This window comes from Budorcas taxicolor, chromosome 15 (assembly GCF_023091745.1).
Source record: "Budorcas taxicolor isolate Tak-1 chromosome 15, Takin1.1, whole genome shotgun sequence".
Taxonomy (NCBI): Eukaryota; Metazoa; Chordata; class Mammalia; order Artiodactyla; family Bovidae; genus Budorcas; species Budorcas taxicolor.
In genome coordinates, this window is record NC_068924.1 from 43,755,317 (window position 1) to 43,899,495 (window position 144,179).

The following is a 144,179-nucleotide window of genomic DNA, read 5'->3' on the forward strand; positions in this document are numbered from 1 at the left end:
CTCTGTCCACCTCCAGGACTGAGGACTGCATTCTTCTTCGCTCACAATGAACTTGCCCCTGCTTCTGCCTCTTCCTGGCTTGAAAAAAATACATGTGATTAATGGACGTGTTATCTGTGATTAAGTGTAGAGACAATTCCCATTCCATTATGATTTTCTGGAAATACAACTCTTAAAATAATTGAGGATATTAATTAGCATTGGTAGTTAACTTTATATTTAACCGTGCACCACTTTGAATAAGACCTAAAGGAATGTCAACTCCGAGGCACAATTAGGTAGCTCTCTGGTTAGTCTTTAGCTGTGGCAGTCACTGCCTGCTCTAAGGGGATTGTCCCCAGTCTTGCGTAAAACAAATCCACTGAGTGTGTAAACCTTGAGTCAAAACCTTCCTGGTGGTGCTAGAAAGAGCTTCCTCTCCAAGTATCAGCATAGACAAACAGTTGAGGTAAAGGAATTCGCTGTTAAGCTTGTACCTTCTGGAAAATAAGAAGTGGAGGTACTGCTTACCAGCAATTGTTCTGTACCAAGTCCGACGCTGAGTGTTTTGTTAAGTTAAAACTGTATGACATTAGTGTTTTTGTGGTTTGAAAGGGCCAGCTGGTGGCAATTTCATATTGTTCAACCTCAGATCTCATTTGATCCTTCCTGTGGTTATTACTCTTTACATATTACACATTAGGAAAACGAGGCACAGAGAAGTGAAATAATTTACCCAGATTACGGAGCAAGTCAGTGGGGCCAGGTGCCATCCAAGAGCTCTGATGCTGTAGGCAGCCAACTCTGATACTTCACCTTTTACCAAAATGTTCCCACAAGCAGTTCACATTTCAGTCAACAAAAGTGGTCAGAATGAGCCTGGTGCATATTGTGTGCTCAATAATGCTTATTAAATAAATGGCTGAATAAACCCAGGCCTGACTGCAGGGGTGCCCGAGGCTCCAGAATCAGGATGGTGTGCAGGAAGGGGGCTGCTCGGGTCCTGCCGAGCCACTGAGTGCTAGACGGTGACTCCTCGCACTCTCTTCTCCCAGGCTGACCCCCAAACTAGGTTCACTCCGGGAGTTAAATACAGATCAGACACGGCTGGAGGGGTGGAGTAGAGAGCAGACAAACCCAGGAGCTTCCTATCAGGGCAGGGCACTAGAACCTAGGCCTTTTTGGAGGAGAGAGTGAGACGAACCATCATTTCATGAGATGTGTGCGTCAGCTGGGAGAGATACCACCTCCATGGGTCTAGATTCGCCCTCCAGATCACCTGCAAAAATCTGTGAAGTGTCCTTGAAGACGTAATTATATGCAACTGAATGCCTTCGAATAATAAGAAATAGACGTACTTAGGCAATGGCAACCCACTCCAGTACTCTTGCCTGGAAAATCCCATGGATGGAGGAGCATGGTAGGCTGCAGTCCATGGGGTCGCTAAGAGTTGGGCAAGACTGAACAACTTCACTTTCACCTTTCACTTTCATGCATTGGAGAAGGAAATGGCAATCCACTCCAGTGTTCTTGCCTGGAGAATCCCAGGGACGGGGGAGCCTGGTGGGCTGCCATCTATCGGTTCCCACAGAGTCAGACAAGACTGAAGCAACGCAGCAGCAGCATTCTATAGCCTTTGTTTCCGTGTTAAGTAGTGTTTAAAAGGGAGTGATTGATTAGCAGATACTGGTGTGGTGCATCGCCCTCCCTTCGGGTCGTCAGCAACATTGTACACAGTGATGATAACAGCAGTCCATGATGACAGCAGTCCAGAGGAGGCAGCTGGTGAAGAGGGAGGCTTCAGATTCCAAGCTGTTTGCTTGAGGCCCAGAGAGATGGCTGCATGGCTGCCAAAGCAGGAACAGCTAATCCCTGGAGGGCAGCAGGATGCAGAGCCTTGCCTTCTTTGGGCCCCAAACCTCCAGATCCAGGTCACTGTGCATGTGTACATGCTAAATCTCTTCCGTCATGTCCAATTCTTTGCAACCCTATGGACTGCAGCCTGCCAGGATCCCTGGGATTTCCCAGGCAAGAATACTGGAGTGGGTTGCCACGCCCTCTTCCAGGGGAATCTTTCTGACCCAGGGATCGAACCCATGTCTCTTATGTCTCCTGCATTGGAAGGCGGGTTCTTTACCACTGAGCCAGCCACCAGGGAAGCCTCCTAGGTCACTACTAACGGTCTTTTGAAGAAAGAAATTTAGTCCTACTCAATAACTTACTCAGCATCCATGAACTGCAACAAGGGCAGTGGGAAAACAGAGGTCAATGGGGTTAAGCGTGTTGACAAGACAGTGGTAAAAGTGATGGATCACTGGAAAGATCAAGAGGTAATAACACCAGGATATGACTGAAAGACTTCTAGGAAGAGGACTTGAAGAGCTGCCAGGCACAATAAGGACCAAGACAGTAGAAGCAGAGGCAAGGACATGTGAATACCCCAAAACATGAGGTTGTGGTCAGAGATGAATACTAGAGAACAAGGCTTCAATAAGTAAAACAGTTGGGGTAAGAGCAAGGTTAAGAGTGTGCCTATAGAGAAGGAGTGTGTAGATGAGGGATGGCATGACGTGCAGACGAAGGAAGGATGTGGAGACACCGAGAGGCCAGGGTACTGAGTGGGTCCCCATAGATATTAGAGTTCCTCACTCGATCGCCATGGTAGCCAAGCATGTGTTCTCAGGGGCATCAGTTTCAGGGACCTGTTGACAACTATAAGAATTTCATGTATATGAATTGTGAGAGCAAAGTCGAAGCACTTAGTGAAAAAAAAACTCCTTGGTTTCCTTTCCCACCATTGACACCCAGTTAAGCCTACATCTAAAAACACTGGATCTGAATGCAAGGTTTAGGAGCCATTGCATGTGTTTCTGAGCATAAGAGCTCCCTTGGGCTATGCTTAGGTCCCTTTTGGTCACCATTTCTCTGCCTGCAGTGGAAGCTCATGGTCAGAGTTGGGATGTGTGGTAGGTTGTAGACATGGCTGCACATTCTTCCTCTATTTGCTCTTTTGAAATGTGATTTGCAGCACCTCCCACCGAGAGTCTTTTTCCCTAACCCTTGAATCTAGGGTGCTTTTGTGACTCGTTGGCCAAAAGAATATGGCAAAAGAGACGTTGTATGAATTCTGAGCCAAGACCAAACCTTGCAAGCTTCCACTTGATTTCTTTGAAACTTGAGCAGCCATATGGACATGTGCCTTATTAGCTGATGACAGACATGTAGCCCAGTTGCCACTGTTCCATCAAATGACAGCCTTCCAATGTCCAGAATTAGAACTATCAACCATGCGAGCAATGCCACGCTGGGTTATCCAGCCTATATCCTCTAGCTGAGGGCAGACACATGAAGAAGCTTAGCCTAGATCAGTGAAACAAGGTGCAAATCATCACAAACACCCAGCCAACCCAGGAACTCATGAGCAATGATAAGTGGCTGCCATCTAAAATCACTGATTTGGAGGAGTGTCTGAGTCAGCTTGAGCTGCTAGAACAGAAGACCAGAGAATGGATGGCTCAAACTGCAAGTTCATATTTCTCACAGTGCTGGAAGCTGAGTTGTCCAAGATCAAAGTGCTGGCTGACTTGGTTCCTGATGAGATTCTCTTTCTTGTTCGTGGGCAGGTGCCTTTTTGTCATAACCTCACACGCGGGAGAGAGATCATCTCTTTGTGGCTCTTATATTACGGCACCAATCTCATCATGAGGACTCCACTCTCATGACCTAATTTTCTCTCAAAGGTCTCACCTCCAAATGCTATTACATTGGGCATATTGGGCTTCAACATGTGAATTTGGAAGAGAAACCATAGCGTGAAGAGTTGGTTTGTTATGCAGCAAAAGCTAGCTAATACAGAGTGGTATGAAGAATAGATAAGAGATGCATTGTCCTAAGTGATAAAAAGATTATGTGCTAATCACAGTATCTGAGCCACTTTTCTTCAGCTGGAGGCTTCCTTCCTCTGGGCTGGTGCAGCCCCATACAAAGCTGTATGGTTTGCTCAAGAGTGTGGATGGAACATCAGCCCCCTTCTGCCCCTTCGGCCAGGCACTCTTGAGCAGGGCTCCCCTCACCCAAACATAAGCAGCCCCTTTGCATGCCATCCCAGTGTCTGATATCACCCCTTCTAGGCAGCGAATGTTGTGCTGGGTAATCTCCTGACACAGCCAACTGGACAAGACTGGTATCTGACCAGGAGATGCTTTTGGCAATCTGGATTATAAAATATGGAGAAAATCGCTTTGTAGCAAGAGTAAGAAGGTAAAAAGAAATATCCAGAAAGGCCTTGCAGTAGAGTGTGGGGTCAGAAGTCCTGAAGGGCCATTGAGGGTTCAGTTCAGTTCAGTTCAGTTGCTCAGTAGTGTCCGACTCTTAGTGACCCCATGAATTGAAGCACGCCAGGCCTCCCTGTCCATCACCAACTCCTGGAGTTCACTCAAACTCATGTCCATCGAGTCAGTGATGCCATCCAGCCATCTCATCCTCGGTCGTCCCCTTCTCCTCCTGCCCCCAATCCCTCCCAGCATCAGGGTCTTTTCCAATGAGTCAACTCTTCACAACAAGTGGCCAAAGTATTGGAGTTTCAGCTTCAGCATCAGTCCTTCCAATGAACACCCAAGACTGATCTCCTTTAGGATGGACTGGTCGGATTTCAGTGAAAATTCAGAAAGTACAAGTAAAGGGGAGCTGGAAACCCCTCAGGCATACAGATGGTGTGTGGGAGAGGAGAGGCAGACACACAGGGTTAGCGATGGAGCCTTACAGTGAGGAATGTGAAGATCAGCCACGTGGGACCTGACACCTCCCAGGCCAGGCTCTTGACACCTTGCACAGCTAGTGTCCTGTCCTTGAGTTGCTGGAAGATAGAGATCCCCTGCTTTTTGGCCTCCCTTATTTGGATGCTCGGTTCCTTCTGCACTAAAGACCCCTGAGTAAGAGAAAAGCTTATCCTCCACCGTCTGAGGCCTCAAAGCCAGATGGACTCCACCACTGCTCATCTGTTACCTCCTCTCTGGTCCAGTTACCTCCTCTTGGGGGCCAGTGCGGGGCTCCAGGGACAGGACAACAAGAGCCACTGTTTGCTTCTCTGGGTCCATTCTTCAGGGCACGATGGGGGACATACAGATTGTGCCTAGGGAAAGAGTTCCTGAGAACAGGCTAAGGGCCCACGACCCACCCATGCTTCAGGACTAGGAGACAGAATGGAGTGGATAGACAGGGAGAAGAAGCTTTAATCTGAGGGCAACCGCAGAGCTGGTACACAGGGGCAGGCTCCCCCGAGATGGGGGTGCCCTGATGGCCTGATGCCAATTCTCACCCCCACTTAGGCCCACACTCGCCCAAGCACTGGGCAAGGGCAGGTGGGGCTGACCCCTGAGAAAGAGAGAAAGGACCTGCCATCATCGGGCCCAGCACCCCTGGACAAGCTTCCCCGCAGCTCACCAGGGCGGTTAGTGTCTCTTCAGCAGGATAGAAGACCCCTTAACTGGTTATTCAGCTTTTTGACAAGAGGAACAGTGGTCCTCTTCCTGCCCTCTTGCCTGTAAAATTGCTGGCTGGCGATCCCAGAAACTGTTGCGTTGGTTCCCATACGCACAGCGCCATCTGCTGGGAGGACGGAGAAGTGATCCAGGGGCTGCCCTGCGCTGGGCACAAGCCAGAAGTCACAACCTAGGAAAGCCCCTCTCCTGACAGTCCAGCCGGAAAGTCCCAGCTTCCCTGCCTGCTTCCTCACCTCCCAAACCGTCTCTCACACCCGCTCTGGGTACCCACCCGTCTGTCCTGGGTTTCTCTCTCCTAACTCCTTACTTTATATAGTTGCTGCCTGAGGATGGATTCACACTCAAGCATGGAGGCAGAGGCTCGGAGTAGGAGCTTCGGGGCACATGTCCCCTCGGGCAGAAGATGATGTCTGTCCCTCTGTCATGCCAGACCAGGCCAGGCCAGGGGCAGGGAGCCACAGGGTTTGACCTATCACAGGTCTGGAGGGAAGCCTACAAGGATGTACTGCCTCCAGTCAGCCCCCGGGCTGCCAGGCCACAGGCCCAGGCCCGTTCCAGAGCCAACTGCACCTGAAGCTGGGAAGCATGAAGCAGAGTGTGCCCCCAGTTGTGAACTCTGCCAGGAAGTCGGGGCAGGGGTGGGGGGTGGGGGTCAGAGCCACACAGTAGAGCAGGGAAGAGAGGGAAGAGACCTCTGAGACTTCCCACAACCCCCACTTTATGGATGGGAAAACTGAGGCCCAGAAACAGGGTGCATCGCACTAAGCTTTTGGATAAGAAGAGCTAGGAAAGCACGTTCCTGAAGGATCCAGAGGACATCTAGCCCAATCCTTTCCACTATGGATGGAAAGGGAGGCCTGGAGGGGCGCAGAGGAGAGGGTTGCTGACCTACTCCAGGTTGCGCTGCCAGTTTGTGTCTGACCTGGGCTTTTCTGTGCACCAGCCTGCCCCAGTTGGAAGAGGTCAGCTCCTATCGTAGAAACTGCTTGAAGACATGGGGCTCTGGGACAGGAGGTGGCAAGCCTCCTAGCCGGCTTGTGAGGGAAAATGCTGAGGCAGCAGCCACCGCCGGCTGCCCTGTCCTGCTGCGAGTTCCTACTGGTTTCCTTGCTGCTCAGAGCAAGGCCAAAGTGGGAGGCTTATTTATTCCTGTGCTTTTATTTATTCATCTTTTATTCATTCCCATCCTGTCAGTGTATATTGTTTACATTATAAATCATATGTATTCTCACACTCCCTCTTAAGGAAAAGGCCCGAGAATACAGATTGTTGAAAAGCTGTGAAAATGGTGGCAGCTGCAAGCACCCTGTCTGCATCCCCCTTAGGGGCCCTCTACAGGGCTGCAGAAAGCCATCATTATACCAGACTGAGGGCTGGGACCACCTAGACCTTCCCAAGCACCCACTCAGTGCAGCATGCTCCCAATAGAGAATGCATGAGAAGGAAGAGGAATGAGAGTAGATGGCGGTCTGCAGGGAAACCCGAGGATGGCATTTCCCGCACACCTCCTTCCTGAGCTGGCCGGGTTGGGGCACCGGCTGCTTGAAGCCATCCGGAGGAGTGAGCCACATCCAAGGTAGTCTATAGGAAAGCCTCAAGTCACCAGAGACATATATTGCAAATGCCAAGGCCAAAGGAGAAGAAGCAGATTTGTGAAGAAGAGATGGAGGCTAGAACTGGTAACCTGGCAGGGCATGGCATTCAAGCAGAAGCAAGTAGGCACAGAAGCAGCAGGCTCAGGAGAGGTCTGCTCGGCTATCACAGTTTGCATTTACAGACTGACTTCAGTGGAGGGACGACCTAAAGTTCTGGCCAGACTGAGATTTGAAGAACTAAGCTGAGCAAATGTGTCTTGCAGCTGTGAGACTGAGCAAATGGGACATGTATGTCTGAGCAGGAAAAAATTCAGTATTTTAATTGCATATCAAAACAGTTGAATATGTCTAAAGCTATACTCAGAGGAAGAGTCATAGCCTCAAATACATTTCTAGGCAAGATAAGTAACTAAAAGCTAGCACTACAAGCAAATCCCCAAATTGCAGTGGTTTAACTCATTGGAAAAGACTCTGATGCTGGGAGGGATTGGGGGCAGGAGGAGAAGGGGACGACAGAGGGTGAGATGGCTGGATGGCATCACTGGCTCAATGGACGTGAGTCTGAGTGAACTCCAGGAGTTGGTGATGGACAGGGAGCCCTGGCGTGCTGCAATTCATGGGGTCGCAAAGAGTCGGACACGACTGAGCGACTGAACTGAACCGAACTGAACACAATAAAGGTTATTTCTTGTTCATGCTACATGCCTGTTTCAGTTACCTAGGGATGCAGGCTTTTTACAGGATCTTTTGCCTTGTTGCTGAGCTATCCAGAATACAAGGCCTACAAGACTATGATAAAAGCATAAGGAAGAGGAGGGAGAAAACATATTGGCTGAGTTCAAATAAAACATACATCACTTGTGCTCACAGTTCATTGGCTAGAGCTGCAAATCGAGTGGCTGAAACCAAACTTCAAGGGCTCTGTGATATGTAGGTGAATAGCACATGTGCATCCAGTGAGCACTGTCTCAGCCACATGTTGAACAGTAGACAACAATTAAAATAAATGACTTAGGCATCCTTCTAGACAAACCAAGAGAAAATATCCTAAGAAAAGTTGCAAGAAGAAATTAATAATAAAAGTAGAAATTAATTCATTAAAACAATTTATTAACTGCCCAACTGACAAAAAGACTAAAATAAAATAGTTAATCAGGTTTAAAAAGAAATACTATACAAAACAGGGAAATAACCACAAATAAGTAGAAAATTAAAGTAATTATAATTTTCAAATGTTATAATTATATGCTATTATGGTTTTTAAGTTGTGAAATTACTTCTTGAAACTATTATAAAAATTGACTAGCAATATGTTAATAATCATAGAGAGTATTGAGAAAATTGTCAAAAAAGAGATTCTCCTGTATGTATACACACACTTGCATGAACACAAAGAGTTTCAGAAGTGAATTTTTTCCAACCTCTGAGGAACAAATAATTCTGGAGTTGAACTGTTCCATTGCATAAAAAGAAAAGGAAGCTCCAGGTTATTTGTAACAAAGCTAATAAATTATTGATAGCAAAACAGGACAAGGCACAAAAACAACTATAGATTAATCTCACTTTTGAATAACAAAGCAAAAATCTTAAATAAAATATGAGAAAATAGAACTTAGCATATACTACACGATTATCAAGTGAAATGTATGCCAAAAATGCAAGTGCGATTTAAAGCAATTTACCATATTAACCATCCAGATATATGTTCTCAGACTAGAAGTTAGCATCATTTTTAATGTTGCTTACTGTTTAACAACAGAGTAATTTCTATCAAATTAAAAATAAGACCAGAACATACTCTAACACTACTAATTTTTAACACTGTTGTGCAGTTATTGACTAATATAAACAGATTGCCTATCTCCACTTCACTTAGTGGTTCTTCCGGGGTTTTACCTTGTTCCTTCATCTGAAGCATATTCCTCTGCCACCTCATTCTATGTTGTTATTTGTATTTTTATGTCTGTGGTAGATCAGTTCTATTTCTCGTCCTTGGAAAACTGGCCCTCTGTGGGAGGCATCCTACACATCCCAGCAGTACACTCCCCTCTCATCCCCCAAGCTATATGCTCTTGGGTTCCCCCTAAAAGGGCGATGTGGGTCCTTCTCTTGTGCTGGGCTGACTATGTGGGTGGTCTGGTGGGCTTGGTTGACCCCTAGTCTGGTTGGTTGTCAGGCTCTGCCTCCTATGCATGCAGCTGGCTGCTGTTTAGCAGGGCCTGGCCACAGCGTGGCTTGTTGTGGAACCTTTGGGGACCCTGGGGCTAGTACCGGCTCACTGCTTGGCAGAGTCAGGGTCCTGAAGACTTTGGGGCTGCTGCCCACCCACTGGCAGGTGAAACCAGGGCCCTGTGTTAATGCAGGACTACTGGCAGGCAGAGCTGGTTCCTGGAGTCTGGCTACAGGCCAGGGATTGTTGTTGTTCAGTTGCTCAGCCATGTCCAACTCTTTGTGACCCCATGGACTGCAACATGCCATGTTCACCATTTCCTGGAGTTTGCTCAAACTCGTGTCCATTGAGTCAGTGATGCCATCCAACCATCTCATCCTCTGTTGCCCCCCTCTCCTCCTGCCTTTAGTCTTTCCCAGCATCAGGGTCTTTTTCAATGAGTTGGCTCTTTGCATCAGGTGGCCAAAGTATTGGAACTTCGGCTTTAGCATCAGTCCTTTCAACGAATATTTAGGGTTGATTGCCTTTAGGATTGACTGCTTTGATTTCGCTGCTGTCTGAGGGACTCTCAAGAGTCTCCTTCAGGACCACAGTTCTAATCAGGCCCTGCTGGCCATCAAAGCCACATGTCCTGGGGGTTCCTCCCCTTCCCCCATGCCAGATCCCCAGGCTGGGGAGCACGACATAGGGCTCAGCACTCCTACTTCTATGGGAGAACTTCTGCAATATAATTATTCTCCAGCCTGTGTATTGCCTAACTAGGAGGTTGGGATTTGACCATATTGCAAGTGAATCCCTCCTACCATCCCACTGTGGTTTCTTCTTTATATTCTTGGATGCAGAACATCTTTGGGGGCAGGTTCCAGTCCTTCCATCAGTAGCTGTTCAGCACTTAATTGTCTCCCTGGTGTGTTAGAAAAGCTGAGCCCAAGTTCCCTTAACTCCACCATCTTTGGGGGCCAGAATTAACCAATACAAATAGCCAAGAGAAATTAATACAAGATAAAATTGGAAAGAAGGGGTAAAATTATGGTTATTTTTAAACAATATGAAAAATCCAGACAAATCAAAGGAAACAAAAAATGGTAAATGACAATTGGAAAATTGACGTATAAAATCAGATTTTTTCCTATGTGGAAAAGCAACAAGTTAAAGAATAATACTGGGGAGAAGTTCACATTCAAATAACAACAAAGAAATACGTGTAAGAGAACAACTACAAGCTTCATCTGAGGAATTGAAAGACTAGAATGAATGATACAAGTAGTACACTGGTATTTGGCTGGAAAAATTCAATTTTATAAAGATGATAATCATAATAAATGAATTGATACATTAATTGTGATATCAATGGTAACAATCAGTTTAGAAAACGATTCTAAAGTTAATCTGGAAAAATATAAGCATAGGCAGTAAAACTCTGGATAACAAGAGAAAAGAGAATTAATCAGCTCTACCAGAAAATCAAACATAAGGCTTTGGTAAATAAAATAGTACACTACTGGCATAATCGATGATCACTGGCCCAGAATGGAGAGTCCAGAGAGAAGTCAAAACATATATCTACATTTATAATAAAGGTAGCATTTTGAATCAATGATTAAAATATTGTATTATTCAATAAAGAGTGCTCATTCACTAGCTAGTCTTTTCTTGGGAGTGGGTGGGGAGGAGGATGGGAAGAAGAAGCAGGATTCCTGCCTCATTCAATTAGCAAAGTAAATTCCAGGTGGATCTAATATAATTTTGGAGCATAGAATCATAAAATTACCAAGAGGAGACATGGATGGATGCTTTTCAAATCCTTAAAGTGAGGAAAGCTTTCTTAAGTATGTAGCCCTAAAGCCTTAGACGAAAGTCTAATAAATCAGCCATTAACAAGGCAAAATCTCTTCTTCAACAAAATCTGGTTATTTCCGAGCAGCATAGTTTGGCGTGGATGTTAGCTTTCTTCTTTGTACCCTGCATTGTTTCTTAAAATAGACATGTATCAGTTTTATAAAAACAACATCCCTATTTTTTAAAAAAAGTAAGTCATTTAGGTCTTTAATCCATTTTGAGTTTATCTTTGTGTATGGTGTTAGGAAGTGTTCTAACTTTATTCTTTTACATTAGCTATCTAATTTTCCCAGCACCATTTATTGAAGAGGCTGTCTTTGCCCCATTTCTTGCCTCCTTTGTCAAAAATAAGGTACCCATAGGTGCATGGGTTTATTTCTGGGCTTTCTATCTTGTTCCATTGGTCTGTATTTCTGTTTTTGTGCCAGTACCATACTGTCTTGATGACTGTAGCTTTGTAGTATAATCTAGAGTAACAGAAATAAAATCAAAAGTAAACAAGTGGGACCTGATTAAACTTAAAAGCTTTAGTATAGCAAAGGAAACTATAAGCAAGGTAAAAAGACAACCCTCAAAATGGGAGAAAATAATTGCAAATGAAACAACTGACAAAGGATTAATTTCCAAAAACATACAAGCAGCTCATACAACTCAAAACCAGAAAAACAAACAACCCAATCAAAAAGTGGGAAAAAGACCTAAACAGACATTTCTCCAGAGAAGAGATATAGATGGCTAACAAACACACGAAAAGATGCAAACATTGCTCATTATTAGAGAAATGAAAACCAAAGCTACAGTGAGATATCACCTCACACTGGTCAGAATGGCCCTTATCAAAAAGTTAGCAAACAATAAATGCTGGAGAGGGTGTGGAGAAAAGGAAACGCTCTTGCACTACCAGTGGGAATGTAAACTGATACAGCCACTATGGAAGACGGTATAGAGATTCCCTAAAAAATTAGGAATGAAACCACCATATGACCCAGCAATCCCACTCCTAGGCATATACCCCGAGGAAACCAAAAGTGAAAGAGAAATATGTACCCCATTGTTCATTGCAGCACTATTTATGATATCTAGAACATGGAAGCAACCTAGATATCCATCGACAGGTGAATGGATAAAGAAGTTGTGGTACATATACACAATGGAATATTACACACTCATAAAAAGAAACACATTTGAGTCAGTACTAATGAGGTGGATGAACCTAGAACCTATTACACAGAGTGAAGTATGTCAGAAAGAGAAAGATAAATACCGTATTCTAATGCATATATAAAGAATTTAGAAAAATGTTTACAGGGTAACAATGGAGAATCAGATATCAAGAATAGGCTTATGGACATGGGGTGAGGGGAGGAGAGGGTAAGATATATGGAAAGAGTAACATGGAAACTTACATTACCATATGTAAAATAGATAGCCAATGGGAATTTGCTGTATGGCTCAGGAAACTTAAACAGGGGCTCTGTATCAATCTAGAGGGGTGGGATGGGGAGGGAATGGGAGGGAGGTTCAAAAGGGAGGGGATATATGTATACCTAAGGCTGATTCATGTTGAGGTTTGAGAGAAAACAGCAAAATTCTGTAAAGCAATTATCCTTCAATAAAAATTAAATAAATTTAAAAAAATTTAAAAATAGAAAGTAAATCAAACAATTAAAAAAATGATCACTTTGAAATGTCAAGAATTAAAAGCAACCATATAAAAAATGAACTCAAAATAGATCATATGCATAAAAGTAAAACTATAAATCATATAGAAGAAAACAAAATCTGCTTGACCTTGAGTTAGGCAAAGAGTTCCTGATGTAGAATCCAAAGGACAACCCAGAAGAGAAAATATTGATAAGCTGGACCTTATCAAAATTAGAAACTTTTGCTCTGTAAAGGATACTTTTAAAAGAAGAAAAATTTCAGCCACAGGTTGGCAGAAAATTCTGAAAACTCAACAATAAGAAAGCAATATAATTGTTTGTTTAAATGGCAAAAGTTTTAGATAGACACTTTACCAGATAATCACGTGAAAGGATGTGCTTTCAATACCACTAGTCGTTAGACAAATATAAATTCAAAGTATCATAACACGCTAATATATACAGATTAGAGTGGATAAAATTGAAAAAGAAAAACTGACAATACCAATTGCTGATGAGGCTGTGGAGCAACTAGAATTCTCATACATTTCTGGTAGAAAAGCAAAACAATATAACCTTCTGGAAAACCTAGTGTAGCAGTTTCTCAGAATCCCATTTCTTTGTATTTATCATAGAGAAATGAAAATCATGTTCACACAAAAACCTGTACAAAATGCAACATTTCTTAAACACAAAAACTGAAAATAACTCGTGCCCTTCTATGGGTGAATAGCTAAACTGTGCTATATCCACATAAGAGAATACCACTCAGCAACAAAAAGCTGTGAACTATGATACACACACCAACTTGGATGAATCTCAAATGCATTTGGCTAAGTGAAAGAATTCAGTCTCGAAAGATTACCTGGTTCCATTTCTAAGACATTCTGAAAAAGGCAAAAGCATAGAAACAGAAAACAAATGAGTAGTTGCCAGGAGGATCTGAAGACAAACATGGAGCACACGGGGATTCTCTGGAATGCTGGAGCTGTACCCTGAGGTGGCGGTTAGAAGAGTCTACGTTCCCTGATAGCTCAGACAGTAAAAAATCCACCTGCAATCTGGGAGACCTGGGTTCAATCCCTGGTTTGGGAAGATTCCCTGGCGAAGGGAAAGACAACCCACTCCAGTATTCTTGCTTGGAGAATCCCATGGACAGAGGAGCTTGGCAGGCTACAGTTCATGAGATCGCAAAGACTCACATACAGCTGAGTGACTAAACACACACACACACACACACCTGTAACAACTCATAGGAACAAAAGTGAATTTTACGTCTGTCAATTTTTTAAAACAAACCAACCAACCCAGTGATTCAGTTTTCCACATTTAAAGTCCTGATGGAAATGAACAGCTGTACCAACCCTGAAAGTGAGGGAGAGTGTAGAGATCTGTAGGGTATCAAGACTTTATAAAAGCACGAGACCGTATCCTTGTGGTGGCAATAGTTTATCCATCCACATGGCTGCATCAGTTTCATAAGAAAAACAAAAACAAGAGAAGACCACCCAAATAATTACAGTTTCAAAAAGTACTGAAAGCAAGGGCTATTGAGGAGAGTTTCTGCTACTTACCAGTTTTGGCACCCAATTTATTTCTGCCTTCGTTTTGATTACATAGTAGTCAGAACATTCTGATGCTGGAGGAATGTAGTGAAAATGACAATATATTTTAAGTTCACCTTGCAACCTCAGGATAATCTTCAATTAACCCGTTTCAGAAGCTTCAAAGTAAACAGTAGAAAACTTTTTTCAATAGAGAATCACCAAAGTGATCTGTTTGCATTCATTATTGAATAAAGTGTCACAAATGAAGAACTCCAAACTTATCATTTTTATGAACACATTTATAAGAAGTCCAAATATATTTATATCAGTGGCAGAAGAATGAAGAATCTTTATCCTCAGGCTATACTATTTTAGAATGAGTTAACTTGACAGTGCTCATTAACACATCAGAAATTGTCATTGTATTCAAATTTAATGTATACTGCAGTCAAATCTGTTCTAGTCTCAAATAGTTAAAAACATATTTAAAAATAAAATTCAGAACACACATCGAAGGAAGCCCTGCAGCAGCTGAATTTCTACAGAACATCGTTGTAAACCACCCAGCCACAGCACGAGGGCTTCCTAGGTGGCTCAGTGGTAAAGAATTTGCCTGCCAGTGCAGGAGACACAGGTTTGATCCCTGGGTAGGGAAGATCCCCTGGAGAAGGAAATGGCAACCCACTCCAGTATTCTTGCCTGGAGAATCTTATGGACAGAGGAGCTTGGCGGGCTACAGTCCATAGAGTTGCAAAGAGTCAGACACGACTGAGCATGCATGCATGCCTCCCAACCCCCACCCCAGCCACAGCATGATACACACCATTTAAGTCAAACATGAGAATGTGGATAATCAATCATTCAGTGTAAACCTGTTACCACTTTACTTACTCAGCTGTGGTTTTCAACTGGTATATAATGGGCATATAAACTGATTTCCAGTCAATTTAGGAGTTTTCCCAAAACACATCTTCATTCATTCATCCAAAGATTACTGAAGCTTACCATATGCCAGGTACTGTTCTAGAAACCGGTTATGCAAAAGCAAGCAAACTCCCTGCCCTCATGAAGCTTGTACTCTAGAGGGGAGGGGCAGGAGACAACTGAAAGTATTTAATAATAAGCTGAAGAATGTGATAAGTTGATGTTATAGACTGAATGTGCTCAGTGGCTTCAGTCATGTCCGACTCCATGCAATCCTACGGACTGTAGCCCGCCGGGCTCCTCTGTCCTTGGGATTCTCCAGGCAAGAATACTGGAGTGGGTTGCTGTGCCCTTCTCGTAGACTGAATGTGTCCCCCTGAAATTCATATGTTGAAACCTAACCCTCTATGTGATGGTATTTGAAGGTGGAGACTTTGGGAGGTAATTAAATCATGAGGGTGATGAGCTTCATTAGTGAGATTAGTGCCTTAATAAAAGAGAACCCCAAAGAGCTCCCTTGCCTCTTCCTCCCTGTGAGAACACAGAATGACAGATATCCATGAACAAGGAAGCAGGCTCTCACTAGACACCAAATCTGCCAAGGCCTTGTTCTCAGAGCTACAATCTCCAGAGCTGTGAGAAACAAAGTTCTGTTGTTTCTCAGTCTCTGGAACTTTCTTATAGCAGCCTGAAAAGACTAAGTGTCATTGAGGAAAATAAAGCAGAACAGGGGCTAAGGAGTGTTTTACTTTAAAAGGGTTGCCAGGGAAAGTTACTGATAAAAGCGACATTTGAGCATAGACTTGAAGGAGGTGAGGGGTCAAGCCATGTGGATATCTAGGGCAAGACCATCCCTGCAGGGAGCACGGTGCAAGGGTCCAGGGTGACGCTGCCCAGACACACGTGCGTGACAGCACAGAGGCCAACGTAGCTGGTAGAGACTCTCAGGAGATGTGCTCAGAAAGGTGAGGATGTGTATGAACCTGGGCTGTTTGGGACCCCCAACCTCATAGCAGGATCCTGTCCCTCTCTTTGCCTCTTCCCTTGAGGGATCACCATCTTCCCATGCATTTGGGAGAAGCAGAATTTGTCTTAAGTGCATTCTTGACCAGACACACTGCAGCCTGCTTCTCCGCATTCACCTGACTAGCCTGCAGCCCTCCATTCACATTGCTTCAGGTCACCTTGGCTGCTGTTGTTGTTTAGTAACTAAGTTGCGACCAACTCTTTGCAATCGCATCGACTACAGCATACCAGGCTCCTCTGTCCATGAGATTTCCCAGGCAAGAATACTGGAGTGGGTTGTCATTTCCTTTCCCAGGGGATCTTCCAGACCCAGGCATCGAAACCACGTCTCTTGAGTCTCCTGCATTGGCAGGCAGATTCTTTACCACTGAGCCACCAGGGAAGCCCTTCCTGTCACCTTAGCTGTTGGGATTAGAATTCTCCCCTGATACAATGCTGCTACGTCTGCCCTGGCCTTACAAAATGACAGTCCCTGCTAAAAGTGGGGCACAGCGTCAATGATATAGACATGGTGTGTCACAGACTTTTCTAAAGGCTTGAAGAAATCATAAGAGGAATCAATGCAGGAGGAAAACTAGGATATCGCCATACTAAATCCATAGTCTACCAGGCATCGCCCGTCCCAGGAGTTTTTTCCCAGCTAATTCTCTATTAACCCAAGTTCCTCCACAAATCACCAACCTTCAAACATTGTTTTCTCTTACCCAGACCTGAGGCTATCAAATTCCTGTCTCTGGGCCACCAGAAAGAGTCCCAAATTTTACAATATAGCAACCTCTCATTGAAAGAAAACACTACTTGAATTTATTCAGAAAAGCTCCTTTGTCTTCATTGTTTCAACTGAGTTCAGACTATCCTCTGGGCCTTGCCTGTACCTAACCAAAAGTTTCACGGAAGCATTTTTCCTCTGCCAAGATCAAGTCTTTTGCCATACCAACACACATACATCTGCGGGCAACTTTTCTAAAAATGGCAACGTTTTACTTCTAGGATACTTGATACAATTAAAACCTGTTATATGTGATGGAAAACAGAAAAAAAGTAGCAGCTGCATTACTAAACATTCAGAAAACTAAGATCATGGCATCTGGTCTCATCACTTCATGGGAAATGGAGAAACAGTGGAAACAGTAGCTGACTTTATTTTGGGGGGCTCCAAAATCACTGCAGATGGTGACTGCAGCCATGAAATTAAAAGACACTTACTCCTTGGAAGGAAAGTTATGACCAACCTAGATAGCATATTAAAAAGCAGAGACAGTATTTTGCCAACAAAGGTCCATCTAGTCAAGGCTATGGTTTTTCCAGTAGTCAGGTATGGATGTGAGAGTTGGACTATAAAGAAAGCTGAGCACCGAAGAATTGATGCTTTTGAACTGTGGTGTTGGAGAAGACTCTTGAGAGCCCCTTGGACTTCAAGGAGATGCAATCAGTCCATCCTAAATGAGATAAGTCCTGAGTGTTCATTGGAAGGACTGATGTTGAAGGTGAAGCTCCAATACTTTGGCCACCTGATGAGAAGAGCTGACTCATTTGAAAAAACTCTGATGCTGAAAAGATTGAAAGCAGGAGGAAAAGGGGATGACAGAGGATGAGATGGCTGGATGGCATCACTGACTCAACGGACATGAGTTTGGGTAAACTCTGAAAGCTGATGATGGACAGGGAGGCCTGGTGTGCTGCAGTCCATGGGGTCGTAAAGCGTCGGACACAACTGAGCAACTGAACTGAACTGAACAGACCATTACTAAAATGTTTTAATTTCTCTTAGAAGGAAAGAAGAATTTTTATAGAAAGTGTCTTTATATATTTTTGGATACACTGTTTGGCATGTAGGATCTTAACTCGCCAACCAGGGAGCGTGGAGTCTTAACCACTGGACTGCCAGGGAAATTCCCAAAGTGTCTCAATATATAATACTAATATATTTGTCTTTATAGCAGTGCAATCATAAAACATAGTTAAAATTTTTTCTTTGGCAGATGGGGCTTTCAACAGTCCTGCTGTAACCATACCCACTCCAGTGTTCTTGCCTGGAGAATCCCAAGGACTGGGAAGCCTAGTGGGCTGCCGTCTATGGGGTCGCACAGAGTTGGACACGACTGAAGTGACTTAGCAGCAGCAGCAGCAGGTGTAACCATGCAGCCAGTCAGAGCTGCCATGACTTGAAACTTAACTGGGTATTCATGCTGAGAAGTTTGTCTAAACCATTCAGATTTGGTAACAAAATGACAGCAAAACCAATGTGATCCTTAAAAAAATAGAATAATATTTAATTGCTTGTTGTCAGTGATCAATAAGAAGACATTAAGGCTATAGTTATTGATTACATAAATATCTCCCAGTGAGAGAGAAAGTGTACATCAATCCAATCAAGTTAGGAAAGAAGACAAAAGGGAGGGAATTAGCTAGAATTAAACTGACTTCTTTATGACTCCTTTCTAGGCTCTAGGTCATTGATTCATAGTCACTTCTGGAAGCAGGTTAGACTTTGAATAATAATTATAGGCTGCTGCTGCTGCTAAGTCACTTCAGTCGTGTCCGACTCTGTGCGACCCCAGAGACAGCAGCCCACCAGGCTCCCCCGTCCCTGGGGTTCTCCAGGCAAGAACACTGGAGTGGGTTGCCATTTCCTTCTCCAATGCATGAAAGTGAAAAGTGAAAGTGAAGTTGCTCAGTCGTGTCCGACTCTTAGCGACCCCATGGGCTGCAGCCTACCATGCTCCTCTGTCCATGGGATTTTCCAGGCAATAGTACTGGAGTGGGGTGCCATTCCCTTCTCTGAATAATTATAGGCACTTAATAATAATAGCAGCAGTCATGGTAGTAGGATTTAAACTGAGGCAAGCTCTATTCTAAATGTTCTGCATGCACAGTCACTTGTTGGTTGCAAGAGTCATAATACTTTCAGTTTCAAGAGATGGAAGTCCAACTCAAGCAAGCTGAACACACACCAAAATATTGGTTGATATGGTGGGAAGGGTTCAGGACAGCTCAAGAAATCAAAGGAGGAGCAGAAGCAAGGAGAGTCCTAGGGACTCGCTATCCACCCCGTTTCTGCACATTCCCTCTGGTTTCACTCTCCTCCTTCAGACAAGCCTATTCCACACAGTGAAGAATAGTTACCTGGAAACTCCAACCGTGCATCTATCTTAGTTTGGGCTTCCTCGAAGCAGACCCCAAGGCAAGAGTTTGGGTGCACTGCCCTACTGGGGAGATGATCTCAAGAAGTATCATGAGGGAGTGGGGAAGTGAGACAAAGGAGGAAAGCCCCCACATGGATGTGTGAATGAGCAGTCACAGCTGGAGTGGAGCCCAATCCCACTAGGCGGTCTCAGAAGGAATGTGTGGAGAACCCCTCAGATTGTCCACCTGAAGCAAGGAGGCTGAGGTATGTGTCTACCAGCTCCCTTCCTTCATTGTTTGAGAGTCGCTCTGGGGATGGGAGCTCTCTAGCAAACCTAGCTTGCTCCCCAAGCCAGAGAAAGGCCTTACGCAGACAGACACAGAGATACCCAAATGGTGTATAGGAACTTCAGCAGGTGACCTCAAGAGTCACGTATCAAGGGATATGGTGGCATGCTTGTAAGAGCCACAGCTCCTTCCAGTGCCATGGCCCCCAAAGCAGTGTGGAGTTGCTTCTCTTCCAGCTCCAGGTCCAGCGAGACCTGGAGGAGCCCTGGTCTAGCTGGCTTAGGTCACACGCCCACGATGGACCCATCCTGGTCCAGCAGCGGGCTGCGTCCTGGGGAGGTGAGGAGCTTCAACTGTTGGAATGGGAAATGTTTCCTCGGCCCTTTCCTCCATCCTCTTCAGTTACCAAAAGCCATTCACTACCCAAGGGCCAAGTCTTGAGGAGAAAGTCACTGACAGGCACAAAACTGTCTGGTTCTCCAGTTTTCACCAACTTGATCTCCCCGTAGAAAGAAAATAGTCATTATCAAAAAGCCAATTGTCATTCTGCCTCTTTAGAAAAATTCCCATTAAAGATAAAGCAAATTTTAATTAGATTAAGTATCCAATTACTGTAATTACATTTTTAAAAAATTCACATCATGAAGATGACCCTTTTTAAAAGGGTTACAGGAATAATTAGTGTATTCATATTAACTAAAATGTATTGGATAATATTTATACCCAGAAGACAAAGTACATTACACACATTTCACCTTTGGGGAAAGCCTGCAAATGTTTTGGCAGTGGCATGAATATTTATAGGCAAGAGTGTGCTTTAGCAAGATTATGTGAGGAAGCATTTAAATGCTCACCAATTTTTACCCAGGGGTAAAGTATACAGAAAATGTAATGCACAGATTATGGATATGCAAAGTGTGACTTTAGTGGGGAATTTCTTTCAGTTTGCTTAATTAATTGGAGCCAAAGACTATGTCTTCTCATTGAAGGCAGAAAGGCCCAAGGTATCCAACTGTGACCTCTCTCTGCTCTGTGTCACCAGAGGCAGGGGCCAGTGAGGAGCACTGATAGCAAAGCAGTAAGGACATTCTCACCTCGACCCCTCGCCACCAGGAAGCATGGATCTTCATGCCCTTGACCTTTATCTGCGCAGTCCCAGTTGGGTAAAGCTTCAGGGTGAGGAATATGGGCCTTCTAGAAGCTTCCTCCCTATACATTTCCCTCCAAAACCATCTACCCTTTCCTGAGTCCAGTTTGTTTTCACTGGACTCACTTAGAGCCGTAGCTCCTACTGCTGTTTTTGTCTCATACACAGTTGCCTTCCAGACTCCATCACATTTGTTAGCTCACAGGAGGGAGAAAGAGGAGGGTAGTGGCATAGACTCCATTTCACAGGTGAGAAAACTGGGGCTCTGAAGCTTGGAATAACCCCCAGAAGTAGCTGGAAATAACTTCACAGAACTAACCTTGAAAGGGAGCTGCCGCTGGCCCCAGACCTGTAGGGCCTCTGCTCTGCCTTTAGGAAACTACTTAGGGCCTCTACCAACTGCAGGAATATCTGCTCTGCTACCACTTACAACCATCAAAAAAAAAAAAAAAAAGACAGCCCAGAGACAACCCCAGTGGCCCAGTGGTTAAGAATCCACCTTCCAATGCAAGGGACTCAGGTTCAATCCCTAGTCAGGAAACTAAAATCAGCCATGGGGCAACTAAGCCCACATGCAGCAACTACTGAGTGCATGCTCTAGAGCCCTCATGCCACAGTGGAAGATGCTGCATGCCACAGCTAAGATCTGAAGCAGCCAAGAAACACACACACACACACACACACACGCACACACACACACACACGCACACACACATACACACACACACACACACACACACACACACACACACACACATATTTGTATGTGCATATAAAAGCAGCCCAGGCATTGATGTTTCCTCTCATAGATAACTTCCAAACTGAAATCTGGGTTCATCTGACTGGGAAACAGAGTTATGTATCTGCACCCCAGTGGCCAGGGGAAATACAGTTCGTTGGATTCAACATTGAGAAAGTGAGGCTCTCAATGTGGATAACATCTGACAAAGAAAGGGTATTCAAAAGGTGTTTATCAAATCTCCTTATCCCTGATAGGAATTTCATCCATCTCTCAATGCGCTGGTCCAATACAGCCTCTTGTGTGTGTCCTGTCCCACCTCTCACCTGCCTCAACTAGCCTTTCCATTCTGTGTTCTGCAGTTACATGCTTTGCTCCCTTCTGCTCAGTGTTCTGAATATTTGGGTCTCACTTCCCTGCTCACCACCCTGATTTCTGCCTTTAATAAGGTCTGTGACTCTACAGTAGGGCTGCCATGGTTCCTTATGGGCTCTTTAAAATTGTTTTCAGAGGCCAAGGTACAGCCTTGGAATCTCCCCTGGGATAAAGAAGCCTCAAAAATAGAAGAATTACATTTTCAGAAATAGCCAAAGTCACTGTATTAAAGTTCCCCAGAGAAACAGAGCTAATGGTATACTGCTCAGTACATATTTCACTCTGACTCCATCTCCTATCCTTGACTTCCCAAACTGTCTCCTTACTGTGCTTTCTGGATTCAAGATCTGTCATCAGAAAATAAATCAAGTTTGGAAATCACTAATATAAGTCATAGAAGTAAGTCAACAGCTTATTGACAGCAGGCTAAACATTAGGCTATGATCAATGACTATGAATATGACTTAAGGCTGAATGACTTTTTGATGTCCCTCTTGGAGGAACAGTTCAGGGTCCCCAGGCAGGCTCAGTTGGAAGCAGCTGCAGTTAAGTGGCTCTAGCTGTAGGGCCTTGAGGGACTCACATCAGGGAGCCCTGCTGGTCATCACAAAGCAGAATGGAAATAGATTCCAAGGAGGAGGCAAAGAGAGGTCCCCTCTTTTGGGGCCTAAGGCTGAGAGAGCCCCTCTTAACCACTTACTGCACATCAGAGGAAGGTAGGTTCTCTTTCCTGGATCTTGAGGCCCATGAGTAGTTTGTTTCTGTTCTGAAATTGGCTGTTAAGAAAGATGAAAGGAGGTAAATCAGGAGTATTAGGAAGGTAGTTATCACGAAGGTAAGAATGCCAGCAACACAGGAAGAGCTGCTAGGAAACAATTTACAAGTTCCTCAGGAGTGAGATTGCAGGTGAAAGGGAAAAGTCTGTTCTCCGTGTAAAACCATTAACAATAGAATTAAACCAAATAGTTACTGATAGTGCTTCCCAGGTGGCGCTAGTGGTAAAGAACCCACCTGCTAATGGAGGAGACTTAAGAGATGTGGGTTCAATCCCTGGGTGGGGAAGATCCCCTGGAGGAGGGCATGATAACCCATATCAGTATTCTTGCCTGGAGAATCCCATGGACAGAGGAGCCTGGGGGGCTACAGTCCACTGGGTTGCAAAGAGTTGGACACTTCTGAAATGACTTAGCATGCATGCATGCAGTTACTGATAAGAACTTGCATGTATTCAGGAAGTTCTGTATAAACATCAATGTATTTTTGTACATAAAGCACTTAGAAGTATGCCTCTGAGTGGTTACTGCAGCCACTACTTGTTGTTGTTTAGTTGCTAAGTTATGTCCAACCTTTTGTGACCCCATGGACTATAGCCCACCAAGCCTCTCTCTCCATGGGATTTTCCAGACAAGAATACTTGAGTGGTTTGCCGCTTCCTTCTCCAGGGGATCGTCCTGACCCAGGGATCGAACCCACGTCTCCTGCATTGCATCCTTTACCACTGAAACACCAGGAAAGCCCACCACCACTGCAGCTGCTAAGTTGCTTCAGTCGTGTCCGACTCTGTGTGACCCCATAGACGGTAGCCCACCAGGCTCCCCCGTCCCTGGGATTCTCCAGGCAAGAACACTGGAGTGGGTTGCCATTTCCTTTTCCTACACCTACTCTAAAAACCAACTACAACTCCTTAAAAGAGAAGGTCATCTGACTGCTCATTATACTCTCTGTTCCTGTCACCTTCCAGTGTCTTCATTCATTCAAGACTTTAACACCTGAATCACTGTCTTTTTTTCCATCCCACTTTTGTCATAATACTTGGTAACTTCAATGAAAGGGTGTAACCCAAGTTTCCATTGTGGCTTATCATTTACACGAGCATTCTGGCTGATGTTATCTTCTCCCAGACTTCATTTAAAATTGATAGACTGATCATTTCTATTTTTATTTCCAGTCCAAACATCTTTTCTGAGCTTCAGACCCATCTATCCAACTGGATAGCTACCTCCAGGCTCCTCTGTCCATGGGATTCTCCAGGCAAGGATACTGGAGTGGGTTGCTATGCCCATCTCCAGAGCATTTTCCCGGCACAGGGATTAGATCCACATGTCTGCCTGCATTTGCAGGCAGATTCGTTACCACTTGTACCACCTGAGAAGTCCACCTGGACACTTCATGGACCCTCAAACTCAACTCATCAAAATCTGAACTCATCTTTCTCACAAATCTGATTCTTCTGCTCTCAAAATCTTGTTATATGAAGTCAATGTCTATCCAATCACCCAAGCAAGAATTTGGGGATAATCTGAGATTCCTCTGTGTCTCTTAGAAGCTATATTCTATCAGTCATCACCTTCCTAAGATGCATCTGCTCTCTGTGAGCCCAGAGCTTCTCTGGTTCCAGAAAGCAAAACTGGCAGTTAAGAGAGCAAGTCCTGGAGTAAGCATGCATGCTCAGTCATGTTCAAGTCTCTGTGACCCCATGGAATGTAGCCCACCCGGCTCTGTCCATGGGAATTTCCAGGCAAGAATACTGGAGTGGGTTGCCATTTCCAGGAGTAAGCCTGCCTGGATTCAAATAAAAGCTTCCAATGTATATTGTGCAGTTGTGGGCAAGTTACTTCAGCTTTCTGTTCCTTAGTTTTCTCATGTGTAAAATGGGTATATACTTCTTACTTCTAAAGTTAAGAGAATCAATTGTTATGATATGGAAAATACCTGGACAATAGGAAATGCTCAATAACTTTTAGTACTATTGATGACATCAATAATAACGATGCCCGAGTGATGCTAGCAGGGGCATTCCCCTGGCTGCAATAATTGAGGATTCAGACTTGGAGGATATCAACTGCTTCTTCACAGACTTTCAATCAATCTTTCTTCATTCAATCCCACGCCACATCTTTGCCTTTAAAGGAACTCATTACGTTCAATTCCTAATACTTTATAGGTTCTGAAAGCCAAATTGGTTTGCTTCTTAGAGTCTTTCTCTCTGTAGGCACTTCACTTTTTATTCTCTAAACCTGCACTGTTCAATATGGTAGCCTCTAGGCATATGGCTACTAAGTCATTGAAATGTGACTGACCGTCCATGAGGTCGCTAAGAGTTGGACACGACTGAGCAACTTCACTTTCACTTTTCAGTTTCATGCATTGGAGAAGGAAATGGCAACCCACTCCAGTGTTCTTGCCTGGAGAATCCCAGGGACGGGGGAGCCTGGTGGGCTGCCGTCTATGGGGTCGCACAGAGTCGGACATGACTGAAGCAACTTAGCAGTAGCAGCAGCAGTGTTACACATGTGGAAATGATAATATTGGGGATATTTGGGGTTAAATAAATTAATTTCACCTGTTTGTTTTCACTTTTTAAATGTGTGGCTACTAGAAAACTTTAAATTATTGGTTGACTGAAAATTTTGTTCAGGTTTTTAATCCAAAGTGTTTGACAAACCCAATACATAAGTAACTGGCATTTTATTTCTATTGGATAATGTTGCATCTTATAAACATTTTGACATCTCTATCTGCTGTCATGTTTTCTCCCATCCTCTTCAGTGTTTTAGTTGATACACTTTTTTTCCATTTTTGTGACGTGTCTGGAGAAAGCAAAGATAAATGAGTGTGCTCCATCTGCCATGCATGTGTGCACATGAAGTCGCTTCAGTCGTGTCCAACTCTTTGTGACCCCACGGGCTGTAGGCTCCTCTATCCATGGGATTTTCCAGGCAAGAATACTGGAGTGGGTTGCCATTTCCTATTCCAGGGGATCTTCCTGAGCCAGGGACCAAACCCGCATCTTTTGTACCTCCTGCATTGGCACAAGCACCATAGTGGTACTCCTGCACCCCTAGGAGCACTTGGGAAGCCCTCCATCTGCCATGTTTAACTGGAAATTATATCTAAGCTTCTCATAACCTAGTTCCTGCTTATATTGCCTCATCACTTTATGTCACTGACCCTAAATGAACTACAACCAAAATGAATTACGAATAGTTTTCACAGCACATAAGAAAGCTTCAAGCTTTCATGTCTTTGCTTTCTCTGCAACCTTTTCCTGGACTATCCTTCAAATTCCTCTCACCTGTCTGCCTAGCAACTTCCTCATTCTTTAAACACTCACTCAAATTTTACCTACTTTCAGAAGCTCTTTCCTTATTTCTCCTCCTTACAGTTGAACTGAGTGATTTGGAGTCCAGAATATTTTCTGCCTGTTCTTGATTCTATGACTATCTACCCTATAAGGAACCTATCTTATTCATAAGAACCAAAAGAATGTTAAAGAAATTCATAAGGACAGTAACAAGAACTGTGGCGACACAGAGGAAGGAGAAGCTGGCTAAAAACGTTTCATGAAGGCAGTACTTTTCAGCTGTTCTTCAGAGAAGTTTTTAGCAGTGGAGATGTGTTAGGAATTTTCCAGGCAGTGTGAACAGGATAAGCAAAGATTCCCGGAACGCAAGAAATATGTTAGGGAAATAGCAAATGGTCTAGTTTGAACGGCGCATTGATAAAACCAGATCAGGGAGGGCCTTGAGGTCACAGAAAGCAGCTGGACCTTTCTATCAGGATAAAGGGGAGTTTTTCAAAGATGTGAAGCTATGGAGAGCTGTAAACGCATCACACCTGAGTTTTAGCATTATCACCTTGGGCTTCAGGTGGAGAACGGATGTGCGGGGCCTTCCAGAGGGACTGGAAGCTTAACCAGTTAACTGATGGGCGGTTCAGGAGGGGAGTGAGCAGTGTGGTGATGAGGGTGAAAGGAAGGGCGCGGCCACCCGTAGTTTAGGTGTAGAACGCCCCTGTGGGCGTGGGTTACAGGGAGGAGTTTCCAGCTGGAACGAATGAGAGGGCGCGGGTACCATTCCGCGCACCTGGGGACCGCGCGGGAGGAGCGAGTCAGCCCCACGCGCCGCGCTCGCGTGTCCCTCGCGCGGCGCCGTCCGCGCGACGCTCGGTGGGCGGAGGCCGCGGGCGCTGCGGTTCCGGTTCCGGCGGGCGCCCGCACCTGCGGCGGGGGCGGGCGGTCATGGCGTACTCCACGGTGCAGAGGGTGGCCCTGGCCTCGGGACTCGTCTTGGCTGTGTCGCTGCTGCTGCCCAAGGCCTTCCTGTCTCGCGGAAAGCGGCAGGAGCCGCCGCCGGCGCCCGAAGGTAAGCGCGGGCCGACTCCCCCACCCCGAGCCGCAGGGCGAGCACGAGCGCCTAGAGCCCTGCAGGAGGGAGGGCGGCCGAGGGGGTCTCCGGCCCCGCGGAGTTTGGGAGGTGCCCAGCGCCAGGGTTCTCTTGGCCCCAGCGGGCAGCGGGCGGACCGGGTCGCTCCAGGCCTTCGCCTGCAGGAGCGCGCGCAGACGAGCCTGGACGCACTCTCCGGTTGCTCTCACCTCTTGCCCTCGCTGGCCTAACTCAGCTACTCACTGTCCGCCCAAGTGCTTTGAGTCAGGAGGGCTGCCACTTGAATTCCCCTTTTTAGGGTGTCCGTGTGCTTTCTCTCGTGCTTTCGAATGAAATAGTTGGACTGGGTATTATTAACCTTAATTTGTTGTGTATTTTCAGTTTGGTGTCGAGAGCTCTCTGCTTCAGGCTCTTTTTGTGCCTTCGTAAATATAATGTGAAGATTTTAATAATCCGAGTTTCAGTTACTGAGATGCACATGGTTCTGCATTTTCGTTATGTGAACAAGTATTTCTTAATCCTTTGATACTGGCATGATGTATGTGGTGGTTAAAAATCCAACCTGTGGTTTGCATTCTGGGGCTTTTGCATAATGGGTGAGTGTAACAGGGCAGGAATGCCAAAGGCTGGGAGAAAAACTGGAACAGTTCTCTGTAGATTGTGAAGTTCTGGTAACTTTCTTCTGGAAATTGTCTGTGTAACATCCTTGAGACCCGGTTTTACAGTGTTCGTGCTTCCACTGATATTCAACCTGTTAATGTTGGACAGCTCCTTGAACTGAAACTCATTTCCCTCTAATTTGTGCACATTGACTGTAACTCCACCCTCTTGTACATCATAGATTATAAATACAAGAAATGCAAAACACCAGGCTCTAGGGGTGAAGGGCAGATCCAACCCAGAATTCTGTGCATAGACTTTGCTTGATAATCTTAATGTTTGTAAAACTATCTCCCTGGGAGAAACTTCTTTAAAAAAAAAAAAGGCAAACTACCTCATTTGTTGGGTTTTCTTTCTTTCTTTTTTTTTTTTTTTTCCTTTCTGTCTTGTTACAAAACGCCAAAGGTTTTACTCACTTTGTCTAATGATGAAGAGTGAATTGACGATGACCCTAAGCGGTTAAAGATTTGTCTACAATAGTGTCTTACCACGTTAAATTTTCATCGTGCTGAATTGTCTTGAATAAGTTCTCTTCAATACGGGTGGGAGATACTCTTCTAAATGTTGTGTAGAGAGACGATCAGAGATGGCTTTTTCTCCTAAGAGCTCAAGTAATAATAATCAGTGTTCTTATCTTAGAAACTTTGCAGTTTCTGTTCTCTTCATTCCTCAAGTGTTATTTCCTCGGCATCCTTCTCATTGCTCAGCTTAAATGTAATCTCCTCAGAGGCTTTCCCTGATGATTCTAACTAAAGTCACTCTTTACACTCGCATCATTTCCTATTCCTGTGTTTTATTTTCTCGATTGAAGGTGTTATTGTATCATATGACATTTTCTTATATGTTTTACTAGGTTTTTTTTGTTTTTTGTCTCCATTTTGTAGAGTGTAAGCTCCTGAGGGCAGGCAGTGTGTCTTGTTTACCACTATTTCTTTAGCATTTGGCATATAATGGACAGTCAGTATTTTTAAATGAATAAAATGCTCTTTTTGCGTTCATTATCAAAGTAGTATACAGGTAAAAGTAAGTTAGTGTTAGTTTTTCAGTCGTGTCCCATTCTTTGCGACCGCATGGACTGCAGCCTGCAGATAGCACCTCTGTCCATGAAATTCTCCAGTCAAAAATACTGGAGTGGGTGGCCATTCCCTTCTCCAGGGGATCTTCCCCACCCTGGGATTGAATCCAGGTCTCCTACATTGCAGGCAGATTCATTACTGTTTGAGCCACCATAATCTATGTAAAAACCTACATTAACTGATGTAGTCCAGTAACTGTAATTTGCTAACTAAAATCCTTGTCTTGGTACACTGACATTTTAAAAACGATGACTCCTAACCATTATTGGGTTATATATCCCTTTGAGAATCTAATGAAAATTACGGATTTTTCCCCTAGGAAAAATGCCTATACTTTTTGTACATACATCGAGAATTTGAGTATCAACTCAGAGAAACCACAGACTCCAGAAACTCCTGCTCTGTAGAAAGGGATAGCCCTGATTCTTTGAAAATTCATGTCATCCGTGTCTTAAAATTTGTGTCATTATAGCTTCCATCTCTGCCCATTGGCATATATGAAATGAGCATTGTCCCTTTTCCACATGACAGCCGTTAAGTTAGTCTTTAGCAAATATTTATAATGTACCCTTTAACATAGCTTACACTCAGTATATAAATACTGTTTAATTCTTTAAAAAAAAAAAAAAAAAGCCAAATCCCTGCCTTGAGGAACTCACAGTTGAGTAGAGGGGATAAGACATTGACTAAGTGCAAAAAAGTATCAATTGCAGGTACTCAAATCCTTGCAGGGAAAGGAGGAGACACATGTTAGAATGGTTAGTTTTATTGGTGTCTCAAGAAAGGTGTTATGGAAGAGAAAAGCCTTTTCTCTTTTTTTGGTAATAGCTTTCTTGAGATATAATTCACATACCATGCAGTTCATGTATTTAAACTGTGTGACTGCATTAAAAGATACTCAACATTGCTTATTATTAGAGAAATGCAGATCAAAACTACAATGAGGTATCAACTCACACTCGTCAGAATCAGTTCAGTTGTCACTCAGTCGTGTCTGACTCTTTGCAACCCCGTGGACTGCAGCACTCCAGGCTTGTTTGTCCATCACCAACTCCCAGAGCTTGCTCAAACTCATGTCCATCAAGTCGGTGATGCCATCCAAGCATCTCATCCTCTGTTGTCCCTTTCTCCTCCTGTCTTCAATCTTGCCCAGGATCAGGGTCTTTTCCAATGAGTCAGTTCTGGTCAGAATGTCCATCATCAAAAAATCTGCAAACAGTAAATGCTGGAGAGGCTGTGGAGAAAAGGGACCCCTCTTGCATTGTTGGTGGGAGTGTAAACTGATACAGTCATTATGGAAAACAGTATAGAGATTCCTTTAAAAACTAGGAATAAAACTACCATGTGCAGTGACCATACCAAGTGCTGATGAGGATGCAAAGCAACTGAAACTCTCATACTGCTGGTAATGATGTAGAATGGTACAACCACGTTGGAAAACAATTTGATAAATGCATTTTAATAAAATTAAACATATGCTTACCACATTAAAAAAAAAAACAAACTGCCATATGACCCAACAATCCCACTACTGGGTGTATACCCTGAGGAAATCATAATTGAAAAAGACACATGTACCCCTGTGTTCATTGTAGCACTACTTATAATAGCTATGACATGGAAGCAACCTAGATGTCCATCAGCATATGCTTGGGTAAAGAAGCTGTGGTACACATACACAATGGAATATTACTCAGCCATAAAAGGGCACACAGTTGACTCAGTTTTAATGAAGTGGATGAACCTAGAGCCTATTATACAGAGTGAAGTAAGTCAGAAAGAGAAAAGCAAATATCATATATTAATGCATATATATAGAATCTAGAAAATGGTACTGATGAACCTATTTGCAGAGCAGCATTGGAGACACAGACATAGAGAACAGACTAGTAGACACAATGGGGGAAGGAGAGGGTGGGACAGATTGAGAGAATAGCATGGAAATATATATACACTACCATATGTAAAATAGATAGCCAGTGGACATTTATGTATGACACAGGAAACTCAACCCCGTGCTCTGTGACAACCTAGAGAGGTGGGATGGGTGGGAGGTAGGAGGAAGGTTCAAGAGGAAGGGGACATGTGTATACCTATGACTGATTCATGTTGATATGTGGCAGAAACCAACACAATATTGTAAAGCAATTATGCTCCAATTAAAAACAAGTAAATTTCAGAAAAAGCAGTAGCCATTTGCAGCAAAATGAATGGCTCTAAGAATATGCGTAGTGAGAACAGAGACAAATACTATGTGATATCGCTTATATGTGAAATCTAAAAAATAGATGAATATGTATGCAAAACAGAAACAGAACCACAGATGTAGAAAACAAACTTGTGGTTACCAAACAGGAGAGGAAAGGGGGGAGGGTAAATTAAGGGTACGAGATTAACAGATATAAACTACTATGTATTAAATATGGATAAGCAACAAGGATATACTGTATAGCCCGGGGAATTATAGCCATTATCTTGTGAAAAACCTATAATGGAGTATAATCTGCAAAATATGGAATCATTGTACTGTACACCTGAAACGAATATAATATTGTAAATCAACTATACATCAATAAAAAAGTAAGCAAAAATAAAGTGTGTGAATGGTTTTTAGCATGGTCACAGAGTTATGCAGCCATCGTCACTATCAATTTTAGAACACTTTATCATTCCCGCTGCCCCCCAAAACCATCTTTAACCTCTTTAGCCATCGCCCATTAACAGTCCCCCACCCTGAGCCCCTTCAGCCTTCAGTTCGGTTGAGTCATTCAGTTGTGTCTGACTCTTTGTGATCCCATCAACTGCAGCACACCAGGCTTCCCTGTCCGTAACTCAAAGCAATCTCCCTGAGTTTGCTCAAAGCCATATCCATCAAGTTGGTGATGCCATCCAACCATCTCATCCTCTCTTGTCCCCTCCTCCTCCTGCCTTCAATCTTTGCCAGCATCAGGGCCTTTTCTAATGAGTCAGTTCTTCACATCAGGTGGACCTTCCTAGGCAACCATTAATCTACTGTCTATAGATTTGCCTGCTATGGGCATTTCATGTAAATGGAATCATACAATATGTGATCTTTTGTGACTGGTTTCTTTCACATAGTATGTTTTCAAGTTTCATCCATGTTGTAGCATGTATCAGTGCTTCATTACTTTTCATGGCTGAATAATATTCCATTATGTGGAATATTCCATCTGCATTTTATTCATTTATTAGTTGGGCATTTGGGGTTTTGATGATTATGAGTAATGCTGCTATTAACATCCATGTACACATTTTTGTGTGGATATATGCTTTCATTTCTCTTGAATATATGCATTTGGGAAATGTGAACATTTTAGTGTGGCTGGAACTAAGAGTGGAATTTCACTCATATTGTTACTCTGTGAGCAGTTTTGAGGAACTGCTAGATTGTTTTCCAAAGTATCTATCATTTTACATTCCCACCATTAATATGTGAGGGTTCCAGTTTCTCCACATACTCTCGGACGTTTGTTATTGCCAGCCTTTTTATTATAGCCATCATAACGGGTGTGAAGTGCTATCTTATTGTGCTTATCTTATCTTATTATCTTATTGTGCTATATTTTTTTTTGTATTTCCATGACGACTAACAACTTTAGTATATTTTCATGTGTTTATAGGCTGTTTGTGTAACAACTTAGAGAAATGTCGGTTCAGGCTTTTGCCCATTTTTAAATTGGGTTTCTTGTCTTTATTGTTGAATTATAAGAATTCCTAATGTATTTTAGGTACAAGTTCATTATCAGATATGTGACTTGCAAATATTTTCTTCAACTCTTCACTTTCTTGATGGTGTCCTCCTAAGAAAAGTTTTTAATTTTGATGAAGTCTAACATTTACCTTCTTCTCTTCTGCTTTTGATGTCAGACCTAAAAAAATAATCTCCAGATCCAAGGTCATGAAGATTTATGTCCATGTCTTCAAGTTTTATAGTATTTACTCTTATATTTAATCCTTTGATCCATTTTGAGTTAATTTTTGCTTTTGATATGAGGAAAAGTCCAACTTCATATGGATATATGGTTATCCCAGCATTATTTGTTGAAAAGAATATTCTGTTTACATTGAACTGTTTTAAGACCCTTGTTGAAATTCAGTTGACTAAGCGTGAGAGGTTATTTCTGGACTCTCAATTCTGTTCCATTGACAAACATCAGATATAGAATATATACCTGTCCTTACGTCAGTACCACACTGCCTTGATTACTGAAGCTTTGTAGTTAAATTTTGAGATCATGAAGTGTTAGGTCTCCAAACTGTGTCCTTTTATTATCAAGGTTGATTTCTGAGTGCTGTGGCTCAGGATTCCCATACACATTTTAGGATTAGCTTGTCAATTTCTGCAAAAACCAGCTGGGATTTTGTTTGTGTGGAATCTGTAAATCATTTTGAAGAGTATTGCCATCTTAATAACAATAAGTCTTTTAATCTATGAATAGGATTTTTAAAAATTTATTTAGGTCTTTAATTGATTTCAGGCTTCCTTGATAACTCAGTTGGTAAAGAAATCTGCCTGCAATGCAGGAGACCCTGGTTTGATTTCCTGGATTGGGAAGATCTGCTGGAGAAGGGATAGGCTACCCATTTCAGTATTCTTGGACTTCCCTTGTGGCTCAGCTGATAAAGAAACCACCTGCAATGCGGGAGTCCTGGGTTCGATCCCTGGGTTTGGAAGATCCCCTGGAGAAGGGAAAGGCTACCCACTCCAGTATTCTGACCTAGAGAATTCCATGGACTGTATAGTCTATGGGATCACAAAGAGTCGGACACAACTGAGCGACTTTCAGTAGTTTTCAGTGTAGAAGTCTTCTTTTGTTAAATATATCCCTAAGTATTTTATTCTTTTTGATGTTATTGTAAATTGAATTATTTTATTAATTTTAAGACTATTCATTACTCAGCTTTAGAAACACAATCTTTATGTATTAATACTGTATTCTGTAGATTTGCTGAATTGCTTATTGGCTGCAGTAAATGATTGTGTTGTCTGCTGCTGCTAAGTTGCGTCAGTCGTGTCCGACTCTGTGCGACCCCATAGACGGCAGCCCACTAGGCTCCTCCATCCTTGGGATTCTCCAGGCAAGAACGCTGGAGTGGGTTGCCATTTCCTTCTCCAATGATCGTGTTGTCTCCAGAGATTGTGTTACTTCTTTCTTTCCGACCTACATGCCTTTTCTTTTTCTTGCCTAACTGCCTGGGCTAGAACCTCTAGTACAATGTCAAATAGAAATGGTGAAGAGTGAACATCCTTGATTGTTCCAAATCTTAAGAAAGCTTTCATACCCTTAAGGATAGTGCTAGCTATGGATGCATTAATATAACTAAAGAATTTTTTAAAGGGGGCCTGTTGAGTGTTTTTATTATGAAGGGATTGAATTGAATTTTGTCAAGTGCTTTTTCTGTCTATTAAGTGACCATTGGGTTTTTGTCCTTCATTCTATGGATATGATACATTACATAATTGATTTTTGGATGTTAAAACCTTGCAGTTTTTTTTTTTTTTTTAACTAAATTAAGGAGGTATCTCTAACGTGTTTTTATTAGCCAGATTAACAAGGATATTTCAGGCAGAGGGAACACAGCAAAATCAATACCCAGAGCTTTGAAATAGCTTTAGAGTTGTAAGAGATGAGACAAGGGCCCAAATTGTAAAGGTTTTTTTCATGCCATACTTAAGGAGTTTGGATCTTATTCTAAAGATCGGTGAGGCCATTGTGAGTTTGTTAGGAGAAGAGAAACTTACAGTCTGAAAGGACATCTTGGCAACAGTGTAGAGGCTGTATCAGTGAGGGTTTCTTCAGGGAAAATGATGTTGCAGTAGTCCATTTGAGACCTCGTGAACATCATTAAGGCAGTGTGTTTGGGCTCATCAGTTTAGGATTCTCATGGTAAGTAACAGAAAATTCAGCGGAGTTGTCAAGTTGAAAGGAGGATGTATTGACTAGTGCACATGAAAAGACTTCGTGTTAGAATTGGCCTCCTGTGTGGTTTGATCCAGAGGTTAACAATCCCATCAGGGCTTCTATCTGATTTTCTTTGTCCTTTTTACTTCTGGGTTCCTTCTCATGTCGGCTCTGTCCTCTGGCTTCTCTCTCTCAGGCTAGAAACAGTATTTGCAACAGTTCCAGATATCACCTCCTCATATTTAATTGTCCAGAGAAAGAATGTTTTTTTTCTTTTGAACTCTTCCTTCACTCCCATATCACTTTTATACCTCCAGCCCCAGTTCTTTCCCAGTAGTTCCAGCTAACATATCCACCCATCTTATTGACTTGAGTAAAGTTATTTGCAGTGCTCTGGGTAGAAAGAATATGCTGATCCGCTGTGGAGTTGAGAGTGGTTCCCAGAGGGAAATAGGGATACTGGAGGAAGAAGGAGTAAATGGAGCAGGGGAAGTGTCCACATTGAACAGGAGGGAAAAGAACAATTTTAAGAGACATTTTTAACTAGAAGTGGAATGTGAGGCAGAGGGAGGCATCTTGAATTATTCTCAGCTTATTGGCTTAGGTGACTATACCAAATATACCTTTACCAAAATAGTAATGAAGCAACATAGATTAAAGGGGAAAGACAACGAGTTCAGAAATTTGTAGACTAGTATCACATCCCCCTTTTCCATCTTTTTTCATACGTGAAATCCCTAGGTCCCACATCCATTCCTCACATGATGTAGTTACAAGTATCTGAGTATGGCCCTCTTAGAAGGCAAACAGCAAGTGTAAGCCAGTTAGCTCATGGAAGAACAGCCTATTGCATCTCCCATCCCCCTTTTTAGGGGGTTCCCTGGTGGCTCAGCAGTTAAGAATCTGCCTGCCAGTGCGGGAGACTCACTTCCCAACCTGGGGATAGATATTGGAGCAGGAGGAAGTGGCAGCCTGCTCCAGTATTCTTGCCTGGAGAATCCCATGGACAGAGAAGCCTGGCAGACTACAGTCCATGGGGTTGCAAAGAGCTGGACTTGACTTGGTGACTAAACGCATATCCCCCTTTTTAAAATTCTTTAGTTCTATTAATGCATCCTAGGGATTGCTTTAGACTTTGGGTATTTTACTTGCTGATTTTGCTGTGTATTAGAATTTTAAACTTCCTTTTTTTTTTAAGAGGTACTTCTATAGGTTTGTCCATTTTGTACATTCACTTGGTGTTTTGGAACCAAATAGAGGAATATAGCCTTCCTTGTTGCATTTTGTCTCAATTTGATGAATTCTAGCCTCTTGAGTTTTTTTCAGAATATTTATTGTTTCATTCATTGTATTTGTTTTTACCATCTCTCTCAGCTATGTATCATTCTTGATTTTTAAAAAACCTTGTTTGTTGAAGACATTTCCAAACATAAGAAAAAGTAAAGAGAGTAATATAATAAGATGAATCCACATCATCCTGCTTCAACAACCATCGTCCTGTATCATGGATATCCCCACTTACTTTCCCCCCATGCAAATACCAAATCTCAGACACTGGGATTTCATTTCATCCTTAAGTATTTTTGTATACATCTCTGAAGCATAAGAAAATAAAAATCATTTTTTAAATATAGCTTCAATATCATTATCATACCTGAAAGTCAGTGATTCCTTAATGTCATGAAATCAGTATTCAAATTTCTCTCACTGCCTCATCATTTTTTTTCATGATTTCCCCCTTGATTGTGATTAGCATATCTTCTTGATCATTCACATTATCTAAAAAAAAAAAATCTATCAGTCTTTTGAAACTGCCCTTAAGGTCACCCCATTCTGTTCATGGAAACCCATTTGTGTACAGTCATTAAACCAGTTGGTTTGATTGCTTTATCCCATCTTATTCTGTCCAATATAGGCTTATGGTCTGCATGCTTCCTTTCTTCCCCCTTCATTGTATTCTCAACATAGAATCCATACTAACCCTGTTAAAGCTTAAGTCTCCCTCCACAGAACCCTCCAATGGCTTCCTGACTCACTCAGATGAAAAGACAAAGTCTGTACATGACCTACAAAGCCTACTTAATCCTCTTCTCGTTGCCCTCTTTCCCATTTAGCTTTGAGCGCACTGGCCGCCTCCTCACTGTGGTTTGAACGTTCCCGGTGTGCTCTCACCTCAGGGCCTTTGCATTTGGTGTTTCCTCTGCCCGAAATGCTCCTCCCTAGATAGCTGTGTGCATTTGCTTTATCTTCTTTACATCTTAACTTAAAAGACATCTCCTGAGCCTTCTTTGGACACTCTTGCTAAATCTTTACTTTCCCCCAACACATCCTATCCCCTTTTCCTGCTTCATTTTTTCTCTTAGTATTTATCATTATCTTGTGTATCATCTCTTTTCTGGTTGAAATAGGAGGCTCCATGAGGGTCAGGATTTTTGCTTTGTTCACTGCAGTATCTCCAGCTTTAGATCAGGCCCGCACATAGTAGAAAATCAATTAAAGAATTTAATCAATAAATTAATTAGAATTAAGCGAATTAATGAATACTGGCTCCCAAGGATCAAGGTTTGCTCTATTAGCATTTATAAGCCATTATTGTTGTTTAGTTGCTAAGTTGTGTCCAGTTCTTTTGCAACGCAGTGGACTGTAGCCTGCCAGGTTCATCTCTCCATGGGATTTCCCAGGCAAGAATACTGGAGTGGTTCTCATTTATTATTATTTATGGCTGCGTGAATTATTGTACATCCATATGATAGACTGTTATGATTCCAGTAAGTTATATTCATGAAGTATTTTTGTGTATGTGTAGCCAGGTTTGTTTTTCTTTGAAATCAAAGGGGAAAAAATATCGATTTCTCTGGAATCACTAAACCAGTGGTATTGATTTATAAACAGGGTGGACAATACAAATACAGAATAAATTATACCTAAATTTGAAATCTGGTACTGTGCACCTATTTTTTGAGACTTTTAATTGGAGTATAGTCGACTTACAATATTGCATTAATTTCTGCTGTTCAAAGTGATTCAGTTATACCTGTATCAGTTCAGTCAGTCAGTCGTGTCTGACTCTTTGCGACCCCATGAACCGCAGCACACCAGGCCTCCCTGTCCATCGCCATCTCCTGGAGTTTACCCAAACTCATGTCCATTGAGTCAGTGATGCCATCCAACCGTCTCATCCTCTGTTGTCCCCTTCTCCTTGTGCCCTCAATCTTTCTGTGCATCAGGGTCTTTTCAAATGAATCAGCTCTTCGCATCAGGTGACCAAAGTATTGGAGTTTCAAGCTTAACATCAGTCCTTCCAATGAACACCCAGGACTGATTTCATTGAGGATGGTCTGGTTGGAGAGTCCAAGGGACTCTGTGTGTCCAACACCACAGTTCAAAAGCATCAATTCTTCGGTGCTCAGCTCTCTTTATAGTCCAACTCTCACATCCATACATGACTACTGGAAAAACCATAGCCTTGACTAGACGGACCTTTGTTGGCAAAATAATGTCTCTGCTTCTTAATATGCTGTCTAGGTTGGTCATAACTTTTCTCCCAAGGAGTAGGCGTCTTTTAATTTCATGGCTGCAGTCACCATCTGCAGTGATTTTGGAGCCCCCAAAAATAAAGTCTGACACTATTTCCACTGTTTCCCCATCTATTTCCCATAAAGTGATGGGACCAGATGCCGTGATCTTAGTTTTCTGAATGTTGAGCTTTAAGCTAACTTTTTCACTCTCCTCTCTCACTTTCATCAAGAGGCTTTTTAGTTTCTTTTCACTTTCTGCCATAAGGGTAGTGTCATCTGCATATCTGAGGTTATTGATATTTCTCCCGGCAGTCTTGATTCCTGTATATACATTTTGAAATATTCTTTTCCTTTTCAGTTTATCATTGGATACTGAATATAGTTCTGTATGCTGTGAAGTAGGACCTTGTTTATCTGTTCCGTGTGTAGGAGCTTGCGTCTGGTAGCCCCAGCCTCCCACTCCATCCTTCCCCCAGCCCTTCCCCTCGGTAACCGCAAGTCCGTTCTCTATGTCTGTGAGTCTGTTTCTGTTTTGTAGATAGGTTCACTTGCATCATATTTTAGATTCCGCAAATAAGTGACATCATATGGTATTCATCTTTCTCTTTCTGAATTCACTCAGTGTGATAATCTGTAGGTCTACCCACGTTGCTGCAAGTGGCATTACTTCATTCTTTCCAGTGGCTGAGTAATTCTCTGTTGTATGTGTACCACATCTTTATCCGTTTATCTATCAGTGGACATTTAGGTTGCTTCCATGTCTTAGCTCTTGTGAATAGTGCTGCTATGAACATAGGGGTTCATGTATCTTTTTGGATTAGAGTTTTGTCAGGATATATGCCCAGAAGTGGGATTTTTTTTTTTTTTTCATTTAGAAGAAGTGGGATTTCTATATTTCAAATATTTTCTTCCATTCTATGGGTTGTCTTTTTGTTTTATTTATGGTTTCCTTTGCTATGAAAAGGTTACCAGTTTGATTAGATCTCATTTGTTTATTTTTGTTTTTATTTCTGTTGCCTTGGGGGACTGACCTAAGGAAACATTGATACAGTTTATGTCAGAGAATGTTTTGCCTATGATCTCTTCTAGGAGTTTTATGGTGTCATGTCTTATGTTTAAGTATTTCAGCCATTTTGAGTTTAATTTGGTGTAGGGTAAGAGAATGTGTTCTAACTTCATTGATTTACATGAGGCTGTCCAGTTTTCCCAACACCACTTGCCGAAGAAGCAGTCTTTTCCCCATTATTCTTGCCTCCTTTGTTGAGGATTAATTGACCATAGATGTATGAGTTTCTTTCTGGGCTCTCTATTCTGTGCCATTGATCCATGTGTCTGTTTTTGTGCTAATACTATGATGTTTTGATTACTGTAGCTTTGTAGTATTGTTGGAAGTCTGGGAGAGTTATGCCTTCTATTTTGTTCTTTTTCCTCAAGATTGGATTGGGAATTCTGGTTTTTTTATGGTTCTAAATAAATCTTAGGATTATTTGTTCTAGTTGTGTGAAAAATGTCATGAGTACTTTGTTAGGAATAACATTAAATCTGCAGGCTACTTTGGGTAGTATGGCCATTTTAACAATAGTAATTCTTCCAATCCAAGAGCATGGGATATCTTTCTATTTCTTTGAGTCATCTTCAATTTCCTTTGTTAATGTTTTATAGTTCTTAGTGGGTAAGTCCTTCATCTCCTTGCTCAGATTTATTCCTAAGTGTTTTATTTTGGGGAGTGCAATTTTGAAAGTTATTTATTTATTTTTTACATTCCCTTTCTGATATTTCATTGTTAAAAGAAATATATCTGATTTCTGCATGTTAATCTTATGTCCTGCTACCTTGCTGAATTTCTCAGTTCTAGTTTTTGTATGGAGTCTTTAGTGTTTCCCATTAATATATATTGTATCATGACATCTGCATATAATGACAATTTTAGCTCTTCCCTTCATTCGAATACCTTTTATTTCTTGTCTGATTGCCATGGCTAGGACTTCCAATATTATGCTGAATAGAAGGGGTGAAAGTGGGCATCCTTGTCTTGTTCTGGATTTTAGTGGGAAGTCTTTCAGCTTTTCACCATTGAGCCTTGTATTGGCTGTGGGTTTATCCTAAGTAGCTTTCATTATATTGAGGTATGTTCCCTCTATACCCACTTTGGTAAGAGGTTTTTTTTTTTTTTTTTAATCATGAATGGATGTTAAATTTTGTGAAATGCTTTTTCTGCATCTGTTGAGACGATCATGTGGTTTTTGTCTTCTCATATTTATTTGCTGTATCACATTGATTTGTGTATGTTGAACTATCCTTGTGAACTTGGAATGAATCCCACTTGGTTGTGGTATATGATGTTTTTATGTGTTGTTGAATTTGGTTTGCTAATTTTTGTTGAATTTTTGCATCTATATTCATCAAAGATATTGGCCTATAATTTTCTTTTTTGGTGGTGTCTTTGTTTGGTTTTGGTATAAGGGTGATGATAGTGGCTTCGTAGAATAGAATATCTTTGGGAGTGTTCCTTCCACCTCAGTTTTTTGGAAGAGTTTGAGAAGGATCAATATAAATTCTTATTCATATGTTTGGTAGAATTTGCCTGTGAAGCCATTTGGCCCCAGACTTTTGTTTTGTACAGAGTTGTTTTTTTTTTTTTTTGTACAGAGTTTTTTAAAGATTCTGTTTTATGCCTAGCGATCAGTCAGCTCAAATTATCTATTTCTTCTTGATTCAATTTTGGTGAGCTGTTTATTTCCAGAAACTTACCCATTTTCCCTAGGTTGTCAAATTTGTTGGCATATAGTTTTTCAAAGTAGTCTCTTAAGTTTTTTTTTGTATTTCTGCAGTATTATGTGTTAAGGCTTCTTACTTCTTATTTTGTTCTTAGCCTGGCCAGAGGTTTGCCAGTCATGTTTATCCTTTCAAAGAACACACTGTTGGTTTCACTGATTTTTTTCTTTTTTCTTTTTAATCTCTACTTCATTTATTTCCTCTGATCTTTATTTCCTTCCTTTTACTGACTTTAGGTTTTGTTTGTTCTTTTTCTAATTCTTTCAAGTGAAAGGTTAGGTTGTTTGTTTGAGATGCTTTTGTTTCTTGAGGAGGCCTGTATCACTGTGAATTTCCTGATTATCACTAGGACTTGCCTCCTAGAACTGCTTCTGCTGCAGCCCACAGATTTTGTATGGTTGTGTTTTCATTGTGATTTGTCTCAAGATATTTTCAAATTTCCTCTTTGGTTTCATTATTGGCCCAGTGGTTTTTTAGTAGCTTGTTTTTAGTCTCTGTGTAATTGTTTATTTTCTCATTTCTCTTTTCTGTGGTTGCTTTCTAGTTTCATGACATTGTGGTCAGAAAAGATGCTTGAGATAATTTCTATACTCTTTAATTTGTTGAGGCTTGTTTTGTGCCCTACTGTGTGGTCAGTCCTAATCAATGTTCCATGTGCACTTGGAAAAAATATGTATTCTGGCTTTTTGGATATAATGTTTTGGAAATTTCAACTAAGTCTAACCAGTGTATTGCATAATCCAGGGTCTCTGTCGCCTTATTGAATTTTTTTGTCTAGAAGATCCATCCATTGATGTGAGTTGTGTTTTAGAACCTCCTACTAGTATTGTATTGCTGTTATTTTTCCCTTTATGTCTATTGGAATTTGTTTTATGTATTTGGTGCATATATGTTGACAAGTGTAAATTCCTCTTTTTGAATCGATCCTTTTATTATTATATAATGTCCTTTATATTCCTCTGTGGCCTTTGTTTTAAAGTCTGTTTTGTCTGATATAAGTAGTGTAACTCCCACTTTCTTCTCGTTTCTGTTTGAATGCAATATCTTTTTGCGTCCCCTCCCTTTCATTCTGTCTGTGTTCTTTGCCCTAAGGTGGGTCTCTTATAGGCAGAATATTGTAGCTGTTGTTTTTTCAATCCCGTCTGCTACTCTGTGTCTTCTGATTGGAGGATTTAGTTCATTGACATTTAAGGTAATTACTGATAAATATGAATTTATTGCATTTTAAGTTGTATTTTCCTGTTGATTTTATATTTATTCTTTTTCTCTTTCTTTTTGTTTTTCCTTTTGTGGTTTGATTTTCTTTTGCATTATACTTAAATTCTCTCTTTTTTTTTTGTGAATGTGTTATATGTTTTTGTAGTTATTCTGTTTTTCAAGTATGTTAATTCCTTCCTTTATCTGTGTACTTTAGACTGGTCATATAGGCTCAGACACACTCTAGGAAATGAAAAAGAATCTACATTTTTCTTACTCTCCTCTCTCACTTTATGATTTTTATATTTTCTTGTACATCTTTATATTTGTCCATTTGTTCTTCATTGTGGTTATGATCACTTTCACAGAAATTTTGAATTTTTAAAAATCTGTACACTGGCCTTATTATCTATTTTTTAAATTGTAATATTGAGTTTTTTTTAATTAAAAAAATTTTTTTGACCATACTGCACAGCTTGCTGGACCTTAGTTCCCCAAACAGGAATCATGCCCAGGTCCCAGGCAGTGGAAGTCTGAAGTCCTAACCGCTGGATCACCAGGGAGTTCCCCTGGTGTACTGCAAAGCAAATGATGTAAATAAATGATTTAGGTGATTTTGTCTTTCCTATATATTTATAACTTCATTTCTGTTTAAAAAGGATCTTTCAATATTTCCTTTAGGATAGATTTAGTATTGCTGTGTTCTTTTTATTTTTTGCCTATCTGAGAAATTCTTTGTCTCTCTGATTCTAAATGATAATCTTGCTTGGTAGAGTATCCTAGGTTGCAGATTTTTCCCTTTCAGAACTTTGACTATTTCTTTCCATTCCTTTCTGGCCTGCAACATTTCTGAAGAGAAATCAGCTGATAGCCTTACGGGAGTTCCCTTGTAATTAAGTCCTTGTTCTTTTCTTGCTACCTTTAGAATCCTATTTTTAACTTTTGAAATTTTTATTATTATATGTCTTTTTATAGGTCTGTTTGGGTTTACCTTGTTTGAGACCTTCTGTGTTTCCTGTACCTAGATATCTGTTTCCTTTCGGGAAGTTTTCAGCCGTAATTTCCTTTAATACATTTTCATTCTCCTTTTTTCTTTCTTCTCATGACGAGTTCTAAATGATATGCAAAAATTGTGTGCTATAAATAGAAAGTAAAGATGTGTTCACTATGCATAGTCACTAGAAAGAAGCAGATCAACATTTTAACAGTGGTTATTTTAGGAATTATAGGTGGTCATTATTTATACTTTTCTGTATTTTCTCAGTTTTCCATAGGTATGCATTTCTTTTACAACCAGAAAAAAGTTTCTTCCTTTTCATGTCCACTCCATAAAAAAGGGAAGAATCATTTTTAGAATTGAGCCCAAGAGCTACACAAGATGTTCACTTCTCTATTAGTTGAAAAGTCCACTGTCCTGCTTTTGCTTTTTGCAAATTGGAACAATAGTTATCTATTGCCATTTGTTCAAAATTTTTCTTTACCAATTTAATTTCTAAATTTTTTTTTAGTTTGGTGACGTTATTTGCAAGTTTTACCAGTCTTCCTGGAGGAAATTATTTAGTGAATGGATTTGAACTTATTTTCCTCACCCATCTGGGACATTTTTTCCCTCTATAATTGTTAATTCTCTTCCATTTAATCCTAAATTCATATCCTTTGATAGAGAATATGGAAGTAAAATACAGGTTGAGCAGTTCTGCTTTCTCAGCACTACATTTTATCATCAGTTAAATTTGCGTTTTCTTTTTTTATTGGAGGATAATTGCTTTACAGTGTGTCGGTTTCTGCCACGTAACAGCATGAATCAGTTCTGTGTATATAGGCTGGGCTCCCTGTGTTACACGGCAGCTTCCCACTAGTTATGTATCTCACACGTGACAGTGTATGTATGTCAGTGCTACTCTCTCAGTTGGTCCTAGCCTCTCCTTCCCCTGCTGTGTCCATAAGTCCACTCTCTATGTCTGCATCTCCATTTCTTCCCTGCGAATAGGTTCATCCATATTATTTTTCTAGATTCCATATATGTGCATTAATATGTGATACTTGTTTTTCTTTTTCTGACTTATTTCACTCTGTATAAGAGGCTCTAGGTTCATTTACCTCACTAAAACTGACTCAGATTTGTTCCTTTTCATGGCTGAGTAATATTCCATTGTATATGTGTACCACATCTTATTTATCCATTCATCTGTCAGTGGACATTTAGGTTGCTTCCATGTCCTGGCTGGTATAAATAGTGCTGCGATGAACATTTGGGTACATATATCTTTTTGAGTTGTGATTTTCTTGACTATATGCCCAGTAGTGGAATTGCTGAGTTATACGGTAGTTTTAGTCCAAGTGTTTTAAGAGATCTCCATGGTATTCTCCATAGTTGCTGTATCAGTTTATATTCCCACTAACTGTGCTGTAGGATTCCGTTTTCTCCACATCCTCTCCAGCATTTATTGTTTGCAGTTTTATTTTTTTTAATCTTTTTATTTTGTATTGGGATACAGCCAGCTAACGTTGTGATAGTTTCAGGTGAACAGTGAAGGGACTCAGCCATATATATAGAGGTATCCATTGTTCCCCAAACTCCGCCTCCATCCAGGCTGCCACGTAACATTGAGCAGAGTTATATGTGCTGTCCAGTAGGTCCTTCTTACCCATTTTAAATATAGCAGGGTGTACATGTGTATCCCAAGCTCCCTGTAAATTTTTTATTTCCACTCTAAAAATATCCCTTTTGCCTTTGCTAGCCTTCTGTAAACTTAGTTTGAACCTTGGCCTCCTGTGTGGTTCTCCCAAGTCTTGCTGCTCTTTCACTCTGATTTCTTCTGTCTTCTATTCATCTTCTGTCTGTTCCTTTAGAAGAGCCACCAGTACGTGTTTCCCAGGAAAACAGTAGATGGACTGGTAGCTCTTCTAAATATCCAAGCAAAAGTGCATTTCAGGAGCTTTCTTCTTAGAGTTTCATGCCATGGAACTACATGGCTTTATTTTTAGGACTTCTTAATTCTGCCTTACTAGAACCTGTGCCACACAACCCCTACGTTATTGCCACAAATTCTGAGATGGGATGGTCTCTCTTTCCTACGGTTCTCCTTTCATTTCATCAACCAGTTTCTTCTTTGGCCAGAATAGCCATTCTGCTACGCATCTTACACACCCGTGGAACATGAAAATGTCAGCATACTAGGTCAGGGGCTTGTCAGTTGTTCCCAGTTAGCTGACTAAGACTCTGCACAGGTGCCAGAGCGTTTGAAGTCTTCCACAAAGACAGAGTGCTGCTTCTGTGCTAGAGTTGACCCCAAGGGAGTCCCGCCCTCCGTCTCTATTGGCTGGGGCCCATGGCGCTCAACAGCAATGTCACACCGGGCATCTCTCCTGCTCACGCTGCCTGCCTATTTTCCATTGCGCATCTCACTTTGAATGCCTATAAACAGGGTTCCTTACCATTGCCTCCTCAGGAAGCCTGCTTCTCTGGAACAGTTCAGACTCCTCTTGTCACCGTCTTCTCCTCAAGTGAGTCCTACTCACTGGCTCTTAATTTCATGCATACATATGTTATGGACATATATAACATGGACATATATACATAATGGTAAGTGCCTGAAACAAATTATTTTGGTCCCTTACTTGTTCTTCTCCTAAGGAAACATCAGACATCTATTCTGAAAGTGTACACAAAGAAGAGAGGAGACAATTTTGAGAGACTGTGAGTGCATGTGAATTAAACACTTTTTCAAATTCAAAAACTCGGAGGTGTGTGGGTATGGAGCACCATGATGAGTCACTCTGACTGCTGTTTTCTTTTCTCAAAACTGTGAAGTTGAAAACACTCAGGATAATGAAGTAAACGTTTAGCCTTGAGAGTGACTGGGCTGCGTCTTGAGATTCCAGAAAGGGGTAACAGACCTAGTATTAGTTGTTCAGATCAGTTCAACAAAGTGTACAGCATGTGAGACCCAGAGCATGCCCTGTAGGCATAAAGAAAATACTGGACTTTCATTCAAGAAGTTCATAGTTTATCCTCCAGCCAGGGTACCGGGAGTGCATCTGTAGTTGAATAAATTGGATTTATTACTTGTTCAGCAAAGGAAGATGTATACCATGATGAAGCACACAGTATCTCAGCAAGAAGAGTGTTAGAAAAGTCTTACTATAGAGATTGAGGCTTGTGTTAGGTGATTTTGAAGAAGGTTCAAGGACATGGGGCTTTGCTATGGATTGTGTGCTGTCAGAAAGTTGGGTGAATTCTGTGACTGGGTGTCTTAGTAGAGTTTATGTAAAGAGAGCAGTCTTAAAAGCTATAGCTATAATTAACAAAGTGGCAGTAGTCCACAGTCACTCATCATCTAGGAATAGTGGCTGTTTGATAAACACACACACACACACACACACACACATTTCTTATTTCTTTGGGCAGTGTTTGTGTTTTTTGTGTGTTCAGACAGATTACAGAATGTTATTATTATTATTTTGCCTTGATCCATTGTGGTCATGGAATGGCCTTGTCTGCTGTTGATGTCTGAAATTGCCTACGTCAGTAATGTCAGATATGCAGATGACACCACTCTTATGGCAGAAAGTGAAGAGGAACTAAAAAGCCTCTTGATGAAAGTGAAAGAGGAGAGTGAAAAAGTTGGCTTAAAGTTCAACATTCAGAAAACTAAGATCACGGCATCTGGTCCTATCACTTCATGGCAAATAGATGGGGAAACAGTGGAAACAGTGTCAGACTTTATTTTGGGGGGCTCCAAAATCACTGCAAATGGTGACTGCAGCCATGAAATTAAAAGACGCTTACTCCTTGGAAGAAAAGTTATGACCATCCTAGATAGCATGTTAAAAAGCAGAGACATTACTTTGCCAACAAAGGTCCGTCTAGTCAAGGCTATGGTTTTTCCAGTGGTCATGTATGGATGTAAGAGTTGGACTGTGAAGAAAGCTGAGCACCGAAGAATTGATGCTTTTGAACTGTGGTGTTGGAGAAGACTCTTGAGAGTCCCTTGGACTGCAAGGAGATCCAACCAGTCCATTCTAAAGGAGATCAACCCTGGGATTTCTTTGGAAGGAATGATGCTAAAGCTGAAGCTCCAGTACTTTGGCCACCTCATGCGAAGAGTTGACTCATTGGGAAAGACTCTGATGCTGAGAGGGATTGGGGGCAGGAGGAGAAGGGGACGACAGAGGATGAGATGGCCGGATGGCATCACCGACTCAATGGACGTGAGTCTGAGTGAACTCCGGGAGTTGGTGATGGACAGGGAGGCCTGGCGTGCTGTGATTCATGGGGTCGCAAAGAGTTGGACACGACTGAGCGACTGAACTGAACTGAAGAGAACACCAAGAACTAACTGTGAGTGCCAGGCCAGCTGGTAGCAACACCAGATCTTTTCTTGTTCTCAGATGTGATTTGTAGGTTTCGATTAGCACTAACTAAAGTTGAGTAGAAATGGTACTTAATGGGAGTCGTTACCCATTTCTGTTCCAGTCCATTCAAGTAGGAGCTATAAGACACAAAATTTCAATATAACTCTTGAATAAGGCCAGGTGTGATAAGTGTAATTGAAGAAGTTCAGACAGTGTATTCTTAGCAATGGAGATGATAAGAGAAAATGCTTCAGGGACAAGGGCTTAGAATAGGTTGGATTTAGGTATGCGAAGTGGGATGGAGAAGCAAACCACTGGAATAAGCAAATTTTGGGGCTAAGAGGCAAGAAATCAGAAGGCAGGCCCAAAGCATGGTGAGAAGTCTAGTTTGGCTGAATCGGGGGTATGTAATGGGAAAGAAGTGTGAAGAGGTACTTGTGGGCTAGATGATGGAATTTGGTTGTTTAGGAGTTCAGGTTGTAAGGAGGGAAGATCAGAATTCGTTAAATACCTACTGTGTGTGCTGGGTGCTTTGTGTATGTTATCTTATTTAATCTGTAACCCTGGTAACAACTCCAAGAAGTAGGTCTCATGATAGCCGTTTTACAGATGATGAGAATGAGCTCTAGAAAGGTTGATTTAACCTCCACTCAGATGTTGGCTGCACAGTGAGAACCTCTGACTGAAATGGTGGTGCTCATTTTACTTCTCTTGCCTCCTCCTGCATGACGCAGTCTCTTGTCGATAATGGGAACCATTGAAAGCTTTTGATCAGAGATATGGCAAGACTAGTTAGAATTATGCTTCAGGAAGATTACTCTGATAACAAACAGTAATAGTTAACACCTATTGAGTATATGGACCAGACCCTGTGCTAAGCAGCTTAGACCCACAAATATCTCCTTTAATTACATGTAGTATGGATTGGGAATGGAGAGGTTGGTAAGAGATGAAGAAAAACATCTGATTAAACAGGGAGAAAACATTAAGGCAGTAGTCAGCAAAGTAGAGTTAGGTAGGAGGGGAATGTGACAAGATGGGCTCTCCGAGGAGACTGGTGAGAAACAGTCAGCTGTTGTTGGAGCCGCCACCTTAAGTAATGCTGAATTAAATATGGCCTTGAGAATGTCCTCAGTATTTAGGGAGAGGCTTTCATATCTTAAAGGACTGGCCATTAAGACCTTTCTTGCATTGTGGTAATCAGAAATATAAACACATCCAGTTCTTTATTGATTTATATGCCCTGAGAATGAAATGCTGCAGATGGTTTAATGTTGCTTTCAGAAAGCTCTTTTGTTAACAGTGCTAGAGTTTCTGTTTTTGTTTTTAGCAGTGGGGCTGGTTATTAACAAGGGAAAGTAGAGCTTCACTCTGTAAAATCCATTAAGTTTTTAGTCAAGCTTAAATGATTTGCTAAGTGAAATTTTAATAATTAAATAAACCTAAATATGGGGAAAGCTTTCAATAAACAATTGGGATTTAGTCAAGTCCACTTTATAGAATACTTAAGTACATATAGAGATAGGAAACACAGCTGTTTTCTATTTTGAAAGGTCTGCAATTTTAATGTTCTAACATCTTTAATGTTCTGATCTCTCTAGCTGTTTGTTTTAAAGCTTTTTTTTTTTTTTAAAATCACAAATCCCAGCTTCCTAATTTATCCCTCTCCTCCTCCCTTTCCCCTTTGGTAACCATAAATTTTCCTATGTCTGAGTTTCTGTTTTGTAGATAAATTCATTTCTATCTTTTTTAAAGATTCCATATATAACTGATACCATATGATATTTGTCTTTGTCTAGCTTTTTTCACTTAGTGTGGTAATCTCTAGGTTTTTCCACGTTGCTATAAATAGCATTATTTCATTCCTTTTTATGGCCGAGTAATATTTCATTGTGTATATATTGCCTTACACATAAGATTAATATATGCACACTACTCTATATAAAATAACCAACAAGGACCTACTATATAGCACAGGGAACTACTCTCAATATTTTGTAATAATCTATAAGGGAAAAATATGGAAGTGTGTGTGTGTATATGTGTTTATATATTTACACACATGAAACTGATTCCCTGTGCTGTATATCTGAAACTAATATGACATTATAAACCAACTATACTTTTAAAACCCACAAATCCTTCTATAATGTAGCTGTAAAGTAATATGTAATATTTTGTAACATTTATAATAGTGGAAAATTGTGATATAAATATATAAGGAGATGCTCTAAAGCAGTTTGAGTGAATGAACTAGAGCTACATGTATCAATCTGGTTATATTTCTAGGTCAAAATCTTAATCCTCACCCAGAAAAAGCAAAAAGAGAAGAGTTGCAGAAACATCAGTACAGTGTGATACTGTAATAGAAAGTTTTTTTTAGTTGTTAGAATATACATGACATTTAACATGACATTTATCATTTCAGCCATTAGGTATACTGTTCACAGTGTTACACTACACCATCCATTCATCATATAAAGTTTTAAAATACTCAGACAATATTGTATGTTGTTCATGGATGTGTGCTTGCATAGTGAAGCCTAAAAGCATACATTCTGATAATAAGAACTAAACTCAGAGATGTGGCTATCTCAGTGAGGGTGGGAGGAAGAGACACAAGGGGCTCCAGTTAACATCTCGTGGTAGGTAGTAATACAAGTGCTCATGTATTATCATCTATAGTTTTTTTTATACTTGGGGTCTTTTCTTTAAATTTTTTTCTTAAAAAATCATTTCAGCCAGACATCTCCAAGTGTTTGCTTACCATTGACTTTTTAGGCATCCTGGGCTGTTCAGTTCTAGGAAATATGGTGGTACCAAGGTCCAAGAGGTCAGGTTACTCCCTATTGAGAACTGTTGCTGCTGCTGCTGCTCAGTCGCTTCAGTCGTGTCCCCATAGACTCTGTGCGACCCCATAGATGGAAGCCTACCAGGCTCCCCCGTCCCTGGGATTCTCCAGGCAAGAACACTGAAGTGGGTTGCCATTTCCTTCTCCAATGCATGAAGTGAAAAGTGAAAGTGAAGTTGCTCAGTCATGTCCAACTCTTAGCGACCCCATGGACTGCAGCCTACCAGGCTCCTCCACCCATGGGATTTTCCAGGTAAGAGTACTGGAGTGGGGTCCCAGTGCAGTTAACTTCATGGAAAAATCTATTCCAGATTCAGCATTCTGAACTTAGCTTGCCATCTCAAGTGTACCTTTGGTTACAGGTGGCAGGGGTTATAGATCCACCAAAGCCTAATTGACTCTACAAAGAGAAGAAAATACAGGAGGAGAGCAGGTTTTGAAAGGTGAAAACGAGTTTCATTTCATAGCTTTGAGTTGATAGACTCAAAGGACATATACACCAAAGGACATACACTAATGGGATTCAGAGATAAGAGGTAAGAGCTTGGAGGAAAGGTTGGAACTAGAGCCTATACATTTTGGAAATTGAGTGAATGAATTTACCAAAGGAAAAAGAATAAGGAAAAAACAGAAGATGAAACTAAATCTTGAGGAGAAAGGATTAAAGAACAGGTGAAAGAGATGGAAAGAAATAGGTTGACGGACAAGTCAGTGGGCCAAGATCAGGAGAGTGATATGCCACAGATGTTAAGGCAGGAAAGTTTGAGAGATTTGTTCAGATTAATCCAGTATTTATTGAATGACTGTGGTGATCATTTTCTTGTGTAGCAGAGGAATCTTACGAGTGAGAATTGAGTAAAAGCCATTGGACTTGATAGTTGCGGTACGTTACCATGTTGCTGTAACTAAACTTCTTGTCTATAATCTCTTTAAATGCAGAAGTTCTTTTTATTTATTTTAATCTGTGTCTGGCACAGTGTCTGGCATATTGTTAAGTGTTCAGTAGTAAATATGTAAAATGTTACATTGAATATAAAGTGCACAGTTTTATCCTAGGACATAAAATGTTTTTACCATCTAGCCTATCTCTTCCACTGCTGTCAATTCCCCCTTCTGCCTTTGAAAACAGTATTCTCTACTTTTTCAGTGTTTTTTCCTAGGGATCTTAGTTCCCCAGCCAGGGATGGAACCTGTGCCCCTGCTAGTGGAAGCAGGGAGTCTTAGCCACCAGGGAAGTCCTTTTAGTGCTTCTTTGATTCTAATTGTAATCTCCAGTTTGTGCATGCTAAGTCGCTGCAGTCGTGTCCGATTCTGTGCATGCCAGGTCGCTGCAGTCATGTCCGATTCTGTGCAGCACTGTGGACTGTAGCCCTCCAGCCTCCTCTGTCCATGGGGATTCTCCAGACAAGGATACTGGAATAAGCTGCCGTGTCCTCCTCCAGGGGTCTTCCTGACCCAGGGATCAAACCCACGTCTCTTAAGTCTCCTGCATTGGCATGCAGGTTCTTTACCACTAGCACCCCCTGGGAAGCCCATAAACACCAATAATCTCCTTTAAAATCAGTTTTATTATGTTTCTCTACACCTGGCCACATCCTTCAGTGTTGCTTTTTAAACCCCTGTATTATACTTCCTTTCTTCCTCCCATTACTCTCGCTTTAACTCAGTATAAAGAAGACAGATCTAACAGTCAGGCTGTGCAGAGGTGGCATGGGCTTCCTGGGGGGCATACTGAGTTTTCTGTTTGGCATTTGGCAGAGTCAGAACCACCGCTTAAGGGAAGTGGAGGGTATTGAACACAGGTGACTAGATAGCTCTTTTAAAAAATGTCAGCTTTACTGAGATATAATTCACATACTGTGTTGCACAATCAGTGGTTTTTAATAATAGTCACAAAGTTGTACAACCATCATCGGAATCAATTTTAGAACATTTTAATCATCACCCCTCAAGGAAAAATAAAACCCATACCTGTTAGCAGTCACTTTGTTTTGCTCCCTCTCCACCCTCCCTCCCTCTCTCCACCAAGCAACCATGAATCCACTCTGCCTCTATGGATTTGCCTGATCTGGACATTTCATATTAATGGAGTCATATGTGGTCTTGCACGACTGACTTTTTTCCCTTCACTTAGCATTGTGATTTCAAAGTTCATCCATACTGTAGCATGTGTCTGTACTTCTTTCCTTTTGTATGGCTGAGTACTGTTCCATTGTATGGATATAGTGCATCTGTTTATTAATCAGTTGATGCACATTTTACTGTTATGAATAATGCTGGCTTTAAACATTTGTGCATGATTTTTTGTGTAAGCACATTTTGGCGGCATTCTGGCGGCAGCATCCTGAAGAGGCTGGGTAGAATTGCTGGGTCATAAGGAATTGTTTACCTTTTTGAGGAACAGTCAGACTGTTTTCTGGAGCAGCTGCATTATTTTACATTCCCATCCAGCTGAGTGTGATAGTTCCTTTCTCCACATCCTCCCCAACCCTTTTTATTATCTTGTCTTTTTTATTATAACATCCTTGTGGGTATAAAGTTGTATCTGATTGTAGATTTATTTACTTTACATATCTTCTTCTTATAAATTTGGATTCTTGACCTTTATGAGATATGATGTTTTCTTTCATTTAGTGGATTGTCTTCACTTTTTAAAAATGGTGTCCTTTGCAGCACAAAAGCATTAAAATTTGATGAAGCCCACTTAATCTTCTGTTGGTTGCTTGCGCTTTTGGAGGCATATCTAAGGACGTGTTCCCTAATCTCAGGCCACAAAGGTTTATGTTTATGTTTTTTTCCTAAGACTTTTATGGTCTCGGCTCTTACATTTAAGTCTCTATTTTGAGTTAATTTTTAGAAATTTAATGTGGTGTGAGGCGAGGGGTACAACTCATTCTTTTCTATGGATGTCTTGTCCCCATAGCACTTTTTGAAAGACTGGATGGCTTTTAAGGCTCCTTCTGACTCTGGAGTTTCTGTGATCCTTTGTATCATATTGATTTCTGTTACTGCCATTATTATCCAAGCAGATGGACAGTCAAGATTTCATATGCTGGCCATCCTTTTCCCAAGAATACGTTGTGTCTAAAAGCAGGGATAACTATTATTAGTCTTTTATCAGTTTGTTCTAGATTTCTCAGTTGCTTTCAAGTCTATCCTCCTTTGACTTCTCTGATACTGGTGTGCTTCTGGCTGCCTTTGACCAGCTCAGGGTTTTTTTTTTTTTCTTGCTCCTTTTGCACATAACTTTCACATATCCTTCCACCTTTTTTTGCCATGGGGACTGTTCACTCAACTTAATTTTATTTATTAGCTATGTCATTTAGATAGCTCAGAGTTCCTTCTCAAGCCTAACAAGAATCAAATAAAAATTTCCTCAGGATGTGCCACCAACACTTAGAATTTAACATGTGCAAATAGGTGTTCAGTCTTCCCCTAACCATAACCCCTCTCGGTTTTCCTCTTTGTTCTCTCTTGGTATCTTAAACCAACCTTGGAGTTTTCTAAACTACCCCCTCATTCATTGTTAAATACTGCAGATCATTACAAGGTAAAAGCCCTCGGGTCCATCCTCTCCTTTCTATAGGCATAGCTGTCAGCTTGCTGATTTTCTGGATCCTAGTTTCTTTCTGTGTTTAGTCTTTACTCAACTGCTAGGATAATCCCCCTCAAACACCCTTCTTGTTGAATCACTTCCCTGATCCTAGTATTAAATTTATATGACACAAGTTAGCATTTAATCTACCTGCTTTCCTTGCCTTGCCCCTTGTTACGTCCCTAAAAGGATTTGGAAGCTGGCCTTGTTTGTTCTTTCTTTCTCTGTTCGCATCCTTTTCTCGTTGCGCACATTCCTCTCCTCCCGGTGTGCTTTTGCTTCTCTTCTCTTCTGAATCTCATTCCCTCCAATGCTTGATCCCATCCATCTGACTCCTTTCCTTTTTTTGGCATTCTTTCAATACTTAGACATTTAGTTTGTCTGGCAATAAGATCCATGATCCTCTGTTCATTTTTTGCTGTTTGTTTTGGGTGTACTACTTTTTAAAAGCCTTGCTTCATGTGGGAACCATTGTTTCTGTTTCATTTATGGCTCTCCTCCTTTCCTACCTACAGTACAGAGTAATAATAGCTGTCTAGTACATATTCTTGGTTGATGGAGCTATATAAGTTTTGGGGGGAGGGAAATGTGTGATGTTTAGCATCATCATCATTTTTCAGTTTTAGAAATGCAAAATAATGCCTTTTGTGCCATTACTTGGTTTTGATTTTTTATATTTTGTTTTATGCAAAGTTTTGGAAATGGTGTTTTCAGTACAATAAGATGGAACTCAACAACATATTACTACAGATAGTAAATCTACACTAACCACCAGATATATCAGATTCACTCAAGAAGATGGTTAGCTTTTTGGATGCTGACTAAGTATTTGTTCAAAGTGCATGATAGCCTTAAAGCTAGTAGTCACCATTTAAGCTATTAAGATCCTTGACAATTTAAGAGCAAAACAGTCACCAGCACCCAGAATAAACTTCCCAGGTGACTCAGTGGTAAAGAATCTACCTGCCAGTGCAGGAGACCTGGGTCCGGTCCTTGGGTTGGGAAGATCAACTGGAGGAGGAAATGGCAACCCACTCCAGGATTCTCGCCTGGAGAATCCCGTGGACAGAGGAGCCTGGCGGGCTGCAGTCCCTGGGATCTCAAGAGTCAGCCACGACTGAGGGGCTGCACGTGAGCACAGCACCCAGGAGAAGGAGTAGAGACCTGCTGTCTTTCTTCACTTGTCTGAAGCTGTGCCTTTGTTGCTGACCTCCTCTTAAAAAGAAGCATTTCTTCTCATAATTTTCATGTCATCCAAAGTCATTAACAGGAGGGAAAAGAGGATTATTGGGGTGGAGCTTGTCCGGGAGAAGGTACAAAGCAGAGGGCAGCTCCTGGCCAGTGGCTGGCTGTCCACTCTGTGCCTGCCCACCCACTCTCTCTCACCTTAGGAGCAGCAAGTGGACTTAAAGATAGTCCTCAGTTCACCACACTTGATTAACGTCATCAGCGCAAGCTTGCTTGCTTATTTCATTATTTTCCTTTTAATCCTTTACCTTCAGTCTACATGCCTGTTCCTTTCTCCTGTTCATGTGCACCTACTCTGGTGTGTCTGCTTTATGTTCTTATGCCTACATATTTGTTTCAAAGATATGTAGTATAATTATGGTGTGTCTTTAGCTTACACATGGTATTTGCTTATTTATTGTTTAACTCAGTGCTGTGCTTTTAAAAATATGTTGATGCTTCTGTAGGTACATCTAAAGTGTGTTTTGTGAAAGCTACGTGAAATTCCATGTTTGTATCTACTCCATTTTGATTTTACGTTCTAACAGTTACGGAGATCAAAGTTCCTTCAGGCTCCCTACTACAACATCATCACAGTGAACATTCTCACACAGGTCTATAAAGCCTATTGCTTGAATTCAGATATAGACAGCCTTATCTGAGGATTTCTCGGGAACTTATCCATTAGTGTGGGATCACTGGATCATAGGATATACCCTCAACATCACTAAGTACGGCCGTATCACTTAACAGAATGCCTGCATCCATTTACACTCTTACCCACAGTGCACGAGCGTGCTTGCCTCCCACATCTTGCCAGTACCTGCTATTACCCACCATTCTGATTTTTGCCCTTCTGATAGGTATAGTGCTATCTCATTGTTTAAATTGCTATTTTTCTCGTTGGTTTTACTTTGATAATCTCTTAATATACTTGTTAACCAGTTGAGCTTCTCTTTCTGAGAGTTCCCTACTAATATCTTTTGGGCATTTTTCTGTTGGGCTTCCTCTGATGTTCATATCAAATTGTAGGAATTCCCTGACTATTCCAGAGGTTTGATCCCTTGTCAAGTTTAGATACTGCAAAAGCTTTTCCTTCTCTGTCATCTGTCTTAACCCTGTTCATGGTATTCTTTATTGAACAGAAATCCACAATTTTATTGAAATCAAATCCACCAGTTTTTTTTACCATATAGTCTGTATTCTCAGAGCCTGAATCAGGAAGTCTTTCTGCTCCTTAGTCTTTTCTGTCAGTGGTTTATCTACAGAATCCTGTTTGCATGGCTTTTGAAGAGATGTCCTCCCTTTCTTTCTCACCTATGACTTGGAGGAGGCTTGACAGTTGGTGTTAATGTTTGGCTGCCCCGATGGAGGAAAACAGTGTGAGAAAATTGATGTGCACTCCTTTCTCTAAGCCCTGTTCTTCCACCCACAGAGATGAGCCCCTATGACCCTGTTTGTACTACCTGAATCCTGTCTGCTCAGCTGCAGCTGATTAGAAAGTGCCACATACCTACCCAAGCTGAGCCCTCAAAATCTTCCTGCAGGGAATTTGGAATTATGACCAGTCTCTGCTGACCTGTTGAAGGACATGCAAATGGAAGGGTTTAGGGGTGAACATCTTCATGTTTAAGGAAAAGCTAGTAACAAAGTAACAGAGAAAAAACAAAGAAACGGAAAAAAGCCTTCTGGCCCTTTAGAGAGGGAGAATGATTGAGGTACAACGTGAGAGGAGCTGTCCTGAATCCTGATGGCTTTCCAATTTCCAGTTGTGTTCTCTTCTGAGACCAAAATTATATATATTGCATTTCCTGACATGTATTAGTTGGGGTGGCTAACTGCTCTAACAGATAGACTCCACAGTGTATCATGGCCCTAACACAATAGAAGTTTATTTCCTACTCACATAAACAGGTCCAGATGGTGCTAAGTTGGTGGGATGGCGACAGCGGAAGGCTCTGTGCCACACAGTTATTCAGGAACTTGGGTTGATAGAGGCTCTGCCGTTTTCAACACTTGACTCCCAAATGCCTCCCTAGGTGTCAGCATCCAGCCTGAAGAAAGGAAATGAACACAGAATTCAATACATGAGAAGTTGTATAGACCAGGCCTTGAACTGGCACCTGTCATTCACGTTGCTTTGGCTGGGTGTCATTCACACAGCCACATTTAACTGTATGGGAAGCTGAAAAATGTCATCTCCCTGTGGACCAAAAAAGGAAGAGAAAATGGGTTTGGTGAACAGCTACATAGTGTTTATTATCTGTGTGACACTCTAGTGATACCTGTTAAGTTCTGGTTTTTTCTTAAACTTGTTTGAGTTGGCTTCTATTATTTGTATCTCAGAATGTGACATGTTTCAAAATAGCTGTATTTAAAATAGTAGAAGAAATAAAGACTGATTAATCTGTTTTCTCAGGGAAGTTGGGTCGATTTCCACCTATGATGCATCAGCAGCAGGCACCCTCAGATGGCCAGACCCCTGGGGCTCGTTTCCAGAGGTCTCACCTCGCAGAAGCCTTTGCAAAGGCCAAGGGATCAGGTGGAGGCGCTGGAGGAGGAAGTGGTGGAAGAGGCCTGATGGGCCAAATTATTCCCATCTATGGTTTTGGAATTTTTTTATATATACTGTACATTCTGTTTAAGGTAAGTGGAATCATCCTGATTGTATTACATCTATGAAAATCTATTATCATAATGAGAATCATTGTTAGCATTAAAACCTTTTGTATTTCAGAGCCCTTTTTTAAATCCACTGTCTCTAAATTTTGCCTCTTCTTTAGAAGATACTTAAGACAGCTGTTATCTCAGTTTCATAGATGAGAAAATCTTCACTCAGAACCCAGATAATTTGTGCCAGAATTCACAACTAAAAATGTAGAAGCAGGGCTTGAACCTGGATCCTTCTAATTCCTAATCCATTGAGCAATAAAGTTCAAAGCCTACCCTCTTGCTGCCCTTCCTGGTTTTTTTCTTGACTGGGCATCTTTGCAAGCTGTAAAGGCATAAAGATGTTCTAAGAAGAACTTTATCATTAGGGTTGGCATTGTGATTTCCAGGTAATCACTGTGAGGCCAAATAGTGACTATGCCAACACCACTTTTTCCTCCTTTTACCAGGAGTGCTATTTTTAATGTCAGTTGCAGTAATTCACTCAGTTGTGTCTGACTCTGTGACTCCATGGACTATAGTCTGCCAGGCTCCTCTGTCTGTGGAATTCTCCAGGCCAGAATACTAAAGTGGGTTGCCATTTCCTTCTCCAGGGGATCTTCCTGACCCAGGGATTGAACCCAGGTCTCCTGCATTGCAGGTGGGCCCTTTACCATCTGAGCCACCAGGGAAATCCTAATAGTAGTAATTCTCCTGAAACAGAACTGCCACATCCTGAAACTAAGCCTGATGTTTCCTAGTTCTGAGGAGACATGATTTGGGTCCTTTTGAAAGTAGACTCCTAATTAAGTTCCATGTCTGGGCAGGCCATGGCCCTTAGTACTGCAAGCAGAGGAAGCAGATTCACTTTGCCCTCCTAACTAGAGTACGAGGTCACTTTTCTCCTGCCTAGGAATTCAGCCAGCTCAACCTGGCCAGCCCAGGTTGAGTCTTCAGTGAACATGGGCAAAGCACATGACTTGTAAAGAGAGTGTTTTCTTGTGCCTCAATAGTTTTTCACTTGGGAACCTTGTGTTGGCTTTTGTGTTTCGCGATGTTTCTCTAATGTTGCTGCTTGATTTGATTTCTCCCAGCCTTTTTTTTTCATTTAATATGAGGGGTTCCGTGACTTTGAGGTTCTGAGCTGCTGTTGATGTGCTGTACCTCCTTCACTTCTCAGCTCTCAAGGGGGAAGAGTACTGCAGAGGACCAGAAGTGCTCTACTGCCACACCTGGAAACTCCCACAGGAAAATTAGTGAGTGCCCTTTCAGTGTTTCAGAAGTTTCACTGAGTCAGACAGCTGTAAAGCAGCCAGAGTGACAATCTGTGGATATGCCTTAAAAGCATTTCTCAAAAGTGACTGTCCCAGTTTAATCTGATGGCGTTTTTACCTTAGCTGGCTTCCCTGGCGGCTCAGATGGTAAAGAATCTGCCTGCAATGGGGAGACCCGGGTTCGATCCCTGGGTCAGGAAGATCCCCTAGAGGAGGAAATGGCAACCCACTCCAGTATTCTTGCCTGGAGAATTCCACAGATGGGCTGTAGTCCATGGGGTTGTAAAGAGTCAGACACGACTAACACACACACACTGGGAATTCTCAAAAGTTTCCATGTTGATATTGGGCTTTTAAGGGACAGACAGTTATGAAAAGTACAGAACTGTCAGTTCATTTTTTGTTAACATATATTACAAATTAATATTTTACACTTAGAACGGGTTTCTTCTCATTTCCAGACTTCAGAATATTGGCAGCAAAATTCTTTATTTCACATAGAGGAAAACTGAGGCGGTGAGATCAAGTCAGTTGCCAAAGTCAGTTATTAGATCTAGGGATCGAGTTTAATACTTCTGACTCTTGAAACATGATCATCAAATATTTATGGACCAACTAGCATATTCTATGCTCTCTGGAAAAATGAAATGTATGTGGCATGGCTCTTCACTCTGAGAATTTATAGTCTAGGATGAATGTTAGGAAAATATAACTGGTGAAAAGTTTATTGCCTAGAAAAAAACGGAGTTGGTGCAAGCCTTCTGGGAAATCGTGTCTGGCTGTGGAGGAGGCCTGATAGGGAACTTGAGTAAGACACAGCCTGAGACGGGGCAGCTGTGCGAAAGAAGGCATGAAGCGTAGGTCAGTTAAGCTGTATTGCTGAAGGCCTTGGAGGCCAGACTATCCTGTGGATACTGAAGCCTCATCAGAGGTTTTTAAAAAGAAAGACATCATCAAAATGAAGAAAGGCTGCACCATTGAAGCATCTGCCCTCAGCTATAGTTGCTATTTGTATTTACTCTGGATTCACTATGAAAATAGATATCCCAGTGGCTTCTGCATCCTGAAATCTTAAATATTTAGATTTAAGTGACTGCAATCCTTGCTGTATTCTTAACTGAGATAGTGTCTAACCAAAAGTGATGGTAAACACATCATTAAAATTTTTAAAAAATATTTGTGAGCTAAAGAGTAGCAAATTCATAATGTCACATAATGCATTTAAAACAGAAAGAAGTGAATAAGAAATTCCTAAGAGCAGCTGTCTTATGATATAGTAGCAGTTGTATCAAGTTTTTACACTTCAATTTTGAATCATACACAAAATAAAAATAACCCAAGCATTTACGTGGCACAGATGTTAATTGGATGCAGAAGAATATGTTATAAAAGCACTAAAAAGCCTTTGACATGTTAAATTTTATAGTGACCCTCTAAATATATGTGTGTAGGATGACACTCAGACATGAAACAGAATGACTAGATTATCTACATAATGAACAACATTTTATTTCCCTATTGCCTTCAAGTTTATTTCATGTGCCGATTGAGTGATTTACTTTTTTGTTCTACTTTTGGGACCTTAACATTAGTTTCAGTAGATGTGCTCCTTTCCGACCTTTTTTGAGAAGACTGCTTCTGGGGGAAGGTTCCACAGTTCAACCACAGATGACTGAAGTAGAAAACCGGGGCCAGGAACGTGTCAGCCCTAGTTCAAGCCTTTTTCTTTTGAAGAATTAAACTGTTAATCTTCCATATGTTTTCGGAACTTAGGTACAGATGAAATAGTGCTCATTTCAAGACTTTAACACCTTTTCTGAAGACCTTTACCAGATTTGGTACTTCATCCTCAAGTACTATTTGAATTAGAAAGATGATGTTTATCTTCATTTCTTCTTGGCTGACCGTGTAGGGCTGTGTTTTGCACTTGTAGGTGTTTCTTTGGCTGGTCCCGCTGTATTTCTGGGTGTAAGAAAGGGTGATTTATTCATCAGTTTCTAAACGTGTGTCCTTTAGATCTTGGTACCTAGACCTCAGTACCCTTTGTGTTCTGATTGGATTAGCTGCAGAGACCGTCAGTCTCTTCTCTGAGTCTCAGGACCAGCCTGGATTATTGTAGAATGTCACAGCCAGCTGTGTTTCAGAAAAGAGCTTAAGGAGTTGTATATGATGGTTCTCAGATTGATGCTTATTTTTCAGCCAATTTTGAGCTTGTTCAACTGCAAGAAAAACTGAAGGAAACAGAGGAAGCCATGGAAAAATTAATCAACAGAGTGGGGCCTAATGGTGAGAGGTACGTTTTCACATAACAGGGATCAGACTGTTGCCCATTAAGAGAGTTAATTCAAAATTTTATCTTTCTTTGATTTCTGGCCCACTTGATTTCACTTTATATTATTGTTATCATATTAGCATTTGCATATTATTTTTCATTTTACATTTCCATGTTCACACTTTCAAGTGTCATTGTCAAGAGTATATGTTCTGTGTTGCGCAACGTTATTGTGAGAGTGAGTAAATTTGTGAGTGGATGCCACAAGGTAAAATGACTGGGTTTTAAGGAAGTCATTTTCCTAGCTGTCTAAAAATGGCATTAAGTGAAACAAGATTATTAAATAGTGTGCTTTCTATTTGAGACAAAATGCGGGGAGCCCAAGTATGCTCAGAGTAGGCATTTGTTTTTTGTTGACTGTGTCAGAACAGAACTGGGTGTGTGAAGTAGGTGTCAGGAGCCAGACTAGCCCTTTAGGATGCCCCATGGCGAAGACACACTCTTCTTGCTACAAGGCTGGCTGAGGATCTGAAATGGTGGCTTTGGGGGTTAGTGGAAGTTGGCATCAACTAAGAAAACGCAGGTGTAGGAAGGCGAGAGAGGAGAAACCAGAATGTGAAATTGAGGACAAAGAGGGATTCGGTTCATGCTCGGCCTTCTGACAAGGATGGGGTAGGAACTGGGGTGAATGGCACGCAGGAGGTCCCATGCAGGAGGATGTCTTAAAAGGTCCCTCCTGTAGACTCAGGGGCTCGATGTAGAGTCTTTGCCTCAGAAAACTGCTCTACGTTGGCCCCTTCTGTTTGCCGTCCATGGTGCTGTTAGTGCCCCGTACTCTTTTTTCCTGCTTGCTGGCTCCTGCCTTGCCCATATTTGGCTGGATATGAAAAAAGTAAACATCCTCAAATTATAGTCCCTTGGTTTGGCTTTTCCCTGCAATGTCTACATTGCTGCTGAAGTGACCTTTTTAAGAGTGATTCCTGCCTATCTGGGCCCAGCACCCTTGACCTTCTTTTGGTCCAAAAAGCACAGTGACCATCTGGCCTTCTCCAGAGCAGTCGAGGTAGGTGTCCACATCTATACATGAGTATATCTGTGTGAGTGAGTGATACTATTTGGTGTTACTAGCAGTTACTAAGAACCAAGCTCTAAGCTAAATACTTTCGGACATGATCTGTTTCAATGTTTCATATGAGTGTGACTAAACTAGTTTGTGCAGCTATATGTTTCTGGCCTTTTCTGCCTTTCCCCTATACCACTCAGTCTGGGTGGACAAGTACCTGACTTTTATAGACCCTTGTGCCTCAGAAACTATCGTACCCTGGCCTGGTCTGTTTGAAGCCGTAGGCAATACCTAAAGGTCAGAAAACTATCAGTGAGTATCTGTGGGCAGGGCCTCCCACCTGGGAGACCCAGTCACTCGGCCTTGGAGTAAAAAACTACGTGAAGATATTTTCTCACTATTACTCACTGCTGTTCAGACTCCCTTAGCTCAGATCAAACAATGCTGCCATGCATCCCATCTATCCCATTGCCCAGGCTAGGGATGCAGTCCTGTGACTCCTAACTACTGTCTGTCCTCTTTGGGCCAGCCAGGATTGCGTCTCCACATTTCATGTGCAAAAGCAGAGGAGTTGTGTGTCTCCTCCACCACCCTGCCATCACCATTGCATATGAAGTCGTGCCATATCACTGTATCTGGGGCAACAGGCCCTAGCTCAGATTATTTACTCCTTGTCAGATGCTGGAGTGGGGACTCTTTGAGAACACATGGATTGCACTGCCTCATGGCAACGATTGTGTAAAATAAATATTTCCACAGTACCTGTCAGGAACCAGGGATCAGCTCTCCTTTCACTCAAGAGAGCATAGCTTGTGTCTCCCTTTCCCAGATCTCATTTTCCAGTCCACAGGAGGTGACTTTCTCTCTGAAACGCCTTAATCTAAAACCTTTTATCCTTATAGGTAGGCCCTATGGGTCTTACACCTTCAAAATTGCAAGGGCTAGGTAGCTACATGTTTTATATTCTTGTCTTTTTTATATTTAAATCCTTTAATCTTAGTTTCTGTAGCATTTGTTCTTTTACAAGTCTGTGCTTCTAGGGTTATTAGAAGAGCCCAAAACAACCCAGTATTTTTTCTATCAGATCAAGATTTTTGTCACATTGCCAGGCTTCTGGGGGTCAAAAAGGGGATTTAAGACAAAGAAGACATGTTCATTTGCCTTCCGAGTCCTTTTATATAATATCACTCCGTAACTGTAAGATTTTACTTAAAATTCCCAATATATGCCATTTCTAATACTTAGTGCTTATGAAAGAATCAAAATATGGGAAAACTTTTCAGACAGCTTTCGCCTGTGAGCAATATAAGTCTGCACACGTTTTAGAAAAACTAGGCCTCCTAGAAGGTTGCTGTTGTGCCATGTTCTGTCTGCTATTAAGCAAACTCTAGTCCTGGGACACAAAGACTAAGGAAGGGGTCTCAGAACCAGAACTGAGGTGTCCTTATTTCTGTCCTTGTGATCAGCAAAATTTCCTTCCTGGAGCAGCATGTCCAGCTGTAATTATTTACCTAGAAGCATGGAGTGCCCCGAGAGGAGACATGAGGGTGCAGCCTCTGGCAGCAGACACCTTGGCAGGCATGTTGTGTATGTATGTGGGGCTGCACGTTTCTGGCAGGCATCGTTGGGGTATAAACTCTGCGAGGACAGGCTTAGTCTCTTGTCTGTTCACTGCGTTCACATAGTAGGTACTAAGTAAATACTTGCCATTGAAAAAGTATATATAGTCACTTTTGAGATAAGCATTTGTACTTACCATGGTAGAAGAGTAATTCCTACGCATTCCTTGTTGACATCCTTCTCTTCCTTTCCTGATCTTTGTACGCAGAGTTCTATAGGACATGTCACATAGATAGCTGCTCTTTTCCTCATCAGACAGAAAATGTCTTTTGAGTGAATGAACATCTAAAACAGAGCTCATCATCTACCCACAGATGAGCCTATTCTACCTGTAATGTTCCCCTTCTTAGCAAACAGCTCCACCAGCTACTTAGTTGCCCCAAAGAGGAATTAAATGTCATCTTTGATTCATCTTTTCTTCACTTCTCGTATCTCATTAATTACCTGTCCTGTCATTTCTTCCTGGTTAATAAGTGTCTCCTTGCAAAACATTCTAAACTCTACCAGGGCAGGAATTATCCTTTTTATTCCTGGTGCCTAGCACAGGACAGTAGTAGGCTTTAGAAAAGTATTAGTTGAAATGGAAGAATGAGTGAGTGAATGGAGAATGCCTTAACTTTTTTCCTGTAAAGAAATTGGTGTCTTTTAATTTTTTTTTTTTTGGTCCATGTTGTGTGGTATGTAAGATCTTAGTTCCCTGACCAGGGATTGAACCTGGGTCCCCTGTATTGTAATAGATTATGGAGTCTTTGGACTGTCAGGGAAGTCCTGAGAATGCCTTTACTTTTGACATAGGTCAGAACTAACTCATGTGGTTTCTTTTCCTCTAATTTGCCTCCCTTCACTTCCTGCTTTCCAAACCAGTGGATTACGTCTTTCAGCCCTTCATTAGGTCCCTGTTGCTTTTGATTATGAGTAGAATGTTTTACATGACTTACGTAGTCTGGGCTCTGCATACCTCAGTTGCTTTATCTTTCCCCATTACTCTTTCTCCATGTCTGTGATCCAGCCACACTGAATACTTGCTTTTCCTCTGAAGTACCTGTGCATTTTTGCTGCTAGGACTTTGCATATACTTTTTTCCTTTGCTTGGGTGTTGCCCCAACCCCCTCCCCACAGTCACTTATTTTATTGGTTCCTTGTCTTAGAGGTCTCAACTTAGTCATCATTTCCTCTGAGAGCCTTTCCCTGGACCCACAACTTGGTTAGGTGTTCCTCCTACATGCTCCCAGGCCACCTATGTTTACTGGATATTGTAAACATCATGTTACTTCCTAATCCTCTGTTAACTTTTCTGGCTTCCCTCATGCTTTATAACCTTCTTGAGACTAGGGAGTTTTCATTATTCAGACTTGCATTCCTAATGCTGGCACATTTGACAGTGTCTATACATGTTAAAAGAATGAATGAGGTGGATGTAAAGAAAGTACTTTAAAGCAGACATTTTCAGCAACAATTAGAATATTTTTGGTACCTATTTTGATCTGCACAACCCTCTATGGCTGTCAATTACAAGTATTATTTTCTCTGTAAGGCACTGCATCTCAGAGAAAAGATGTGCTCTAGGAGTGTGTATTAGTTTTCTGTGGCTGCTGTAATGAATTATCCTGACCTTAATGCCTTAAAACAATACACATAGTTTCTTACAGTTCTATATGTTAGAAGTCCTACATTGGGCTAAAATCAAGGTGTTGGCCAGACTTTTCCCTGCATTCTAGAGGTTCTGGGGTAATATCTTTCCTCGCCTTTTCCAGATTTTAGAAGCTGCCTGTATTCCTTGGCTCATGAACTCTTTCCTCTACTTTCACAGCCAGCAATAGTGAATTGAGACTTTAGCCTCTTCTGCCTCCCCATTCTACTTTTAAGGACCTTCATAAATGCATTGTGTCCTCCCAGATAATCCAGAATACAGCCCAAACTGGTAGGAATATTATAGCATCAACCAAAATAAAGCACAGAAGAATGAAGATAAGGCTTTGCAGTATGAGTCTTGAGTTCAGCTTTGAGTATGGTTGAAGAAACCTCAGCGCATCCGTGTATTGTATATGTATATCTGAGTCCCTTCACTGTTCACCTGAAACTATCACAACATTGTTAATCGGCTCTACCTCAATACAGAATGATATGTTTAATATGAAAAAAAAAAAAAACAGAACGTCCATGTATGATATATAGCATCAATAGTAAATTGGGGTATTGTGGTCAGAACAAAGGACCCAAGTTTGGAAGTGTCCATTTGGCTGGGAGTAAGAGGCGGAAAAGATGAGATTACCAAATCCTTGAAGCTTGTTATGTCATGTGGCCATTGCCAGCAGTCTTCTGCTGGTCTGATTTCTTTTCTCATTTGAGTGATGTTGTACGAAGCTGTTTCATTCTGTGTTTAACTCTTGGATTCAGAACTTAATGACTCCTCGGAGTTTTGAAGCATTCAAAAGTCTGTGTTGTCTCCCAACTTGACCTTTTATTTTTCTAATGTCTTGGAATCAGCCATACCCAACCTCACCTAGCTTACCTGTTCATGCAGTTGCTAATGATCCTGGGCCACTAGGACATGGTTTTGAAGGGTGAATTTAAGATTAATTTTAGTATAGTGACAAGGCCTCCAAGTAGAAATGCCCAGGAGATAACTGGAGTTATGAGACTGGCCTTTGTGTGAGAAGTCAAGGTTAGAGGTAGAGTCTGAGCATCATGTATGTAGAGGTGATGGTTTAGTCTGTGAATTGGGTCTGCTTCCTGAGGACATGCCTATAGGAGTGGATAAACAGGAGCCCTGGGATTGAGCCTTCAGGAAAACCATGTTGTAGGAGGAGGACATTTCAAGGAGAAGATGGGCCGTAGTACAGAGAAGTCAAGAGGAATGAAATGTGATAAAAAGACTTTTGGACTTAAGAGTAAAGTGGTCGTTGCAGAATTCCCTAGTGGTTCAGAGGACTCCATGCTTCCATTTCAGTGAGTACAGGTTTGATCCCTGGTTGGGGAAATAAGGTCCTGTGCGCTGTGTGACAAAAGGGACAAAAAATAAAGTGGTCATTGATTTTCACAAGGTTTGGTAAAATGATGGAGTGGCAGCCAGATTTCAGGGAGGTAGAAGAAAATGGATGGTGAGGAAGTGGGGACCAGTCAAGCTAACACATTTATTGAGCACTTAAAATGTTCATGGCAGTGTGCCTATACTTTAGTGAACTTACCTCTGACATCCAGGATTATCAAACCAAATTGAGACAATGAGGAATCCATGAAAGTGCTTATTGCAATAAATTCAGAAGATGTAAAGTGGACCATGATGAGCTGCCTAATGCGTGATGCAGACACTGAGTACACTCGAGGACACTTTAGTTTGGAATTCTCTAAAGAAAGCTTCTCTCTTCTGTTTCTGCTTTTCTTAGCCTACCCATATCCCTTTAAATTAAGGGCTCTGATTTTCCATGAATCAGAAAACAAAGTCAAGACTGTTGTATTCAGTAAAAATCAGAATGTACTAAGTACAGTCCAGAGAAGTAACATGTGTAACGTGTTGTGATAACCACATAGGCTCTTTGAGCTAAGGGTGACCCAGCTACCCCAGAAGCCTCCCACAGAATCAGCTGTCATAACAGCAAGAGTTAGGGGCTATAGGACAGATGAGTAGTTAAGGTGAGTCAGGACTCCTCTGCTGATGGAGAGTATAAAGCAGCTGTTCACATGCGTGTAGAACAGACAGGCTTTCCTCACTTCAGAGCTTTGAGACCATTTATTGCAGAAAAAGTGGAGCTCCTGGGGTTTTTATTTTCCTCCCACTGAGATCTGTAAAAATGTCGCACCTACATTTTCCTCAGTTAACATGTTAATATTGACAGGAGAAGCAGTTTTTTCTTCTTCCCTGTTAGTCATTAAGGGTAACATAATGTAGGTTAAATGTAAAAAGAAACATAGGCTCAGGACTGGGAAAGATTGATGACACCACCATGAGGCTGGTACAGAATATATCATTTCTTTCCTCTTCATGGGTGTTATATTGACTTCGAGTGCTTTGGGGTTTTAAGAGGAGAATAAGTAGCCTCTGTTAAATCCTGCCAGTAGATAAAACTGGTCCCAAAGCAGACAATTCTCAGTCTTACTGAGTGGGGCCTTGCCTGCCTGTTGATACGATGCAGCGCTTCCCTCTCAAATCATCACATGTTATCCTTGAGCCTCATGTTACTCATGCAGGCATTTCCCCAGAGCCAACACAGCTGAATGAGGGGGTCACATACAGGTTTTCTAAAGTGTGGAACTTGAGCACTGTGCTTCAAGAATTGCACTGAATGTTATTACGACTTAGGAGACTAGTTTTAGGTAGAGTGCTCACATTAACTAACAATGTGAATAAATATATAATTTCTTCTCCATGGGCCTCAGTTTCCCCAATTCCTTTGGTCTAGACGATTTGTCAGAATGGTCCAACTCTCACATTTTAGAATATGTCTTTATTTCTGCACAAGTAGGTTCAGCCTGGCAATTCTAGGGTTGGCCTAGTAGCATATTTTTCCCTCATCGAGGCAAGTGGTCCAGCACATTTTCTTTTGATGACATTACTGCAGAGAAAAGTGGCTTGTAGTAAATGGAGTAATGTAAGTAATGGTGAAACTGCTTGAGGATAGGGAATCAGGGCAGTGAGGTGTACTGTGAAAGAACCTGAAGGCTGAGATATCTGGAGTCTTGTCCTAGAACTGACATTAAATCATTCTGGGACCTCGAACAATCACTTCCTCTGTTCTAGGCCTTAGTTTTCCCATTTATAAAATCAAAACATTGAACTAACATCTCTGGTTCCCATCTATGCAGTTCCAGAACCAACCCCTCCAGTAATTATCTGTTGCTATTGAACTTGTTATTCTAGAGTCCAGACAGATCATGGTAACGTCTGTGTTCACTGCCTGGGAGTATTTGCTACTAACTGGCTGGACTGTCTGCTGTTTCTAAGCAGAGCACAGACTGTGACTTCTGACCAAGAAAAACGATTGCTTCATCAGCTCCGAGAAATCACCAGGGTCATGAAAGAAGGAAAATTCATTGATAGATCCACTCCAGAGAAAGAAGCTGAGGAGGCCCCTTATATGGAGGACTGGGAAGGTAAACAGTGTTTTCTTATTTCTTTGTTAACCGTCAGCCCAGAAAAGAGATCTTAACAGAATTTTTAAAATCAGCTTTATTACTGAGGTATAATATATACACAGTTCACCAATTTTAAGTGTATGGTTGGATAAGTTTTGACAGAGTTGTATAATCATATCACAGACATGAAATAGTCATGATACTTCCATCATCGCAGAAAGTTACCATTGCCTTTGCTGCTAAACCCCTTCTGCCCTGGCAACAGCTGAACTGCTTTCTGTCCCTCTAGCTTTACCTTTTCTGTATCATTGGGCCATACTGCACATGTTCTTTTGCATTCTGGCTTCACTGATTTAGTGCAGTGCTTTTGAGCTTCATGTGATGAGTGTATTAGTAGTTCTTTCTTCTAATTGCAAAGTAGTGTTCTGTTGTCTGGGTATAGTTTGTTTCTCCATTCACAGTTTAGGAACTTTTGGGCTGCCAACTTTGAGCTATTATGAATCAAGCTGCTGTGAACTTTTGCATACACATTTTTATTGGAACATATATTTGTATTTATTTTGGTATATCTCTAAGAATGAGATTTTTGGGTTTTATATGTGTATGTTCAACTTTGGAAAGCAGGTTGATTATTCTAAAATAATTTTGCCTTCCCATTTTGCAGTGTATGAGAATTGCAGTCACTCCACATCCTTGGTATCACTTGGCATTGTCAGTCTTTTTAATTTTAGCTGTTCTAGTGAGTGTGTAGTGGTTTCTAGCTTGTGACTGTGGTGTGAATTTCCCTAGCAACTAGTGATGTTGAACATCCTTTCATGTACTTATTTGTCATCTGTATATCTTTGGTGAAGTGTTTGTTCACATTGTGTGCCACTTTCTTGAGTTGGTTATATTCTTACTGAGTTGCAAGAGTTTCTTCTATATTCTGGATATAAGTTGTCAGTTATGAATTTTGCAAATATTTTCTCTTAATTTGTGATTTGCTTTTTAATTTCCTTAGTGGCATCTTTCAAAGACCAGAATTTTTTTTTTTTTCATTTTGATGAAGTCCTGTTTATTATTTTCTCTTTTATGATTCACTTTCTTTGTGAGCTTTTAAGAAATCTTTGCCTTACTCAAAGTTACCTAAGTCTTCTGCCTTCTAGAATTGTGTGGTTTTAGCTCTTACATTTAGGCCTGTGATCTATTTTTTACTTTTTATATACAGTGTGCAGTATCAGGATGAGGTTAATATTTTTCCATATTGATATTCTATTGTTATTTATTTTGTTACAAACAAAATTTTGTTAGATTTAATTATCTTGGTGTGTTGGTTAGAAATCAACCAACCCTTCCCTTTTGGAAAATGGAAAAATCAATTAACCACGTATAGGTGGGTGTATTCTGGATTTTCTGTTCTGTTTCATTGATCTTTGTGTGTATACTTATACTAATATCACAGTATCTTTATATTGACTTGAAATCTGGTAAGGCAAGTTCTTCAACTGTTTTTTTCCAAAATTATTTTTGTAATTCTGGGCCCTTCACATTTTCATATAAATTTAAAATCAGTATGTTCAGTTCACTCACTTAGCCGTGTCTGATTCTTTGCGACCCCATGGACTGCAGCATGCCAGGCCTCCCTGTCCATCACCAACTCCTGGAGTTCACTCAGACTCACGTCCATCGAGTCCATGATGCCATCCAGCCATCTCATCCTCTGTTGTCCCCTTCTCCTCCTGCCCCCAATCCCTCCCAGCATCAGAGTCTTTTCCAACGAGTCAACTCTTCACATGAGGTGGCCAAAGTATTGGAGTTTCAGCTTCAACAACAGTCCTTCCAATGAATATTCAGAACTGATTTCCTTTAAGATTGTCTGGTTGGATCTCCTTGCAGTCCAAGGGACTCTCAAGAGTCTTGTCCAACACCACACTTCCAAAGCATCAGTTCTTCTGCACTCAGCTTTCTTTATAGTCCTACTCTTACATCCATACATGACTACTGGAAGAGCCATAGCCTTGACTAGACGGACCTTTGTTGACAAAGTAATGTCTCTGCTTTTTAATGTGCTGTCTAGGTTGGTCATAACTTTTCTTCCAAGGAGTAAGCATCTTTTAACTTCATGGCTGCAGTCACCATCTGCAGTGATTTTGGAGCCCAAAAAAATAAAGTCTGCCATTGTTTCCACTGTTTCTCCATGTATTTGCCATGAAGTGATGAGACCAGATGCCATGATCTTTGTTTTCTGAATGTTGAGCTTGAAGCCAACGTTTTCACTCTCTTCTTTCACTTTCATCAAGGGCCTCTATGTTACTTTCTACAAAAAAAAAAAAGCCTGATGGGATTTTGATTGGCATTGTATTGATTCTTTAGATCAGTTTGGAAAAATTGACATCATAACAATATTGAATCTTCTAATCCATTAACATTTTTATCTTTCCATTTATTTAGATCTTTATTTTCTCAGCAATGTTTTATAGTTTTCAGTATTTAGGTCTTGTACATGTTTGTAAATTTATCCTTAAAGTTCATATTTTTGATATAATAAGTGATATTTTAAATTTTTTAAATTGCTTATTGCTATCTGTGTAGAAACACAATTTATTTTTGTTTTCTGATCTTGTATCCTGTGACTTTCTTAAACACACTTCTAGTAGCTTCCTTTTTTTTTCTTCAGATTTTTTAAGATTAAATTTCTTTAAACTTGCTATGTAGATAGTCTCAAATTATTTATATAAGACAGTTTTACTTCTTTTCAATATATAGGTCTTTTCTTTTCTTGGCTTACTGCACTGGCTAGAACCTCCTTGCACCATATTGAATAGAAGTGGAAAACAAATATCCTTGCTTTCCTGATATTAGGTAGAAAGTGCTCACACATTCTCCATTAATATGATGTGAGCTCTTGGTTTATCATGGATGTTCTTTTTCAGTTGAGGAAGCTTCCTTCTGGTTTTACTTTGCTGAGAGTTTTTCATATATGTGTACTGAGATTTTATGAATGCTTTTTGTTAATCACATGAACTGATCATATTATTTTTCTGTTTTGATGACTTAAGTTAGTGAATTATACTGATTTTTTTTTGTAAAGAAGAGTTTGTGTAGGATTACTTACTTATTCCTTAAATGTCTGGCAGATTACTCCAGTAATACCATCTGGGCCTGAAGTTTTCTTTGTGGCAAGACTTATATGACTGTGAATTTAATTTCTTAACATGAATTGCACTGTATCAGTTTATTTCTTCTTGAGTGAACTTTCATAGATTGTATCTTTCAGTGAGTTTACATATTTTATTCTTATTATCAAATTTATTAGTATAAAATTATTTATAATATTCCCTTATTTATTTAACATGTGTAAGGTTTATAAGGATGTGTCCTATTCTTCTCCAGATATAGGTAATTGGGCCTTTTTGTAATTTTTTTTTTCCTGATTAGACTGATCAGAGGTTTATCAACACTGTTGATCTTTTCAAGAGCTATACTGTGGTTTGGGTTTTTTCTTATTTCCTATTTCATTGATTTCCATGGCTTACTTAGGGTTTGACATTCTTTTTCTAGTTTCTCAAGGTGGAAGCTTAGATCCTTGATCTATTTTTGGCCATTGTTTCATTAATGAGATAGCTCTCTTGAGCTTCTGTGCTCTCTTGATTCTCCAGTTGCATGTTTGTTAGATTTTTTGATATTGTTCCACAGCTCACATGTGGCCTCTTTTTTTTCCCTTCAGTCTTTTGTTTCCACCATGCTTGATTTTGGATCGTTTTCCTATGTTTTCAGCTTTATTAATCTTTTTTGCCAGTATATAATCTGGAAGAGATTATATACTCTTCTATATGATATATAAGAGCAGTATATAATCTGCTCTTAGTCTCATTCAGTGTGTTTTTAATCTCAGATATTGTATTTTCATCTCTAGAAGTTCTGTGTGGGTTTTCTTATGTCTTTCATCTCTCTCATGTATTTTCTTCTACCTTCTTGAACATATGAGACATAATTATAACAGCTTTCTTAACAGACCTGACTGCTGGTCTTATTTTCTGTGTCATCTCTAGATCTCTTTCTGGGTATTGATATTTTCTCCTTGTTATGGGTCCTCATTCCCTGCCCTTCATGCTTGCCTGGCAAATTTTGATTGGGTGATGGGGTATTGTGAGTTTTACATGGTGGAAGGCTAGACTTTGTCTTAGTACTTTAGTGTTGGACTTCTTTCTAATACACAGTTAAGTTACCAGAGATCAGATGGATCCTTCAGTGCTCGTTTTTAAGGTTTGTTAGAGTGGGTCCAAAGCAACCTTTATTCTGTGACTAATTTAGCCCTGTTAGTAAAGCAGTATCTTTCTCTGGACTCTGCCTGATGCTCCACAAGGTCTTTCCACTTTGGCTGGTAAGGACACGAACTGTTCCCAGCTATGTGTGAGCTCCAGGAATTTATAGGCCTAATGCTTTTAGCATTTCTTTCCTGGCCCTGGTTAGTTTTATCCCATATATGCACAGATCCTAACACAGTTACAAACATTAGGAGTTCCCTCTATAGATCTCTGGAGCTCTCTTTGCGAAGCTCCTTTCCTTCCAGTATTTTTCCCTATATATTCTCACTGCTCCAGTCTCCCTGAACTTTGTGTTCCAAGCTCAGTGAGACCACTGGGCCCTGCTTCCCTTTTCTCAGGATCCATGACTACTTTTGTTACGTAATGTTTGAAAATTGGCTCTTCATAGGTTTCATTTGATTTTCTAGCTGTTTAACGGGGGAATCCTCATGCCTTCATTATTGCCAGAGCAGAAGTAAGAGTGTACATATTAACATCAGAATAACCCTAGGTATATTAAATAGTTAAGGATGGAGGGGAGAAACCTTAAAAACTAGAAAAGAAATAGTTGTGAATAGGTATTCGCTCTTGGTGGGAAAAAATTTCTTGAGCATAAAAGCAGTGCAAGATCTGTTCATCATAAAAACAGAAATTAGGACTAGAGGGGAATTTCTTCAGCTTGATAAAGAGAATCTATGAAACCTACAGTTAATGTTATATTTAATGGTGAACAATGAGTGCTTTCTCCCTAAGATTGGGAACAGGCAGGGATGACTACTTTTATTCAGCATGGTGCTGAAAGTTCTAGGTAGTACAGGAAGAAAAGAAAAGGAAATAAAAGGCCTGCTTGCAGGTGACATGATGGTCTGATAGAAAACCCTGAGGAATCTATTTTGAAAGCTAAAACTAATGAATGAGTTCAGCAAGGTAGATAAACATACAGAAATCAATTGTATTTCTGTACACTAGCATGAACGTGCTGGCGTCAAAATGAAAACTTTGTAATCATTCAAAAAAATGAATGACTTAGGTGTAAATTTCACAGAACATGTACAGGATTACAGGATTTGCATGCTGAAAAACCATACAACACTAATGAAAAAATGAAATATCTATTAATAAATAAATGGGGAGACAGACTGTGTTTTTCTCACTTGCATTCATTTCACATGCTAGCAACGTGATGCTCAAATTCCTTCAAGTTAAGCTTCAGCAGTATGTGAACAAAGAACTTCCAGAAGTACAAACTGGATTTAGAAAAGGGAGACGAACCAGAGGTCAAATTGCCGACATCCGCTGGATCATAGAAAAAGCAAGAGAATTCCAGAAAAACACCTACTTCTGCTTCATTGACCACACTAAAGCCTTTGACTGTATGGATCACAAAAAACTGTGGAAAATTCTTAAAGAGATAGGAATACCAGACCATCTTACCTGTGGCTCTTGAGAAACCTGTATGCAGGTCAAGAAGCAACAGTTAGAACTGGACATGGAACAATGGATTGGTTCAGAATTGGGAAGAGACTATGTCGAGGCTATATATTGTCATCCTGCTTATTTAACTTATATGCAGAGTACATCATGAAAAAATGACATGCTGGATGAAACACCAGCTGGAATCAAGATTGCCAGGAGAAACATCAATAACCTCAGATATGCAGGTAACACCACCTTTATGGCAGAAAGTGAAGAGAAACTAAAGAGCCTCTTGATGAAGGTGAAAGAGGAGAGTGAAAAAGCTGACTTAAAACTCAACACTCAAAAAACTAAGATCATGGCATCCTATCCCATCACTTTATGGCAAATAGAAGGGAAAACAGTGGAAACAGTGACAGACTTTATCTTCTTGGGCTCTAGAATCTCTGTGGATGGTGACTGCAGACATGAAATTAAAAGATGCTTGCTTCTTGGAGGAGAAGCTGTGACAAACCTAGACAGCATATTATTTCTTGCTGACAAGTCTGTGTAGTCAAAGCGACGGCTTTTGCAGTAGTCACATACAGATGTGAAAGTTGGACCATAAAGACGGCTGAGTGCCGAAGAATTGATGCCTTTATCTGTGGTGTTGGGAGAAGATTTTTGTGAGTCCCTTTGGACTGCAGGGCTTCCCTGGTGGCTCAGATGGTAAAGATCTGCCTGCAATGCAGGAGACCTGGGTTTGATCCCTGGGCTGGGAAGATCCCCTGGAGAAGGAAATGGCAACCCATTCCAGTATTCCTGCCTGGAGAATCCCATGGACAGAGGAGCTGGTAGGCTACAGTCCATGGGGTCGCAGAGTTGGACACGACTTAGCAATTTCACTTTTACTTTGGACTGCAAGGAGATCAAATCAGTCAATCCTAAAGGAAATCAATCCTGAATATTCCTTGGAAGGACTGATGCTAAAGCTGAAGCTCTGATACTTTGGCCACGTGATGCGAAGAGCCAACTCACTGGAAAGACTCTGATGGCTGGGAAAGATTGTAGCAATAAAAAGGAAGGGACTACTCATAAATGCAGCAGTTTGGATAAACTTCTAGATATGTTGAATTAAAAAAACTAATTGTAGAAGGTTATTATGTAATGTGATTCTATTTATATAAGTCTTGAAATGGCAAAATTATAGAAATGGAGAACAGACTAGTAGTTGCCAGAGGTTAAGGAGGGAATTAGGGGCAGGAGGGAGTAGGTGTAGCCATTAAAGGGCAATATAAGGGATCCTTGTGGTGATAGAAATGTTCCTGTATACTGACTATATCAGTATTAACATCCTGGTTGTGACATTATAGTGTATAGTTTTGTAAGGTGTTATCATTAGAAAAAACTAGATAAAGAGTACATAGGATTTCTGTATTTCTTATAACTACACATGAATCTACAATTAACACAAAATAAAAAAAACTAAAAAAACAATGCAAGAAATTATAAGGGAGAGGATACCATAACATTAAACTTACATGGTGTATATAAAATTTTTACTTTCTGTAGATCAGATAAGGTCGAGAAGTTTTCAGAACGAACACTAAATTGGAAAAATATCTGTAACAATTATGACTGGTAATCAGCAAAGAAGATGGTATCTTTAATATATAAAAAGTTCTACAAATAGTTTAGGAAACACTGATCTCCACCTAGCTATGCAGTGCACAAAAGGAAAAAGTTCAGCTGGCTAAAAAACAGAAGAAAAATTATTTCATTCTCAGTAAGAATCAATGAAATGGAAAATGGAATGACTTCTTTCCTTCCGAACTGCACATCTTCTTTATATAACCTGCTCACAAATAATGTAAAATTATTCTTATTTATTTTTTACCTACTACTTAGGTTTTGTTGAAATTATGTGGAGTTTTAGCTCCAAATGATTTATGTAGCTTTTAAAGATATTACCCTTTTCTAAGTATTTAACAATGTCATTAAATTTCTGACCACACTGTCAATAATTATTTATTTTACATTGATAATTCTTACAGATTTCATTTTTTTTACCACTTTCTTGTATATACTATCTTCTTTCTTTAATTTAAACTTTTGATTAATTTTTGTATCTGTCAGAATACTTCCTTAAGGTCCTCCCCCAGCTCCCCCAAAATAGCAGGGTGTGCTTTCTAAGTATTGGACTTAACCATTTTTCACCTTGACACAAATAATTTTTTGGATGGATATAAAATTATATGATCATTTTTTTTCCTTGTAAGTTTTCCCTTATAAGTCTGAAAACATTGCTTCATTCTCTACTTTCATTTGATGTTGAAAATGATAACTCTTATCCCAGTCTTATTCTTTTTCTCAGTGGGCAGTCTGTTTTTGGTTAGCTAGTTTCTGTTTTCTGTCTGGAAATTTGTATTCTTTTTATACTTAAAAGTTTGAATTTGTAAAAGTTCATCAGCATATATCTGACTATGTGTTAATGTATGGATTTTTCAAAGTATTTTTACCTAGCATTTATCCATCTGAAGACTTGGGACTTTTTTTCAACTCAAGAATATTTTCTTATAATTTCTTTGATTATTGCTCCCATTTAATCTACTCTGCCCTCTCACTGTAGAACTGTAGTAATTCTAAGATTGGATCTTGGATAGGTCTGTGCAGCTTATCTTTTTTCTCATAATTTCCATTTCTTTGTCATATTTATCTTTGAATTGTTTGAAGAATTCTCAAGGAGAATTCTTCACCTTGAACTTCTAATAATATATTAATTTGGTTCTCAGTCATGTCTATTTCAACCTACTCTTTTCTTCCTTATTCAGGTTAAATTTTTTTTGCTATTAGGATTTTCAGTTTCTGACAGCTCTTTCTTATATTCTGTTTGCTCCTTTTTTTATATTGAAGCCTGACTGGTTTTATACATACAATAACCAGTTGAGTATTACTGGAAATGTCAGTTAAAAGCTGATTGACCTTAACTTCTGTTTCCTGCATTGACTTTTTTAAGGGGCTCTTTACATAGTTTGCATAGTTTGGTTCCAGTTTTGATCGGCTGACTTCCTCGTAGGACCAGTGAGTGTTTGTTTCTTGCTTATGTTTTAAGTTCCTGCGTAATCAGTACGTTGGTGGATATGGGCTACTCAAGTAGTTAAAATGTGAGTCACTGTTTAATTTTCTTCAGCAGGCTTCCCCATAATAAACCAAGGCAGATAGTTATGAAATTCCAACATTAAGCTTTGTTCTTGGTTTAGGGAGAAGGCAGAAACATGCCAGAAAACAGACTTCATTCTTAAGCATTCAGTAGCTAGGAGCTAACTAGAAGTGGACTTCCCCAGCCTCTGCCTTTGACCAAAGAGACTGTGAGGACCTTGGTTAGCTAAGGTCCAATTCACCCAGCATAGTTAAACCTGGGAACTATAAGACTGCATTGGTGAGATTCTTGACACACTACTATAGTGCATGTGAGGATGTGAGAAGATGGAGTTTTTTTATATCACTGGTAGGACTAAAAATTTATACCATTCTTCTGGAAAGTAATTTGGCAGAGTATAAAAAAGGCTTTTAAAATGTCCATCCTGTTTGGTCTAGTTTTCATATTTCTAAAATTCTATCTTAAAAAAACAGGGAAATGGACATGGATTTATATTCAGAGATCTTAACTAATATGAAACTTATAATGGAAAATTGGAAAGAATCTGAATGTCTTACAGAGGGGCATGGTAAATCGTGTCAGTTATGTAGCTGTATGATGGGATATTTTGTAGCCAACTTTTAAATGCCTAATAATATGAAGAAGTACTCATGATATAATGTTGAAGGAAAAGAATCTGGGTACAATATTTTATGTACGGTATGATCCCTCTTTGTTAAAAAAGAGAAAAATATATGTTATCACTTGCAGTGATATAAAGGCCAGAGGTAGTACAACACATTGTTATCAGTGATGGGATTCTAGGTGACTTGTTTTCTTTTTTAAAACTTGTCTGGGTTTTTCCAGTTTTCTACAATAAGCCTGTGTGATTTTGACTGTTCCCCGCCCCCCCCCCCCCCCCGCCCCCTGATCATAAATGATGTAAAAATGTGTCTCCACACTCTGCATGGCACCAAAAAAGACCCCTACTTTTCAGAATTTGTAGGCAAAAAAAAAAAAAGGTTTCTGTTAGGGTTCAATTTGCCAATTATCATAATGTGCAAATGGGTTTTGAATTCTCTGGCCGAGCACGGCTGCTGGTGCCAGCACCGGCATATGAGCTCCAGCACTGCCCATCTGCTGCTTAGGCTCGGCTTGGCTGACACAGATTTATTTCATTTCATTCTTTAATTTGGCATCATTTTCTCTTTTCTCATTATCATTGCTGGGATTCGTTTTGTTTACCAGTTTGCTGTTTTCTTTTGTTCCCTGTCGTGAAGACGAAGAAGCCAACAATGGGAATCCTGTCTTCTCAAAATGCAGTCCTTGTCCTTGGGGATCTTGGCCATGTCTTGCTAAAGTGCTCTCTATTTCTGACACTTGCAAGCCATTTCAATTGTTTTGATTAGTAGAAGACTTTCTGGTGTATTTTTCAAAGAGCTCAACATTCCTTTCCTCCTCCCCCCCTCCCACCCCGCCCCTGGGAAGCTTTGGAAATGGTTCCAAATAGAAATTATAAACATTAGCCTTGAGCTATGCTCTCTCCATCTGGTGTTTGGCACTTTTTTTTTTTTTTTTAACTGAGGCTCATGTTGTTTGTTTAATCTTCATCACTACTGCAGAAGCTTGAGGTGTGAGACTTACACTCTGCCCCAAGCACCCTGCACTTGAGAAGGGATTTTCAGCTGAATTGGTTTGTATTGCTCAGAGCCTGGTGGACAGTCAGCCGAAGTGAAACTTGAGAACTGTTCGTTATCTTAGAGATTTCTCGAATGGATTTGTTGGGATAGGATGGCTGCTGCCCTGAGAAGCCTCTTTGAGCCTGACACTGTTTATTTGGAAGAGACATTCTTTGTAAGACTTTGTGCTACTTTTTTTTCTAGGTTATCCCGAAGAGACTTACCCAATTTATGACCTTTCAGATTGCATCAAGCATAGGCAAGAAACAATCCTGGTGGATTACCCTGACTCAAAAGAGCCCTCTGCTGAAGAAATAGCTGAAAGAATGGGAGTGCTGGAAGAGGAAGAATCAGACCGTGTGGGTTGGGCAATGCCTACTGAGCCCAGAGCTCAGGAAGATAATTCTGTTACCTCATGTGACCCAGAGCCAGAACCATGTTCCTGCTGGTCTCCTGAAGAAGAGGATCCCGCCGTCTTGGCAGAGAATGCTGGATTTGGTGCAAACAGTTACAGTGAGCAGGAAGAAACCACTAACGAAGTGTGGCCCTATGACTTGAGAGATGAAGGGTCAGGCACCAGTGCAGATAGAGCAGATCCAGGTGGCATGCTGAGGAAGCGGCATCCCCAGGGTTTAGAGTGAGAACAGTCAGTCTAGGACCATTACTGGAGTCCCAAGGTGACCTTTCTCTCCTCTCTGATTTCATCCTTGGCCCTGTGCCCCGTACTTCATTCTCCGTGTTTAAGTATCACAGCCAATCAGGCCACTACCATGGATATCATGTATCCTTCCTGGTGCTTGCACACCTGTCACCTTATAAAACATCATAGAAATTAGTATGAACACAAGACAGCCTCCCTCTTTCTCTTCCTTCTTTGCTCCATCAGAGATTCGATCCACTGAGTAATTTTTGATCTATCATAACTACAGATGGGACCACTCAGGGCAGAGGTCTGACTCTCCATGTTAGAAGTAACATGGTTTACCTGTGACGAACATCAGATTACACATGATGAGGACTTAAGGTTGCAGGAGTGAAGATGTCAGAGTCTTAAGATGCCTTATTCTGTGGGCCTTGTGCAGGTTAGTGGTTTGCTGGGTTCAAGGAGGAGAATATTTTGTTTGTGGGGATGGTGGGGCCAGAGCGGGAACTCTTGCCTGAGCTGAAGCCCCTTAGAGCGAGGGCCTCTTGAGGAACTCGTTACAGCGAGGGCTTTTGCAGAGCCCTGAGGCTGCCTCAAACCTCCACCTTTCTCTGGCATAGAAGATTCTCACTGGCCTGAGAATGAGCCTAGAGGCTTGCTAGTAATAGTAGTAGTAGTGTTAGTCACTCAGTTGTGTCCGACCCTCTGTGACCCCATGGACTATAGCCCGCCAGGCTCCTCTGTCCATAGCATTCTCCAGGCAGGAATACTGGAGTGGGTGGCCATTTCTTCCTCTAGGGTCAGGCTTGCCGGGAAATGGTTTTTCTCTAATAATGCCTGGATCTCTAGCTTCCTTTGTCCTTGTTCTGCTTAACAGAACTGCCAAAAGTAGAAGCACCTTCATACCTCTCATCTTCCGTGGAAAGAGGAAGCTTGAGATAGAGACTTTAGTCCTTACCCTGTGGAGCCAAGGTTTGAAGCTTCAGGAAAGGCTGCTAAAGGGTGGAAGTCTTGCCATGAGATGCTCACAGGGCCAAGGAGCGTCTGACAGAGAGTAAACCCACGCACTGACAGGCAGTCCTTGCTTAGATGCTGTTTCTGAATGTTGTGCCCTCTGGGAAATTTGTTCTTACAGCAAATTAAAACAGAAACGAGGAGGATTGAACTTGCAGACCACGTGCTGTCCTTGGTCTAAGGACCTTCGACCCACACTGTTGGGTCCCTGTATTGTAGGGACCCAATATAGCAGTGCCTGGGAACAGACCATGTGTTCCCTATTTGGATATCTGAGTCTATTGAGAAAGTTGGGCAAAGTGGGAGGTATTAGGACAGGGAGGACTGTGACCAGACCCAAAGCGTAATTTCTGAGCTGCCATCTGTCATGTGTCTCCTTGAGGTAAGATGTATTCTGTATAGTAAGGATGAGTGAATTCAGTTTACAGGTAAGACCTGAGAGTTTCAAGAGGACATATTCCTGAGGACCACAAAATGTGGAAGACTTGAAAACTGAGAAATCATGTAAAAGTGGACTGGCTTTTAGAGTTCCACTATGCCTGGAATGAGCCAGAGGCCGAGAAAATGATTTAATAACTGTTAAAGCACATTTAAGCACGCACACGGCCGTCACAGGCTCAGGACCAGATTCAGATGATACGTCAGCTGGAGCTGTGCAGTGTTTGTTAATGACTTCAGACAAAAGTCAGTGAAGACTGAGTCCATAGGAAGCATATTGTGTCTGTCTCTGGAACGTTAGATTCACTTGTAGAGAAAGGAGTTTAAAATGTACTGAGAACAATCTAGATGTAATATAATGCTGAAGGTAAAAAATAATGTAGGTGCTGTTTTCTGTTTCGATAAATTATTTGCTGTGTTCTTTCTCTCCATTCACAGTGGGGGGCTGATTTATGAGGAAAGTTCTGGGACTCTGGTTCGAGTTTCTTTTTTCCTTAGGATATGATTCCCTTATTAGAGGGGGATATTTGTTTCCTTCTGCTTATTCTCTCATTTATTCATCTTGCAGACCACTGCTCAATTCCTGCCTTTGAAAGAAAAATGAATATGAGAGCCTTATCCAGTCTATTTTTTAAAATAAACTGTGAACTATAAAAGGGCTCAAGATGGTGAGTTCTGCAGGCAGAGAAATATTGGTCACAGTCCCAAGTAGAATCTGGCCAGCTCCTTAACCCTGAGAACTTTGGCTTTCTCATCACTAAAGCTGGGGAGCCAGAGTCCAGGTCTTACAGGGTGTGAGGATTAAATCACAGTTACGGAGATTAAGTGAAATCATCAGTGCCTATAAAACAACATTGGTCCTATCTCATATAGGATAACCACTCAGCAAGCGGTAGCTACTTTATTGTGCAAGATTTTATGCTATAATTGAGATACAGACCCAAATCCATATGAGCACAAAGGAAGAAAAGGTCACTTTTCCCAAAGTACTTCCAAGAAACTCCACAGAGGAGGTGGATCTTGAGGGATGCTACGAACTTCTCCAGATGTGCAAAGAGAAAGGATACAGTTGGCAGAAAGTGGTGACAGAGCAGTGGGTGTGAAAGTAAATGGATGTTCAGGTATTTTAATATTTGAGGCTGGTATGTAAGGTGTCACATAACCAACTCTTCATTTGGAATGTTCATCTCTGGGGGAAATTGGCTTGTAGAAACAGTTCTGCCCCAAGTACTGAGACTTCATGATGATTTTTGCTGCCCTGATTCTTGGTGGGCTTACAGGAAACCACTTATGTATTTATATTTTTAAAAATTTACTTTTCAGTCATTTCAGATTAGGCAGTCCTTTTTGGATTCTTCAGGGATGAGATTATATGTATATGTACAGTCCAGGATGACCAAAGTCCTGGGCCTGGTATTTGTCATCTCTTTTCTCCTGGTCTTCATTTCTCCAGAACTGATCTGGGCTGAGAATCTGATCAGTCCCCTGGGACTAGGTCTGCAGTGACTCTTGGGCACCACGGCAGAGCACAGAGTCACACCTCTGGGGTCAGATAGTTGGCCTAGGAAATAACTGCATCATGTGGGGCCGTGCTTAGTAACTCAGGTGGGTGATCTGGCCTGGAGATGCCCCTTCCTGGTCAGACCAGGCACACAAGGAGAGCACTTCCTGAGCTCCAGGACTACTGCTGTGGGAGCTCGGGAGCCAGGGACAGAGAGCTGCAGTGAGGAGTGGAGGCCGTGTGGCCTCTGGAAGAGATGCCTGTGAGCACCCCACGCACCTTCCATGGCCTGGGTCATCCAGCGACTTACAGTCCAAACTGGGACATTTTAGGAAAACAGAGCTTAAATAATAATTACACCAGGATAATAGCTGTCAACCAGGACTCTCCATGGGCCCTGTCCAGAGCTGCTGGAAGAGGTCATCTTTAACCTGACCACTGAACCACAAAGTCCCCTTCCTTTCTTCATAGTAGTGTCCTGCATATGCTATTTCCCAGAGGCAAAGCCATGGGGAGAGGCCACAGTCCAGGTAGGTTCTTGATCTGGGTAATAAACCAACACTACTCATGACCACATTAAATTCCCTCAACCCAGACTATATTCCAGAGGAAAACTGAACGCTTCAGCTACCCAGAAAGCAGAAAAACAAAGTATCACCGACTTTGCCTTGATGATTTTCATGCAGCTCTTTCTAAAATGTACCTAATGTTAGGTTTTTCCTTTCCCATTTTCTTATACACATTAAATAGGCCAGATTTCTTTTCCTTAGATTATTCCTTAACTTCTCTAAGAACCAGTGTCCTCAGTTTTGAATTGGGAAGCTCTCCCCTGGTGGCTCAGACGGTCAAGTGTTTGCCTGCAGTGTGGGAGACCCAGGTTCGATTCCTGGGTCGGGAAGATCCCCTGGAGAAGGAAATGGCAATCCGCTCCAGCACTCTTGCCTGGAAAATCCCATGGACGGAGGAGCCTGATTGATAGGCTACAGTCATGGGGTCGCAAAGAGTCAGACACGACTGGGCGACTTTATTTTCACTTGCCCCTTGCAGAGCTGTTGGGATGAAGTGAGAGGCTATGTATAGGATCTGTCCAGGGTAGCCTGTGTTGGGTGCTGAGGCCAGTGCCATCAACAGCGTCGCACTCACCAAGTTCCTGTGCTGCCGGGCTGCTGGACTTGATGCTCCAAGGCTAGCCTGACTGCCAGGAATGGCCCAGAGCCCAGGTCCTGCAGTCACGGGGTGACTTCAGTTTTGACCTCCCCACCTAGGACCAGACCTGTAGCTCTCAGGCATAACTGCAGCCTCCCTTGCTCTTGACTTCACATCTGCCACAGGCTGAAAAGAAAATTCCCAAGTGTGTAGCATGTCCAGGTTTTGTTTAAACAGGTTGGGCTGCTCTGAATATGGCTAGAGGAACCCAGTGGCTGGGTCTTCATGTTATTTCTACCACTTTGGCCTTCCCCGCCTTTTTTCAGCTCCACAGCCCTGTGTGTGTTCCTCTGGGCCAGGCCCACAGTGTTTACTAGGAAGCAGCAGCCCACTCTTCCGGCTGGCACAGCTGAGCCTGCAAAGGACGCGCTTAGTACCTCCTGTCCTTACCCTTCCTAGCCCTCTGCATGTGGGGTTCTGACCATCTTTAAACTTGAGGAGCACAGCCAGAGGGAAGACAGTTTCCTCCCACAGGTGACTGTTTCCAAACCAGCTATGATCTCCTTGTTACCACCACCCTCCTGCCCTCCCCTGAGGCTCTTAAGGCAGAAGGAATGAATGATGTAGAAAAAAACTTCTAGGTAAGAAACATGGTTTTTCTTTGATAGGGGGAAAAAAGTGCACAGCAGTGTTGAAACAGTTCAAGTTTAATTTGTTGATATATGGTCTGTACTTAGACAAACATTAAAGTTCTACAACATACATAATAATGTGAACATGGGAAAATACCAACTTTGTCATTGCACATACCAATAAATAAATACATTTGCTCCAGAATACCAAAGAGTTTATTCCAAAAATCACTTAATAAAAGCACAGTTTTGCAAGTTTATCTAAAACTCGATAATTTTGAACAAAAATAAAATGTCTGACCACTCCAAAATAGGAAAAGACAATCTTGTGCAGACAGACACACACGTTCTAGGCGTTATGCAAACTGGCTAATGCACGCTCTCAACAAGAGAAGTGTCACCGTTCTAAGTCCCCTTTGTCACCAAATGCAGGACTAAAGAGGCCAGAGTCGGGCTTCCCTTTCTACATCACACTGTTACTCTCTAGGAAACTCTGGATCTCGGCCTAATCTCCAGCTCTGCCTGGATCTTGAGAGGGAAGCAGGGAGGAACAAGAGAACAGAAGAGGAAAGAGGTGGTGACATCTTTCTCAGGAAAGAAAAAAGGCACAGTGATGAGCCAGAAAGTGATGGGCAAGGACCAACTTTCATTCACCCCGAATCCGACTGCAAGCTGTCACAGTCTAACCTTATTCTGTGAGAGAACAGATCTAGAAAAATCCCATGGTTTGCTCAAAATCACTTGATTACTAAGTGCAGTAGTGCTTTCTGTAGGAACCAACTTGCTTCTCAACGTGGCTGGAAAATTCAAAAACCAAACCTGTCCCAAAACATCTGTTGGACTCCCCCCCCCCCCCCCCCCCCCCCCCATATCCTGAGATGAAAGAAAACTGCAAAACTAGAGGCATGGAAGGACAGACAACCAATAAACTCAAACAAGAGTCCACAGTTTGGCCTGTTCTGGGGGCTGCTCCAGTTCTACAGGCCAGGGCCCAGGGCAGTGTAGGGTCCCGGCGCTCGGCCCTGAGTGCCAGGGAGTCAGGCCCCCCCTTAGTGCTGGGCATCAGAGCAAGCAGCCTCCTTCAGCTCTCTGGAAACGTGTGCTCTGAGCGCCCCCTGGCATCCTGAGGTGACAGGGCTATCTCAGCTGGGGTAAGGAACTGTAGAGAAGGGAAGGCTGGGAAAGCTGGGGACCCCACCTTGGAGATGGAATTTGTGCTTGCATTAACAGAGCCGTGGACACGGCCAGCCCACCCACCCCTCTACCTGCTGTAAGGAAAGCACAGGCATCTTAGTTTGAAATCATCACTGTGGCTTGTTAAGAACTACCTCTGAATATTCATTTAGAGGTAAATGCCCCACTACTTCCAGAGGGGGGAAAAAAAAAACATCTGCTTATACAGTTTTGTCCCTTCTTCTCACTGCAGGAGGCGGGCCCCAAAGGTTCTCTTCTAGCCTGTGATAACACTCCTTGGCTTCTACTTCTGTCCTCAGCATGGGTCTGGACCTCACATGCTCGTTCTGAATTAGTGTCATGATTTTTAAGGCACATTCAACTAGAATAAGTTCAAATTCATCCAAAGCACGCATGCAACACACCAGTCTCTCCAGGTAATGCAGAGTGGAAACTGAAGAGCTAAACTTTTTTGGATAGCATCTTCCCAGTAAGAACCTCCGGAGAAGGAGTTGGTACTTTCCCAGGTACACTTTCTGATCAAAGGGCATGAAATGAACAAAATCCACAGGTGATCACAGCTACATCCTCATTCCTTTCCTATTCATCCACAGAAATATGATCATAATCGGAAACCTTAATTGATTGTTCACCAATTGCTCTTGGCCCCAAATACACACAGAGACAAAGACAGACACAGAGCACCTTAGAGCCAGAAGGAAAGAAAAGCCAGGACTGGAGAAGAGTTAGGGATGTGAATCTTCCTGCTCTGCAGAACTGTGTGGGGGCAGAGATGGGGTGTGGCCCCAGGAGGAGCTGGCAGCAGGAGCAGTTACAGAGAGCTGCCTAAGGCCCCAGCTACCCAACTCCCTTGGGGCATGCTTCTTCCAACACTAAGTTCCCTGCCCAACCAAGGACCATCTGGGCAGTGGGTACGAAGGGCAAGGACTCTTACCATGGGAGAGACTGAGCCCAAGTGGTCTCCAGGGGTCCCAGCAGATTTAGGAGTCTGGGCCCATGGTTAAGGAAAACCAGCATCACCCAGAATGGGATCTTAGGAAAGACCTTGCGAGGCTGGGTCTCCAGCAGGTGATGAGTGCTCTTGCCTGTCCCTCAGTATCTAACAGAGGGTTTTGTTGTTGAGCTACCCTTTGCCACGCCCAGGCTGGAACTCTCAGGCCACACTCCCGACCCTAACGAAACACCTGTCAACCCATCCTCTGTGTACTGGAGGAGTAAGCAGGCGACACGCTTTCCATTGTACGTCTGATGAATAATACACTCTGCCACCAGGATCCTCCCTCTCACAAAGATCCAGAACCACCTTTCTACCTTAAAATCACTGACCCAGAGAAACAGCTTGACTAGACATTAGAGGTCATCTAGCTTCTGTCATTCCAAATGTCAGCGGGTCTCTCTTCTGAAAGTCAAGACAGGAAGAGCCAGAAAGGAGAACATCACAACAGTATTTCCCTGGGAAGTGGACCTGCTCCAGGACAGAAAGTTCCAGTGCCCTCAAGAAGGCCCCAAGTCAGAGTAGTCTAGGTACCAGACCATGTTGACAATCAGAGATGGATGCCCTGGGTGTGGCCAGGTCCCTGCTAGGACAGGAGGCGTCGCTTTAAGCACTCAATACGTGAAAACCTAGATTCCCAGGAAACGAGAACATCCTAATTCCACTGAAGTCAGAACAGCTCCACCACCTCACTCAGGGCCTTGCTAACATGTTTGAAGTATGACTTTTAAAAAACCCAACTTCTGTGTAGTCTTTCCAAGCACATCCATCTACTCGGAAGTGAGGAACGACTCTCGCTCGCTTCCCACTGATTTCTGATCTCCACCTGGGCCCGCAGCCTCTGTCAAGGTGAATGACACGTACGCAAGCGTTCCCAAGTCTGCAGCATAGATGGTGCCATCCAAGGAGGAGGGTGGCAGAGGGAGAGGTCAGGCCACTCACAACCACCTATCACAGCTGGGTAGAAAACCGGGCCGCAGCCTTGCTGAAGCCTGCCCTCGGGGCGGGGGTTGGGGGTGGGGCAGACACAGGCCAGTCCTGATCAGACGGACGTGCAGAATCAGACAGCTTTCAGCAGGGAACTGCCCGGTTTCCCGCTGAAATGGCCTAGGTCTCACCACCTCTTGACATTTCTAAGTCTGGAATCAGGTGCGTGGGCATGCATATTGTGCCCCAGGAAGGCCAGAGACAGCAGTTTTTTTGGAGGAGGGTGGGAACAAGGAAATGAGCTAAAATCCAAATTCTGCCCTTAACCAGCCAGGTGACCCCAGGCAAGTCCATCTTCTAGGTGATCTCTAAGGGTCGCCACCTCTGACCCCTTGTGGTTCTAACATGTCTCCCGCTCCCCTCACCCTTTCCCATTCCCAGCTCACAACTACACACACGCCCTCAGTGACCACAGCCTAGGCTTTACTGCAGGGAGCTGAAGCACAGGCAGGAGCCCCAGGTGCACCTACCTGTGTGTAGTCTGGGGCTGGCATCCTGGGGTTCCCTGGGTCAGCTGACAGGGCTCCTGGACAGCCCTGGCCCACGTGCCACCTGTATGCTCAGCCTGTATGGATCCTACAGACCCCACCTGCTAAGACATTTGGCCTTGGGGGCCGGCCTCCTGCTGCCTCTGCGCGCACAAAGAAATCCTAGAGAAATCAAATGAGCCCCAACCGCAGGCCGCCAGCCAATTCCCACAGCCACAGCCGGGCCCTGCAACCCTGACAGGGGCCTGCCCCTCACCTTTCCACCCCAATTCTTCCCAGGCCCGGTGGAGGCCAGCTGACGCTCAAGGACTTTCTGCAGTTGTAAGAGCGAGGCTCGGCTACCCAAGCCTGTGCTATGTAAAGCTGATGGGCCCCAACACTCACATGCTCTCACACACACACACACACACACACACTCACTCACCGAGCCCCGTACTGCTGGGGCCCGTGGTCATCGGACCCCGGGCTGAGTGGACGCTGGGCCGCAGCAGCCCTGCCTGTGCTTCCTCTCCCCCTCTTCACGCCTCTCCTGCTGAAGGGGCTGCTCCGCTTGGCAAATAGGACTGCAGCAGGACACTAACCCGAGAGTGGGGGCACAGAAAGGATCTGCGCTGGTCCCCTCATGCCCCCCACTCCTCTGCTGGCAGCAAAGGCAGAGGAGCCCGTTCCTGGATGGCCGAGCCCGGGCCCATCGAGAGCCGAAGGCTCACCTGGCAGGGGGCCTATGTACAGGGGTCGGTGGGGCTGCTCCACAGGCAGGCGGGCAGCGCCACTCCAGGCTGGGCCGCCCCAGAGGGCACGGGGCGGCCTCTACTCGCAGGCCAGCTTGCTGTCGAAGCTGGAGAGGGCAATGGCAAAGGCCTGCAGCGCGCACAACGGGTAGTTGTAATCCATGGTGAACACATCCTCTGCTACGCGGCCAAACTGCATCACGATGTAGTCCGCTGGAGCCAGGCAGAAGTGAGGACAGAGAGGAGGGCAGAACAGGGATGCGGAAGGACAGACAGACACCCACATCATGAGAGGGAAGACAGAAGGCCAGAAGCAGAGACGCCAAGAAGATCCCAGAGGAGGCAGAGCACAGACCGAACGGGAGCAGTGGCAGGAGAGAGCAAACAGGTGACAAGACGCAGACACATAGCAGGAGAGGGGGAAGGAGAGAGGAGGCCATTGAAAGGGTGCCCCACGCCTGAGACTCTGCCGCGCACACAGAATCCCGGGTCAGGGCTCCAGAGGAGGCTTTTCCAGGGCTTCCCAGTCATTAAGGTCACAAAGCCCTCTACTAACCCAATAACCCATAGTCCTTACACTCAGCTCTACAGGCAGGGCTGAGTGGGCTGAATCCCGAGCTAAGGGCCCCGGTGTCACGCAGTCATGACTCAGGGCAGAAACACTCACGGTCATTGCCGTGGATGATCTGGAAGTTCTTCACCGAGGCCTGAGTGACGCGCCCGTGGAAGTTGAGTACGTAGGACTGCGTGTCGTCGTTCCAGACGGGCGTCTTGTTTTGCAGCTCGATGATGCTCTCTGTGTTCTTGTTCTGCCAGCGTGCTAGCAGCGTCTCGTGCTCCTGGGAGGGCAGCCTCAGCTGAGCCAGGCCCGGGCCTCAGCCCCATAACCACCCCAGAGAGTGATCTGCCCTGGGGTGGGGGTCCTTAGATCTCCCCACGACCCCCAGGGCTTCTCGTACTGTTTACACATGCACACCCGCTGGAGCTGTGCCCTCAGACGTGCATGCAGAGGCTGGGAGGAGGGGGAAAGCAGGTGGAGTGGGTGGAGACTCACGTTGCGGGGCCGGATGGAGACTCTCTCATGAACCATGGTCATGCCTGGGACAATCACACTCATCTTCCGAGGCCCCTTAAAACCTAAGACGTTTGTCTCCTGGGAAAGAGAGAGAGAAGCTCGCTCAATACTGGCCATCTGAAGATACTACCTACCTGCTGGACAGACTGGAGGAGCGGATAGAGATGAGCTAGTCAATCACCACTCGAACATACAGGAGGCATCTGTAAACTTACTGTGTCCAGAATTGGCTCCTTAATCTCCACTCTGCCCAAACAAGCTGCTCTTACCATCTTCCTCGCCCCAGTGAATGACATCTCCATTCTTCCATCTGCTCGCCTACCTGGAGTCCTAACTTAACTCCCCCCACCCTCACATACCGCTTCTAACCCATCAGCAAATGCTGTCAGCTCTTCCTTCAGGTTATACTCAGAATTCAACCACTTTTCAACCACCACCATCTCTCAGCAAGAGCACAGGACCAGCCCTTAGCTGGACTCTTCATTTCCTCAGCCCCCGGCCCACCTCCTTGTCATCTGTTTTCCACACAGCGCTGAGCAGTCCTGGTGAGTCAGGTCGTTCTTCTCAGTTCACTCAGTAACTGAGTCTCAGTCAGAGCACGGGCTTACCTCGTGCTGCAAGGCCTCATGAAATACGGCCCCACCACCCCCTCTCTTCACCACCCTCTCCCCGCTACATTCGCTGCCCTCCTCCTGCTCCCCTGACATGCCAGCGTTTTTGCTCACCATCTCCTCAACACCTGCACAGTTGGCGCTCACTTCCTTCTGGCCTTTACCCAAACACTACCCCAGTGAGGCCCTCCCACCATCCTTCCTAAAAGAATATTCATAGCCCTCTTCCGGTGTGCTGCGGTTCATGAGGTCGCAAAGAGTTGGACATGACTGAGCCACTGAACCGAACTGAGCCGTCTTCCTGCTTTATCCTTCTTCAGTTCAGTCGTTCAGTCGTGTCTGACTCTTTGCGACCCTAAGGACTGCAGCACACCAGGCCTCCCTGTCCATCACCAACTGTCAGAGCCTACTCAAACTCATGTCTATTGCGTCAGTGATACCATCCAACCATCTCATCCTCTGTCATCCCCTTCTCCTTCTGCCTTCAATCTTTCCCAGCATCAGGGTCTTTTCAGATGAGTTGGTTCTTCACATCAAGTGGCCAAAGTACTGGAGTTTCAGCTTCAGCATCAGTCCTTCCAATGAACATTCAGGACTGATTTCCTTTAGGATCTCCTTGCAGTCTAAGGACTCTCAAGAGTCTTCTCCAACACCACACTTCACAAGCATCAATTCTTCAGCGCTCAGCTTTCTTTATAGTCCAATTCTCACATCCATACGTGACTACTGGAAAAACCATAGCTTTGACTAACCATAGCTTTGACTAGACGAACCTTTGTTGGCAAAGTAATATCTCTGCTTTTTAATATGCTGTCTAAGTTGGTCATAGCTTTTCTTACAAGGAGCAAGTGTCTTAATTTCATGGCTGCAAGTCACCATCTGCAGTGATTTTGCAGCCCCCAAAATAAAGTCTCTCACTGTTTCCTCATCTATTTTCCATGAAGTGATGGGACCAGATGCCATGATCTTAGTTTTCTGAATGTTACATAACTGTTCTATAGCTTCCCCCACGCCCCCCAGTCAGGATTCAAGTCCCAGAAGGGTATATCTTTGTTCACTACTATCTCTCAGTGCCTCAAATGGCACCGGGGCTAAGTATCATTCAGACTGCCTCCCCAGAGCTGACCAGCAGGTGGCACCATTGGATCATATGAAACAGCTATGCAGTCCCAAGCTAATGGTACCAGTCCCTCATTTTGAAATGAGATGGAGAAATTCCTTGTGTTTGTATCCCAGTTCGGTAACTGTGTGACACTGGCAAGCGGCCCAAACTCTGACCTTCAGTTTCCTCATCTATATAATAAAGAAGATAGGCTCGAGCTCTTAGGTTGAATATTCAGTGAGATTATGCAAAGGGCCTTGCAGTCCATTTAGGACCTGAATACTGGAGGGAAGACGAGGGTTGTGCCAACATGAACCCAGGCCTCCTGCCTCCTCCTTCCCAGGAGGCATCCGGGCTGGGCTGCAGAGAGGCAGGCCTAGTTCCCAGAACTTGCCAGGCAGGTGGTCAGCTGTGTACTGTCCCAGGCAGGGGCCACTCCACTGCCCTCCTTGTCTGCCCACAAAAGCAGATGGAATAGGCCACAGGCAGGTAGCAAGTCCTGAGTGTCATGCCTAGCTCGAAGCCCAGAGACCCAGAGCCCCCGGACTCACGTAGCAGACAGCAGCCAGCTCCTGACGCAAGGTTCCACTTTCCAAAGTAGAGGCTGATGCTTTCTGAGGGTTGACGCCATTGTCATACACGGTGAACTTGGTGCCCATGAGGTTGGACCTGAAGAACAGACACAATCATTGTAAGGTCATGCATGACCTGTCCCTGGCAGCGAGTAGCTCAGAGGCTATCCTAGGGAAGGAAGACTGGAGAGGACCTTCGTGACCTTTGTGGGCAGAGAGCAGCGGACCTGGGGACACACTGTTCACAGAATCATCTCAGAAGGCGCTTCATGGACAGAAGGCCTCGACTTGCTCCGAGTTTAATCAAAGGGCATCTCAGCTGAGTTCAGGGAAATCGGAGTTCCACAGAAGGTCTCCCTGGAGGAACTGGGGTGGCCCCCTCATGGAAGGTGAACCACCACAGGGGCACCTGGCAAGACTGCAGAGGGATCTCAGCACCCCATGGAGGGTGGAGATGATCCGCTCTGTCCCGTCAGCCTGGGAGTTACGGTCCAGCCCCATCTCCAGCTCTAAGCTTGATTTATGCTCCTGAATCTGCCACACTTAGCACACCCTCCCTCCCCTGAGGCCCAGCTCAGAGCCTTCGCCCCACCCCAAGGTTGCTTCCTCTTCCCTCAAGGGCTCACTCCTGCCCCTCGGCACTGACCATGAGACCAAGGCGGCTCTTCCAGGGTGGCCTACATCATCCCTGACATCCTGCAGTTTGATTTGCCCTCCTAGTGGGCCTGCGCCCCCTCTGCCTGGGAGCAGCTTAGGGTAGGATGACAGGCTCATCTCCAAATCTGGCTCAAAGCTAGCACAGATCTGAGCTTGCGGTTGATCTGATGGACAGAGGACCCTGGGAGAGGATCCAATGCTCGACCTCCTTCAGGGGCAGCAGCTGCCCTCTACAGAGCCTGCCCCACCCCCGCTGGCCTCCTGGGGACGTGCTGGTACCGCAGTTTCCCGATGTAGCTGTCCCCTCCTCTAGACAAGTCTGTAGGGTCCACGGAGATGAGGTAATTGGAAGTTTTACTCTTCTTTCTCTTCCTTCCCGCCAGGAGGAACACCTTGGGGAGTGGAGCCAAGTTATGCATGTTCCAGGCCCAGCCTCCAGTCCCCACACAATCCTAGGACCACTCACACACCCTCACTCACACAAGCAATCCCCTCGCTTCAGCTCTTAAACATACACGTTTGCACACATGTGCACCAACGGGGCACACAGGGTTCTGTCTCTTTGGGGGAACTGGCAGGTCAGTGCTGCAGCTGAGGCTTCCAGTCCCACTCCAGCCCAGGACTTCAAGCCCACAGGATGAAACTGCACATCCAAGCCAACCTCACCTTCTTCCCGTCCTCACGGTCCAGGTGCAGGAAGTAGGTGGGGTACATGCCCCGGTCCATGCCCTTCTTGTCCCGTGTGATGCGGCACTTGATGGTGATCCCCTGGGGGGCTGGCCTTAGGGCAAACTCTTCAAGATCCTGGACCTCAACATCCACCGACGGCTCGGGGGCTGTGGGGCTGGGGGCCGAGGCTGCCTCCTTCCAAGGAGAGAGGAGGAGCCTGAGGCCCAGGCAGGGACCCCAAGCTGAAGCTGGTGGTCTGGAATCCAAAGCTGCCCCCATATGGTGGTGGTGGGAGACAGGGCTGGCACCTTGGGATGTGGGCACAGAGATCCTGGCCCTGGGCCAGCAGCTGGCTTCCTAGCCCTTCCTTCAGCTCAGCACCCCAGGGTGGGGATGGAGGGAACAGGCAGGCTCTCAGAAGCCGTGCTGTCTAACTCCAGAGCCCCCGCCCTCTGGCTTGACTGAAGACTGGGAGGACAGAAAAGCTCCAGGGGAAGAAGCTCTTGACAGGCACCTGGGCCCAGCCCATGGCCCAGGAAAGCCAACTCTGCCTCACTTCACTTCGTTCCCCTCCCACCTGGGCAACACTGCTGTCTGCCCTCCTGCTGGGCAGGAGCTCCTCACTCACCCTGGTGGACTTCCTGCTCGTGGCGGAGCTGGGGCGGGTGTTGCTATTTAGCTGGGAGGAGCTGGAGCTGTTCTCATCCTCCTCCTCCTCCTCCTCTTCGAAGCTCATGCTGCTGGAGATGCCTGGGCCGGGCAGAGGAGTGGGAGGGGACGAGTGGTCACACAGGCACACCCTGACAGTCACCCATTCACTGGCTCCAAGTCACTCCTACACACAACACATACGGACACACACACAGAGTGGCACTACACACGTACATCCACGCACTCCCACGCACACATTCAGATGCACACTAGGACACTCTCTCTCCAGTGCATGTGAGCTGGGGCTGGTCACTGTCCCCGGGTGCAGCCCCCCACCCAGCCTCAGCTGTCAGACCCTCCCTATCTGGCAGCCAGGATGCCCTGTCTCCTGGGTAGCAAGGCCTGAACTGAGCTGGCCCTGCCTGGGAGCCTGCATCTCTGGCCTCAAGTCTACTGGAGGCCTTGGCTGGCAAAACCTATAAAATCTCGAGAAAGTCCCAACTCCTCACTCAGCCTGATGCTCGGGGCCCACCAATCCTCTCCAAAGAAAGTGAAAGTCGCTCAGTCATGTCCGACTCTCTGTGACCCCATGGCTCCTCTGTCCATGGGGATTCTCCAGGTAAGAATACTGGAGTGAATGGCCATTCCCTTCTCCAGGGGAATCTTTCTGACCCAGGAATCGAACCAGGGTCTCCAGCACTGCAGGTGGATGCTTTACCAGCTGAGCTACCAAGGCAGCCAGTCTGTCCTCTCCAAAACCTGCCCTGTCTACATGCCTTCACATCTTCACCCCAGCTCAGCAGCCCTTTCTCCAGGAAGCTGTCCCTCATGCGATGTCTCAGAGCATGTGCACTGCGGGCTCTCCCTCCACCACCTCCCTGGGACAGAGCTCACTCTCTGGGCAGCAGGCCTCCTGGGAGGGTCTGCCTTGCCTCTCAGCCTCCTGGCCCTGCTCCCTCTAGCTCAACAGAGTGGGGACATTTTGTAAGAAAAGAACTTTCTCAGAGGGACAAAAGGGAAAGGAAATCTGTCCCCACACCTGGGCCTCCCTGCGGGCAGGGGATGGGGACCCAGGGCTGGGCTGTGGGCTGGCTGGTTCCTTGAGCCACACTTCTCTCCCTCAACGCAGCCTTCTCAGGGGTCCCTGCCCAAGTTGCTCACTGGTCCCCAAGTGTGCCCCCCACCAGGGCCTGGGAGGGGCTGAAACAGACACAGGAAGGCCATGCTCCCTGAGAAAGGTGCATCTGAGAACCTGGGGCTGAGCTTTGGGGGTGTCTCTGGAACCCCACGGGGCTCACCCTTCCTCTGCATCGTGCCATGGATGTCCTGCCCGCCGGGCCGTGCGCCGCCACCTGCGGCCGTCTCCCCCGTGTCCTGGGCCTGGTCCGACTGGCCCACAGTCAGGATCTGCACAGGGCCTTGGGCCTCAGACTTGTCTTCAGCCGGTGCTGCTGGCCCGCCGGAGCCTGCAGGCCATGGACACTCCTGAGTCCCATCCAGGGGTGCGGAGGGGGCGGGGCAGCCTGGATCCCCAGGTGTCCAGGAAGAGGGTGAGGGAAGAACAGGGACACCTCTGAAAACTTTATTTGCAAAACCGATTTTTAAAAAAATGAATGACTGCTGTCAGCCTCTTAACGGTGGGTGAGCTAGGAAGGGGCACGGGCTCCATTTATTCTGCTGTTCCCCCACATCTGCGGCCGAAGGCGGGGGACTGAAATGCCTCGTGTCCCTAGGCAGCCGGCAGCCGGCTCCAGCTACACGGTGAGCAGGACAGGAGGGAGAATGAGGCTGGGTCCGACACAGCAAGGCCACCACTCAGCTCGGACACGGCCAGCTCTGCACTGTCAGTGCCAGCCTTCTCTCTCCCTCACACATGCACACAGACTCACACACATCAGTGAAACACACAGGGCCCCTGGAAAAAGACAGGTCGGCATACACTCGCCTTCCCAAATGGAGGGGCTCCCACCTCCCCCATCAACCTTCCTGTCCAAGTTGCCGCAGCTTTGGGACCAGAAACAAGCCCTTAAATGCCGCGGTCACTCCACAGGCCCTCCGACCCGACACACCACTGTCCGACCACGACACGGAGGCCTGGAAGCCACTCCCAGGCCCAAGGTTGAGGAGTACGGTGGCCAGCAGAGGTGGGACTCAGGGCAGGGCCACTGTAACTGGCCTTGATCTCCAGGGATCTTTTCTGGAGAGGGAGGAGCAGAGGAACAGACTGGTCTGTGGGCCAAGAGGCTGGAAATAGGACTGGAGAAGTGAGCAAGCCCACAGGACGACCAAGCACTGCCCAAGGGGGAAACAGGCTGCCCAGGAGACACTGAGGCTCCCAGAGGAGTGTCCTGATCAGGGAGGAGGTGCTCGGGTGGGTGGGGAGGGGCTTCCGGGGCCACAGCTGAGCTGGACTTCACATCCTCGGGCAGCAGGAGTCCTGCCCATGCCCACGGCCAGCCCGGTCCCACATGAGCAGGAGGAGGCCTGTGAGCCAGCTGGGGGATACTGAGTGCCATTCGGGGCTCTCCCCAAGGACTCTCACCCAGCCCCTCACCCCAAGTCTGGAGGACAAGCCTCCTGCCAGCCCCACGGTGGGGGCCGGGCCTCCCAAAGAGGGGGCAGTGAAGGCAAGCCAACCTTTGTGCTTCCCCTTCTTCTCCTTCCTAGAGGCCCCACCCTGGCCCCCTGCTGCGGCGGCTGCCTTGGTTCTCTTGGCTGAGGCTGGTGCTGTGGGATGGGCAGCTCCCAGGGGCACACTGGCAACTGAGTCGGCCTCTTGAACTGCTCAGGAGAGAGCCGGAGAGAGAGAGAGAAAAAAATGCATACAAGGTGAGACCAGAGCTCCACCGCAACACTACCCAGCTCCCCCTCCAGGGCCTCTGCACCATCATTCCTCCAGGCAAAGATGCGCGGGGTAGGCCAGGCTGGAAGGAGATGGCAGGAGATGGCACCCCCCAACCCAACAGGGTGCTGAAGTCAACAGCCTGGTCTGCACCATGACCTCCCCAGAAGCAGAGCAGGTGGGGAGGCGGAGGGAGTCTGTCTGCAAGAAGGGGGGTCTCCGATGACGGTGGGTGAAGACAGAAAAGGCTGCAGTGTCCAGAAGAGACCACAGTGAGGGCGAGTACCGCAGGGACTGCTCTGTTCTCCTGGGACAAGCCCTCGAAGCAGGAGAGTAAGTGGATCCCAAGAGCTGCCTGCCAAGTGGAAGGTCTCAGAAGGGCCACCACTGGGTATCTCCACCCTCTCCAGGCATCAGAAGCCCAATCTGTCAAGGCCCTTGAGTGGTTTCTCACTGCTCACCGCTCTTAAGATGACGACCAATGTTCTCCTGCCAGCCCGGCCTTCCCCTTGGCCTAGCTGCCCTCATCACCTGTTGGGCATCCCAGGTCCCAGACACACCCCAGACTCCCTCCTGCCTGCCACGGATCTGCTCTCGCTGTCTCACCACCTGGACTGCCGTCACCACACAGCCCCTGCTTCCACTAACTCCCATCAGCCTGAGAGTTCCAGCTCAGACATCACCTCCTCAGGGAAACCCTGCTCTGGCCACGACTCTGCCATCCACTCACTGGGCTTGGCTTCCTTCCACAACCCACACCTATGACAGTCTGTTTCAGCCTCTCTCCCCTCCTAGATCTTAAGGTCCATGAGAGAACAGAGACTGCATCGGTTCGTGCTCACCCTGGACCCTCAGCCTCTAACCCAGAGCCTGACACAAATAAGCTCTCAATAAATATTTAAGAAATGGGTAAATATACGAAATGAATGAACACAGCCAGTAGGTCAAAAACTCTCCACTGGGATAAAATGCTGGTTCTGAATTATCTCATCTTCTGGAGTTCCCTAGTTGCTCAGATGGTAAAGACTCGGCATGCAATGCAGGAGACCTGGGTTCAATCCTTGGGTTGGGAAGGTCCCTTGTAGAAGGGAATGGCTACCCACTCCAGTATTCTTGCTTGGAGAATCCCATGGACAGAGAAGCCTGGTGGTCTACAGTCTGAGGTCACAAAGAGTCAGACACGACTGAGCAACTAACACTTTTTCACATCTTTCTCCGGGAATGATCCCTATGTATTTTACACCAACAGCCAGCAGAGAGCAGAGCAGAGGCAGCGGAGGCTGCAGGGGGTGGGGCTCCTGGAAACCCGAATCCCACAGTGGCCAGCCTGATGAGCAGCCTCCTAGAGCTGGGGAAGCCTGGGCCTGAGAAGCTGCCCTCACCCCACCTGGTCTAGAGTCTGGGCAGGGGACAGCATTCAGCTGACTGGACCTGGGAACACACCACAGCTGCTCCAACCTTCAAAGCCCTGAGACAGAACTTGCCTCACTTCATAGGGAAGGAAACAGACCTGGAGAGGGTAGGCAACTCGCTCACAGTGACAAGTGGGCAGGTGACCCACACGAGCAGAAACTCTCTGACTTTCGCCGTGAGCTCTCAGAGGCGCTGTGGTCTTTCTGCAGGCCTGGCCCAGCCCAGAACACAGTCGGTGCTCAAGAAATACCTGCCAAAGTGACTGCACAGATGTGACCTGCCAGACTCTCTCTCAAAGCCTCAAGATGTTGGCTCTGGCACAAACTGGCAGGGCCTGAAGTCCCTGGAGCAGGCTCCCCTGCCACGGGCAGACTCAGACGGCCAGGTGCCAGGCTTGGCAGAACTGGGGCAGTGATGCCGGGCTCCAGTGGATACAGACTGAACTCCAGCAAACCCAGAATGGCGGGAGGCCTTCTCTGCAAGACACTGTGGCCACCTTTGGGACAGCACCCACGGACGAGGAGCGAGGGGAAGCTGCCAGGTAAGGCTGGGGCCAGGGGCCATGCCGAGTGGAGCAGCTGGGGCCGCCTCCCACAGACCATCCCCTTCTCTAAAGGGCTTCTCAGGTGGAGCAGACACATCAGCTGTGGCCCACGTGCTGAACTTAAGTGCACACAGGGGCATTACTGTGAAGGAGCCCCAAGGCGAGGCAACTACCAGTCGTCTGAAGTGGCTGGAGGCCGCACAGCCCGAGGAAGCCCAGAAGGAGGGGAGCCTTCCAACTGCAAAGCCAGGGGCCTGCAACCTTCTTAGAGTCACTTGTCAATGGAGGAGCTGCCGTGATCACTGGCCACCAGAAGGGGGCAGTGGGGACTAGCCTGAGTCCTCCTTTCAGGCTGAGAGAGACCCACCCTCTGCCCAGCCTGGGGTTCTCAGCAGAAAGGAGGGTCCTGAACACTGGGGTGAAATCGAGGCATCCCTGCCCCCAGGATGAACCGCACAGAATTCCCTTCCCAGGGGACTCCGCTGAGAACCAATGTGTATACAGCTGGGAGCTGGAGGCTGCTGGTCTCCACAGCTCCATGCAGGGACCCACCGGCCAGAGGCTGGGCACACTGAGGGTTTGGGGAACCCAGGGAGGAGAGGCGACAAGTGTCTGTCTATCTGTGACAAGAGGCATGGGTGGGCAGCATGTGAGATGGAGTCCTCTCGAGAGACAGAAAGCTGGCAGGAAGCAGACTGTTCTGCTCCTGGGAGCTGCCTCCTGCTTTCAGGGAAATGTTTCAGATCAGAAACCCAGGCTTCTGAAATCCCAAGCCCACAAAGCTGTACCTTCTGGCCCCACACCTGGCATGGGAGCCCAAGGCTCCAGATCCCAGCCTCCCTCCGCCTGTCCCACCCCTCTGCCCACTGGGCACCCCCAACAAGATGGGCCCCTCAGCTGTCCAGGTCAGCAGGAAGTCCCTGAGGGCCCCCGCAAGCAGTCCCAGGGTGGGGTGTACCTTGGTAGCCGGTGCTGCCGCTGAGGTAGGACTCCACCAGGGGGGCCTGCTCTTCCGACTGCCGGGCCCGCCGGCTCCGGGGCCGCCCGTCGGCATTGGCCTGCACCATCAGGGGCTCCTGGCGCTTCTTCTTCTGCTTCTGCTCCAGCAGGGCCCGCTACAGAGGCAGCGGACACGCACAGGGGTTGGCGGGCCCTGAGAGAGCCGACCACCTCCCCAAGGGAAGGCGCCCAGATGAGGACTGGGGGAGCCCTGCTGTCTCCATATGGTTCCACAGGTCACAGTGGGGTCCACGCCCCACTCTAGCCTTGTGTCCTTGCGCCCCAGGACTTGGTATCCAAGGGAAGCAGGCAAGTATCAGTCCAGGTAGCTGCCCTGGTAGGGTCATGGCACAGTGACCCGAGCTGCCTCCTGGCAGGAGCCCTAGATGCCAGGGTGGTGCTAATGCCAAGTGGTGAAGGAGAGAGCTCACCACTTCTCTCCTGGGAAGGCCCCCTCTTTCCACCACACAGGATCACCCAGGAAGGAGGACGGCTCCCCCACCCACTGCCCAGACTCCGGCCTGGATGGTGCGTGCTGGCCGCCCTCCCACCCAGCTCCAGCCTCACTCACCTGCCGGTCAAGCTTCTGCTGCCGCAGGTTGCTGCCCTCATCATCTAAGACACTGCAGGGGGAGAGAGGGGCACTCAGGGCCGGCCCACGAGGAGCCAGGACCACCCAGAGCCCTCTCCCAGCAAGTCTGTTTTAAGCCCCTCCCATCATGGCTGCTGGGCATGGGACAGGGCAGAAAGGTGAAGCTATATTCTGGAAACTGGCTAGAGACGTAAAGACATAAGCCGTCTTTCTGCCACTTCAGGGACTTACCTCCTATTGGGATCCCTGCTGCCCAAGGACTTCCCAGTCTACCCTGACCCGGTAAACTGAGCAGGAAGCTTTTCCGTTGGGCCCATTAGGGCCCGGCCTGATTGAGATCCAGGGGCATCAGTCACAAGCTGGGCCCCAGGCGAGGCTTCAGACCCAAGAGCCTGCCCCTCCGGCTCCACCCTTCCATCTTTCCATCCTTCTGGTGGAGGCTGGGTCTTCTGGGGCAGACCCTCGCCATCCATTCAAGAGCAACTCCTGGCTCTCCAGGTGGTAAAGTGGAGCTGCGGACACTGCCCGCCTCCCCGCCCCACTTAAAGAGGACCCCTAGTTCTGGAGAATGAAACTGAAACCCCAGCCAGTCCCTCGGGGCACGGCGAGGGCTGGGTGCAGATGTGTGCAGGGCGGACACAGCACTTCGATGCACAGCCCAGCAACCAGCTGCCGGGTCCTTCCTTGGCCACCTACGCGGTGTGGGCGGCATCAAATCCTTGAGTCCTTTACTAAGGTCGTGGGAGGGGCAGCCTCATCTCACACAGACTGGCCCTGCCTCCAAGTAAGGCAGAGCATGAGGAGGGAGCACCAACCACTTCAGCCTTCTTTCCAGTCTAACACATGTATGAGACCTAGACCCAAGCCTATAGAGCCAAGGTCAGGCCAGCTGCATGGGGGTGGGGCTGGAGCCTGAGGATATGAGCTCTGGGAACACCCAGACTGCCCTGGCCGCCTTATTCCAGAGCCTGCCACTGAACCAGACCTTGTGTGGGTGCCTGTATAGGTATGTCCAAGTGTGCTGGGTTTGTGTGTGACGCTGTAGGAGTATCTCATGTGTGTGCACACTGGGAGATGTCCGAATGTGTGTAAGCATGTCCACATGTGTAAGCACATACCTGGATATACATGCATGCAGACACCGTGTCAGAGGCGGGTGTCCTGAGTGCAGCCAAGCACGGTCGCATGTAAGGAGGTCACATCACCCTGAAGACAAGGTGAGGTGATCCACCTCCTCCTGACAGCAGCAGCCCTTTCCAACTGGAACAATCATTGACCTGAAATGTCCTTTCAGCTCAGCAAACTGCTTGTGCTGCAGGGGCTGGCCAGGGGGTGGCAGGGAGTCCACGGATTGCAGACGGCCCACCACCCAGCCCTCTGGCTTCAAGCCTCCCTGGCCAAGACCTGTGAAGACTGCCTGTTTTGAACTCGCAGCTGTCCTACCTACTTGACATCTGGGAAGGACTTGTCCGATGCCCACGGGCTGCCCTACACACAAGAAGAGCCCGATTGTGATCTGGAGCCCTTCACAGAACCAGCCACATTCACCAAACCCTCAGTGGCCAGAGCACAGGAGAACACACTCAGACATGCTTCTAGTCAAGGCCTCAGTCTCCCTAAAAGAGCCCACCTGCCGAAGAGCACGCAGCTGCACGTGGGTCTCTCCAAGGGCAATGCTAGGCCCAGAGGACAGGGAATGGCTCTGAAAAAGTCCCAGCTGGCTGGGACAGTGAGGGTCCCATCACAGGAGGCCGCACACAGGACAGGCAGGGCAGAAGGTGAGCAGGATGCCTGGGAGTCCAGCCAGGTCCAGAGGCTACAACTCTTCTATCTCTCTGCCTCCAGCCAATGGCCTGACTGGAGAGTTCAAGGGCCACACATCCTCAAAGAGTCAGTGTACCAACACCACTGTCCTCGTGGTCCATGGTGCCCAGTCTGCCTCTGTGTGCCACCTGGCTGAGAGGAGCAACGGGGCCTGAAATCCAACTGTGCCCTGCCCGCCGCGCTCTGTGCCTTGGCACGCGTGGGGCAGCCTGCGTCTCAGGCATGTCAGCCACCTCTGCAAGGCCATGCTGCCTCCCCTTCCTGCCAGCAGGAAAGGCTGTTTCCTGGCTCACTGGGATGACGTGAGCCAGTCATCTAGGTCATCCCTGGCCCTGGGCTTGGCTGAGCAGGACACAGTCGACTATTTCCATGGTGCTGACACCCTGCCAGGAGCTGACATCTAACGTGAAAGGGCAACATCCTACTGCGAAGTAAGCTCACATCGGCAACGCCACCTCCAAACTGCAGGTCACAGCGGTTGCTTAACTGACAAAAGGTGGTTCCTGCCACCGTGGCCTCCTTGCCCAGTGTCCGGCCCCCACCCCAACAACCTCATCCACGTGGGGAGGACATCTTCCTAGCACAGGCAGTGTCCCACTGCCATGGGCTTTCCACTCCGTTCCATCACTTCCTCTTCCTCTGTCCCCACCTCCATCCCCCAATGGGCGAGAATGACAAAGAGCCGCGCCAAGTACGACTACAGGTAGAATGGACTTATCTATCTGTAAGTAGATAAGTCATCAGCCTTCAGAGAAAGATGGATGAACACAAGGGTGAGGCTTCTGAAGAGATTCCAGAAACTCAGATACCCCAGAAGTGCCTGGAGAGCCATCTCCCTCCTGAGTGGAGGATGCAGGTGAGTGGGGGATGCAGGGGGCGGCAACCAGGGAGAAGCAACATGTGCCTGGTGAGCAAGAACACGCCTGGCTGAGCAAGACCCATCCAGGAGGGCCGACAATCAATCCAGCTAAACGAGGAGGCTCTGAGAGCACGCAGCAGCCCGTGCAGGGCAGCAGGGTGCTTCCCTGAGAGCCACAAAAGCAAAGGGTGGACCCCACCACCTGGCACCAGCCAGCTGGTAGTGGGCGGTGTTTCTGCCTGACAACAATGTATCCGGAGTGCACAACATCTGTCGCTGGTGAATAGCAAAGAATCCCCTGCACACAGCGCAACAATGACAACAATGATGGCCGTCTCCAGGGAGAGCAGAACCAGAGCTCCTCTCTTACCCCAAAAGCAGCCCAGCCAGTCCTTCCCCCCTCACCTCCCTCAGACAGCCCTGCCTCCCACAACAGAACCTCTCCCAGGCATCTTCCTTCCTCACTCCCTGGCCTGCCTCCTCTGTTCTAGACAGCACCAAACGATAACCATGAAAGGAGACAGTAATGGCCTTTTAATGACCAGGGCTCCAATTATGGAATCACTGCCAAGCCCAGGCTGCCAGCTGCAGCCCCGCCAGGAGACTCAGACAGGAGACAGGGCACTGATGGATGGGTCTTCCAGCTGACCCCGGCGGCTCCTTCACGACGGTCATCAGAGGGGCCGGGGGAAGCACTGGCCACTGGCTCGTGAAGGCCAGAGAAACCTGGCTGCGGTGTCCATCCATCCAATCAAGTGACCCCCGAACCTCCCAGGAGACGGCCCCTCCACATCCCCCAGCTTCAAAGCCGCCAGACAGATATCTGAGCGTGAGCCATGCGTGACAGCAAGGGTCAGGGACACTTCCTCCATGGGCTGGAAAAGCCAGATGTGGCCAACGTCACTAGGAACCCAGGTCTCCCGTCTCATTAGACCCCACCTCCATTCTCCAGCTAGTCCACCGGAGCCGACCAGAGGCCAGGCCCTCCTCGGAGCAGACTCACTCCCTGCCCTCTGTTCCCTCTCCTCCCACTCAGTCGCAGCGGGGCCTGCTCCTGCTGGACTCGGGCCGTCAGGCAAGTGTGTTGGCAAGGGAGGAAAGACCACCTGCTTGGCTGTGAACTCTGCCCAATGCTGGAACCTCCCCACTCCCCAGCACGTCCAGACCTGTGGCTTCTGTTGCCCAGTGGCTGCTTGGAACATTGCGGGCAACACGGTGGAGGTGGGAACAGAGGCAACCCCAGAAGCCAGAGGACCACACTGCTCACAAGAGTCAGCCTCCCAGGATGAGGCTTCTCCATGCCAGCCACTGGCTTCCAAACTTACCAGGTGGGTCCCAACTGCTGGGGGCACTCAACCCTGACTCGATAGTTCAGACCTGCTGGGGAAGCTGCCCCAGAATCAACCCCCCACCTCACACTTTGCTTTTTCAAAGCCAACGACACATGTGATTCTAATGCTCAGCCATGCAAATGGAGATCAGGAGTCAGAGCTTGTGATCTCTAAAGAACAAAAGGAAACTGAGAAGTTGCTCTGAGGCTGGGAGCATGCAAGCACAGTCTTCTGTTCAGATGCGGGAAAACATAGTGTGCAGAACAGGGTGGAAGGGGTCAACTGAACATCTAGACAGGACGTGACCATTAGGAGCAAGGCCAAGCATGCTGGTAAGTCAGGGCACATGTCCTCGGGCCTATCAGAAAAGACGGGAGGACAGTACAGCCAGGCCTCCGCGTGGAGCTGCAGGGACTGGTGACCCTACCACGTGGGCAAGACGAAGCCATGCAAGTGGTGTGCCAGGTCAGTCAGATGGATAAAGGTGTTGGCAACCATCGGTCATGTCATCATCAAAGGAGATTTCTACTAATAGCATCACGCTTCTCTCGGTTAGCAGGTTTTTCGATGACCTGACACGAGGCAGGGCTCTGAGCAGGCCTACAGGTGAAACAAAGTAGAAGAGGTACTAACTGTCCACTGAGAGAGTGTGAGTTCAGAAGACCCTAGAGGCCTAACAGGAAGTGGTCAAGTCTTACAGGTGGGTACCCCAACACCCCGTCTTGCCACACAGGCAGAATGGAGAAGACAGGGCTTGACACCAGCCTGATGAAAGACTCCGCAGTCTTGCTCACAGAGGCCTTGAGAGGAGTGGTCAGTACCAAAGCCATCCCCCGGGGGTGGTAAGGGCTGGAGGGCAGAGGTCCACTGTGAGGAAATAACACCTCCCTCTGCTCGACACTGGACATCTGGACAGGCCACAGCCAGGACACACCCATCTGCGGCTCCAGGAGCTGGAGGAGGGCAGAGACCAAGCTGAGCGCATCCCCAGGCTCCCTGCTCCCTGGATCATTTGTCAACTTTGTGCTCATGCTTCCTCCACCCCGGGCAGCAGCGAGACGACTTCCCAAAGACGCTTAGGGTGGGAGAGGAGAGAAACTCCCTGTGGAACTACGGGTAGGGGGTCTGCTCTTCCCTCCTGCGGCCAGAGGCAAAGCAGCGGGCCAGAGTCCGGGCACCTCTGAGGCAGAAGTGAGAGAGTCGTGAGTCTTGCCTAATGAGCAGTCATTCCTCTCCCCAGGAAGCGGAGTGAGCAGTGCAGTACCAGGAGGATCTTAATGAGGACCAAAAGGAGGGGAAGGGCTTCCTTGGTGGCTCACACAGCAATGCAATGCAGGAGAACCCGGGTTCGATCCCTGGGTCAGGAAGATCCCCTGGAGAAAGGAACGGCTAACCACTCCAGTGTCCTTGCCCGCATGGACAAGAGGAGCCCGAGGGGCTACAGTTCATGGGGTTGCAAGGAGTGGGACATGACTGAGCGACTCACACACAGAACAAGAGGAGGGGAAACCCAGAGACAGGAGAAGGCTCACACTAAGGGAGAGTTTTCTAATGGTCTCGTCCATCGGAAGTGAGGCTGCTGGCAGGGATGCGGAGGGAAGCATTCACACAGAAGACTGGGCAGTCTGTGAGGGCCCTTCTTGCCTGAAATTCTCCTTCTCTGACCTAGAGCTGTGCTTTGCCAGTAGCACCCAGGAAGCCCCGTGGTGAGGGGAGAGTACTGCAGCCCTCAGGGGTGCTGAGAAGCCAGGTGTGGGGCCAGGAAGTCCTACAGTCTACCTGGGAATGCCACTTTGATTCAAAGCAATGGGCACCGTGTCCATGCAGGGTTGTGCCAGGCACATGGTTGCTCTTCAGGTGCACTCCCCACTCTCCAGGAGTTCACGGCTGGTGAAGGAGGCGCCAGGCAGCGGCCACAGGATGGTGCAGAGCACTGAGGACAGGGCTGGCCATCACTCCCTCCTCCAGTACACCTGCGGGCAGCAGGCTTTCCTGACTCTCACTGCTCCTCCTTCAGCCCATAAAACATAAAATCATGAACCAGGGACATTTGATACTCCTCAAGAACACAGGTGAAGGCAGAATGGCAGAAATAAAAATCAGCAGTTGTAATAATATGGAAAAAAAAGCCAAAAAAGTTATAACAGTTGTTAACACTTTATAAACTAAATGGCTCCCTTCTAAGTCAGAATGTGAGGTTAATCCATGATCATTACAAATTGAGTCACAATTACCCTTAAGAAGATTATCACCAGCTGTCACAGCTTCAAAGAAAATGAGCCAGGTCTGGGCGATGCAGGTGCAAACCACCACTGAGGCAGCAGAACCCCCACCAGGAGAGCTAACAAGATATCGACCCACCTCTGGTCCCCAAGCCAGATGATACCCTCCAGTTCCGACATGCTGTGACACGAGGGAAACCTCACACCAGAGCACGTGCACACCCGCCTCTCCATCTTCTGCCCCAGTTTCCTCTGTGATCAGGCAGGCATATGGCTATGACTGCGATCAGCAGCCCTGTTAGTGCAAAAGGCAATTTGCATCTGCTCCTCTGAGCCAGATCTCCTCATTCTGGAAGTCTACACCCGAGTCCAATGCTTTCCGAGGCTCACAAAGGCTCAGAAAGACCCCAGCAAGGTGGGAGACACCAACAACTTCTAACCCCAGCTCACCTCCAGCTAAACACCTACCCTCCCTGCCACAGAACAAGAGGGTGGCAGAGCGATGGGATGGTGAACAAGGCAGGGCCACAAGGGGGCCAAGATGTTCCTCGGGGCTAGGCTTCAGGGTGGCAGGATTCTGTGCTCCAGATGGAGTGTGTGGGCTCAGGAAAGGAATGAGGGGATGGGGTGGTTCGGCCTGAGCTGGGGCAAGTGCCAAATCCCTCTCTGCAGGATGCCAGTGCCTGGGGCTCGTGGGAAGACTGAGCATCTCCGGGAGACAGCCCCATCTCCCTAGTGCCCTCTCCCCTAGAGGCAGGCTTAAGCCTCCCCAGTATGAGGCCGACTTTCTCTAAGACCTGAGCACTCCCTTCACAAGTTGCTGGCTCCTGGGAGAGGCTCCCCTGAACCATGATCTGGCCTGGTCCTCAGCCTGCGGATCCTAAACACGCCATCACATCCCAGCTCCACGCGCTGCCCCGTTTCTCCCTTCCTCCAAAGTCAGTCTGTGGCCACCACCCTGCCATCAGCACCCTGGGCAGGTACTTCCACAGCACTCACGGCCTCTAATCGCACAGGTACTGCCCAGGCATCTATGCTGGGTGGTTAGAAGAGGTTAATGATACTCTGTGGGCTGCAGTGTCTTCTACAAAGTCCTCAGCACACACATGTCAAGAAGGCCAGGATGCTCCAGAAACTACTTGCACCCCCAGCCAAGATGCCCTGTGCGGGGTGACAACCCTTCTGAGTCAACAGAGCCCCAGTCCCCTGATGGGACTGTCTCCTGGTCTACATGTGACTGCATATGTTCACAAGAAATCCTGGGTTGATGTGTGTGTATGCACACACGTGTGTGTGTTGGTGGGAGGGGCACCCACAAATTCTAACTTGGGAAGCCCTGAAGCCCCCAAAGAAGCTGAGATTAGAGGCCACAACAATATTCAGGAGAAAACTGTGAAGTCTCAGGCCAGTGACAGGTGCTTGTTTGTAGCAGGATCTACTTTTAACAAGCCTCAGGCAGTTTCAGCTGATTTCCATTTGGATGCTGTCTGGACAGACTCATCAAAGAGCCCTATCAGAATTATTTTCTATTAGTGACTGGAATCAGGTCTCTAAGAGCAGGCTGTGTGTTACAGGCAGGTCTGGAGTCTGTGTCTGCCAGCCACAAGCGTGTGCACCTGGGCTGGCAAGAACATGGTGGACCTTAGAAGTCCAGCACCCCTTTTACACACAAGCCTCTCAGGGGAGGCCTGGAGAGAGCCCCGTAGCCCATGGCAACCAAGGAGCCAATGGGTGGCCAAGGATTTTGCGCTGCCATGGCGATGAGCTCTTCTCCAGTGGTAATGGAGAGAATGGAGTAGAGTGGATGGGGAAAGGCCCGCACCTGTGCAAGCCCCAGGGACCCCCCCCCTCCCCCACCCCAACCTCCACATAGGCGTGAACACTCAGCTGTCCTTGGGACACACCACAGCATTGGGGAACACAGGCAGACCATGCTTCCCTGAGTGTGCCCCGGGTTCCTAGGTTCATTCTCTTGTGCATGTGAAGGCAGTTCTCATGTACTGAGTTGGTTTGTATGCAGGTGTTTAAACCAGTTAGCAAGTGGATTTCTGCGTCTTTGATAGATACCAGTGGTACTTGTGTGTGAGTAGTGGGAAGCAGGTATTCCCCCAAATACAAGGGGTGTGTGTGTGTGTGTACAGATAGGAGTGCACCTGTGTGAGCCTGAGAATCGGTGACTGTGTGCGTGTGTGTACATGCGCACAGCAATACAAGATGCATGAATATAGAAGCAGCCTGTGCTTTAGGTTCAGAACGACTGTCTCCAGGAATTCATGTTCTGACTGTGTGAACCGACCAGCAGGAGCATCTTTGGTCCAGTGGACCTCCTATGGGTGTATGTCTGCAGATGTATGTGTGTGTGCACGGGGCTATACTGGCGTGTGACCAGTATGCTGGGCCTAGGAGGGGGCTCAGCACGGTTAACTCCCTCCCCAGGCAGCCACATGGCGCTGCCCGACCCAACAAGGCCCATACAGGCCCAGAGCACTGGCCTCTTCCAGCAACCCCGGCCGGTAGGTGGGGAGGGCAGAGCAGGCGGGTTCACTGGGGCCCCCAAAGTTGGGGTAGGAAGGCCCAGCACCTCCAACCCGCACCCCTAGGGTAGGGCCAGATGGGGAGGGTACAGCTGTCCTGCGCCCCAGCCCTGCATCCGCAACCAGCCCTGCTCCCGGAGTTCGGAGTGGTGGGCATCCCGACCCAGTACCCTCGACCCTGCCCCGAGCTTTCAGCATTGAAGGGTGGTGGGCTAGACCAGCGCCCCGGGGGAAAGTGAAGGTGGGGGCCGGCGCCCGCGTACCTGTAGGGAATCCAGTCGGAATGCGGCTTGGAAGTCATGTCTCTCGGGGGCGGGGCGGCAGCTGCGGCTCGGAAGGCCGGGGCCCTTGAGGGCCGGCGCGGGGGCCCTGCTCAGCTCCCGGGCCGCCCAGGGCCGCATCCTCCCGGGCCGGGGCGCTGGGCCCCGCCGAGGCCCGCGCTGCACGCCAGGGCCCCGGCCGCGGGTTCGGAGAACGACTGCTTGCGCCGCGCGATGGGCGAAGCGGCAGAGTGCGCGGGGCCGCCACGGGCGTGCGCGCGCGTGGAGGCGGGAGAAGTCGCCCGCGCCGCCCCCCGCCGCCAGAGGGGCTGGGGCCCGCGCCGGGGGCCCGGCCGTGGCGTGGCAGCGGCGGCCCGCCCCCGCCTCCCTCGCTCCGCCCCGCCCCCGGCGGAGACCCCACCCCCAGAGCGGCTCCGGCGTCCCAAACGCCCCCGCCCCCCTCACAGAAAGCGCGGGTCCCCTGGCTCCGCGCAAGTGAGAGCGCCTGCGCCCACTTTGGGTGAATAGAGGCGCTGCCACTGGGCGGGTCCCCGACCTCCAAGCCTCAGTTTCTCCTTCTGTAAAACGGGGATAATTCTAACACCTACCTACCTACCTGAACTACCAATCTCCGCTAAGGGATGGGAAACCGTTGCTTAAATGGGAGGGAGGGAGAAGTAGGGGGTGGGATCTAGTTGTGTAGGAAAGCAATGATGCTCCAAAAGACCGAAAGAGGTCCAAGGGGACCTTCAGGTGCCGAGCATGGAGGTTGGCCTTTCCCTCTCCCGGCAGCTCCAACCGCCTCCCCGGGGACCTTCTTTCTTCGGGTTTAGTAAAGGAGGTATCTTCCCACTGCGGAGGAGTCCTTCCCCTCTAAGCTATCACCGTCAAGACAAGGATAACATTCAGGCTAGTGCATCCTTACCCTTAAATTTTATATTATTTAATCTCCACAGCAGCCTTGAGAGGCAAGTGGTTGCGGCTGTTTCCCAGAGAATAAAGCCTAGGGAAGGCTAAGATGTCCAAGGACAGAAAGCTCCCAGCGATGGAGCTAAAAAGGACCCAGCGTCTCTGTCTTCCAAAGCCCTAAGGACCACACTTAAACGGAGGCAAAACCTCTCAATAAAGATGACCCTACAGTCTCTGAGCACTGAAGTGGTCCTGGCTGTGACAAGCACTGAGTTCAAAGCGTGTTGAGGTGAAGGGCAGCCAATCCACAGCAGGTCTGGCTGAAGCTGGGGAAGACCCGGGGATTGCGGAGGGGTCTCCACACTGCAGGTGGGTGTCCTCACGTGCACCCTGGATTCAGCAGCGCCATCCCCCAGCCAGACCAGGGGAGTGTCCCTGACTGCCTGGCTAATGGCAAGAGCCTGGGAGGGCAGCCCACTGTCCTCCCATATAGGAGGGCCTCTACAGCCGCCCTGGGTCCACAACCAGGAGACCCCACCCCAAGACTCTCCCCACTATAAAAACAGCAACCAGGATCTTGGCGGGGTTGGTGGGGGGGCGTTTGCTGAGCATCAGGTGCCAGCTATATCATTTTTGTAATCCTCACAACCACACATCATGCCCATTTTATAGCAGAAGAAACAGGTGCCGAGAAGACAAAAGATCTTGCCCGAAGTCACACACCTGGTCAATGGTGAAGCCAGGATTCACACACCAGTGCCCACAGCCCTTGTCCTTAGCTTCCTCCTGCCTATCACAGTTCTTGCAGTGCGCACACACATGCACACACGCACACACACACACAAGCGCGTCTCCCTCTTCAGGCTTCTGGCTAACAGGGCGGTCAGATCCATCACTGTCTACTGCAACATCAATGCTCGCCAAAGGCTGTGACCTCTGATTATTTATCAGCCTCCAAGAGCTATCACTGTCAATGAGAATAGAGAGCAGACAAAAAAAAAAAAATTCACCCCAGAGTAGGGTGCATTGGGGAGAAGGTAAGGTGGTTTCCTTGTCTGCTGGGACCCTTGGCCTGGGCCTCTGTTTTCACTTCTGTCGGGTTCAAGAAGGACTGCAGAAAGGGGCTGGTCCCTGGCCTGGAGACCAAAGCAGCACAGCCTATCACTACCCAAGGCCTCTATCTGTCAGGACCTGTGGACAGAACACTGCCTAGAAGGAGGAGGTCAGTACCACCCTCTGGAACATCAGCAGCTACCAACCACTTCAGAGATGAGCTGAGAAGACTGCCTCTTCAAGAACTTCAGGCTACTTTCCTCCTTTTTTCCCAAATTATCTGACACCTTAAAGCAATCAGAATCAAGTTGGAAGGTCTCAGGAGCCTGGAGTAATTGAATCTATTAAATAGACACTTTAAGTTCTGTCCTAAGGGAGCATAATCTGGAGGCAGAGTGAGGTGCAGAAAAAAGTTCTCCATGTCTCTTTCTGTGGAGGCTGTGTGCACCCATGGGATGTGGGGGAGCCAGAGGGGCTGTGTGCCATGTATGTGTGAATGTGTGTGTGTAAGGTATCCCTGCAATCATAATGGGCCTGCACAAGAACATTTGTTTGTTGATATGTTGATGTGTGTGCATGAGAAGGATCTAAGCATGTACTTCTGTGAGTTCTACAGGGATGTGTGAGTTTCACACTCAATTCAGAACTGGTGATGGGTTTTGCTGCTCGGATGACTTCCCTGGTTGACATTTTAAGCATATGCCCTTGGCTTCTACTAAAAAAACACTCCAGAAAGGCATGAGAATATTGTGCTAAACTGTGGTTAAAATACAGCTGTGCTGTACAGTGACCTTGAAGAAGCACCTAAGCTTTTAAAATTTAGCCCAGGAACAAGGGTATCTCTACTGAAACAGAGCAGCCCACACGCCCTCCTCACCACCTGTCCCATTCCTCAAAGATGACATATTTGCTGTGAATTTAAATTCTCCTCATGGCATGTTAGGCATTTTCAAACATGGTCATGGCTTGTCAAGGGAGAGGAAGAATACATGGGGACAGAAACAGCCTGAAGGAACCTTCACCAGCTGCCACCCACCTGGAAGGGACCCTAGCGCAAGTTCCCAGCAGTAAGGCTTGTTCAGTTAAGGAAGAAGGTGAGCATGTTGGCACCTTGCTACTTCCATGTGGAATCTTAAATTTTCTGTTCCTAATTTAACAGTTTGAATGTGGGCCACCTTGCGTCAATTTTGGAAGCAAAAGGATATGAAGAATAAATGAACATTGATTCAGATTGGGCACCAAGTCCCGAGGTGTCCTCCCTGCTTCATAGCTTGGCACAGTACCCTTGTATTCTGAGGAAGACAGTGCAATCGGCCAAACATCAACTCGACCCAGTGGGGCTCAAGGGTCCTTGCAGCAATTTAGCAGGTGTCAGGCTCAACCCTGCTCTCAGGGAGCTTTCAGTTTGGCAGGAGAGACAGAAAGCACCAACACGCCGGTATCACAGTCCAGGTATACAAAGTGCTGGGAGCAGCCAGTGATTCTAAAGAGGGGGGCATCAGGTTAGGATAAGCCTTCTCTGAGAATGAGAAAGGATGGCAGTTGAATTGGGCCTTGATGGATGAGGAAGTTTTTTGTTTTTTGTCAGCCAGGGAAGTCCCCAGGAGGGTTTTGATAGATGAGGAAGGAATGGGCGAAGTTTAACAATTCCTGAGAGTCTATCACTGGCTTGGCATGGTTCTGGGCTCTTTTCCCAAAGGGCATTCTAGACAGAGAGGATGACATGAGCAAAGGCAGGGATGTGAGAGTCTGTGACCAAGGCACGTGAAAATCTAAGCGCAAATCGCCTAATGTGGTAGCGTGTAGGTGAGTGGTTTGGTGTGGCAGAAAGGCCTAAAAGTTAAGGTAGGACCAGATCACATGGTCCTCAGAGCATCCGACTGGCGGGCTTGGATTTTATCCTATAGCCAATGGGGAACCACTAATGGGTTTTAAGCCAAGGGTAATCCAGTCACTGTGGACGGTGACTGCAGCCATGAAATCAGAAGACGACTGCTTCTCTGCAGGAAAGCGATGACAAATCTAGACAGTGTGTTGAAAAGCAGAGACATCACTCTGCCAACAGAGGTCCATACAGTCCAAGGCTACGGTCTTCCCAGTGGTCATATACGGTTGTGAGAGCTGGACCGCAGAAGGCAGAGAGCCAAAGAATCGATGCATTCAAACTGTGGAGCTAGAGAAGAGTCCTGAGAGTCCCATGGAGAGCAAGGAGATCAAACCAGTCAATCTTCAGGGAAATCAACCCTGAATATTCACTGGAAGGACTAATGCTGAAGCTGAAGCTCCAGTATTTTGGCCACCTGATGCAAACAGCCGAGTCATTGGAAAAGTCCCTGATGCTGGGAAAGATTGAAGGCAGGAAGAGAAGGGGGTGTCAGAGGATGAGATGGCTGGATGGTATCACCAATGCAATGGACATGAACTTGGGCAAACTTTGGGAGGTGGTGAGGGCCAGGGAAGCCTGGCTTGCTGCACCCCATAGGGTTGCAAAGAGTCAGACATGACTGGGGGGCAACTGAACAACAACCTGCCCATGTGTACCTTTTAGAAAAAGAGAATTGGGAACAAAATGGGGGATAAAGAAGACAAGCCCAGAGGTGCTGAAACCTGCTAAATGGTGGATGGGGAAGTCCAGGGCAGAGATAAACGGCCCTACACCAGGGACCAGTGCTTTGCAAAGCTGTGGGGCAGACATCATGGCAAGATGGCAGCATATGTGTGGGCAGCCAGAGAAGCCTCTGAAATTCCCATTCAAACTGCAGAATATACAGAGACCACTGCTCCATTACACACGATTAAAGTGAGATAAATAGGCTTACTGATGTCTGTGAAAAAAAATGTAGGGTAACCACTCACAGAATTAAAAGCAGTATGTCTGTTTTCCAAATCACTGCAGAAGAGAATAGCAAATAAAAATCTTCAGAACAGAAATGATCACAGTCTAGGGACTTCCCTGGTGGTCCAGTGGTTGAGCCTCTGTGCTGCCAAGACAAAGAATACAGGTTCCGTTACTGACTGGGGAACTAGGATCTGACATGCTGCACAGTGTGGCCAAAAAAAGAAAAAAAGTGATTATAGTCTAAAGGAAACAGAAAACTCAGAAAGTATAAAACAGTGTAATGGTGAGGAAGTCAGCGTCAATGAGTGCCTATAAGACTGGCAGACGTGACTATCATTTGTGGAGGATACTCTCTATGCTGGGCACCCTCTGTTTCATAAAAGCAAAAGGGTGATGAAATGGAACTATGTAGTTAAGGCTCCAAGGCAATAGATATCACATTCCAGGGTGAGGTGGGACACCACCGAATGTGACATGGAGAAGAGGCTGTATCATTCGCTGGCACATCTTTGATACATATAAAATAAAACAGTCTGAAAAAAAAAAAGGTTGTTGGAGGTTCAACAGGAATTTTAGAGAGAGCCCCCAGGGTCCAGTGAGCCCTGAGCAGGAAGGGTGGAGAGTACTATGTCCTTCAGGTGGAGCTTGATGGAAACCCCTATGAGAGCTTAGTGTCCGACTCTTTCCAATCCCATGGACTGTAGCCCGCCAGGCTTCTCTGTCCATGGGATTCTTCAGGCAAGAACACTGGAGTGGGTTGCCATTCCTTCCTTCAGGGAATCTTCCCAACCCAGGAATTGAACCTGGGTCTCCTGCGTTGCAGGCAGATTCTCTACCGTCTGAGCCGCTAGGGAAGCCCAGGATGGGCCACAGTGCTGGGGAATCTGAGTCACACCTGCCCTGATGGCCGAGAGGGTGCTGCTGCCCCAGGGTCAGCCTGTGCTCTCAGGTTAGTGGGGTGGATACAGTGTGGGCCCTAGCACAAGGAACAGGTGTGACTGTCTTAGATCCCAGGCCAGAGGGACCCCTTGTCAGGGGAGGCCACCGTGGGGGAGGGGATGAGTCCAGCCGCTTTCCCAGGGCCTGAGAATGGGTCCATAGGGTGAGCCATAGAGCGGAAGCAGCAGCCACATCAAAGGAGCTGTACTTGGGGAGACACCCCAGTGATGGAATGATTGCCAAGAATCCACAAAAACACCCCACGCAGAGAGAGAGCCCAGAGAGTGGGACACCAGCTCATCAGAATATCGTATCAGTCAGGGGAGAACTTTCCCCTCCTCTCTTCTCCCCGCTTTGTACCTTCATCTTGGACCCTGGAGAGGGTCAGAACTGCTGAGTGGACCCTCGCCTACAAGCAGCTGGCCTGAAGCAGGCTGGGGTGGACAAGAGAAGCTGATGTTATTCTGGAGTTCAAAGATTTTTTTAATCACAATAGATAGAGCATACTAATGGCTGACAGGACAACCTTTGGTTACCTGGAAATGGCCAGAAGTCATGGGCTTACCTTCAATTTCATCTAGGTTTTGGGGAAGGGGGGGGCGTGGTGGGGAAACAGCCTTGAAGAAAAAAATTAAAGAGACCATGGGAGACAAAAATAAAGCTGGCTTTATGATTCCATCTCATGAGTCATGCCTATTCAACCCAACAGCTACACATGGCTTCTCTCATCTAATCCTCACAACAACACTATGAGGTAGGTACTATTATTATCCCCATTCCGCGGATGAAGAAACTGAAGGTTACGTAACCGGCTCAAAGCCCCACAGATAATAAGTGAAAGAGTTCAAACTCAGGCAGCACAGAGTTCTAGAGCTAACAGCTCAATGGCTATCATTTAGAGACAACCCAGTGATGAGGGCTTAGCCCTTTGACTCATTAATTCCTGTCCTAGAAATTCAGCCAAGGGAGAGATGTACTGGAGCCGAAGTTTATGTACAGAGATAGTCATCCCAGCTTTATTTCTATGGGGGAAATTGGCAGGAATTGGGCGGGTGGGGGTGGGGTAACAAAATGTGTGTCATCTGGGACTTGGTTAGGTCAATGATTCTACATTCACAGGATGGATCTCTGAGTACCCTTTAGGAGGAATGTAACTACAGAGGAACAGGTTTATGAGGTAAGATACAATATCATAGGAAAGTATAATATCCTACAAAGAAGCTCCACACTAACATATGCACACATGGTCTCAGAAAAAGTTGCCCCGGGTGAGAAAGACACAGTCTAGTCCATCAGCAAAGCCACCCTAGGGCCACCTTCCAGGTGCTGGCTTCCTCTTAACTCTAGCTTTCGGCTCCTTAGATACCCTGTTGACCTCTCCGTAGCACAGACAGCACCCTGCCAGTGTGGTTAGGGAGACAGACAGTAAACGAACACTTGGTACACAACGGGTTTAGTGAATTAATAAATAATATTCTTAAAGCTGTACAACTGAAATATCCTTAATCGTCCTATGCAGTATGATCTGTTACCGAGATGGCACCCAGGTGGCCACTCTCCAGTCCCCTTGGGCATTAAAAATGTTTGCAATTTTGAGCCAGGTATTGAATGATTTATCCTGGACAGGGTGGGGAAGTGTGGGAACGAGGCTTAATACTTGCTTTTGGCCCAGTTTACCAGCTCCGCTTTGAGGATCTGCTGAGCATCTTCTGCTCCGAGAACCCAGACGCGGGTGGGGTGTGGCTGGCGGACCCAGAGCCAAGGCACAGGGTCTCTGCCCACTTCCGCACAGGGCATCCAAGGAGCAGGGGCTGAGGTTAGAAACAGGAAAAGGCTCTGAGGAGGAGCACCCAGGCCCCTGTGCTCAGACTGCAGGAGGGGTTTATTTTATCAGTGTTATTGAATTTGCAGATAAGCAACAATGAATTAAGCTGATCAGGAAGAGAGGGAGAGAGTTCCCATTTGTTCATAATGCAAGATTTATCTAGCAGAGCTCTCTCCTTTGTCAAACAGAGAGCCACTGCCTTTATATCCTCCAGCAAAGAACATTTTATTTTGTAACCTTTCAGAAAACCTATGAGTTTGCGGTTTTGACCTGTTTTTTTTTTTTTCCCCTCATCTAAGAAAACCATGGTTATTTAAAATGTGAGATGCATTTTAAACAACCCTACTCTGAATGTGCTAACCCATCTCTCTAGCAAAGGAATCAGACCCTGAAATTTAAACTATTTTCAAAGTTTATTACCCAAGCTGAATGCCGAAGAATTGATGCTTTTGAACTGTGGTGTTAGAGAAGACTCTTGAGAGTCCCTTGGACTGCAAGGAGATCCAACCAGTCCATTCTAAAGGAGATCAGTCCTGGGTGTTCTTTGGAAGGAATGATGCTGAAGCTGAAACTCCAGTACTTTGGCCACCTCATGCGAAGACTTGACTCATTGGAAAAGACCCTGATGCTGGGAGGGATTGAGGGCAGGAGGAAAATGGGACAGCAGAGGATGAGATGGCTGGATGGCATCACTGACGCTATGGATGTGAGTTTGAGGGAACTCTGGGAGTTGGTGATGGACAGGGAGGCCTAGCGTGCTGCACTTCATGCGGTCCTAAGGAGTCGGACACGACTGAGTGACTGAACTGAACTGAACATACCATCCTTTCGCTCCATGGCCCTTCTCTTTTGCTGCTAATGGTTCATAAATATCAAATTCTAATCAGATTCTAAAGCTACCAGGTCACTGAAGAAGCAGTGTCCTCTAAGGGAAGAGCTATGGGACTGGAATGAAGCTGTTCTACATTTCTGTCTCAGTTTTCCCATCTCTGAAATGGGGAGAAAAGTCACCAAGACCTATAGAGGCAGCAGGTATAGGAGAAAGAACACCAGACCCAGAATTCCAGTTCTGGCTTTATTGTTAATATGCTGTGTGAGTTTGAGTATGTTGTCGTTCTATGCCTCAAGAAATTCAGGGCGTGGGATGTTCTCCAAGTCTACCTTCCAGCACTACACATCTCTCTGATATTTTAACTCTTTACAGCAGGGCTGTTAGGAGACAAAAGAAGGGGATTAGAATTTGTCCAACTCTGAAATAAGGATAAAAGGCTTGCATTTTATAAAAGAAACACACGGCAGTGAACACACACTAGACTTGAACTGAATTCTTGTCTTCTCTGTGCTGCTAACTCATTGGGTAGCCAAGGACCACTCGCAGGGCTAACCTCAGTTTTCTCATCTGTTATGTGGGGACAATGCACACCTGGCCTGCCACACAGGGTGAGAGAGACTGAACGCAGAGAAGGAATGCGAACCTGCGATCACTGTGTTCCAAAGCACCACGGAGATGTGACAACACATAGTAATTAGAGCTTCCACTTATTGAGCCCTGGTGCGGAGCCAGCACTGTGCTGAGCGTTACCTGTATTATCTCATTGATTGCTCACAGCAACCCTGAGGAGCTATTACACGAAAGGAAGCATAAGCTCTACGGGTGGTCACAGCAGCAAGGATTTACTTGCCTTGGCGGAAGCCTGGGCTTTGGGGCCTGAGCCCATCTCAGAGGAGGATGAGAACAGGCAGTCCCAGCGGCTGCTGCCCTGCCTGGGCTCTGCGGGGAGGAGAGAGCTGCTCCACCTCAGCATCCCCGAACTCTGGGCAGCTCCTTCTAGACTTCCTCAGTGAGATAGTGCCCAGGGCTGGTGGGGCTGCGCAGGGTGGAACCCACCTATGTCTTTCTCCAACTCCAGGCTGCTTCCGACCTCTCTGCGTCTCTCTCCCTGATTTTCGGTCCTCCTCCCAGGCCACCCTCCTTCACATCTCTGCTGCAGGCACCATCTCCCTGCTGCTGCAGAGCCGCCCCTTCCATGGCCTTAAGGCTGGCATGGGGCAGGTGGCAGGGAACGAGGGGCCCTGCTCAGCAGGAAAAGGCCCTGGATTTTGGCTTGATCTTCTGAGGCCAGCTGGCCCTGTCCAGGCCCTCATACTCATCACTACTTCTGGGATCTCCTTGGAGATGGGCAAGCTGGGCTGGCCCTCAGAATGGGCTTCAGAGGTCTCCTCTCCCAAGCAGGCAGAGTTCAGAGAGGTGTTGTGTGTTCCCCTGGCTCATGTCAGCCTCCACTCTTCTCCAGCTTCTTGGAACACCTGATCCAAAATCTCACAGGCCTCCCTGCTGGGTCCCACCTCTGCATACTTACACCTCAGCCTGTCTGGTTTTCATGGGTGATGGGTACCCATTTCTCTAGCTCAACCCAACCTATTTTTTACTTTGCCCCATCCCACCTCTTGGCTCCGACACACTGTAGGATCTTCCTGGGGACCCCCACCAGAGCAGGTGACTGGACACTTGCTGATACTGCTGGCTGACATCCTCGCTCATCCAAAGATACGTTTAGTGTCTTGGATGTTGGGAGACCTGCATCTAAGTCCCTGGCCTCCTTCCATGACCATCGACAAATCTCTTCCCAGTTCTCCTGCCCTCGATGTACCAATCCGGAGAAGGCAATGGCAACTCAGTCGTGTCCGACTCTTCGCGACCCCATGGACTGCAGCCTACCAGGCTCCTCTGTTCATGGGATTTTCCAGGCAAGAGTACTGGAGTGGGGTGCCATCGCCTTCTCCGAGATAATGTCTAAGGCCCCCAATATCACTGGAGTTCCAGTATCCAGGGCCCCATCTGACAATTTACATGAAAAGAATGCACATTTCTCACCTCCCACTCTAAATGCCCTGGGAGAGCCTAGTAGGGAACACTTAGAGCAGGTTCACTTCGCTCTCACACCCTTAAGCAAAAATATAATGAGCAGAGACCATATCCCTCAGCTGGTTGCACACCCAGAAGACACATGGGAGATTCAGAATGCACCCTGGAAATGGATCTGAATTCCTTCCTTCCCCAGAAAATGAGTAGAGGTGATAAGCATGTACAAATAACTCAGTAGAAAAGTCAACAGACAAGTCCCACAAAAACTCCAAATGACCACAAGGACATAGGAAAAACTGGAACCATGGTATTTCCTCCCACCGCATGAAATCCATCACCAGGTCCTGTGGCTATGAGCTCCTAAGTATTTCTTCAATTGGTCCCCTTCGTCAATCTTCCCACCATTTCCAATGCCACCACCCTGGTCCATGCTACTTCATCTGAGGTACATGGGATCACCTGTGCGCTTCAGGTGTCCACTGTGGAGCCAGATCTGTGGCTTCAAACCAGGCTCTGCCACAAACTCCGTGTGTACTTGGAGACTTAACAGTTAATATACAGAAACCACTCAGAACAGCGCCTGGCATGTTGTAAGGAAATGTATGAGTTAGCTGCTATTACATAATGAGCTGCACCCCCTTTCCCTCTGGCTCTCCTGCAGTCTGTTCTCACATGGCATTGAGAGTGATCTCTCCATAATGCAAATCTACCATTGCACCTGCTGCGTTAAATCCTTCACTGACTTCCCTTGCTTGCAGACCAAAAAAAAGAAATGTTTAAATGTTCACACAACCGATCAAGTTTCCATTCTCCAGCCATACTGGTCTGCTTTCAGACAAGCCAGGCGCACACTCTCCCAACCTCAGCAGAGGCTGTCTCTTAGGTCTAGAACCTACCCCCCACCCCGCCCCCCGCCTCCAGTTCAAGGCTCTATTGCTGAGACCTAGGGTGAGGGTTCAGATGGGATGGAGCCAAACCAACTACCTCAATTTTTAAAAGTTCCTGAAGGCGACATTGAGGAACAGTCATTCAGTTCAGTTCAGTCACTCAGTCATGTTTGACTCTTTGTGACCCCATGGACTGCAGCACACCAGGCTTCCCTGTCTATCACCAACACCTGGAGCTTGCTCAAACTCATGTCCATAGAGTCCGTGAAGCCATTCAACCATCTTATCCTCTGTCATCCCCTTCTCCTCCCGCCTTCAATCTTTCCCAGCATCACAGTCTTTTCTAGTGAGTAAGTTCTTTGCATCAGGTGGCCAAAGTAATGGAGCTTTAGCTTCAGCATCAGTCCTTCCAATGAATGCTGCTACTGCTGCTAAGTCACTTCAGTCATGTCCGACTCTGTGCAACCCCATAGACGGCAGCCCACCAGGCTCCCCTGTCCCTGGGATTCTCCAGGTAAGAACACTGGAGTGGGTCAATGAATATTCGGTACTAATTTCCTTTAGGATTAACTGGTTTGTTCTCCTTGCAGTCCAAGGAGTCAAGAGTCTTCTCCAACACCACAGTTCAAAAGCATCAATTCTTCAGCACTCAGCTTTCTTTATAGTCCAATTCTCACATCCATACATGACTACTGGAAAAACCGTAGCTTTGACTAGATGACCTTTGATTGCAAAGTAATGTCTCTGCTTTTTAATATGCTGTCTAGATTGGTCATAGCTTTTCTTCCAAGAAGCAGCATCTTTTAATTTCATGGCTGCAGTCACCATCTGCAGTGATTTTGGGGCCCCCCAAAATAAAATCTGTCACTGTTTTCATTGTTTCCCCACCTATTTGCCATGAAGTGATAGGACCAGATGTCATGATCTTGTTTTCTGAATGTTGAGCTTTAAGCCAACTTTTTCTCACTTTCACCAAGAGGCTCTTTAGTTCTTCTTCAGTCATTAGTGTACTATATTAGACTATACATTAGCCTATAACAGTCATTAGTCTACTATATTAGAAAGTAGAGTCATAATTTACATTGTTGCAAATAGGATCAACCCAGAGAATCAAACCTGTAATAATTTACATTATTACAAATGGCACTCTGTACTGGGTTCTTGAGAAAACTAAAGTGGATCAATGAGAAAATCTCTAGAATCAGAAAGTTCAATAAAGTCACCACATGAAAAGATGAAAAGAAAATAGTCAATATTTCTTTTATTATTATAAAATAATAATCATTTACAGCTTGAAAGATCTCTCATATATAATGGAAAGATTATGTGTGAAATGTTTTAAAATCATATTAATGAAACTTATTTGTGATCCATATGAAGAAATTTATGCAATATAATTGAGATTTATAAAAAGAACTTGAATGGAGATTCCTATGACTGAGCGACTGAACTGAAATGAACTGAATATATTCCTACCTGATAAGAAGGATATTTTAAAGATAGTAATTTTTCCTAAATTAGACTTCACTTCATTCAAAGCAAAAATTGAAGGGAATTTTGAAACTTGATAATGTGTAGGGATTTCTTAAGATTCCCTTAGGTGATGACCTGAGGAAAGGAGGGCACAGGCCAAGATGGTCTGTGAACCAGGCTTCTAAGCAAGAAAGGCAAAGTAGTCGCTTTGCCTAGCTGACTAGTGCCAATCAGCAGTGTTCCTAAAAACAGGTCATCAACAAGGATCTCTGTAGAGCCCAGGGAACTCTTCTCAACACTTTGTAATAACCTACATGGCAAAAAAATCTGAAAAAGAATAGGTATATGTATATATACATAACTGAATCACTTTACTATACACCTGAAGTGAATATAGCATTATAAATCAACTATACTCTGCTCAAAATTCTCCAAGCCAGGCTTCAGCAATACATGAACCGTGAACTTCCAGATGTTCAAGCTGGTTTTAGAAAAGGCAGAGGAACAAGAGATCAAATTGCCAACATCTGCTGGATCATGGAAAAAGCAAGAGAGTTCCAGAAAAACATGTATTTCTGCTTTATTGACTATGCCAAAGCCTTTGACTGTGTGGATCACAATAAACTGTGGAAAATTCTGAAAGAGATGGGAATACCAGACAACCTGACCTGCCTCTTGAGAAACTTATATGCAGGTCAGGAAGCAACAGTTCGAACTGGACATGGAACAACAGATTGGTTCCAAATAGGAAAAGGAGTACGTCAAGGCTGTATATCGTCACCCTGCTTATTTAAGTTATATGCGGAGTACATCATGAGAAACGCTGGGGTGGAAGAAGCACAAGCCAGAATCAAGATTGCCAGGATACATATCAATAACCTCAGATATGCAGATGACACCACCCTTATGGCAGGAAGTGAAGAAGAACTAAAGAGCCTTTTGATGAAAGTGAAAGAGGAGAGTGAAAAAGTTGGCTTAAAGCTCAACATTCAGAAAACTAAGATCATGGCATCCGGTCCCATCACTCCATGGGAAATAGATGGGGAAACAGTGGCTAACTTTATTTTTCTGGGCTCCAAAATCACTGAAGATGGTGATTGCAGCCATGAAATTAAAAGACGCTTACTCCTTGGAAGCAAAGTTATGACCAACCTAGACAGCATATTAAAAAGCAAAGACATTACTTTGCCAACAAAGGTCTGTCTAGTCAAAGCTATGGTTTTTCCAGTGGAAATGTATGGATGTGAGAGTTGGACTACAAACAAAGCTGAGCACTGAAGAACTGATGCTTTTGAACTGTGGTGTTGGAGAAGACTCTTGAGAGTCCCTTAGACTGCAAGGAGATCCAACCAATCCATCCTAGAGGAGATCAGTCCTGGGTGTTCACTGGAAGGACTGATTTTGAAGCTGAAACTCCAGTACTTTGGCCACCTCATGCAAAGAATTGACTCATTTGAAAAGACCCTGATGCTGGGAAAGATTGAGGGCAGGAGAAGAAGGGGATGACAGAGGCTGAGATGGCTGGATGGCATCAGTGACTCAACGGACATGGGTTTGGGTGGACTCTGGGAGTTGGTGATGGACAGGGAGGACTGGCGTGCTGCGGTTCATGGGGTCGCCAAGAGTCAGACACGACTGAGCGACTGAACTGAACTGATACTCTGACATAAAATGAAAATTTTTTTAACAAAGAAGATTCCTAAATTTTGTCTTACAAAGCAGTTGGGTCAGTGATAAAATTAGGTGTCTATTCTGTACCTCAAGTAAGTGCTTTTAAGGGTAACTGGCTCATAAGAGGTGAGGTGTTAGTTTTGAGGTACCAACTTTGAGAGAGTGGGCAGTGAGAAGCAGGCTCCTGCACCAGAGCACAAAGACCTAAGGGTGCAGACAGACTGGGCCCCTGCTGAGGAGGTGGGAAGGCTGCAGGGCTGGCAGTGCATGTTCAGAGGATGTGTGGGTTGGGCCTGCTCCCCCGACTCCCCACCCTACACAGGATGCTGCCAGTAGGCTCCCGGTCTCAGGGAATCCCATAGTTGCTGGGTGATCAACTGCGCCAGCTATACCCACCCTGAGGAAGCACATCTATCACCATGCGGCCATCCTGCCCTGCCTCCCAGGACAGTAGGTGAGGGGCAGTGGCAAGGGGAGTTGGTGTTACCACTTCCTTTTTTGCCTATTTCACCCAATCAATGGGCCTCTTTTTCATTTTCAGAGCCGTGAGTTGAGCACACAATTCAACTGATCTGTGTTGATGCCCAAGATTAGGGCAGCCTGGGATAAACTATTTTCCTGCCCTTGACTCCTCTAGATAACCCAGGTAAAAATTATCTGGAGGAAAAGAAAAGTAAGTAAGAAAAGCAAAGAAAATTCTGATAATCATGGCTAATAAGAGAAGGACCAGTCCCACTAGATGTTAAAATATATTATAAAGCAACACCAACTAAAACAGCATGCTGACAGGAATCTCACATGCAATTTCAATGGACAAAGACAGGCAACCCAGAAATATACCCCGTTTTCTATAAGAACTTAAATATTACCCAAAAAGTACTAAACAAGAAAATAGGAATGCAAAATTGTGATGACAACTGTATAAAATGACGTGTACATGGGGTTATCTGGAAGAGGAGAGGGAAACATTCCAGAGCCTTGAGATTTCGGCTGATTTTCAGGAAGGAATTGGAGTTACCACAGCAGGCAGTTTACACTGAGAAAGAGCAAAGAAGAAAAAAATCTAACAATTCAGCAAAGCAGGAAGTATGCTGGGATCTGAATTCTAGTCACAACTTCTCACTGATGAATCGCCTGGGACTAGGTCTTCCCCTTTCTGGGCCTCAGTCCAACAATTCAAAGATAAAGGATTAACACAGATGACCTCCACTGGCCCTTCCAGCTCAGTCATTCTTCTGGGATTGACAATCTTGAAAATCATCCCCCATTTCTGGTTTCTACAGTAGGATATGATGGGAAAAAAAGAAAGACCCTCAGACCTTTCCTGACCCAAACTGCTGAGTGACACTGGAGGTTGGCTCTGTTCTTCTGAGCATGGAGACTCCCTCTGCAGCCAGCCCTGTTAGCCTCTGGCACCCAGAGATGAGTAAGACATGGTGCCAGCCTATGAGAATCACAGGGCAGTGGAGGACACTGGTGAACACAGACACAACAAGTGATAATCCTGAGCAGAGTGAAGGTCTGGACCAGTGGGGTCCAGCACTGTGGGGGCATAAGGGGGGGCAGTAGAGTCTGGCCAAGGGTCAGGCAGAGCTTTGCAGCAGAGGCACCACTCAGGCTGGATAGAGGTTTAATGAAAAGGAGTAAGGGAGACACGGGAGGCAGGAGAGCACTGGGGTGGGTGCGTGGCGTATGGAATGAATGGGGAGGTTATTCGGGGCCAGGCTGAGGTCTTGAATCTCTTAGCAGCAACAGGAAGTTGGGGAGACACATAGTCCCGCTTGTAAGGGAGATCGCAGGCAGCCCTTGGAGCAGGGTCTGGGGTGAGGCAAGAGGGATGCAGAGATACAGGTGAGTGGGCTCTTCAACAGCCCAGAACAGAGGGTCCTGGCCTCTGGCTGAGAAGGGGACCAGGGTGAGTGGCACAGCTGAGGTGAGCCCACTGAGAAAGGGCTCGGGGCAGGGCACACAACCAGAGGGAAAGCAGGGCCTTTGGAGATAGTTTCTGAGGCCAAGGTGCCTCAAGCTTTTGTGTTTGGAGTCTTTTTTGTTTTGGGGGTTTTTTGTTTTTTTTTGGCTAATAATCCTGGCTCTGCCATTTAGAGTCATGGAACTCTGAACTATTCATGTAACCACTTTGGCCTCAGTCTTCTTATCTGCAAACAACTGCAACTACTTCTTAGGGATTTCAGGAGATTAAGTGATTTAATAAATGAAAGCCTTTGGAATAGTGCCTGACATAGTAAGTGCTCCATGAGAGGCGATGATGACAATGAAGATGATGGAGGAATAGCTGGAGGTGGGGCAGGGATCCCCACAGGAAACACAGCGGGAGAAGAGGTTTGGGAGGGGGGTTGGATACGTGAGCGTCAATTCAGATAAGCTAGGTTTGCATGTCTGTAGGACACAGATTTTGAGCATCTGTGGAAGAGCATACACACAGGATGGGCCAGGAGATGAGTTCAAGGAGTCTTGAGGGAGGAGGCTGAGGGGGAGAGGGCAGAGAGGTTGCCCCACGGGAAGATGCAGAGAAGAGGCTGACAGAAGAGGGGGATTTTGTGGGGGTGAAAACCATCACAGTGAAAGCTCCCAGGAAGGGATTTCCTCAGCTTTGCTCCCCAGATTATCCCCATTACCTAGGGCAGTGCTAGAACAAAGCAGATCAATATTTCTTTGCTGGGTATATAAATAAAGATAATCGTCCCTATCTACTCCATATATTTTCTTAGGCACAAAGTAATAACAGAAGCTAATGTTTATTAAACATCTACTATGTGCAAGGACCTGTGCTAAAAACCACATCTACGGGGTCTCACTGAGTTTCTATGGTAGCCCTACATGGGAGGTACTATCAGTGTTCTCATTTTACAGACCAGGAAACAGGTTTCAAAGGTAAAGCAACTTGCCCGAGTCACACAGCTAGGAAGGAGCAGACCTGGGAATTTGTGACTCCTTGACACTGGTTGAACAGGATGGGAAACTGGGAAAGGACAGCCCATCAGCAACCCCATCGCACTGACTCCCAAGTGCCCCATAAAGAGTGACAGTTCTTAGATCTTGCTGGAGGAAGGGGGAGGCAGAAGTACGAGCCAAAGATGCAGGACCTAGTTAGCGTAAGACTGGTGGGGGTAAGGCCATCGACAAACCAATCTCTTATGCAGCCAGACGCTGGGAGGACAGAGAAATCAGATCAGGAAATCAGAGTGGAGCTGCTGGAGTGAGAGGTTCAGAATGAAGGGCAGAAACAGAGAGAGGGAGGGGTCCTATCTTTATGTGGTGATGGCTCTGTGCATGTGTGAGTGTGTGTGTGCTGCAGAGAGGTGACAGGCTACACAGGTGCCCAGAGGATCCTGGCAGGTCCAGACAGGTCCAGGGGTGTCCTTGGGGGGTAAGGGACTGAGGGCTATTTGCCAAGTGCAGGGACTGCACATCTGAAAGGGGCGGAGCTTGTGCAGGTGGCTTCACACCCCTTCAGAGTGCTTTTGTAACCACTGCTGAAGTCCCCAAACACCAGCAGTTATTACTGCTGTAATTTACAGGCCAGTTCCTAGACCAAGGACTCCAGACCCAGGGATCATGTCTGATTCTGGCCCCTGCTGCGTGCCCAGTACAAGCACAGCACCTGATAAACGAGCACATTTTCCAGAAAGGGATACAAAGAGTCACATAGGCTAGACTTGCACTGGATCTCCAACTTGCAGGTGACAGGCTGGGACTCAGGACCCTGGAATCCTCTTGCCCCAGGGCTGTGGTGCCCAGAGCAGGGGTCCTGGAGGAAGTCCACAGCAGCTTCAGCCCGACTCCCAGATGTCTGGATCCTCTACATGGTCCTCCTGCCTCCAGAAAACAGTCCATCCCCTGGTCCCCTGTGCACAGTAATGGACCAGGCCTGGGATCAGAGCTCGGGCACAGGCAGCTGACCACACGGAACTGCCTGCCCGCTCCCCCCCGACCCCCACGTCCTGACCCCATGCTGGGCCCCTCCTGCCTCCCTCCTTCACTGTGCTGCCTGCCTCTGGTGATGCTCCTGCAGGGGAAAGGCGGTTCCCTGCTGTGCCAAGCAAGACCTCAGCCCAATCCTGATCAGACCTGCTAGCTCTGCCACTCTGGGAACTCCCAGTGTGAGAGAGAACTGCTGAGGGCCTGTTCTGCCCCTGGCAGGACCCTGGAGCCCCACAGGTCCCGGGGCCTCAGGGCAGTGTCCGGCTGCGCCCTCCCTCCTCAGCCAACTCAAGGATAACACGTTAGCCACAGACTACTTAGCCACAGCACCAGCTGGAGCGCTAACCACCATGCATATACTTGTTCTCTCTGTGACCCTGGGGTCACAGATGTGTCAGCAGTCACAGAAACCACACTGTCACATATGAATGGGCCTACTATGTGCATGAGTGGTGTGAGTGCTTTCCACGCATCATTGTGACTCCTCATGTGATTCTGGATTTGAGATGTTAATAAACCCATTTTTCAGATGAGGAAACAGAGGCTCAGGAACTTGCCAAGATTTAACCATCCACTAGGCCGCAGTCCATGGGGTCGCTGAGGGTCGGACACAACTGAGTGACTTCACTTTCACTTTTCACTTTCATGCATTGGAGAAGGAAAGGGCAACCCACTCCAGTGTTCTTGCCTGGAGAATCCCAGGGATGGGGGAGCCTGGTGGGCTGCCGTCTATGGGGTCGCAAAGAGTTGGACCCGACTGAAGTGATGCTTTTGAACTGTGGTGTTGGAGAAGACTCTTGAGAGTCCCTTGGACTGCAAGGAGATCCAACCAGTCCATTCTGAAGGAGATCAACCCTGGGATTTCTTTGGAAGGAATGATGCTAAAGCTGAAACTCCAGTACTTTGGCCACCTCATGCGAAGAGTTGACTCATTCGAAAAGACTTTGATGCTGGGAGGGATTAGGGGCAGGAGGAGAAGGGGACAACAGAGGATGAGATGGCTGGATGGCATCACTGACTCAATGGACATGAATCTGAGTGAACTCCGGGAGTTGGTGATGGACAGGGAGGCCTGGCGTGCTGCGATTCATGGGGTCACAGAGAGTCAGACATGACTGAGCGACTGAACTGAACTGACTTAGCAGCAGCAGGGCTAAACTCACCATAACCCACAGGTCAGATTAACGCAGAAGCTGAGGTTCTGTTCCAGCTCTGCTCCTGGGCTTTGCCAGTGCACCTGCTGCTCCCTCCCCTCCCCCACCCCCGGGCCCTCCTGCTGAGGGCAGAAGCCCACCTGAGACACACATGGCCCTGCTCTAGAAGCTAAAAGAAGCAAAAGCAGGGAAACTGGCATTTGTTGAGCAACAACTATCTGTGCTGAGCACTTTCATACATTCCTTTCTAATGCAATTCTTTTGAATGCCTCTGTAATTCAACCACCCTATAGTGAATATTCCCATTTTACAGAAGAGGAAGTGGAGGGTGGGAGACGGTAAACTAAAGTGACACAGAAACACACAGCACCAGGATCAAACTCGGTTATCCGAATCTGAATGCACATTTCTGCTGCAACAAACCACTTCTCAGCTCTGTCTAGTTGCCATTCGGGGGTCCTGGGGCCACATCTCCCCTGTCCATGATCACCTGCTCCAGCCCTACCCAAGCACTGGGTCCACGAGCATCAGGCCAGGAATGACAGGGAAAGGAGATTCACTTCTGGCCCAAAGGTTGGAGGACCCAGAGCCCAGGACGGCTCCCAGCTGCACCCCCTCAGCCCCACGTCTATGAGCCAGGCCTCCTCTCAGCAGATCCAAGCCCAGGTGCTGGGCTGGAACACTGATCCTGGCCAGCTTCTGCCAATTCCCCTCCAAGAGGCTGGCCCCTGTTTTCTGTATCACACACTGGCCCTGTGTCCTCCCCTCCCCCAGCATCCTGCTTCAACACAGACAGGCCCTTGGTACAGGAACTCCCAGATGCCCTTGGCTCACAAATGGCCCTGTAACTCCATCCTACCCGGGACACCCTTGAATGTCCACGTGTGACTCTGTGTTCTCAAATTTTCTCAGTACTTCGACTCTGTGACTGCCAGCCTCACACTCTAGTTTCCGCTGCCCACCAGTCAGGTCTGCCTGGACTTATTCTCCTCCCTCACTCAGGCCTGTTCCCTCTGAGATCCCAGGGTGTCCCGTGGTCCTGCCCACAATAACCACAGCACCCAGTTGCCATCACAGGGTTTCATGCCCTTGAACCTCACTGTCTCCATCTTGAGAGCCCTTTACATCATTGGTGAGCCCTCCTGACATTATGTACAGGCCACAGTGCTAGACCTTGACATGGGTCAAGCCTCCATAAGACTGCCCCAAATTCATCAAGCCTGAAGCTCAGCCAAGGCATGGCAGCCCAAAGCTTACAAATGTTCCTGGCCTTACCCAGATGGCCTCGCTGGTCACAGTCAAAGCCCTGGCTTGACAGGCAATGGACAAACTCCTGGTGGAGCTCCCCAGTGGTGGTCGAGATCAAACAACAGGCAGGTAGACTACAAAGCCCAAACAGAGTTTAACCCCAGGACCACAGCCACAAGCACAGCATGGTAATCTAGGCAGCCAGAAGGCCACAGCTGGTGCAGGCAGCTATTGCTCAGCCCCAGAGCAGGTAGAACTGGGGTCCAGGTGCCCTACCACGAGGGGCAGAAAGACGAAGGCTAGAAAACCAACATTTTCCATTTCTCAGCTCTAGTCTAACTCTTTGACTCAGGACTGATCCCACAATAATCCCTGCCTATCATTGGAAAAGGCTCTGATGCTGGGAGGGATTTGCGGCAGGAGGAGAAGGGGACGACAGAGGATGAGATGGCTGGATGGCATCACTGACTCGATGGACATGAGTCTGAATGAATTCCAGGAGTTTGTGATGGACAGGGAGGCCTGGCGTGCTGCGATTCATGGGGTCGCAAAGAGTCGGACATGACTGAGCAACTGAACTGAACTGATCAGGTTCTTAGGGTCTTTCAGAGAATGCCCAGCTCCACTGGTCATTTCGGGAATACATACGGGAACAACTTTACTGTACCACTGCTCCTAGCCAATATGGCAAGACAGGAAAAATCAAATCAAAATAAAACGAACTCGTGGATGCCAACGAGGAGGGAGGGTGGGGGACGGATGGTGTTGTAATCTGGGATTAGCAGATGCAAGCTATCATACACAGAATGGATAAACATCATGGTCCTACTGTATAGCACAGGGAACTATGTTCAATATCTTGCAATAGACCATAATGGAAAAGAATATGAAAAAGAATATATATATTTGTACATAAAACTGAATCACTCTGTGGTACAGCAGAAAATAATACCACATTGTAAATGAACTATACTTCAATAAAATAAATTCTAAAAATAAATAAATAAAAAACAAAACATCTCCAAACAAATAAAAACAATGAATCTTACTACCGGAGGGCTGTGTAGACTGGCCACACATAATTGACATCATGGTAAACGGGTTCAATATTTCCAGAGTACTATTTAGTAATATGTGACAAGAACTATAAAATTGTGCACGTCCTTTGACCTAGTGATTCCACTCGGGGATTGCTTCCCAGTAAAATACTAAGAAAGTAATTTGTACAGAGATATTCATAGCAGTGATATTTATAATAGCAAGAAATTGGAAAGGGCCCAAAGGTCCAGCCCTTGGGAAGTGACTCAGCAAACTGGGTCGAGTGAGCAGCTCAGAGGCTCCGCAGCCAGGAGGTGTGGACGTGCCTGGGATCAGGGAGATGAACGTGCAGCCCCAGGCAGGCCAGATGGGCGGTGACCTAGCTCACAGCACCTCAGACTCCAGCTCCACTATGCAAACATTCAGTTACTTCTGTTACTTTCACATTGATTCAGTGAAGTCAGTAACCTTCACGTTAATCAGGAGAGCTTTTAAAGGTCATTTTTCAAAAGACATTAAAAATACTGAAAAATGAATTCTACTGACAAAATTCCATAATGATCCTTGGGCATGCTTGCCTTCCAAGACAACCTCTCCAATTTCTCTGCTGAAGGAGTCAGGCTCACTCTCAGGACCGATGGGGCGGGGGCGTCAGGCTGGGGATGGGGGCAGTGCGGGGGCTGGTGTGGACCTGGGTGCCCTGGGCCCTGAGCAGGCTACGAGGACCACAAGCCTGGGCGTGAGGCCCGGACACTCAGGTGCAGGAACCCCATTCCTTCAGGCTTCATCCTTCTCTTCCTCAGTCTTTTTTCCTCAAGGGCCCACCATATGCACGATCCTTTCTCCTCTGGGCCTCAGGAAGAGGCTCCTGAAGAGGTCTTCCACGCTTCACGTGAGATTCTGGGTGACCAGAACGTCTCTAAGAGCCAAAGCCTGAGTATCTACTGGTGGCACTGTGGGCAGGGGCCTGCCTATGGGAGGACTGGGCCGGGGTGCGAGTCCTCACCCAGCCACAGTGCTCCATCAGAATCACCTGATGGGCTTTCAAAACTAGACTCCTGGGCCCCAACCAACACTCTGTGAGAGTAGGGCCTGGGAACATGTATAAACTCTCCAAAGGCCTGTATGAGGCAAATCACTGTCCCAGCGCCTCTCGTGCCTAAGAAAGAAGTCACGGGCCTGTCTTCCTGGGCTCCTGGGTTCTCGTGGCTCTCATCTGGACCAAAGGTAGCTTGCAGTCAGCAGTCACGGCAGAGACCATGGCCTCCCCACCTCCACACGACCCTCAAGGGAAAGCCCTAGCACAGTAACCTAGGACATCTCAGAGGGTCCTCCACAGGCCCCTGAAATGGGAACTAGGCTCCTTAGCGGTCCACAGGCTAGTTCCCCACCCCCTGCCTTGGCCCCAGCATTGCACGTCCCTGACACTGGCAGCCCCCCAGCTATCCGGCTTGCCCCAGAGCAGCTGCAGCTGCTCCTGGTCCACTCCTACATCCCAGGGTGCGGCAGAGGGGCCTATGGCCCCATCCACCCAGTCCATACTTACGGAGTCATTTTATAAAGCTGCGTCCTCCTCTCAAACAGTGACCCTCCCCAGGCCCAGGGCCACACCCCGGCCACGGGCGTGGCCTGGGCAGACTCGGTCTCACTGCCCCCCGTCTCCACGACTCTCTTCAGCTTCACATTGGTGCTTGAGTCCCCCGGCCTGTTGTCAGAAACACCAAGAGTTGTCACCCCACCCCCACCCAACCACCCTGCCAAATGACAACTGCTGAGGTGGCCTCCATGGTCCTAGGAACTGAGAAAGCAAGGGAGGGGGTGAGGGGCTCATCCCAGGGGTCCTAGAGCAAGCTTCTGAGCCCTAGCTAGGACACTGAGGAGGTGCCAGGGAGGAGGCCACTCTGCTGAGCTCTCCCTCCAAACTGTTCCCAAGGTAGCAAGAGACCTGGGGACCCTGGAGCTCCCCAAAGGCACAGCCTTCAAGCCTGGGATCCTGGGGCCCAGTGTGGCCTGGTCTGGGCCATCTGGATGCCTTAGGAGGTAGGGGCAGGGGCAGTACCACCTTCCCAGCAATGGGCGGGTGGTGCATGCTGGGCCATGAGCTTGGGCTGAAGAAGCAAGCGGCAAACAGACATGAATGCTGGCCCCTCCCAGATGACCACCTCATGGCAGGATCCCAGAGCCAGGGTGTGGGCAGGGGCCTTCCACAGCTCAGGGGCCCTGCCTGGAGAGAGGGAAGCCAGGCATGGGCTTCTTGGGACTGTGAGCGCACACGGATTTGAAGGGTCTGGGTTTTCCCTAGGGGGCACTGTTAAGGCCGTTTCTGCTCCCATCTCCAACCCCCGCTCATCTCCCTCCTGCACACATGTCTAGGCCCAGCCTCCCTCCAGTTTGCTGACAGTGCCTAGCTTTGAGGGGTATTGGGGGACAGTTGGGTGAGGTGGGCAAGTCTTAACCAGTGGAGGTCTCCAGCACTCAGTGGGCATCATCATGGAGACCAGACTTTAGGAAGAACCCAAGTGTTTTCCATGCTGTTCAGAGAATCTTTATTCTGTCTTTATAGCGGCAGTGGACAGACAGCATCAAGGGACAGGGAGGCCCTTTGCTGCTTCACAACCAACCTCACACTGTGTTGTCCCCAGAAGCTGTGGGGAAAGGTTGGTGTCACCACGGAGGGGGCGGCTCTAATGGTTGAGGCTTGTGACCCACCAGCCAGGAGGAGGGAGCAAGTTGAGCTGCTGAAGTTGCCCACAGCCACGCAGAGTCTTGGGTAAGCATGGGCATGACCAGGACTACGCTACATGGGAAAACGGGCATCAAGGCTCACACAGTATCTGAGTGAGGCTACTTCGTTTTCTCATCGTGTTTTATTACCCTTCAGTCTCCACAGTGTCTATGTGGATAAGGCTTCACAGACGGGATTCTCTGACCCAGTGGTTCTAGTGGAAACCAACACAGAGACCACAAAAGCTCTGGTGGCTCTGGACGAAGCTGGGGGAGGCCAGGGACTGGAGTGCCTCAGCCTCAGCCTCTCCCTCTCCTCCAAGGATGCCCTAGAGTTAGTTCTGGGTGACTCTGGGGCTTCAAATGTCATGTGAAAACCACTGGTCGGGTCCAACCTTCCCACTTGCAAATAAAGAAGCTGAGGCCCAGAGTGGGAGGTGATTTGTCAAAGGTCACACAGCAAGTTGGCAGCAGAACCAGGACTGGAGCTAGAACTGAGACCCCGAGACTCCTAAGTGCTGTGACCTCCAGCTCTCGTGGAAGGCAGCTGCCTGCCCACGGTTTTCAACTACTCCAGCCTCCTCCAGTCCCCTCTCTGGCTCTCTTGAATGGAGGGACCGGTGTCTGGGCCACCTCTTCCAGAAATAAGGCCAAGTCAGGCATCTGAGCTCCTGGCCCTTCAGGACTGGATCCAGACACCTGTTCTGAGGCTCTTCTCACTGTGTGTTCTCCCAGGGAATCTCTCCAATCCCACCCCAGGCCCCCACCTACCTTCTGGGGCTCCCAATCTACCTCCTTCAGGTTTTCCTGAGCTCCAAGTGTCTTGGGGTTCCTCCAAAAGCACCCCAGCTCTCCAGGTCCAAAACTGAACTCCTCTCACTCCAGACCTGCTCCTCCTCCTGTGTTTTCTGGCACCACGAATGGCCCTGCCATCTACCCATTCACCCCCAAACACTCAGATCCCACCCTAACTCATCTGTCCTTCACCTAGCCCTGTGAGTTCAACCTTCAAGGCCCTCCCATAGGTCCCTCTCCTCTGTCCCCCATGCTTCTCTCTGAGTTTAGGCCTCATGTGACTCCAGCCTCCTTCCAGAATCCTGACCTCCAGTCCTGCTAGCTCTAAGTGCACCATACTTTTCCAAAGTCAACCTGAGCACATCGCCTCTCTGCTAACCAGGATCTTTCAACGGCCCCTCATTCTGCAGGACAGAATCCAAACCCCTTGTGAGGCTATGTGAGTGGCTCCCTCCGCCTCCTGCTTCTCCCCACCCTCCCCCTCCAGGCTGGCCCACCTCCACTTTGCTCCAGCCCCCTCTCCCCTCCTCTGCCCCCATCAAGCCTCATTTCAGATTTCCCAGCATGACTTCATCTTTCTCATCCCTCTGCCTCTGCACACACCCTCTTCTCTCCCCAGATCAAGACTTCTCCAAGCGTAGCCTGAGGGTCACCGCCCCGCCACACCCAAGCACACTGCAGACTCCTGGGCACCAGATTGCCCAGACCTACTGAAAGAGTCTCTGCCTGTTTAACAGAGAGCCCATGGGTACTGTGCACCCAGTACTGAGAAGCGTCTGTATCAGGCCAGCTGCTCGTGTCCTGGCTTCCCTCCTTCTCCAGCTGGGTAAGGGGTCTGCTTTCTGCCCCATGCTCTCAAGGGAGTGGCTGGCTGGGACTGGGTGTCTCCTCCTCTGGGCCGTAAGTTCCATGTAGGCAGGGACCATGTCCTTCTCTTCCTTGGGAATGCCCAGTACCTGGCGGAGAAGGGGCTTAGGTAGCTATTGCTGAATAAATGGGGCCACCAGGTGAGCCCCAAAGCCCAGGAGCAGGAGGAGGTCACAGCTGAGCCGGTGAGCTGCTGCAGCTTGTCTGGGAATCTGAGAAGCGGCTCCCAGTGTCTCTGAGGTTGCACCTGCACCGTTCCCCTCTCCCCGTGTACAGTAAGGGAGACGTGTAGAGGGGGTAGGACCTACTGAGAGCTCTAGTGATGCTTAATACCCGGCTCGCCAGAAAACATCTACATGCCTATATACATAAGCTTATCATAAATTTTGCTGATATAAAGGATGTACAGCACATAATTTACAAATAAAAATTCCATATAGCCAGTTGACTCTCCCCCAAATCAATGCATTCATCGATTTCTGCTTTCCTCTTTAGCTGGAGCCAACCTATGACTGCAGTGATAGATGGTATAGTTCTGATGCGCATGTTGGTTGATAATTTTGTTTAAAAAGTAAGATGAAGGTGAAACAATGAAGACGTGTCAAAACATCAGCCATTCACCACTGATGTGAGCGGCTTCTTTGCTGAACTGGTATACTTAAAAAAAATTGTCAACAGCACTAACTATCGAACAATGAAGCAGCCGCACACATTTCAAACTTGAAAATCTGATCTGCACTCATAAAACTGTTTTCCATCCCTTTCTGAAATCTAGACCACCAACAAAAGAATAAATCAAGTCTTAACTTATAGCATCTGTTGACTTCTGGGGAAGGAATACTTGCATTCTTAGACATGATTGAATGTGGAGTCAGGAACAGATGCAAGGCAGTGCCTCGCAACAAGACCAGCCACAAGAGTGGCTGCACTGGGGATGCAGTCCAGCGTAGGAAAAAACTTACGAAGTGGGGAGTTTTGAGTATTTATACCTTTTTTTAAAACATAATTTAATTTTACGTTTATATTATTTAAGTGTCAATAACAGCTATATTTAGCAGCTGGCTTACAACATTTTTTCTTTATTGCACAATTGGTCCTCATGGGGTGTGGGAGCCAGCTCCAGGACAACAACCCTAAGGGACAGAACATGACCGGCCATAACCCACCAGCACCAGGCCACCAGAGGGGCCAGTCTCCCCTCAACCCTCACGAGTCTGGGTTGTGAGCTGCTAGGCATAGGGCCATGCTTATTTCCCTACGTGAGCTTCAGGTTCCTCAGCTTGGAGAAGGAAGACCACGGCCACCAAGGCCTGTCCCTTCTTCACACACACTCCGCATTCTCACATGCTAGTTCATTCTCATTACTCCTCCAGCACACACTAACTGGGGCACACTAACTGGGGCACACCATGCTCGCAGTTTGGAGCCACATATAGCCCTCCCCACAAGCCACATATACGAACGTGCCAGCTCTTCCAGCATGGTCAGGCTCACATGTGTACACCTGCCTCCCACATGCCACCTTGGACACTCCACAAACATATTTTGCCTCCAGCTCTATCTCACACACACCCACTAACCCTACACCCAACTGTCACACACAATACCCACACACACATATGTACTTGAAATTCCTTCATGTACTTCATATGTGCATACCCTCCAACAAAGACCTGTCAGCCTCCTACTCAAGGCATTTCACACATCAGTGGATACCATACCAGCCCATCACATACCTCCACCATTCCAGACACACCACACACACTTCTTTCCCCACCGCGCACACACACACACACACCATGCACACATGTACACCATCACCTGCCTCGTCTCTTTCCATGAGCACTTTGCACAGGCACTTAGACCGGCCACCCCACACACAGAGCTCAAACTTCAGGCATCCTCGTATCACCCCCACATTCCAAGGCAGGAGACTCCCCCCAACCCCTGCCAGAACTCTAAGCCCACCTCCTGCATCAATCATGAGGGTGACCCTGACAGCAAGGGGTGGGAAAGCTGGAGGGAGCCTGCCTGGGGTCACAGCTCCATTCCCAGAGGTCAGGCCTCCTTGGGGCACAGGGATGAGGGGGGACAGGGAAGGGATGGACAAGCGCTGCTCGCTCAACACTTCTGGGTCCTTCAGACCCAGCCCCGGGCACCACGGGTGCAGCCCACCTCCTTCCTCTGTCCCCAGCACCCTCCCAAATGAAGCACCCCGCCTGCTTCCAGAAGCTCATCCCATGCCCGCCCGGGGAGAGCCTCCCTGGGTCCTGCGGCCCTTGCTCAGGGGCAGTTAGTTCTGGGCTCAGGCTCTCCTGGGCTGGCGGGGAGGCTCAGGACCCAGGGGGGCAGGAGCAGGGGGCAAGGAGAGCAGGGAAGTAAGGACTCCCAGCTACAAACTCCACAGATGCTCCCAGGACCCGCGGGCCTCCCCTGCCTGAGTCTTGCCAGACTGAGGCTGTGAAAGAATCACGTGCTGGCCTTGGCTGTCCCAACCCTGAGCGCCATCTGCAGGTCAGGCCCTGTCCACCCCTCCTGACCATCACCCTGTGGACTCCTGCACTGTCCTTGCCCCCTGGCCCACTGTCAGTGGAGATGAGTCTTGGGGTGAGAGGTCAGGCTCTTCTGCCATCATCTCAGGGTCTGTGTGGCCTGGGTGGGGGCCTCCCTTTGGGCCTCGAGGGAGGAAGAACCAGTGTCCAGCAGATGCCAGCTGGACTCCGGGTCCTACGATGGGCAGATGCTAGCACTTCTGCCTAGAGTGCTTCCAGCTCACTCTAAGGGCAGCCTTGGACACCCCTTCTTACAGCACCACCCAGTGTCAATACAGAGTACAGCACCAGACCTTAGTAGACAATGATGAGGTGGGTACCTCTCCTTCAGAAAGTGTTTCCCTTCCCTTTCTCTCCCCCCCACCCCTCATACATATACACATATACACACACACGCACACATGCACACACACACCCTAGACTGGTCCCATCCTAATGCAGTCTGTTCTCTCTAGACTCCACATTCTGGTCCTCCCACAAGATGAAGCCACTAGGTTTCCATGGCAACAGCAGTTGGCTCCCTGATTACTGAGTTACAATGAGCCCTTCTCTCCATCTAACTTAGGAGGTTTCTAGGGTACACAGGCTGGGAATCTACTCCTGGGCTCCAGATTCACCTTGTAACCAGAGGCAAGACCCTACTCCTCAGGCCTCAGGGTCCCCTGGGCTCAGTGAGGATGAGGCTACACCCTGATCCTTCAGTTCTGACACACCTACTCCAGTTCCGACACACTGACTTACATAATTATCTTACATATCAGAAACATCTAGTTATAAATATAAAACAAGAGATTCTAGCCTATTCACATATCCAGAAAAACTTCACAAGAAATGTTTCACATATACATGAAAACATACTAAAATTCTAAAAAAAAAAGACAAGAAATCTTACCTATACAAACACTCCTGATTTAAGGAGATGAATCCTCTGTTCCTGTCTGGTATTATACTTTTGGTATTCATGTCTACAAATGAATTCATAGGTTTGATGCCATTCTAATCACAAATGCAGTAGAATTTTTTTAATTGAACAAATATATCCCAAAATTCACCTGGAAAAAATAAGCCAATTTCTCCAAGATATCCAAGAAAACTTTATAAAAGAACAAGAATATGAAGGCACTTGTCATACCAGTTCTCAAACTGTACTAAAACTCTGAAATAACCAAAATAATGGTACTGGCTCGAGAATGACCAGACAGACTAAGGCAGTGTGGAAAGAGACCCATGTCTGCAGAGGAAATCGGTTTATGATAAAGACGGCCTTTCAAAAGACTGAAGAAATGTTGTACTATTTGCCAAATGCTTTAGAGATCAACTTGCTATCTGGGGGAAAACAGTGTATCCCTACTTCATATCAGACACAAAAACAAATAACAGATGGATTAAAGTTTATGCAAAAAGGAAAACACTTCTACAAGGAAAAAATATTAGATAATAGTGTTCGAATCATGTGTAGAGAGTGGAGGAGCTGCTCTAAGCAAGTCCCTAAATCCAGAAGCCAAACAGATTTTATAAGGTTCGAAACAGCAGCCTTCTCATACGGCAAGAGACACTGAAGCGAGAGCAAAGTTGGTGGACATCCAAGGGGGTGGCGTGTCATCTATTGTCATATATTGCTGAATGATGCTCTTTCCAGAAGAAATGGCTCACACTCATGTATCAGAGACCGTTAAAGACATTCACTCTTCTGAGCCATTCATTTCGCTTCTCTGAAGCTATTCTAAGAAAGTAATCTAAGTGAGCATGGAAATTTACAATAAGGACGTTCATCATTGAGAATTTAGAAGCTATTGAAATAACCAAAACAGGAGAGTGATTAAATAAGTTTCAGTAAGTCCATTAAAAAAGCTATTCTAGAGACACTAAAAGTTTTAAGTGTTAAATGATATGGGAAGACATGCTACAAGAAAACTTTAGATGTCAGTCTGCACAACTCTGTGAAAAGGATATCTGTACACATGAACATATATAATTGTCTTGTGGATAAATTCAATCTGTATATTTTTTCAGATAATGCCCAGGAAGACTTTTTTCCTAAAGCATCTAAAGAAAATTTAAATCCATTTTTCAGTTAACAAACAATTTCTGCATAGCAGCACAAAACAAAACAACCTTATTTCTAGAATTCGCTCTGCTGGGTCCACAATTTGACTTCTACTTCACTCTGCAAAGCTTCTACTGTTTCCAAGGGAATGACAGTAGCTTGTTCTGGGCATTGGCTGCCCAAGGCTTCCCTCTCTCAGCCTGAATTTAAGTTTCTCCTTTGTCACAATAGCTTTTCTTTGAAGAATATTAATGCTAAGTTTATAAAATTGCATCCCCCACTCCCAAAGATACAAATGCTGTCAGTAAAGCAAGTGAAAATTAAGTGGTTGCGAGCAGCACAGGAATCAAGAGCTAAGAGATGGAACAACAGCAAAGCATATATTTTCTTTAAGGTCTGAAAGTCAGACAGTGTTGATTTTTAATTGACAGGCTTCACTGAAGGGAAAAACAACATAGTATTTTACTCTGGTTTTTATTTTACTTTATCAGATTTTTCTTTTGTTTTATGGTTTGGAGGTGTCTATCTTTTTCTGTTTTTCTTTTTAAATGAACTAAGGGTTGCCAGAGGTGAACACAGAGTAAAAGATTAAAAAGAAATACATGAAGGGTGGGAATTTCCTGATGGTCCAGTGGTTAGGACTCGGTGCTTTCATTGCTATGGGCCCAGATTCAATCCCCGGTCAGGGAATTAAGATCCCGTAAGCCGCAAGTTACAGCCCAAAAAACCAAAAACCATGAAGGAAAAGATGCTCAACTTCAGTATTCACCAAGGAAATGCAAAGGAAAACCACAATATCACACACTATGCACTCACCAGGATGGCTAAAATAAGACAGTTTCGGTGAGGACGTGCACAAGCAGAACTCATATACTGCTGGCAAAGGTGCATTTGTAGGGCCATTTTGAAAAACTTGGGCAGTATCTGCTAGAGCTGAATGTAAAACTCAGCAACTCCACTCCTAGGCACATACCTCACAGACATGCAAACACACGAGCAGCAAGAGGAAGGCACAAGAAGGTTCATAGCAGCACTAGTCACAGTTGCCAAACACTTTCAACTCCCTAAATACCATCGACACTAAAATGGACATATAAACCATGCTACAGTCACACAAATACAATACAGAAGCAAAAATGAACTACTATTCATTCTTAACACAGATGAAGCCCACAAGTATAATATCAGCAAAACAAGCCAGACTCAAAGAGGAGATAAGAAATTATCCATTTATTTAAATATCAATCATAGGCAAAATTATACAGTTCATGGGGTTCTCACGGCAAGAATACAGATGCTGGGGAAAACTGAAGGCAGAAGGAGAAGAGAGCAACAGAGGATGAGATTATTGGATTGCATCACTGATCCAACGGACATGAGTTTGAGCAAACTTCGGGAGATGGTGAGGGACAGGGAGGCCTGGTGTGCTACAGTCCATGAGGTCGCAAGGAGTCAGACACCACTTGATGACTGAACAACAATAGGCAAAATTAACTAGTAATGTTAGAAGTCGGTTTAACTGCTTTGGGCTTTCCTGGTGGCTCAGCTGGTAAAGAACCCACCTGCAATGCAGGAGACCTAGGTTCGATCCCTGGGTTGGGAAGATCCCCTGGAGAAGGGAAAGGCTACCCACTTCAGTATTCTGGCTTGGAGAATTCCATGAACTGTATAGTCCATGGGGTCGCAAAGAGTCAGACATGACTGAGCGACTTTCACTGTTACTCGCTTTGGAGGGAGAGGTTACCAGAAAGGAGTTCAAAGGGAGTTTCCTGAGTGCTCTTGACGTTTTGTTCCTTGGTCTGGGTTTTGTTAACATAACTGTGTTCAGCTGTGAAAATTCATTATAAGCTGTGCCCCTAATAGTTGTGCATTCTTATGTGTACAAATATACATTTCAAAAAAGAGTTTAAAAAGAGAAATGAATCAAAATGTTAACAGGAGTTGCCTCTAGGTGTTAGGATTATAGGTAATCTTATGTTTCTTCTTTATATTGTTTTATGTATTCCAAATTTACTACAAGGTTTTCTAATATTATTTTCCAATATATGTTCACACCACATGAGGCCACTGTGTTTCTAAAAGGTAGTGTAAAGCTGGTCTGGGAAAGAGTCCCCACTTCTTTTCCTAAGGAGTATCCATTTCCTCTTTCCTGAGCCTGGGGTGAGTGGTTCCCAAATCAGTCTAGACATCAGAGTCACCTGGGGAGCTGTTTAAAAATTCAGATTCCTGTGCCTCCTCCCTGAGGTTCTGATTTAGTTGGTCTAGGATGGGTTCCAATATGGCACCCCTCAGGTTCTAAGGGACTAGGACGACACATCACAGTGTCTGAACTGACAAAGTGTCATCTCTCCCTCCTGGACAGGGGCTGGAGAAACTGCCCGGGGCACAGGTGGTCCCCTTGGATAGTGCTGTGAAGTGGGGACCAGGCCCTAGGATTTGGGAGTTTCCTGGAAGAGCGAGAGCTTGGAAAGCCCAAGGCAGCCCCTGCTTCAGCCAGGCTGGAGAGGGGAGTACAGCAAAGGCCTTAAGAGCACAGATATGGCGTCAAATAGACAGGGGCTCAAATCCGGCTTTGTGATAAGCTCTGTGACCTTGGGCTTGACCTTTCTGAGCCTTAGTTATATCACAGGGATTCTAACACCAATTTCACTGAATTATGAATATTAAATAAAGCAATTTATATAAAACACTTGACACAAAGCCTGGCAGGCAGTAAGATCATAATGTTAATAGTGATGATATATACTATATGTGAGCATTACTTAACACTTAATACTTACAGAATTATTACATTTAATTGCATATTATATTTAATATTATACTTATATAATATAGAGAGATTAATTAACATTGTGTATGGATACTCAAAATTATAGAAAGTCTGATGTTCTGATGATTGTTTTAGGAACTATACTTTTACCTATTGTGGTCCCCTTTTGTAGACACTATATATCAAAATATTCATTCGTTCATTCAATAATGATTAAGGGTACACCCCTTTGAAAGCTTGCCTCACTACTTATATAACGATGTGACCTAGACCAATTTACTTAACTACTCTGTGTCCCAGTTTCTTCACCTCATATTGTGAATGACAACGGTACCTACCTCATAGGGCAGTTGCAACTTT

At 45.8% G+C, this 144,179-nt stretch overlaps 2 protein-coding genes across 3 annotated transcripts; one reads left to right on the top strand and one right to left on the bottom strand.

Moving 5' to 3' along the window:
* Positions 1–26,919: 26,919 nt before the first annotated feature.
* On the top strand, positions 26,920–82,308 carry RIC3 (RIC3 acetylcholine receptor chaperone). 2 transcript variants are annotated; one of them, XM_052652535.1, is made up of 6 exons: positions 26,920–27,043; positions 57,665–57,891; positions 59,075–59,150; positions 61,368–61,461; positions 69,069–69,214; positions 79,900–82,308. In XM_052652535.1, exons 1-6 carry the CDS (start codon positions 26,920–26,922, stop codon positions 80,334–80,336), a joined length of 1,104 nt encoding a protein of 367 aa, XP_052508495.1. In that variant the 3' UTR covers positions 80,337–82,308. The 2 variants fall into 2 exon arrangements, with proteins under 2 accessions (XP_052508495.1, XP_052508496.1); XM_052652536.1 differs by having other exon boundaries at positions 79,939–82,308.
* A 3,664-nt stretch (positions 82,309–85,972) lies between these two features.
* Positions 85,973–110,307, bottom strand: TUB (TUB bipartite transcription factor). The gene is made up of 12 exons (XM_052652532.1): positions 110,224–110,307; positions 101,170–101,221; positions 100,558–100,714; positions 97,438–97,581; positions 96,099–96,266; positions 94,778–94,899; positions 94,147–94,344; positions 93,760–93,872; positions 92,803–92,920; positions 90,518–90,616; positions 90,131–90,302; positions 85,973–89,676 (listed from the first exon to the last, which is right to left on the bottom strand). The coding sequence occupies exons 1-12, from the start codon at positions 110,259–110,261 to the stop codon at positions 89,543–89,545; spliced, it is 1,515 nt and encodes a 504-aa protein (XP_052508492.1). The 5' UTR covers positions 110,262–110,307; the 3' UTR covers positions 85,973–89,542.
* Between the last annotated feature and the right edge of the window lie 33,872 nt (positions 110,308–144,179).

Bases quoted from the DNA above. Each gene is read 5' to 3' on its own strand.
- RIC3 (XM_052652535.1), top strand. From the start codon at position 26,920: ATGGCGTACTCCACGGTGCAGAGGGTGGCCCTGGCCTCGGGACTCGTC. The intron at 61,462-69,068 runs GTACGTTTTCAC...GTTTCTAAGCAG, and splicing joins GTGGGGCCTAATGGTGAGAG to AGCACAGACTGTGACTTCTG. The intron at 69,215-79,899 runs GTAAACAGTGTT...TTTTTTTTCTAG, and splicing joins TTATATGGAGGACTGGGAAG to GTTATCCCGAAGAGACTTAC.
- TUB (XM_052652532.1), bottom strand. From the start codon at position 110,261: ATGACTTCCAAGCCGCATTCCGACTGGATTCCCTACAG. The intron at 90,617-92,802 runs GTGAGTCCGGGG...TCTCTTTCCCAG, and splicing joins AGCTGGCTGCTGTCTGCTAC to GAGACAAACGTCTTAGGTTT. The intron at 89,677-90,130 runs GTGAGTGTTTCT...GCCTGGCTCCAG, and splicing joins GATCATCCACGGCAATGACC to CGGACTACATCGTGATGCAG.